Source organism: Limanda limanda, chromosome 22, assembly GCF_963576545.1.
Source record: "Limanda limanda chromosome 22, fLimLim1.1, whole genome shotgun sequence".
NCBI classification, from domain to species: Eukaryota; Metazoa; Chordata; class Actinopteri; order Pleuronectiformes; family Pleuronectidae; genus Limanda; species Limanda limanda.
Genome location: NC_083657.1, coordinates 17,574,026 through 17,699,808, shown reverse-complemented (window position 1 = coordinate 17,699,808; position 125,783 = coordinate 17,574,026). Strand labels below are relative to the sequence as shown.

Below are 125,783 nucleotides of genomic sequence, written 5' to 3'. Positions count from 1 at the left end.
TCTTTCTGCTTTTTTGTCCCATCTCAGCCTAGGTGGCCTGTCTTCCAAAGGCACTTTCTGTGGCGAAGATACCCCATGACCATCCCCCAACTGCCCAACACACATACATACTCCTGTTACCCACTCCACCCCCCATTGGGTGCCGGATAGTAGGGTTGAGAGATGGTGGGGTGGAGAGGGGGTGGGGATAATGCGAATGTGAGCCTCGTAAAGGGCCTGCCATGGTCTTTCTGTTGTGTGACGGATGGCTGGGAGGCTGAACAGGCTTGTTTTGCATGAGAAGAGAAGCTAGCAGAGGGGAGAATAGAGGTCTATTCAATGAGGCCTGTCACCCAAAACCACCCTCCTGCACAGAACCCTCACACCCCACCCCTCCATCATCCATCCCTTCATCCTTTCATCCCTCCTCCTCCCTTGTACTCCCTCTCCATCTCAGTCTCCCTTTCTTCCTTCATTTTGTGGTTTTTATTTGCCTGTCTTCACTGCTTCGTTCTCACCCTATAATCTATACCCCACCCCCACTCCACTGCTCTCCTTACTTCTTCTTATTCCATCCACTCAATTTATGTTCATTCAGATTTTCCCTCCTTTCCATCAAACACATTTTACCTCAGTGGGTTTCATAAAATCTGAAAACTCCTTATTTTGTGGGTATTGTGAATGAAAAACTATAATGGCATGTCAAGGTCAGACTTCTTTAGCCCTAATATAAGTCATGTGACTTGATGCCCTGACAAACTGACTGAGTTGGCATTTAAAGCAGCAGGAGATATTATGGCATAATTAGGTTAAAGATGGATTCAATAGTTTTTAGCTACTGGGAGAAGAAAGAAAGACAGGTATTCAGCATCAGTTCCAGTTCATAAAGCTGAGACAGCTAACAAATTAAGTCAGGAGGTGTGCTGTTTAGCGCTAGATAGTTACAAAACAGCAGACAATGGCTACATTGGGTTTATACGCTGTTTATAGGGATTGATGAGAACTGATGGATTCAAACCTCTCTCACACTTGGCAAACAGCCAACATACTACTACCAACATTTGCCTTTTGTCTCCTCTGTGATAGTACAACCAATGTTGTGTGATTTATTTTGGACCTCAGTGATTTTACCCTAAAAATAAGCAAAATAAGTCATATTTTGTATTTGTCCCACAGTACATACCAGTGGCGTGCAGGGACTTTTACACACAGGTGAGTTTACTGAAGGTTTCTCCTATACCTTCCTAAACTCAAATTGAACAACTACCCTAGTGTGGGACCCCATACGCCCCTGGTATTAACAAGTGGACAGCTCTAAGTGCAGGTGTTAACGCACTCAGATTGGAAAGTGATCTGATCACGCCAGACCACATTCGGAGGTGGTCAGGGCCACATTTAAGGACCGCCTACTTTACTGACGTCCTCTGTGTAAGTGGTTATGCATACACATTGCAGTGCCTGAGGTGTCATTTAAACTTTAGCAACAGGCAACAGCAACAACAGAAGGAATTTGCCCTACCTTGATAAGTTGTCTCTGTTATTTTGATTTCCTCTGCTTCCGCTTGCTGCTTCCCGCCATGCAGTGCATCATGTGAAAATAAATTATGTATGTTTTTATTGATATATATGGTGGGGAAGTGAGATCTTATCTGAGATCTAATCACGAGACTCTTATGGGGCCACATTTTAACGCCAGGTGTGACGTACGCACTCAGAACTGTCCATGGATCACAAGAAACACATGTTACAGGGTCTGTGTGTATGTACGTGTACAAAATTGTACGTATAGATAGATTTTCACCGAGATCTAATAAGAATATGGATCAAAAAGCTTGGGACAGAATTGTTCCTATACAAATACTTTTTAAATAATTTGGTGATAGTGATCAAGTAGTATGCCTACATTGTTCATTTTGGCTCTTTTCATAGGCAATATCACACCCAGCTGTACTTATCAATGGAGCCTGATGAATCTCTAATTACCTAAACTTCAGGAATGTCTAAAAGACGTTATAAGGGCCCTTTATTGGTTAGCTTACGAAGAAAAATGTATAAATTACATGCTCAGTTACTTTGAATATTTGAACTGAACTGAACGAGACAACTCAACTTTTGTCTGCTTGAGCAGTGGATTATGCCAGGCTCAAATCCATCCTCTCCCTCTCCAGTAAAATGTGATCTCAAGGAGCAAACAAACATACATTTTTCTCAAAGATGTTTTTTGTCATTTTAGGTAGTTCCTATCCCACTGATGTATGTACAAGCACAAGTTGCTACAACAATGGGCTGAAACTTCATGATTGAAAGCTAAGACTGACTTGTCTTTGAATAGAACTCAAGATCCTGCTCCTCACATATAAAGCCCTTAACATTCAAGCCACTTCATATATCAAAGAGCTCATAACACCATATTGTCAAAATAGATCACTTCCCAAAGCACAGCTCCCTTGTGGTTCCAAATATCTGTAAGAGTAGAGCGGGAGGTAAGGTCTTCAGCTACCAGGCTCCTCTCCTGTGGAACCAGCTCCCACTCTGGATTCAGGAGACAGAAACCATCTCTACATTAAGGTTAAACTTAAAACATTCCTTTTTGATAAAGCCTATGGTTAGTTCTGGATCAGGTGAGTCCTGAACCATCCCATAGTTAAGCTATTGTAGTTCTAGACTGCTGGGGGAACTCCCATCATGTACTGAGCACTTCTCTCCTTCTCTCTGTCTCTCTGCCCCCACATTCATTTATTAACATGTCACTAACTATGTGTCTTTTTCCAGAGCTGCAGGATAACAACTATTATTATTATTAGTAGTAGTAGTAACAATAATACCTATTTTTACTAAATTACTGTATGAACTGTTGCTGCTATCATTAATAATCAATACAACTTGACACTGTTATTGTTTTCAGTGTAAAGGGTTCCTGGTCTCTCTCTCCTCTCTCTCCCCCTCTCCTAGAGGATTCTTCCAGTTAATGAGGGAGTTTCTTTACTCTCCACAGTCACCAAAGTGGGGCTCATCGTGGGAACTGTTGGGTTTCTTTACAAAAAAAAATTGAGGTCTGACCTTTAATGTAAAGTGGCTTGAGATATTGTATATTATGATTTGGGCGCTATACAGATCAAATTAAATTGGATTTTAATTAAATGGTGGATCATGTGTATTGGTGGGATCCAGATGACATGGCTCCTTACCCTGATTGATGCTGCATAGACCCTGGCTCCAAATGACATCATTGACGCAAGATGGCAGCATTTGTATCCAGGACATTTTGGCTTTAATTTAATTTCTTATTATGTAGGGTGAATAAGGGTAATCTGGGATATTGGGTAATGTGGGACACCCAAACTTCCGTCTGTTTACATCCTGTTCTAACAAAATCAAAACCCCCCCTTTGGAATTGCATGACATAGGATTCTAACAAGATTAATGATAAGGATATAAATTTGTCACAAATAAGGCAATTTTCTTAATTGTTATCAAATCATGTATGTGATGAATTCACGCACAAAAAAATGCATTGAGTTGTTTTAGTTGTCCCACTAAATCAAATATGATTGATAATGTGGTATTGTTGGAATTATAATTTCATTTTCTGCTTAGTGTTTAATCTTGAAATTAGCTAGAAATGTGTGTGCGTCACATTGTTGTTTGGTCTCTTGATAAAAAGGTCTGATAAGAGCCGTTGCCTGTTGTGGGATAACTCTGTGACATACTATACACCGCACTTTAACTTGTTCTCATACTAAACTCTTATATTATAAATTATAACCTAACTCCCTTAGATTCATTCAACATCACATAGATTTCGAGCAGCTGCTCCAGGTTCTGAGGCACAGACAGAGTGAAGTTGTGTTGGTTTAAGAGGATCCAAATGTTTACACTAACAGCGTGCAGCCGAGAGAGCAGAAACACAATATTCTTTAATAAGGCTAGTTGATGAAACACAACATTGAACTGTCATGTTAGGGAGAGTTGCCCAGAAACTATCAGAGTAGGAACATGACTGGGAGTGGCTCCTTGTCACTTCCTGGATTCCAGTGCCAAGAGGCCTGGGAATACGCCTGTGCAACAACAAGGGAGAACCAAATTTGTTTGCTGTGACACCCCTCCATTATTTTAACCTATCACATTATACCTACTGTTAAAATTATCACAAACGCCTTCTGTTCGGCACGATTATTGACTACCCCGTGCTAACTGATTTAGCCAAGGCTGTGTATGAATGCCCATAGCTATGCCTGTTATGCTTTCATTGGTTCTAAATAAATACTCGAATTAGACCAGACCGACTCTCTCTCATATTTGGGATAAATGAACACGCCAACAGGATGAATGGTGTAAATGGTATTAATTTTATATTCACATTTCGACCAGGATAAAAACTTGGTTTCCAAAAACTTTACATCCTGTTCTAACAAAATCAAACCCCCCCCCTTTGGAATTGCATGACATAGGATTCTAACAAGATTAATGTTAAGGATATAAATTTGTCACAAATAAGGCAATTTTCTTAATTGTTATCAAATCATGGATGTGATGAATTCACGCACAAAAAAATGCATTGAGTTGTTTTAATTGTCCCACTAAATGGGATTGGAAACCCAATGTAGAGAGGGAGGAAGGGGAGGGAATAACAGATGCAATGTGCACACAAGTGAAAATAAGAGTGTGTAAGGGGAACGGAGGGAGCTGAAAAACTCAATAATATTGCATTTAATTTGAAATCACAGAGGAAAGGCAGATGAAGAACCGCTCAGAGTGTGAGTTGTTGTGAAAGAGTAAAGGGGAGCCGAGAGGGGAGGAGGGAAAGGGTAAGGTTTGAAGGGATTCCACACAAGGTTGTTATGGAGATGGAAGTGGGAGAGTGGAGTCTCACAATTCCCAATTAGTCAAGCACATGGTCACAATCACAACACACACCTGCAGCATGTGTACAAACTGGTAAGATGTCTTCCACGCTCGTGCGTACACACGCACACACACACGCACACAGGCACACACACAGGCACACACACAGGCACACACACACACACACACACACACACACACACACACACACACACACACACACACACACACACACACACACACACACACACACACACATACACACAGTTGTGTCACCATGACTTCAGAGGATGTTACATTGACTAACATACATTTCCTGACCAGGTAGTAATTGATTAGTTTTTACAGAAAATCTGAATTATTTAACCCCTATAATGGTATCCATGATTTAACTGTGTAAACAGATTTAGGCCCCCACATAAATAATACCTAGATTACACACACATATAAGATTATTCATTTTCAGTGAAGTCTCACCTTTCTCAGGTAAACCAACAGTTAACATCAACATCAACAAAAGAATGAACACGTACTTAATCACCACATTTTTTTGTGAGAAGTCCCATGACCTTAAAGGAATAGTTATGGAATAGGGAATAGAAACGAAAATTCACTCATTATCTACTCACCCCTTTGCCGATGGGGGGGGGGGGGGGGGGGGTGGAGTGGAGTGTTTGAGTCCACAAAACACTTTTGGAGATTCAGGGGTAGCTGATTAGTGACGTGTGGTGTCATCCAAGTGCCTGGAAGCACCGACATTCATATTAGACTCGGAACGAAGTAATTTTCCCCATGTTTTAAGCTCAAAAAGTCCAACAAACATTTAGAGGACATATAGGCTAAAATCTTGGTGATGGTGGATCCTGAGCGTGGTGGCTGCTGACCATAGACTATGATTACAACAAGACTGCTTGATATACAATATGTCTACTCAGATACTCAACCATTAATGACAATAATCCATCAATTAATTTACATTCCAATAGGCTCAAAACTGTTTATTCTAACCAATGCTATAAATACTCTTATCTTTCTGACGTTCTTCCTTACCCGTGGCATCTATTGCGCTTCTGTCCGTCCTGGGAGAGGAATCCTTCACATGTGGCTCTCTCTAAGGTTTCTACATTCTTTTTATCCTGTTGAAAGGGTTTTTTTTGGTCGTTTTTCCTTACTCTTGTTGAGGGTTAAGGGCAGAGGATGTCACACCTTGTTAAAGCCCTATGAGACAAATTGGGATTTGTGAATTTGGGCTATACAGATAAAAGTTGATTGATTGATTGATTGATTATGATCTTGTTAAAAGAAAAAATGCCTTCACTACTGAGCCTTTTCTAACTAAATGCGAAAAGGTCTGCATTTATATAGCGCTTTTCTAGTCCTGATGAACTCAAGGCACTTTACAGTACAGTTTTTTTGTCATTCACCCATTCACACACACATTCATACAGTGCATCTATGGGCTTCTTCTATGAGAAAGGCACAGCTGTCAGGGGCAATTTGGGGTTCAGTATCTTGTCCAAGGACACTTCCATGCAAACTGGGGAAAACTGGGATCGAACCACCAACCTTCTGGTCAGAGGACAACCTGCTCCAAACCCATGAGCCACTATTGATATGTTGGTGCCTTTCTTTGTAAAGAAAAATTGATGCAACTGTCACTCTCCTCTTATTAAGTCAGGAAAGTATAGAAGAAATAAAAAATAGAAGAAAAATAAATTACATCCTTTTCAGGGGGTGTATGCACAACTGCTTGTGGATTTGTGTGCAACCACCATTTGTTGTGTAGCCACTACGCCACGAGGGCAACTGTATTTTTTTTCATCTTCTTCCTCATTTAATAGATCTTGCCTAAGAGCATTTATTAACTTTATTTCAACATGTAGTAAATATAAATGGAGAAAATAAATGCTGTTAAAACAGGTTGTGCAGCCTATATTCAAAACGTATAACAACTATATATATAAAACAAGCTTTCAGCCTCATGCTCACTCAGAAATATTATGTCACCCAGAATAAAAATTGATAATTGTGATGGGAATGTTTAATAGGCACAACAAATCACATCGTGAGAAATTATTCTTCATAGATCATGTATCCAAGAGACACAAATATCTGTTCTCCTTAGAGCTCCAGTAGGGATGTGTTCTTTGCTGTATTTCAATGCAACTATTTTGAATGGCCCTTTGGTAAGAACGAAAGAAACCTCGTTATTGGCTACTTGAGCCTTTCCGTTTACAAGTGTGCCCAAAGTTTGCTGCATTAAAGCCACGCGTCTCCCTTTCATGAGAACTGTGAGAGATAAGATTTCCGTACTTCTCCCATCTCATTAATTATTATTCCAGTGATTTTTTCCACACCTAACCCTAGTAAATCCTTTCCCCCTAAACAAGAATGATGAGCCTGCTCTTGGAAAGGCACGGCCAAAATTCCCATCAATATACCAACAATGCAGCCTTTACTCTGAAAAGAGTCTCTTTCCTGACATTGATCAATCATAAAAGGGGTAATGGTAGGATCGGGCCGTGGCTAACAAACTAATGTTTAATATGGATTTTATTCTCCTCCCATGCTCATATAAACACTTGGACATCAGCAGTATTGGAATGAGGGAATGAAGTTTTGCATCAGACAGCTGCTTCAGGTTCAGCAGGAGGAGACGGATAGAAACTCAGGGACTGTTGAGGAAAGCTTCCACCGAGTCAGTCAGAATCAAACCCTGAATGCACCCCCGGCTCTATCGTTTTATAATCTGTGACAGCCTTTAATTCCTTTTGAAAGACTGGTTTAAGAGTTGATAGTGTTTGTTGCTGCCAATTTGTATTCGATGTATGCAGATATATCACCACATTTCAATACAAATAAATATTTTAATGAAAATTAACTGAGACAGTGCGTTTAAAAAAAATGTTTTAAATAGCCTCCATAGCGTATTGGACAACAGGGATTATTTGCACTGTCAATCAGGCCCTTGTTCTTTGTGTGGTGTCTGATGTTTACACTCTTCATTGAGAACTTTGGTAAAAGCCCTCGTTTAAGCTTAATAGTTGTTAATAATTGATTATTAAGATACTTTTGTGCCTGGAAGGCCTCCCCTCTCCCCGCCTCCACCATCAACAAGTGTCTCGTGCACTGTCAGGGGCTTTTGAGTTGCAAATGCACGCGCACAGGCGGAAGCTCTGCGCCCTCCGATTGGTTCAAACCCGGCGGAGTGCACGAGAGCAGGGAAACTTTTGGAGTGAGCGGGCACATGAGTTCAGTGTGCGAGCCTCGCGTCTAACAAGTGGTTTCCCGCTGAGATCTCGCAGAATAGAAGCGCTGCGTTTACGAGACGGACTCTCGCTCCTCCGTGTTCTCCAGTATCCCCGTATCCCAGTAATGCCTTCCACAAGCCGTCTGCTCATTTAGGATCATTAGAACCAAGTGATCGCTCCTGTCTCTGGTGCGCTGCGGCTAATTGGTTAATTTGGATCACCCGGCGCTCCCGCTTCGACCTGAGAGTAAACCCGGCCACGAGTCGCCAGGTGGAGGGCGACAGAACGCTGCAGTGAGCTCCAGTGTTCTCCTGTTCTCTAACTCATCCTCACTCTACTGCATCCGTCCAACATGTACAGCATGATGGAACACGAGCTGAAGCCGACCGGCCAGCCCCCCTCTCACCAGACCTCACAGGGGATGTCACCGGTCACCATGACCGGGAACATGGGCGGCAATGGCAACTCTCACCCGTGCACCAAGACTGCGTGTGCACCTGGAAGCGACCCCATGGATAAAGTCAAACGGCCCATGAACGCGTTCATGGTCTGGTCCCGGGGTCAAAGGCGCAAGATGGCTCAAGAAAACCCGAAAATGCACAACTCTGAAATTAGTAAGCGACTGGGAGCTGAGTGGAAACTCCTGACCGACGCAGAGAAGCGGCCCTTTATCGACGAGGCCAAAAGGCTCCGGGCAGTCCACATGAAGGAGTACCCCGACTACAAGTACAAGCCACGTCGCAAGACGAAGCCCCTGTTGAAGAAGGACACTCAGGTGGGAAAGTACCCACTGTCGGCCGGAAACTTGCTGGCAGCGGCCCAAGGCCAAGGTGGTAGTCCGAGGATGGAGAGCTACGGCTGGGGTCCAACCGGGGGGTACGCGGGCATGCAGGGCGAGGCGCTCGGCTACACACAGCAGCTACACAGGTACGACCTGTCAGCTCTCCAGTACCCGCCGGCCATGACAGCGGCTCAGTCTTACATGAACGGAGCCAACTCATACAGGTGAGCAGCATCCCAGTGTTTAGGACCCGACTTTTAGTTTTCATGTTCTTTGATTGAATTAACTTTCCTGGTAATACTCAGCAACAGGTAAGGACGATTAGAATTATTACTTATTACTTTATTACTGAATATGTCTTAAACGAGTTGTAGAATCCACCTGTCACACATTATATTCTAAAGTGGGGCCTCAACGTCTTAACACCAACTTCGTATTGAAGTCGTTCACACGTTCTTAAACACATGCACACACATTAACTTTTGTGGATTGATGAACATGACTAAAATGTCTAACATACACCAAGTATATCAATTGTAATCCTTAAGGTGTATGTTTGACATTATTTAAATGTGTGTGTCTGAGGTAAAACTCACTAGCAGTTAAAATGAGCCTTAAATCAGGTAGAAATTCTATCCCTTTGAGTCAGGAACTTTGCATATGATAGAACAACAGGCTTCAGTCTGTTGCCTACTTGTTATGCATGTGACACTGTTCAGGGCTGGGTCCTGACTGGAATGTTGATCAGGATGACTTGATGGCAGGCAGGGCTGCTCTGTGTGTGGTCCTCTACCCACTGTCCCTTATTCCTGCAAACCTTTGTCTCCCAGTTCCACTTTTGGGCCTTTGCCTCATTCCCTACAAGCTACGAAGTTTCAACACTTGGATAAATGTCCTGGTGTAAGATAGATGATGTGGAAGTTATATCCAATATCCACAATTTCTATAGCCCTTTGACTAATGGCTCAACAGCTTTAATATTTCAGACATCAGGGGTCTACATTTAAAAGCACCAGATGTTTTGATGTTAGTTAACAGTAACCTTCATGCCAACTGTTGTTGATGCTAAAAAGCTGAAAGTACTCTTTTGGTTTGAACAGCTTTTCAAATGATACACAGAAAACTTTATAGAGTGTGAGGTCCTATGGCTAAAATACAACTGATCCTCAGAAGTTATTTTGTTATAATTTCACTGTATTTAAGAGTTTAGTTTAATTTATTCAATTAATATATTTATATTTGAATAAAGCAGTTGAATTAAACAATTTTATATTTTTTTCAATAATATAATGTTTGACGTTTAACCATTATTTTAATGTAGGTCCTGTTGGACACAGTGACGATGCAGCACATTATTAACTCAATGTTTGGTTTGCCTGAAATATAGTTGCAACACAATCCAGTGGAATTTTAGGAGTGAAAACATTAAGAATAACGTAGCAACGTAATTTTCTCATGTTCCGATGGGAATGGAGTCTCACGTTTCAATGGCGTTTGACGCTCTAAACTATTAAACCTGAGATTGCAGAGCAATTGAAAATAAATATCATGTCCAAACTATTATATCCTAAACAATACTTCAGATATATTCAGTAACCATTTCACAGAAGTTACAAATCATGGTTTCAGTCCTTGCCCAACCAAGTATTGGGAAAACTGAAAGACCTCAAGTCAGTTCATTAGTTTTAATATTACAAATTTAGGACAGTAAAGGTTGTGTAGTTTGCATTGTCACATTGCTATCCTGTTCAACAGATCAATCCCACATTTTCTTATAATTAAAATGAATTCAGGAATCTCTTTATCATTGGCTACTTAATTATTCTTTAAATGAAAGATGGTTTTCTGAACCTCAATAATACACTTAAGCATGAAGCACAGCTATATGACAAGAAAGATAATTTGCTTAAATAAATTCAAAGTTGTCTTCAGACTGCTATGTAAATCTGGATTTTAGCATAATTTCCCCCATGATGAGGATTTCTCATCCTGATCTGTTTTTTTGTGTGTTTTTTTTAAAAATCTGACATCTAATTTGTTCTCTCTTGTCCCCTGCACAGCCCTATGTCATACGGCAGCAGTCCTCAGCAACCAAGCCCTGTCACCATGTCCATGGTGAAAGCAGAACCAGTGTCTCACTCGCCTCCAACTGGGGCACCAAACCACCACAGAGGGCCTTTGCAGGGAGACCTCAGGGACATGATCAGCATGTACATTCCGGGACCAGGAGGGGATGCCGGTGACCCCACAACAACACAGAGGGGCTACACCAGTGTCCAGCAGCACTACCTCAATGGAACTGTCCCGCTCACACACATCTAGGACTGTGGGAATCATGGGGGTGTGGGTTGAACTGAGTGAGAGAACCAGAAATGCTCATGATGCACAGGTCTGTAGGTGGAGTCAAAGAGATGAAGGATGAAAGGTGAAGTGAAAAACTTTATACCTGTGTTAGGGTTAGTCTCACAGTTCCAGATGTGCCTGCAGTTCCAGACATGCAAGTGACGACTAAATGTTTGTTTCACTGAAAAGCTGTTTTTCTACCTCTTTGGTTCAACCTCAGTTAAAAATAAATGCCATTCACACCCTCTACCATTCATACTGAGCCGAGTCTCCTCCCTGCCCACCACCCGACAAGCGGACTTCTCTCCATGCAGTGAAGATTGGGACAGCTTTAAAGCATGTCTTCAACAAGCCCTACCAGTTTCTGTACAAATTACAAAATGTTTGTCTTTATATTTTCAGAACTTATCCATAATGAGTCAAGGTTGTACTACCCAAACACCTGTGACACTGGCACTCTTTTCAGTTCCGCCACCCACAGTCAGTGCCTGGACACTGCTGTGCCAGCAGATCTGGAGAACAGCTGGGTGCTGGTAATTAACACAAGAAGGAAATGCACAACTTAAATAACAGCTATTTTGAAAATGAACCTTTTTGTGTCTTGGCTTTGGTTGAGTACTATTGTGTTTTTGTATTTTAACTGATGAAATCTTATTGGACAACATAGAGACACCTTTTGGACAATCAGCACTGCATCCACAGGAAATGAATACAACACAATAGCATCTATAATCTATGGTGTTGCTTACAATGAAAAATCAGCTTGGTTCCACCTTTAGTAGATCACATGTCAGAGTATGAGGAGGTCCGCAACATTTGTTGCTGCCAGTTTGAGTTTTATTTGTTATTAGTTCTAGATTTGTGCTTTGATATTAATTTTTAAGATGCATTGTTCTGGCAGCAGCCTGAGTGTAATTGTCACTTTGCTATAGGCAGGAGTTGTATTGCTTTTAGGCTTCTTATTGGGTGAATGAATAATATGAAATGCTTCATTTCATTTGTTTGTTCGAAATAGCAGTTAAGACTTGTGGAAGCTTACTTGTGAAGCCAACCTTATGTTGACAAAATGCCGTCTAGGCATGTGTTGTTTTTTTTTTAATGAACTGTCTTTTTTGTGTTTTTATGATTACCAGTAAAGGGAATGTACCAGTTAGTTTTGGGAATATATCTCCAGCAAACAAAACATCTTATTTCTAAACTGTTTAGAGTTACATCAAAAATGGGTGATTTTAATTCTCTTTAAATAATAAAGCTGTTTTAATCCCAGTTCTTTCAATCTGACGGCACTGTCATTCTTCTGTCGAGCCTGCTGTCTGCTTACTAGTGCTGCTATGGACCTAAAGGAAAGTTTTATTTTAAACAAACAACTAAGTATTGAATGTGTTAGATAATTCAGACAGTATTACAAATACACTTGCACTGGAAACAGATGCCAGAGTTATTTTTTAAAGTGAGTAATGCATAAATGTTGACATCGATGCCCAATATTTGAAAACCTAACATTTATACTGATTTTAGAATGAATTCTGTTGTATGTAAATGCTGCCATGTGCTAGAGGTATTGTATGTAGCATTCATGTAAATAATGTATACATTTTTAGGCTCTTATACTAAGAGTCTTGATTCTTTTTTGATTATAAAAAATCTTTGTTATGGCATTCATGACAATATTAATAAAAAGTACAAATCCTTTTTCATTCATGTTACATGTCTGTGAATTTTGTTGAAAGATTGATGGAAAGAATTTGATGAAACCTAAATGTACAGCTGCTGACACTATCAGGAAGTAATTAATCTGTATATATATTTTAGTGTTATACTGGGTGTGAAACATTGAAACACCATATACATACATGAACATTCAGGTCAGTACAGTACATCTGGCCCCAATAATGCACATTGTTAAATCAACCTTTTGGACTGTGTCAGCTGAACCTGAACATTAATCTTTGTATGGTAGAATTTAAGGCTTAGCGTTGTCATATCCTATCCAATTTTAAAAGTATTACACACAAAGTGGCCACGAAGGGCCACTTATAGTGCTTAGCATATGTAGTCCGGCAATATGCTGTGTGATAAGTTTTATCCCCTGAACCACATGGTTGATAACACTTGACTAAACTGCAAATCATTTTTGAATAGTTTCAAATTATTTGAGATATACTTTCCCACCTTCCAGACAATAATCACACTTATAACAAACAATCATTAAACACCCAGTGAGCATCAAGTCAAGTCAGGTCAAGTCAACTTTATTGTCATCCATCCACGTACACAGTACAGGGCTGAACTAAATGGTGTTTGCTTTAGTCTTGTTAAAACATCCAGTTGGGAGTGGACAGTGGCAATGACACAAAATATGCTTATTTTGTGTTCAAGCACATATTCTTATATAATTTCATATACAAAGATCCTCATGGAAACAGTTGACTACCAGGAGCAGTAGGAATAATTAACTCTACAACAACAGATGCTCAAATAGTTTGGATTTAATAGTAGTGTTCTTTCCCATTTCTCCATGTACACATATGTTGGACATCAGGCTATGAGTAGGCATATTAGTTTTAAATGTTTTATTTCTCAGAAGACTCAAATGAATTACTAGCCGTTTGCCCCCGGGCAAAGTGGAAATTGAAAATTTTTTGTGTTTCTCGGCTGTTGTTACAAACGTGAGCTCATCCATCCAAATGATTCCAGAAGATAAGAATGGCAGCGATCAGAAACGACCTTTATCATTTGCACAGCCTGTTCACAGGCGGGTCTGCTGCCACTCACACAAACACTCCGGACTGAAGTGAACAATGGCGGGGGAACATGGGCAGGAATGGGAAGATGTGATGAGAGAGGGTGAATTGTACATAGTGGCCAGAATGATTTAAAGCTTGATTATTTACTTTCTTATCTTTACTCTCTTTTAAAATTCACTTTCGCTGTTCCCCTCCTCCTCCCTTTCACTCCCGCAACTCCTCCCCCACGTCTCTCCACAGAGAAAGCGGGTGGATGGCCCGTGCGTAATTGGCCGTTTCGGAGGCGCATTGTCCGAGGCTTTTCAGGCCGCAGGTGCATATAGTAAAGCCGAGCTCTCCGCTCCTCCCCCGGCCGTCTTTGTTCCCTCTCCCCGCTTCGCCCACTCCCCCGCCGGGCAGAAAATTAGGGTTGCTTTTGGGGGCTTCGTCCTCAGGCTTAACCCTTTCACCGGCCGCCGCCTTTCTCATGGAAATAGGAGAGAACCCCGCACTGGCTAATCGGTCAGTGAGGGGAGGGGTGAGTTGGAGAGGAGTGGAGAAAAGATGCGGGCACCAGGATCAACAGATGCAAAGGAGGGGACTTTTCAAACTTCTCCAAGAGCACATATCAGAATGTGATTAAATTTCATCGGTGGTGTATGCATAAAATATTGAATATTATATAGTATTTCATTATGAAATGTGTGTACAGAAATGTGGTTTAAATTAGAGTCTCAGAATACTGGGAGAATGTTAGGTCTCTTAAAATGGGTCTAATATTAATTAAGAGTACAGTCTAGACCTAGTCTATATTAAAAGTTCCCTCAGGTAACATCTTTTAGGAGTTGGAGCTGTACGAATAAACACAACTACTACCTCCAGCATCCCTGGAATCAAACCACCTGAGGGATTCCAGAAACCCTCTCAGAGAACTTCTTGATCCGCTCACGGATCCTTGGAACCTCATTTATAACGTCTGTAACTTAAGAACTAGTGGAACCTTATAGCAAGGCACATAAGGTCACTGACATTTTCTTTGTGTTGGGTTCATAAATATCCTGAACCATATTTTACATAGTTTGGTTAATATAGCGCTTCTTTTCATTACTTTTTAGTTAAAAGTGGCAATGTCACTTTTTAACTCCTTTTGGTGGAAAGTGTTTGAATATGCATCATATAACTTTGGCAAATTAGCAAATAAACATTTGTTGGTCTAACTTACTAGCGGAAGTTACAGCATATATTTGGGTTGTTTTGGCTGCAGTCCAAGGGTGGGTACAGATGGGGTAGGGAGAGGGAGGGATTGGTGGAAAAGGGGGTGGAGGGAGTGTCAATGGAAGGATTTTCTGGTCCAATACATCCCATCACTTAGCAACGAGCAGTGAGGCTTCAACAAGTGGTTGCCATGGATCTGTAGAGAGTGACTTAAAAGTCCCTACAAAGAGCTGTGGTCAGCCTCTGTGTGTGTGTTTCTGTGTGTGTGTGTGTGTGTGTGTGTGTGTGTGTGTGTGTGTGTGTGTGTGTGTGTTGAGAGAGAGAGAGAGAGCGAGAGAGAGAGAGAGAGAGAGAGAGAGAGAGAGAGAGAGAGAGAGAGAGAGAGAGAATCAGGTGGTGGTTACCAATGGGTTTTTTCTTTAATTGTGAATTGGCATTTACAATCCAGACACAACCAAGATGTTTTAGCAGTGATTCTGTTTGAATGCCAGCTCCTTTAAAGTTAATTTGTGGTCTCTCACTTGCAGGTCAGTCACAAGCTGCTGTTGTCTATTTCTTCCATCAAGATTCAGACAAATAAGAGGCAGAATTGAATGTATATCATCACAAAAATACCAGAATCAGTTCACCAACAAGTTTTCATGTAGGCTACAGAACATGGTACATTCCTCCAGGACCCCAGATAGTCTACGACGACTCTCAGCATAGATTACAGGGCAAACACCACCAGACATGCACACATGAACAGGAGCAATAGAAGAGATCTTCCAATGTGAGGGATGTAAATAGTCAGACCTAAAAAGCACTCTCATTATACCATGTAGAGATGCAGCATAAACTCACAAATGTAATATATCTTAATTTGTGTTGCACTGTATTGTCTTTTTTTATCTATTTGTCATTATTGTTTTTTCATGCAAAACAATATTAAACACCGTCCGACTGATGCTGCCTGGTCATGTTTCATGCACCTGTGGAATAGAGATGCTCTGTTTTTCCGTACATGTCACACTCATGCACAATCATTGTGGTCATCAAATGTGGATGGTTGACCACAATTTCTGACCAAAATTACCAACATATTTCCCATAGATTCGCATACAGATGTCACTTCAATCACTGATCAATTAAGAAAATAACCAGCTGAACAGACGTTTCCAGAGGAATCTTTGTACTTGCAGATTGGCTGATACTATTGTTAGCATAGAGCCTTCATGCCGGCAAAAGACTGGCCGGAGGCATTATATAACCTTTTTTTCTTCTTTCCGTGCAGTTTTTATGGTTAAGCATGTTCCTAAAAAACCCACCCTGGACCCGAAGGTTTTAGCCAACTAAAGACCGATATCCAACCTCCCCTTCCTGTATAAAATTCTAGAGAAGGTTGAAGCCAATCAGCTGTGTGAGTTTCTCCAGGAAAATAATGTATATGAAAACAGTTAGGGTTTAGAGCCAATCGAAGCACAGAGACAGCCTTGGCAAAAGTCACTAATGCCCTCATAGCTTCGGATAAGTGATTTGTCTCTGTTCTCGTTCTGTTAGATCTCAGTGCAGCGTTCAACACTATCGATCATCAAATTTTATTACAGAGACTAGACCAGCTAATTGGCATTGAAGGAACCGCCCTAAACTGGTTTATATCCTATTTTTCAGATCAATTCCAATTTGACCTGCAATTTTCTTTTATTAAACTCAGATAAAACAGAGGTTCTAATAATTGGCCCTAAACAACTCAGAGACACATTATCTAATGATATAGCTGGCTAGAAGACATTGCCCTTGCTTCCATTGAAACAGTCAGGAACTTGGGAGTCATCTTTGATCACAATTTGAAAAAACAATTCTAGGACCGCCTTCTTTCACGTAACATCTAAAAAATCTGAGCCTTTGTTACATCAAGACTTAATTATTGTAATCCCTTATTACCAGGCTCCAGCAGTAAGTTGTTAAAGACTCTGCAGCGTTTTGTCCTGACAAGAACCAGGAAAAGAGACCACATTTCTCCTGTATTAGCTTTACTTCACTTGCTTGGGGTTAAAGCTAGAATAGTATTTTAAAATTATTCTCCTCACCTTTAAGGCGCTTAATAATATGGCACCACTCAAAGAACTGATAGTACTATATTAACCAGCTAGAGCAGTGCGCTCCCAGAATTCAGGCTAACTTGTCGACCCTAAACTTTCTAAAAGTAGAGTAGGAACCAGAGCTTTCAGCTATCTATCAATCAAATTGTATTTGTATAGCCAATATTCACAAATCACAATTTGTCTCACAGGGCTTAAGCAAGGTGTGGCATCCTCTGCCCTTAACCCTCAACAAGAGTAAGGAAAACATAATAAAAAAAACTTTTTCAAGCTTCTCCTTCATCTTCTCAATCCTTATCCCATCAAAGAAATTGATATCCCATCAATGCATGCTACTGACTTGACTTTTTCTCCGGAGTCCCTTTGCCTTATCGTCCGCAGATCCCGGGCCGCGTCTGCAGCTACATCATGGATCATGATGGTGGATCGCGAATCAGAGATGGTGATAGAAATGGCGGATCCTGTATCGTGTTGGCATCTGATAATGGTGGTGGACCATGATCTAGGTGGCTGCTGATTGTGGATCCGGGGCAGTGAATAACGATTGTGGACTATGGTGGCATCCGATCTTGATTGTGGATCATGATCGTGGTGGCTGCTGACCATGGACTATGATTACAACAAGACTGCTTGATATACAATAAATATATCACCTCAGATTCTCAACCATTACTGACAATAATCTATAAATTCATTGACCTTCCATTATGCTACAAACTGTTTATTCTAACCAATGCTGTAAAAACTGTTATATTTCTGATGTCCTCCTTTACATGTGGCATCTATTGCACATCTGTCCGTCCTGGGAGAGGGATCCCTCACATGTGGCTCTCTCTGAGGTTTCTTTGTTTTTTTCCCCTGTTAAAATAATCTTTTTTTGGTAGCTTCTTCTCACTCTTGTTGAGAGTTGAGTGCAGAGGATGTCAGATCTTGTTAAAGCCCTATGAGACCCATGGTGATTTGTGAATATGGGCTATAAAATTTTGCTTATTTAAGTAATATTTCCCCATGGCCTTAATTCCAGGTGCAATATCTAAAGAAAAACAGGCACTGTTCATCACCTGCCCAATACCATCCCAGTGGGGAAGCTAGTTGGTGACAATACCTAATACGTTAAGGTAAAGGGAAATCTGAGCTGAGCAAAGTAGGGAGATATCATTAATGAAAACAAGGAGTGAGGTTTGAATTTCTAATTGGGAAGCCAACAGTTGTTACAGCTGAACCATAGTTTCACTTAGCAACCCTGTATCCTAACATGATGGGACGTTAACACAGCCTGCAACTATAGCTTTCCAGTAAGCAAGCAATCCACTTTTATTGTGAAGCAGCTTCAAATCCCTAAATGGTTCAACACTTTATTGTAAAGTAGAAGGTAGTTGAGTCTCACCCCAGATTATGTGATATGGACCAATTGTTTGTAAGATATATAAGCACAAAGCGCCTATATAGTACCGGTGTGCAAACTGCATCCAACACAACACGTCTTATATGATGCTTAAAACAGGATAATTTACTACTGATTTGACTTTAAAGGTTAAGTGTGTAGAATTTAGGGACATCTAGTGGTGAAGTTTCATGTTACCTTTAAATACCAGGTTTTTTTTTACATGTTAACAGTATAAACTGAAAGACAAATAAAAAAAGCCTTATTTTCCAAATATGAAATATATGTTTATTATATTTGGATGTCAATTATTAGCACACTGAAAGCTTATCATGCTAAACTCCTATAAGGAAATTCCCAGCTTAATTGAGGTTCAATTGGTTGTGACACATGCATGTTTTTGTGTTTGAGTGTTTGGATTGATGATGGTGTGTACGTGTGTGAGAGAGGCACAGAGAGATTGTGAGAGGAAAATAACATTGCACAATATTATTTCTCTTACTTTTCTACTTCTGGACTCTCTCTTAATCCACACACAGTGTGTTTATGGGTTCCATTATACAGAAGTATGTTTTATATATACAGCATTACAGGAAACAATGTCAGTACAGGAGACAATAAAAAAGTAAATATTTAACCTATATGTAAAATATGGGAAAATGGGTCAAAATGACATAAAATATTAAAAAATATACATTTGAAGCAGGGACTACTGAATATAAGCATACAAACCTGGAATGCATGATTCATTGTTCTAATGACATTAGGGGAAAAAATAGAAAATTTGAATCCGTACGCATTTACACAAAATTATCAAATTGTAAAAAAAAAGATCAAAGATGTCCCACAGGTGCCCTCAGGGATAAAGTATGTGACAAGTTAAGAATACATCACATGATGAAATCATGAACAAGGTCATTTATGGTTAGGAAACCGACAATTGGGCGACTGTAACTCAGGATATAGAGCAGGTCATCCGTTCACCGGACGGTTGGCAGTTTAATTCCAGTCTCCGCCATTCCTTGGGCAGGATACTGAACCCCATCTGCCCCCTGTCCTGGCAGTTTATGTGTGTATGATAAAGACAGTGTTGCACCATATGAATGTGTGAGTGAATTGGTGCATGGCAAAATTTTTCTGTAAAGCGCTTGTGTTCATCCAGAAAATAACTGACTCTGAGTATGTGAGCATGCATGTCCACGTGCGCAAACCTGTGTACTTCCAAGAAGAATTCTTAGCGGATATGAAGAGATTAAAAAAAGTTTTACTGTGAAAGGGAGATTAATTAAAACACCTTACTGACAGAGTACATTCTTAACGGAAGTGATGTTTTGTCATTTGTTCACTACAATCTTCATTTGTAATATGATCGATATGCAAGTTCCCATTAATATGTTAAAACACGGAAAACACACTTAAATTATAGTTTACATGCACTTAATTTTTGAAATTGACACTGATAATGAATTTTGAAATTCTTTCTAAAGGTCTGAAGCACTTACATGCTGTCTGTGTATGATACTGTTGTGTTAAGTATTTATTTGAGTTTAACATTAAGTTTAGCTGCAAACACAATGGAAAATTCACCATCAGTAAATCAGGATGAAATTGAAAAATATTCTATCAAATGATCTTTATGAATATTTGATGAAATTATTGAGCATTTAAAAAAACATGAATTGCTGTAAATATTATAGAATAAAGTGATAATTCTTAAGGAATAAATAAAGTTATGGTCTTTTAGTAGAAATGTGATCAGATCAAAAACCAGAACATTGATGATAAATAATGATTGATGATTCATAATCTCTCTCATGAGCTCATGGGGCTTTAACGGCATTAATCCTATAGAAACATATGTTCTGTGTGTTGACCTGACAATACCAAGTATTTTTATCCTGTAGATGACCTGCGATCACATAACAGCTTTAGTGACAGCAAGTACCACCTGTGAAGGGCACAGAGGCAGTATTATTGATCATATTCAGCATCACCGATTGAACATATAGGTGGGAAGTGTCCGATGGCAAAATAACGAGACGCAGTTTGACTGAGAAGAAGCTACTCCATTGAGTAGACGTCTGTTGTGAGAAATGATCTAAGTCACAGAATTCACTCAGATGAGAATCGATGTTTCATATAGAACATGATAAATTAAATATGTTTAATAGAACACATGATCGGGGAAGATCTGCGGATGTGATGATCTCTATACAGCCTCTCCTGCGGATCCAGCCTCACAATCCTTGATCTGATGTTGATTTCATTCTACATGTTTGCAGCATTTTTTGGACTTGATGGTGTGCATTCGGGTTAAACCTTACCTACTTTCATAGAGCCGATTAACCACAAAGTTATTCCCAAAGTTACATTTTTAGACAGTCACCTCGCTTTTAAGTACAGGCCCCTGGTGTGGAAATATTTTCATGTTTAATGACAAAACACAAAATTCTCCATTACATGCATTCATGGGCAGTTTCAAACCATTCCCAAAAATAAAATTAACAGGCAAGTGTACGGACAACCAAATATTGAACTGCATGAAGAGGAATGTAATAACAGTAGGAGTCTGACCCCCAGCAGCTCTGCTTAGAGCTACACAACCTGCGACCACCAGCTGACTGGCAATCATAAAGCCAGTGGGCCTACACAGAAACAATAGAAAACACTACCTTACATCTGCTTAGCAAGAATAACATCTTTGCATCAAGGTCAAAAGTTTGTCCACCAGACGCAACGGGGCTCCAATTTCCAGTGGTGCTTTCAAGTTTTGAAAATGTCTCTTTGTATCTTAAAATTTGGTGAGAAGAGTAACTCTAGAATTAAAGTTTAGCTTGGTTCTTTGCCTACTCAGTCTTCTTTTTCGTCTCTGTCTTGTGTTCTGGGGAACTGTTCCAGTAGTAAAGAACCTGCAGAGTGATGATGCCGTTACAGGTGGAGGATATAACATAGGTGAGGGCCATCAGTGAGTCTCCAGTTTCCTGTGAGAAGACAATATGGATCAAAACATGTGGACACGAGCTGATAACATAGTAAATGTATTTTCTAACACACTAATGATCCTCCTGATACTGAGCCATGAGGTAGCACCTGGAAGTAGCTCAAATAAGATGCGAGATACTAAGCATTTTCTCCGGAGGTGGTGTATGAGTGAACGCAAATGTCTTAAGGCTGATATATGCTACTCCTATTTGACCGACACGGACTGACACGGACAGAGGAACGCCCTCTCCAAGCACCTCAGAGAGCTCATCGTGTACCTCTGATTTTCGAACTATCCGTGGGCATTTCGGAGATGCATATATAAACCCCACCCTTGAAGGTATTCAAGGTGAGTTTCAACCATGGGAAAGACAAAGGAGCTTCCACAAAAGCTGAGAGAGGAGATTAGTTCATCACACCTGAAGGGCCTTGGGTAGAAGAAGATTTCCCAAAAATGTATATTCCAAGAGACACCATTGGGAGCATTATAAGGAAGTTTAAAACTTCCTTATAATGACACCATCTCCACACCATCTCCATATTATGACACCATCCCCAAGGTCAAGCCTGATGGTGGGTCATTGATGATGTTGGGCTGTTTTTCTGCGGCAGGAACTGGCAATCTTGATAGTGTACCTGGCATCATTGATTCTTAGAAATACCAGGCCATTTTAAGGAGGAATGTGATGCCTTCTGTTGACAAATTTAACCTTGGTGATCATTGGACTTCCCAGAAAGACAATGATCCAAAGCCCCCCTCCAAGTCAAGCAAAGCTTTGTTGAGAAAAAGATCCTGGAACATCCTGGAGTGGCATTCACAGTCACCAGATTTAAATCTGATTGAAAATCTTTGGTGGGATTTAAAGAAGGCAGTTGCAGCACGGAAGCCATCAAACATCACTGAGCTAGAGGCTTTTGCACGTGAAAAATGGGCAAAGATTCTGATTGAGAAGTGTAAGAAGCTTGTCCGCACTTACTTAAAATGTTTGTTAGAAGTTATAAAAGCTAGAGTATGCGCCACAAAGTACTGAATAATACTGCACATGCACATGTGTTAAAAGCGTTACATTTTTCATTTGAACTTTTGAGGGGGTTGAATATTTCTGATTGCAACTGTATAAAGACGTCATGAGGTAGGCTTCTCTAAGCTCGTCTTCCGTTGCGCCAGTTACTGTTCTGTTCTGGCGGTGAATTGTTTTCAGCACCCACAGCCTTCGGAGAACCATAAATGAAAAAGAGTCCGTGGGATCCGTGCGTCCCCCCACGCGCAATGGAGTCGGAGTAGCATATTTCCGCCTTTAATGAGAGCCTCCTGATTTTCTGTGTACTTTCTTCACCTGGCCCCCTCGGTCTCTGTATCTTTTTGTCATTGGAATATGTCATTTTAATCGAAATATATGACCTTAACAAAATATTGTTAACACACAAGCGAAGCCTCCTTCCAATTAGAGTAATGTACCCAGACGGCTGTAGCAGTAAGACGAGTAGGCACGGCCCGTCTACAAAGTGCAATGCCAAAAACACATATTGCAAAAATATTCATAGGTTCACTGCTGTGTATTATTAATATAAGTACTAATATAAAAAATACTCAAAACTATGTGACAGTATTTTTTGTCCGAAGTTAGGGTTGTAGCCTAACCAGGAAGAAACCATTTATGTCTGAATTGTATGTGGAGACCCTACACTGCAGACCCTCTTACCTGTAAGGAGGTGAAGATGCGGGCGAGTGATCCAGCAAACAGCAGGAAGACAGAGACAGCAGACAGCTGGCCAGTGTGTCCATTACTGTAGTTAGTGGCTACCTGGATCAGCTGACACACACACACACACACACACACACACACACACACACACACACACACACACACACACACACACACACACACACACACACACACACACACACACACACACACACACACACACACACACACACACACACACACACACACACACACACACACACACACACACACACGGTAAATGCACTGCATATATTTAACACTTAGACTACTCACACCCACATTTAACCATTCACACATATTCATGCAGCCCTTTTCTATCAGAAATCACATTCACCAGTGGTATCTTGCCCAATGAGATTTCGCCATGCAGACTGTTTGCACATGACCGTAACACATCTGTCTGTCTCGGGAGAAGGATCCCTCACTTTGGACTCTCCCTTCGGTTTCTGTGTTTTTTTGGAAGTTTTTCCTAACCCTGGTCTAGCAGGCGGACAGAGGATGTCACACCTTGTACAGATTGTTAAACCCAAAGAGCTAAATTGTGAACACATTTCTTCATGGGTTGCTGTATCATGGAAGCCATGCAGCAATAGCTTCTAGCAGTGGCTGTTTGTACATAAGACAACTATCAGGGGTTTATACTAATGAAAGTGTCGGACTATCACAGGAAAGACTCCAGCACAGTGTGTTTGAGAGGTATTGAGAATAAAAGGGTGTACATGTTTATGCACTTCCATCAGATTGGCACAGTTGTTTAAAACATCATGTGACATGCTCCTACATTCTAATCTGAACCTAATAGACAAATAAACAACCTCATTCATTCTCAAACATCTCAATAGTTCTAAACACAAGGAGAAGCATTGACAAATTGAACAGTGAACAACACAATTATTCAAGAAATCGTAAACAAAACAACTCTGCCATTTAGTCTGTTTCTTGACATAAAATTCAACAGTTGCGGCCAAAACTGTGAGGTCTTCGCAACAGCGCAGACGATAACAACTTTATGGAGGATAGTTCGAGCACGCGAGAGGGAGAGACAGAGAGAGCATGAGGTTAACAGCTCTTCATGGAATCAATGGAGAAAAACACAAACTTAGATATCTCTTATGTTATTATGAAAAGTACAAATGTTTATGTTGCATTGTGAATTTGTGGCAGGACAAATTACAATATGGTAGGCCACCACAGTCTGGTTAATTAATGGGAAACACTGTAGATGTATTAAACGGGTGCCGTCATTGCCTACCCTGCCAATGATGATGGCTGGCATGTTGAAAGCCTGCATGATGGTCACCACTGACATGGGGGTGACTCCAGAGAGCAGGGGGAGCAGAAGGGCAAAATACATTACCAGGAACAGGAGACCTGGAAGAGAAGAAACTTGTTTAGACTGAATGTGGCTTATTTGGCTGACTATATCAGGTGATATGCATTTGTTATGTACTGTAAATTACAAACATAAAGCAAATGTTTACTGCACACAGGTTACCTGGAGGCAAAATGTTCAATGCACTGATGTGTGTCACACTAAAATTCTATTTTATTTGTATAGCACCAAATCAGAATATACATTATCTCAAGGCACCTTACATAGAAGGTTAATACTTAAAAAACAGTCCCTACAATGAGGAAGCACTTTGTTAATGACGATTTAATTGAATGGTTAAATTGTATACGACACCATTCTTTACAGACGACTGTAAAAACAGATAGATGCTAAAGATACTAAGGTCCAAAACAGTGCCTGCGTTTTGAGTGGTGGTGTGCAATGCTTTCATTTATGTGGGTTAGAGCAGCCATTACTCTGGCAAACATATGTGTGTGGAGAATTGTGTATATTTATTTTAATCTGTGAGATGTACTTTTATTTGGAGCCCCATTAGCTTCATCATTTTAAAGAAAATATATGCAAGGTTTTCAGTTATTTTTGCCCTGAACTCTTTTTATTAGTTATGTCTCCTGATTAAATTGGCCCCAATCCCGATAGGAGTCCTTAAGAATAGAAATAAAGCACTGACAAATAAAATTGTGTTGTTCATTGGATTATACAAAGAAAAAGAAAATGTAACGTAAATATTGTCTTCGCCTTACTATATTTACAATTCAACTAGCATTGCTGGAAATCTCAATAATATTTGTGATGTCATCAGAATGGTTCGCCAATTTGTCTCGGTTGTTGTTGGCTTGTTCACCACTAGGAGTTGTAGGTAAAAATCTAAGTGAATAAAGAATAAAGCAAAGGACACAGTAACATATTTTGAGGGGTCCTTTTTTTATGCCCTTTAGGGCTCAGGAGTGCTACAGAACAAAAGAGAGCAGTAGACTTGTCAATGTTTATGTTCTTCCTTTGAAAAAAACAAAGTGCTTCATCACTAGCCAGCAGCTGTGAAACACTGCAGTCCATCTGTGGAACAGTGTTAATTTTGGCAGCTATTTTTGATTTAGTCTTAGTCATTAGACGAAAATGCATATTAGTTTTAGTCACATTTAGTCACTTTATCCTTCTTAGTTTTAGTCTAGTTTTCGTCGACGAAAACTCAGAACATTTTAGTCTAGTTTTAGTCACATTTAATAGCCACATTTAACTCCTTATCTTCCCTTCTCAGGTCCAGGGACCCCCTGTGTTGTGTCTACAACTGCGTACTGGGCGGCTGTGGCTGAGGGGTAGAGTGGTCGTCCTCCAACCTGAAGGTCGGCGGTTCGATCCCCAGTTTGAACCATCTGCATGCTGAAGTGTCCTTGGGCAAGATGCTGAACCCTCAATAGCCCCCCATAGAATAACAAAGTGCTGCAAGTAGATGCACTGTATGAATGTGTGTGTGAATGGGTGAATGTGAAACTGTACTATAAAGCGCTTTGAGTGGTCATCATCAGACTAGAAAAGCACTATATAAATACAAATCCATTTACCATTTTACTTGTCTAGCTTTCTGTACTTAAGGCCGGCGCATGATTCTGCGTTTTCACGGGCCCGGAGACGCAACAGCCCTTCCGGGCCCCTCACGGCCCTTTTTACGTCCTTACGTGCGTTGGCCAATTTTTCAAACTAGACGGCAAAGCCCCGCAAGCGTCACCCGCCCGCAAGGGCTGTGATTGGTCTGCTAACTACATCATTTCCGGAGTCGCATTTCCGGTTCATGCCCGGAAACCACGGAAGATTTAGAAGAACGAATATGGACCAAATAGAAGTGAACTTGGCAGAAGAGATCCGACACTATGACCACTAGTATAACCCGTCACTAACCGGCGGATTTTTCCGCCAGAAAAAGGCTCTGATGAGCCGCCGTGGCGATGTAAATAAATCGCTCTTCTTCGTGCAACACAGGAAGAAGAGCCGACTTCGACAAAAAACATTACTGCGCCTAGTGTTCTGGCGGGGAATTGCATGGCAACACGCGCAACGGTTGGAAAATCATGAATGAGAACGAGTCCTGCATTACAGCTGCGTGCCTGCGGGCACCTGACAACGCAGAAGCATGCTCCGGCCTGGTTAGGTTAGGTTGTCCATTAGATATCCCTCCTATAGGTCTATAGCAGGGGTCGGCAACCTTTACTATCAAAAGAGCCCCCTCTTCCCCCAATAAAATTTGTCTGGAGCCGCAAAACATATTTGATAACAAAGCTGATAACATTTTATATAAAGTTATACTATACTAATCTGTAGATTATTGCATTTATGAAATTATAGAACAACAATAAAGAAAACTGTTGACATTTTATTTATTTTTACCTGTTACAACAAAGGGAAACACCAAATGTTTATGAAGAGGAGAAGAAAATACACAGGCAAGTGTAGGCCTACTTTGAAATAAATTAAACGCAGAACTATGTAGGGTTATTTGAGTCATCCCCATATTTGTGGGAAATGTATGAAATAAGAAGTACCCTATTTTGAAATAAATAAAAACATAAAGCTGCAGCCTATATATTTTAGTTGGCGAAATGTGAAAACAAAAAGTGAAAGCAGATCAGACTGGAGGCGGACTGTGAAACTGCAGCTTGGTACAAACCAACTGCAGCCTCTGCTCTGATCAAGAAGCTGCGGCGCTGATCTCAGAGCAACTGAGACCAGAGAGAAACTCTGTGTTTTCACTGTTTCCATAGTTAAGAAGCAGCCGGTCAGTCAGTGACCGGCCTGCTTCACGTGAACGAGCTCTGATCTGTGTCTCTCTGAGCGAGTGCGCGGGGCGGGGGGCGGAGCCGCGGGACCGGAGCGCTATCTGGGAGCACACACACACACGCACACACACACAGACACACACACACTCGCCGCTCCGGGTACTTCATGACGGCCTGATACGATTATGTTTTTAAAAATTGTTGTGACTTAGTCAACCGCCAACATTTTCGTTTCGTCTCGTCTCGTTAACGAAAATTAAAATAGATTTCGTCATAGTTTTTATTTTCAAAGATCCGTTTTCGCTTCTCACAGAATTGCTTCAGACTATGGCAGTTCTGTGGCACGCGCACACAGTTCACGCTCACGTACAATACAGGCCGAGAGACAGGAACACAGACTAGAGAGTGACAGAGAAGTTCTCAGGTGCTAGAGAACTGCTTCTTGTGAAGGCCCACAGCTGCAGCTAAAGCTATGAGATATGGTTGCCTGCGTGGACAGTGAAAGCTTAAATCAACTCTCACCAGTGGGGGAGACTGAGCAAACACATGGCAAATAGCACTGCATAGAGATCTACAGGGAATTAACCGAGCAAAACTGATCATGGGCTGAACTTTTGTTTATTAATTTGTGTGATTTGTGTGACCTGGAAGTCACTGTTACTGTCATTACATGAACATACTTCCATCCTGGTAAAGGTTTTGCTACGAGTTTGAGCATGTTTGCACTTTACAATACAGTTTTGTTGCCATTCACCCATTCAAACAGTGCACATCACTTTTTTGTGGTAATTTGGAGTTCACAGTGTCTTGCCCAAGGACAGATCAGCATGCAAATGGGGAAGACCGGGGTCGAACCGCCGATCTTCTGGACCAGGGGTTCTCAAACTTTTGCAAGCTGGGCCCCCCCAAAGCTGGTTAGGGGTAGTTGGGGCCCCCCCCCGCCGCCGTCAACGGACGGACGGACGGACGGACGGACGGACGGACGGACGGACGGACGGACGGACAGACAGACAGACAGACAGACAGACAGACAGACAGACAGACAGACAGACAGACAGACAGACAGACAGACAGACAGACAGACAGACAGACAGACAGACAATTGTTATTGTTAGGCCCATACAGACAATTATTATTACTATTTTACTATTTATTATTATTATTGTTAACAGCCGTGTGATTGTGTTTGTATGTGTGGCTGTGAGCGACTTGCACATGAATAATGAATAAGGCTGTGCTAGGCAATGGTTCCTAACAAAACGAACAGTACAAAATGTAGACAGGGACAGCACAGAATAGTATTCAAGTGCTGGTGTTTTATTTGTTGCAACACAGTGAATGATTGAAGATGTAAAGGTAGGTGTTAGGGAGAAAAGGGCTAGCTGCAGTTGGAAGAAGTTAGCTAGCTAGAAGGCTAGCTCTTGGGGCTACGAGCTTTCTAAAAAGACTGTGGAGCAAATTACTCCTTAGATTAGGCTACGAATAGGCCTACTGCAAGTGCAGGAAGGTATAACTAAGCAAGGAGTGAGTCTTTTTTTAATATATATATTTTTTTTCTCCGTCTGTGACATTGCGCCCCCCCTGGAGAGTGTTCGCGCCCCCCACTTTGAGAACCACTGTTCTGGAGGAACACTCTAGCCCCTCAGTGATAGCCACCCAATAATACACAAAACTTACTCAATACGAGTGCAAGGGATAAGAGTATGATTTAGTTACTTGGCTCTGGGTGTCTGTTATCGATATCGAGAATGGCTAGGGTGGCTATGTTAATGACAACTTTGGGTACATTGGCAAGGTCATCGAAAGTCAGATTCAGGAATACAATTTGAAAATATTATATTGTGCTATCAGTTTGAAACATTCAAACATATTCATTATTTTATTCACAGGGCTATACTAACACTTTCAAGAGGGTCCACTGATTAAATTAAAGCTAAATCCAATTTCCTCTTCACTTTTTGAAATACGTTGTCATCTTTAACTGTGATTTAAATTGGTATTGTAATTGTACTTGATAATATGGGTCATTGTTGAAATACTAACCCCACAGCTCCTCAGTAATTAAATAGTGATATGAGCATCGGTGTTGTTGGAGTGTGCAGATAGTGTTACCTTTACTGGTTCTTCCTCCGTAGTGCAGAATAAGGAAGCCAATAGTGACGGTCTGCAGCGTGAGGAACAGGGCCTCACCCCAGGCGCTGAGGTAACATTGAGCAAATGTTGATCAGTTAGTTACTCACAATAATAAACGAAAAGAGGAAAAACTTGTCTGACTCAACATACAGTGCAATTATTAAGTGATGGCACGACTGTAGACATCATAGTGCTCCATGTACATAAAATATTAGATAATTTATAGTTCATTTGAAAATATCCCCACCTGAAAGGGAACTTGTTGGCGATACTGTAGGCCATTGTTCCTGTGATGGCCAGCAGCTCTAACAGCACAGACTTGAAGCTCAGCCCCTCAGCACTCTTTACTCCCATCAACTTTAAGATCTGTGGCAGTTTCACTGTGGACGAATGTTAATGTTGACTAAATTGGAATCAAATTCAAGAAATCAGGTGAAAGAGAGGCAGAGTTGATGTGTTTTACCCAGCACTGATCCCAGGATGATCCCGATCCCCAGGCCTTTGCTCAATACAATCTTCAGACATGGTACTGGCACAAAACATACAAAGAGGCAGATTAGCCACATTGTCATACATTCCATCAGACTTTGCACACAGAGTGTATTTGTGTGATTAAGACAAAAACATGACACAGAGGAATAAAATGAATCAGATATTATTAACACATATTACTGGCTTGTGAGATTAGTATCTTGTTGGCTTGGCTCTTTATAGGGAATTTGTTGATGGACTTTCTTTTATTTTGCTGATTAATCTAGGATGGCATTTTCAAATATGGCTGGGATAGCTGATCTCTGCTGTGAGTTTATATGATTACACTGCTGATCCAAGTGCACTGGCAATAAATGTGTTGTCTTGCCATGCTTATCTTGCTAAAGCATGTTGACAGGTGGAGCTGGGGATCAAACCACTTTAACTATACTTGATGACTAACCTGTCCGACCGAGAGGCCTCTAGCCCACACCAGAACATCTGGACCTTTGTGAGACCTGTGGAGTGTCTCACTAAGCAGGCTTATCAATTAAACTAGGCTTATTTCAATATGAAGAGCTAGTTTTAAGGTATGTTATAAAGTAGGATTAAGTCTGAGCAGGGTTATTGTAGACACCATCAGACTAATTTCAATGCTTAACTTAAATTGAATCATATTTAAATTGCAGTGATTGAAATTGTGTGATTGAAATCTCACATCTTCTCATTCAAATGTATCCAAACAGTATTCCAGCCATTATATGGTAAAAAAAAACATCCAGTGCTTTACACTGCAGTTTTTGCCAATTCCATAAAATGTTGGGCTTCAGTATCATGCCCAAGGACTCTTCAGAATAAGGAATAAGGAATAAGACTGTAATTGACCTGCTGACCCCCTGGTTACCGCTGTACACCCTAAGCCCTATCATATGTGCTTTTAAATACAATGATTTCAAATAAATTTAAATAAAGTTATTGTCTTTTAGTGGTAATTATGATACAAATATTGTTCTCTTAGTTGGTTTGTCAAAGTTTTTTCATTGTAGGTTCATATTATAGATGTGTATCCATCTAACGTTTGCTGTCCATCACTTTGACTGAGTATGAGCTCTCTGAGGACTTACAACATGCTCAGCAAAGGTCTCCTTTTCCTTGTTTGCTGCAGTGATCTTGTTAAAAGTGCAGTCTGCAGAACTTAGTGACATCTAGTGGTAAAGTTGCATACTGCAAACAACTGCATATTCCTCTCCTTTCCCATCCATTTCCAAATGTGTAGGAAAATCTACCATGGCCTTCATACAATTTCCTCCACCTAGGAGATTGGGCCACACTCAACAATATCTTTCAAATAAGTTTTTTCTTTAATGTCTTTTGAAGAAAGTTCCAGTTGTTGTCAGATGTGTTCGTAAACTGCAGAATTGTTTGCATCTGTGTTTTTAGATTGATGCTGTCTTCATTAGTTGAAAACACCTGCCAGTTATACCTAATTTGCATAGGTCAACGCCCCACCCATGCCCATAAAATGGCATGAGACTGCAGTGTGGCGTGTACGCACAGAAATTGAAAAGAATATGCATAAGTCAAGAATGCCGAAACAAAAATCTAAAGACAGTCGAGCACTGGACTCAAAACCCCCAAAACTATTTTGTATTATCAGCAGTGGATATAAAATAGACAAATTAATAATGTTGATTGGGATGCAGTTACCGGTTCAGTAAACGCTGTACTGGGAGAAAGTTGCACAGTTGGAGAAAAATAATTGTTGGATCCAAAATCTAAAGTCAAAAGGGACATAGTAACATAAACTCTGTGCAGTTTACATTAACTGCATTGGACTCGGGTCGGTTATGGACAGAAAAACACAGAATTTCTGTCAGGTTTGGGTCAGGCTCGATTAGTTTTCGCTCTGGCTTGGACAGGTTCAGGCGAGTAGAATGTGGCACAGCTGAACATTTATCTGTACACAGACCTGAGTGCTGTGTGGTGCATTTGCATCTTCTGGGCTGACTCCCGTCTCAGAATCAGGAAGTAAACTATTTTTCAGAATTACTAGGCCACAATTGGACGGAAAAATGTAAGAAGAGACTGAGGTCCTTCGGACTGTGCAGGACACTAGTAAGGACTTATCATGACAGTGTGGTGGCTTCTGCATTGTCCTTCACTACTGTCTTCTGGGGGGGGGGGGGCACTGAGACGGGCGGGATAAGACTAAATAAACTGGTTAAGAGGGCCATCTCAGTCTCAGACTGCTCTGTGTACTTTACTGAGAAAGTGGGGGAGAGGAGGATGGTAGCGAAGCTTAAATCCATCATGGGAAATACCTTTCATTCCCTATGTGACACTGTGAGGGCCCTGAGCAGCTCTTTCAGCAGCAGACTGCTGCAACCGCAGGGACTCCTACTTATCATGACTTATGGTTAATGGATTTGTATTTATATAGCGCTTTTCAAGTCTGATGATGACCACTCAAAGCGCTTTACAGTACAGTTTCACATTCACCCATTCACACACACAATCATACAGTGCATCTACTTGCAGCACTTTGTTATTCTATGGGGGGCTATTGAGGGTTCAGCATCTTGCCAAAGGACACTACGGCATGTAGATGGTTCAGACTGGGGATCGAACCGCCGACCTTCAGGTTGGAGGACGACCACTCTACCCCTCATATTTCATTTAATTAAATTCCACACATTGATGTCGTCCTGCACATTACTTGTATAACTTATATACACCTGCATACCTTTTTATATTCATATTATCTATATTATGTATATTGTGAATTTATACCCACATATTTAGATACATCTTTTTAGAGTTTTATTTTATGAAACCACAAATACCAAGAAAAAAATTAAGAATGGCTTATCAGCTATTAAATCACATTTGAGCCCAAAATTAAACTAATTAAAAGAACAACTGGGCAAAATGACTACGCCATACAAATCAGACCAACCCGGAAGAACAAGCAGGTTACCTACATACTGTAAATCGTCTGGCTTAGCATTAGCTTAAGCTTACTGAGGATTCATCAGTGTTCATCTTACCGTCCAAAAAGTTGAAACTGAGGAAAAACTCGTCATAGCATGATTCTGGCATAAAATATGTCAACAGAAGCCCCTTCAGGGGTTCCATAAACGATGACCCTCGGTCCAACACTGCTTCACTCGCCATCGTCAACAATATAGTGACGTTGTATTCCTTCTTTTTCAGGTTTTATCACGGTGGCAACCGGGAGTTTAAAGTGCATTACCGCCACCTATCGTGTTGGAGTGGAAGGACAGAGAAGTCCAAACCAGTATTTATCTCTGATTTTCGGTGAGGAAACTTTAATATATTGTAATACTGAATTATACACAGTTTGGTGTTTTTGTTGATGAACAGATTGATTGAGGAAGCTGCTTCTCATGAGGAATATCCACCATTCAGTTGTTTAATTTCAGCTTTGTTTCTTAAACACTTCCTCTTTGAATTTCAGTCACATCTGACAAAATTGATCTTTTTTTGCCTCCAAAACATGATTTAAATTCACAATGTTCAGGAAACATGCAGATGGTTGCTCTGAGCACAAACAAATAACAGATGAAGTGAGTCCAACTGTTTTTATCCACTTTTAACTTTAATATTTGGTATGTACACCCTTTGCAGCAATCACAGCAGCACATCTCTTTGGCATGGTACTCCGTGCCTCACCAGAATGTTGTGGTATACTTTCTTATCCATTGTGCCATCAATTTTCACTAAGCTACCTGTTCCTGAGGCTGAAATGGAACCCCACACCATGATACTACCCCCTCCAGGTTTAACTGTTGGCAAGAGACACTCATGTTAATATCTTTCCCCCATCCTCCGTCGAACATACACAGAAAGTTTCTTTTTTCTACCTCTCCCCTTTCGGTTCTGGTGTAAATTGGTGGCATCATGGCGGTCTAAAGTTTACTTTACAGTACTTGGACTGCATCTCAAGTCTGTTTTTTTGTAAGGAATATGACCTAAATCTCCTTTTGATGGCTCTACTCTATGGTTTATAGAGCATAATTTATGACTTTGTAGATATTTCATTCGTGTAATGGGTATTTTAATGGCCAATTCAACAAAAACAACTGAAATCTCTTAAATATGCCAAGTGTTCTAATAATTTTGGCCACCACTGTATATTAAATAACATTTAACATAAAGCGGTTTTGCACTTCATTTAAATTTTATTTGTATAGCACCCAACCACAGCATAAGTTGTCTCAAAGCTTTCTGTATACTGTAGTAAGGTAGGGATCTTACAAAATTAACAGAGACTTAATATGAATTTAACTGCTCTCTCAAAATAAAATATTGGACTGCATTTAGACATAGCTTTTCTAGTCTGAACCAAGAAATAAACTATACTGAGAAACAGACATCATATAGGTCGGCCGAGAAGAACAACTGCAGCTGGTGACAGAAACAATGACCTGCAAGGAAGATTTCCCAAAACCAAGATCCATAGATCAAGGGGACAGTTATCAACCCTGAGTTATAAACGGTTTGCTGATGTCGGTGGGTCACAGGCTTGATCCAGTCATTACAAGAAAAGGCTATTACACCAAGTGTAACATATCATCTACTTGAACTTAAACACCATCTGTTTAAGATTGGAAAGTGTTGATTTTAAGTTTCTTCTTATTGAGTATTAGGAAAATCTAGTCAGATTCTAAACAAGCTGTAGTGCTCCACATTGCCCAAAACCGTGTCCAAATTGAGAGAGCAGAAACAGAAAAAAAGTTCCATAACATATTGGTATGAAAATAAATGAACTGGTAGATAAATATGCAAAATTCAAGGGAAGATAATTGTAAAATATAGCAATGCATAAATCAAAACTATAATCAAGTCAGAAAAATGAATGGCATTGAGAGGAACTGTGAGCGAACTATTCAAAGAAAGACAGTAGAAAGGAAAGCATATCAACAAGCGAGACAGGTAGATAAATATGCAATAAAAAGGAATCAGATTGCTCTAACTTTTAGGGAGAATTCTAACACCAGCGTTTTAAGGAAAATTGAATGATTTAATACTATATTGAGTCACACTCCGACCCAGAAGGTGGTGGTAATGCGTGTAAAAGCGGATTGCCAACCGCAAAAAAACAAAAACAGAAGAACAACATGACGTGGCCGAGAGCAGCAGGTCATCATACACAGTCCGATACTGTAGGTGGCAGTATGCGTCTGAGAATCGGTATAACAGGATAAATTATACCGTTCATAAAATAGACAAGCACCCAACTGGACTCTGCGATTACAGCTACACTCATGTATTGATAGAGTGTAACAAATACAATGAACAAATAAGGGAATTAATATCAGGATCAAAAGGCGAAAAGCAAAATATCACATTAGAAATCGTGTTAGGAAATCCATCAAAGAATACACATCAACTTCTAATGAACTACTTAAAAGAAACAGGACGATTGAAGAAAATAATTTAATTTTAGTTTAGTGGAGTTTGCTGCCAATCTACTGTTGCACCCTCGTCCAAAAGGTGGCGATAATGCGCATATACGCTTGTTTGCCAACCGCTAATAAACACCAGAAGAAAGAGATGGCAACATGCACCGTGATGGTTTGAATAAAGTCATGGATGTTGCTGTCATGAGCTCGTCCGGCTCAGCTCCTCTTGAGGACTCAGCGGACATGTCGGGGACAGGCAGTGTCCTGGCGTCTGTCTCTGACCGGTATCAAACCATCCCGCTGCCGGAGTCTCACGCACACTTTCCCGGACAGCCATACTCCGTGTCCGTGCTGAAAGTGGGATACTGTCTTCCTCAGCCCGACGGAACATTCAGAGCCGACGGGACCATCACCCTCATAACAGGACCCAAGATCATTCTGGTGGACACGGGAGGACCATGGGACCGGGACTTTCTCCTCGTGTCGCTGAAAGAGAGGGGTCTTGAACCGGGAGACATTAACTTGGTTGTAGGGACTCACGGCCATTCAGACCACATTGGAAATCTGGGACTTTTTCCAACAGCTCTAACGATTGTAGGATATGACATCAGCGAGGGGGACACGTACCGTCCCAACAGACTGGCAGAGGGACTTGCTTACACTGTTGATGAACATGTGAGTGTCACGTCCTCACACAAAATTTAGCTCTAAAGGTAAACGTATCTGAAAAGTCAAAGTAGTCAGCGATTGGTTATTCTTAAAGTGCCCTTAAACGAATGAGAGCTTAAAGGGAGTTCAACCTGAAAAAGCTTTTTCTGCAGGCTACCTTAAAAAATAATGGCTGGAAAATGTTCATTATCCCAAGAAGTGAACCTGTATGTTCGCTTAGAGAGCAAGACTAGCTGTCAGATCCGAGACTCAAATTAGGTGTTCAGGTCAAACTGCAGCAGTGAAGAAATAACAGCTTTTAGATCAGACATTTCCCAATGTTACTGTGTGTTTGAGGCTGATTAAAGAATATTCTGTGTTTGACAATCTCAGGTTGTGAATCAGTTAAAGACCACAGAGAAACAGGGTGATGTTTACATTCAAACGATGAAACGGTGACCACAGGCAGCGCATTTTAGCAGAAGAAGGCATCTCAATAATGATAACCTAAGTTGTGCTGTAATAATAAAAAAATATTTATTGGGTGAGTGAGGGTCCAAAGTATTATTGTTATTAATAATATAATGATTATTTCTCCAAAAATAAATAATGATGATTAGACCTTGTTTAGGTTGCTCACCCACAAGTACCATGCAGTTGTCAACACAGGTAATATCACCACCCACATAAACATGCATACTTATCACACTCATACTGAAGATGTATAACCTTGGACACAATGCTGGTGAGTCTGGCCATTGCTTGCTCCATTGATTTTTAACAGTAAGACCGAAATCTCAATTCCTTGTTGAAAGCCATGATTCCCAAAATGACTGGGTCATCTTATTTCACATTTTGTGGTTGGGCAGGCTCTCTAAATATCCAAATATATCTGCATGGATGCAAATGAGTCCCTTTTTAAATGGTCTCCAGTGGGCTCTGTGTGTGTGTGTGTGTGACAGTGCAGCTATGTTTACTACAGTGATTTCATACAAAAATTACATGAAAACTGAAGTTGAACTTGGTGATACAGTGCTGGAAAATATTAATCAGGCTGACTGTGGTAATCTGAGCAGAAGAGATAAAAAAGGGTGAGAGAGCGCAGAGCCAGGAGGGGCTGAGTGAATCTATGTGCATGTGAACTAAGAAGACTTTTTGTTACTTTTGGTTAGTTATGAAGCTGTAGCAGGTCAGAGGACTTCAGCTGTGTAGATCTACATGTAGATGATAAGTATTTGTGTTGTGATGTAATCTGAACTGTACAGCTATAAACATAAACGTATGGATAGCATGTTGACGTGAGTGGATTGAGGTGATTTGCAGGTTCATAAAGAAACAAACATGGCAAAGCCCCTGCGCACACACTCACTCCAACTACAACTGACAGGAGTAACGCTACATAAAGGAAAAGAGAAGACAAAGTAAAACTATAGTCAGACTGATGGAGCTTAGAGGCTGTTGTGCTGGTTTACCCTCAGGCTCTGACAGTGTCTGTCTCTTCTCTCCTTTTCTCTCTGACAGATATATGTAGTTCCAAGTCCAGGCCACACAGGACAAGATGTCAGCGTTCAGGTGAAGGGAACCTCATCAGGCACTGTGCTTGTTGCAGGGGATTTATTTGAGTGCTGCTCAGACGGGGACAGCTGGCGGGATCTGAGTCTGAACACTGCAGTACAGGAGGTCAGCCGTCAAAGGGCGTTACGCACTGCTGACGTCATCATACCGGGACATGGACCCCCATTCAGAGTCCTCAGGAACCAATGAACCAACCCTAAGGACCTCAGTTTGGAATTATATAAGAAAGTGACATGATTAACATTAGGTGGAGTTATACAACTGAAATTGAACTGCTAGACATAGGCACTCAGACCTGTGTGAACAAACATGTTGACAGCTGTAAATAACAGGTGTGCATGCACCAAAGATACTTTAAGGCAAATTTGAGATCCAATCACAGGGACGTGTGTCGCCAGTCGCCACATTCTTTTATCTGTGTAAACCCTGACCATCTACAGTTTTATTAAGAGCCCAAAGCTTTTACACCTAATTTTTTCCCATACATTATTTTATTTGTGCCCACCGACACAATATTGACACTGAATGATATATTGATTTTCAGTTTTTGTTACTATTTCAAATGAATAAAACCTTATGTCATGGTAAAGTTGTGTGCATTTTCCAAAGCCCCTCCTTAGCCTGTTCTCTCTCTTTCTCTCTGACAAACACACACTTGCACGCACGCAAACGCACACACACATACACAAAGCTGTAAAAAGTAATACACAGAGGTCAAAGATAATAATACATCCTTTGGGGTGCCAAGGATCACTTGTCCATGATATTCTACTTCGTCATGTCTACTTGTTAAGACTACCTGGCCATGGCTGATGAGGTGCTTGGGGTACAAATAGAGGATGTAGTAAATATGAATAATAAATAGCAAATATGGATGAGCTCTTCATCGTGATCATCAGGGGAGGATTCAAATCAAAATGCTCTGGTAAGCCTCACGCAGTCTCTCTCTTTAGAGATTAATGACACAACATTAGCCATGAAAAAGGAATGACCCTGACTGACTTTAACATAAAACCTTCTGATTTGGAGTCAGTCAGCCTAGACACAAATTAAACAAACTAGCGCCCACTCTATCTGGGTAAGTTTAACAGAGAGTCAATTATCTCCATTACACAACTGACTCACTGTTTACTAAACAATATTTATACACCTGTGGTCTGTCCCATACAACTATTTCTGGTAATTTCTTTTAGTTATCATGGTAAATGTGCTCATTTTTAGTTAGACAAGTTAGCTATTTACATTAAAACATACATTTCTGAAGTTTTCAGAAACAAGACTGTTATGAATCATATAAAGGCATTTAATTATTGTATAAGAAAGTAATTATATCCGAGTCATTTTTTCTAATGACTCTGACTCAATTCACGATACTTAAAATAATCAAACCTTCTCTCTTTTGGAGCACTGTAAGAGCTCCCTAATAATATAATAACATAAAAAATGGTCATTAATGTTAACTTATTTAATTGTTTTCTGCTGATTTACAATTTGCATCATTACATTTGACCTGGAACCTGTGTCTAAAACGGAATTTTCTTGTGAAATAAACATTTCCCCTTTGATTGAAACACAAATGTAAAAAAAGACAGAGATATATTTTCACAATAGCTTGTCTACAGGAAGTCCAAAAAAAAAGGCAGACATGTATGGACCAACAAGTCACAGGAGATGTCGAGATGTGTTCAACTTCCTGTGCTGAGTTTCACACGGCAAGAGTTTGACTATATGCTGAGGTGACAACCACACAGTCTTTTTTCCCCTGGATCTTCACCTAATTTCAGCGAGCAAAAGGTACAGTCAACCTATCTCCTCCTTTCTACATTTCCTCTAAAATGTACTAATGCATTGCTTTTGTATTTCAGTTTTATAATAAGTACAAATTTGTGAAACAGGAAATAGATACATACTACTGATGGGAAATTAAACCATCAGTGTGTATACAGTAAGTGCATGAGCACAGTATGTTTACACCTCAAAATGGGTAGAAATTTATATTCAGAGAGCAGATTATATGGGTCATATGGGTTGCCTATAAATAAAATAAAATATTTTCTACACATTAAAACCAACTATTTGAAGAAAGGACATTTTTCTGAAGCAGAAAATTTTTTGAGTGCATCAGTAACACAAACAAAACAAGTTCTGCTTTGAGCAGGAAAAGCACTTTACTCGGAGAGAAGAGACCTTGTTCCTCTTTAACAACTGTGAATGTAGTTTTAAATAGTATATTAGACTATACTGAACAAACAATATACATTAAATTAATACATGTTTATATGAATCTCTTCAAATTTAATGAATGTAATGGGAAATTATTACATATCATGACACAACAAGCAATTATCAATTCTGGATGTTTAATTCAAACCGTCTGCGGACGGTTTACAAAGGTCAAGTCACGACAACAGACTTGACCTCAATGGCACAGAGCTCAAACATCACGGTGACAGATGTGAGGGCAATGGCAATGAGCTCTCAAAAGTACACTCCATTTATACAATCAGATCCCTCCTCTCCACAGTAAAATACATTTGTCCAATCAGCTTCTCTCCATGTCGTTACAGGAAGACCAGACATTGGTCTCTGGCGGTCTCTTTGAAGTTTGAACAAGATGCTAAACGCATCTTGTTCCAGACCCTTTGAGTTTCTCAGAGATCTCCTGTCTCTGCAGGTCACACCTATTAGCCTTTGAAGCTCCCTGCTGCAGAAGACTTAATTGGCCCCTGTTGAGAAACCTTTTGTTCACACTAGACTGAGAAGGCCACGTCTTAAGGCCTTCAAGAGCATTATGCATAGTGTTAACTTGAGCTAAACTCTGACTATGAGTCTTAAACACAGAAATACATCTTTCAGTAAACTTCTTTCTATATAAATGTAATCTGTTACATTTGAACATGTCTAAATACAAAATTCCCATCACAATTCCTCCCTTTTTATCCATCTGGGATCAACATCTTTATAACATCTCATCATTTAGATTGGGAATTTTCCAGGATATGTGAATTAAAGAAGTAACACTAGTCTTAGTGCAACAACAATACAACAGAGTTACACAATTGAAAATGATCAGTTTCTACAAACTTCAATAACGTATTTTACAATTATTAACATGATGATCATCATATTATCAAAATGTTCACTGTATTGGTGCCACACTTCGTCCTGATCGTGTGTCGAACACCTCCTTGTTGAAGAACATCTTGTTTCAGAGACATCTTGTACGCTCTGACTTTGATGATCAGAAATTTGATGTTGTTCCTGCCAAGCATTCGTGAGCAGGGAAACCATCTCTTTTCCCTTGAATGCTTCTTAGTCGTATAATCATGTGTTGCTGATCTCCTGTTGGTGCGGTTGTGTTCAGCGTGTAGCTCTTCAAATGTGTTGAATCTTCTCGCAACACCTAAAAATGAAGACTGAAGCTCACACACTGGCACAAAGCACTTCCCGTCCTGTAGATCCACCCCTGGCTCTGGAAATCCTCCTGCGTTGGCCCTCATCTCCAGGTTGACCTCTGCGACCTTCCTGTCATCTGTGTTGAGAGGCATTTGGCTTGCACTCGTTCCATCGACGTCGTCTTCTTCTTCCATCCGCACGTCCTTAAGCACAATCCAGTCTCCTGGTTTCAGGTCACGCAGTCCTCTCTCCATGGATTTAGATAGAATCTCCTCGTCTGCCTGTGGATTTTAAAGAGTACAGGAAACAGTTTAAAACAATATCTACCAGTTTGTTTTTCAATGTGTTTTTCAATGTGTTTGTTATGTTTGTTTTTTACTTCCTTCTCTCTCCACTATCCCATCCCTGGCGGGATGTGGCATGATGTTGCCTTGTGTTAATACTCATACTCACCAGTATCCATAAAGCTATGCTTATGAATATGTTACCCTTGTCAGCGGACATCCTTTTGAAATCTTCCATCATGGAATGAGTTCTCCGAACAGTATCTGTTTCACCGCTGGAGAATCCTGTTTAGATGTTGGGGAAACACTTCTGCTTGCATAGAAATCATGTCATAAAACAAAACAGTATTTATTTATTTCCCTAACCTACTTTATTTAACTTAATCTTTATTAAACCTCTCTATAAATGATTAAACCGTTTGTTTTGAGGTGGATGTCAATCTTGTAGAATCTGGATGTCCTTATTTTATTTGTAACTCAAATTACCTAACTCCGTTAAAAAAGTTTTATTGAATATTATTTAGAGTGTTTCTTGTGTACACCCAATAACCCAATTCATCTATATCCAGCATATGTTACTCCTCTCTCTTGACACACTGACTCCAGTCATGTGTCAATCCAACCTAATGAGAAAACATACACAGGTTGAACAAAATCATCCATATCCCACATCAAAAAGTCCATCGACCACCAAACAAAACACAGTCTATCAAGACTACTTAATTCCTAAACTAATAAACCCAAATCTGCATTCTTAAAAAAAATTAGTTTGATGTAGTCTTGCTAACCGCTCCTGTAACCCACATTAAATGTCAGTGTTAAGAATCATTCAAATGCCTTCCATGTCCTCTACAGACTGCATACTGTTTGCAACCAGTAACACAGTCAAGGCAAGACAATGGTGTGAAGTCAATCTCATGAATGTCTTCTTCAGCCCAAATCACATGCAGAACCCCCATGCAAACAAGCTATCAGTGTAAATCTTGACACTCTCGCCACTAGCATATTTGCATCTCTTTGGTTCATGCATGTAATGATGGGGACGGTTTTCCTTTGTTTCAAACAGAGTCGTAAAACCCCTCTGTCATTCGTTATCACACTGTGATGCTGAAAACCTGTCATCAAACACTTCAGTTTCACAGTAATCAGCTGTTAACCATTTAAATCTTAATTTGTTCTACTGATAAAGTTAAGAATTTCCTAGTTAAAAACTTTCTATTTGTAAATAGTAATGTCTATCATCCAAAACAATCCTGTATCATAGCTGAACCTCCTAGCTGTTGAAAAGTGAACGTTATTTTCTCCAGCAAATATCATTGTTACAGCATATGACACTAGTAAAGTCTTATTTCAAAGTATCACACATATCACATTATTCTGTTCTCTCAGAAGCTGCCATTGCTCTGAGACTTGCTTGAAACTTTGCATCTGTTGCTTTTCCCCTAAAGGAAAAAGTTTTTCTGTTTAAACAAAAGATTACTCATATTCCACAAGAAGATTTCAGATATTCTTTTCTATTGCGTCTGCTCTTCTGATCAGACCAAAATCATATATGTGTCCGTTTCACAAACATGATAGTACCTGTTATCAACTCAGAAAAATCAATAATGTTTACAACAAAACTAAAAATGTCATTCAATTACATCAAAGAAATACATTTTCATGCAGAAATGTGTTCAGAAACCCCAATGTGATTTAGCATGAAAGAAAATCGTTTGCGATTAACTTTAAACCTTCCTTTTAAAATCTTTTAATTTGATTAAATGTATTTTCTTTTCTTATAGCCAATGTATCTATCAAAAACTACTGAGACAACACAGTATTTACTATTCTAAATGCAACCAAACTTATTTTATCCTTAATTTACTTACTATATAACCTTTTAAACTAAATTTGTCTTACCAAGTGTTTAGATAAATCTAAGTAAATACCATTTGTGCTCTAATTTGATCTCTCCCCTTGCTCTTTGCAAGAGGATGTTAATTTAGAGGTGAGAAATTTGTCTCGGATCATCCATTGATACGCTTGTGTCAGATCCCCCTTTCTCGTTTAAATAAATGCAGATGTTATTCAACTCTGTCTTCCACTACTGCCCTGCTGTTTTAAAATTTAGCATCCTGTATTCTGTCTCTTATGTTGACTTCAGTCAACCAACACTCAAATGCTCTCCAGTCTGGCACAAATAGCTCCACATCTCTCCCTGTGTCTTGTTCCTCTTTGCTTCGTTCTTGTTCCACGAGCAATTTGATCTTAAGCTGCTTCAACTGATTTAAAGTTATGTTCCCTGTGTTTGGAAAATCATAGTTTTTTACCCACAAGCCAAACTGTGTAACACTATAATGACCATACTTCAGAACCATATCTTGAACTGTAGGAGAAGAAATCTGTGGTAAATTCATCTCTGTAATGGTTGTTTATCAATTTAAACTCTGATTTATTCAGTAGAATACGAATCTTTTGGGAATTTAAGTTCTACTGATATGGAAAAGACCCTAATGTTTCTGAGATTTTTTTTCCTAAAGCCAATTATTTCCTAATTCTTAAAACCGTCTATTTTCAAATTCGTTTTAAGATTGATCTGAATCTTTTTCTTTTTCTTTTGATATAAGCCTTTAAAACTTACACATATATCCCAAATATGATTGAAATTATACTCACCTTATTCCAGTGTTGAGAATTCCAAGAAATCCTCTCTCACTCACTCCTCTCTTTTCTTTTTCAGCTGTAATTCTCAGATTAGTCTCATCAAATCATGCATGTTACTTGTATCAAATCATCAACATTTGTGTAACGTTGATAGTAACCTTTCACCTTCAACCAATCTTAAAGAAAACACTTTTTAAAAGACAATGAGAAAAACCCCTTCAGTTATAATATTGCCACTGTAATCACCTCTTGTAATTACTAAGTTTTAATTTTAATTCCTCTAATACAATTCTAAAACTCTGCATGAATCAAATCGCCTTAGAGAAAACTTAATTTCACATTTCTCTTAAACAAGACACATGCAGGTATAAAATGTATGGGAATTTATCAGATTTTTCAACAGATAGCTATGCTGAGACGATACAGACCTGGCCTAGGTCTCTCTGTCACAGCTTTTCCTCCATTGCAAAATAATAATACTATGATATATTTATATTCTACTCTTCTGCTTGTTTACAATAACTATGAGCATGCCGCAGCGCCCAATATTAAAGTAATTTAGCATTAAACTCTTTCGCTAAACCCTGTTTAACATTTTGATCTTTTTTCGAAAAGAATCTTAACCTATTAAGCTTAATGAATCCTACACCGGTCTCTAAGACCTCCGCAATGCATACACGTCTGTAACTCACTTCCCTGAATGAGTGAATTTCTTTGGACCTTTTTCCTTAAAAGATCTAAAAACAAGAATTATACTTTACCAGAATGAAACTGCTTGCCTGTCCCAGTCGGTTCTTTAGCCCACCTCAGTGAGCACTCCGGATTCTCAGAACATCAGGCCCACTGAAATAATAAAGGTTTAGTTCCAAACGTACTGCCCCGGCGCAATTACCTACCCTCAGCACCGAGAGCCAGAGTCGCTCACGTGGATGTCACTGCCAACAACAGCCAAATGTAATGGGAAATTATTACATATCATGACACAACAAGCAATTATCAATTCTGGATGTTTAATTCAAACCGTCTGCGGACGGTTTACAAAGGTCAAGTCACGACAACAGACTTGACCTCAATGGCACAGAGCTCAAACATCACGGTGACAGATGTGAGGGCAATGGCAATGAGCTCTCAAAAGTACACTCCATTTATACAATCAGATCCCTCCTCTCCACAGTAAAATACATTTGTCCAATCAGCTTCTCTCCATGTCGTTACAGGAAGACCAGACATTGGTCTCTGGCGGTCTCTTTGAAGTTTGAACAAGATGCTAAACGCATCTTGTTCCAGACCCTTTGAGTTTCTCAGAGATCTCCTGTCTCTGCAGGTCACACCTATTAGCCTTTGAAGCTCCCTGCTGCAGAAGACTTAATTGGCCCCTGTTGAGAAACCTTTTGTTCACACTAGACTGAGAAGGCCACGTCTTAAGGCCTTCAAGAGCATTATGCATAGTGTTAACTTGAGCTAAACTCTGACTATGAGTCTTAAACACAGAAATACATCTTTCAGTAAACTTCTTTCTATATAAATGTAATCTGTTACATTTGAACATGTCTAAATACAAAATTCCCATCACATGAACAACAAATGTTATGTAGATGCAATACACGTCTCAAATACCGCTACAATGTGTGACCTTTGGAGGACCTTCGTGGTTAACTTGACTACGTAAGGAGATTAGGTTCAACCCGAGATTTCTTGCCATTGCTGGCTCCGCTGCAGCTCAACCCTGCTATGAGCAGTTTTTGTTTGTGGTTAAATCAGTGTTCATCTCTATAAGCATCTCTGTAAGCATCACGTTTTTCCTTTTTGTAGCATTTGTTTCTTTCCTTTAATGCAGGGCCTAAGACTTATATGCAGATATCTCTCTGATCTTTGCCTGTGCCTGCACTCTCTGTGAAATAAAATAAAATATTTGCATTAACAAAGGTCACATTGCTATATTAGGATTGGGTTCAAACATCTCAGAGATCATGGTTAATCAAATATGAAAAAAATGTTTTTAATTAATCTGAAGAAGAGTAATAGCGTGACATGTTGCTGTCTGGAAGGGTTGTGCCACAACCACTTTAGACCTACGCTCTTTTCCTACTAGATAAAACCCACCTGTTTTTGTACTGTCTGTGGGCTACATGCATGCTGGACATATTGTAGGCCTACTGAGAGAGTGCTGCACTTGAAGCCACAGAATATATTTTAAAAACATACATATTTCAACTGAAGCATCTCACATGGCAGCTCCAGCACTAACAGCTGAAAACACCTGTAGCTGATATGCGATGGATCCATTTTACCTGTCTGCAAGGTAGCTACAGAAGCTCACTATCGGTTATAATCTTCCTCATCAACCGGAGTCAGTCACACTTTTTATCAGGTTACCTGTATAGGGCTTTTTCTAACTCCTCTCTCTCTTTTCTGTTTCTCAGGTCATTATGTCCAACAACTCCACTGCATGTCACAATGACAGTACAGGCCAATACAGCATCCTCCCTGTGTGCATATACTCCTTCATTTCCATAGTGGGACTCATCTTTAATATCACAGCACTGGCTTTTTTTTTCAATCAAACCAAATCCAGGTCACAAACAATCGTCTACATGACCAACCTTGCCATAGCAGATACACTGCTCGTCCTCACATTGCCAATGAGGATCTATTATCATCTGGGTTTTACTGGTCCTCCTCAGTGGGTGTGTGATGGCCTTGGGTTGGTCCTGAAGGCCAATATGTATGGGAGCATCTTCCTCCTCACTTCCATTTGCTTTGACCGCTGCATGGCTGTCAGCTTTCCTATCTCATTGCATGTTCAGGAAGGGAGACGGAAAGCGCCCGTGGTTTGTCTCGGAATATGGATTCTCACCTTCGGAGCCAGCCTGCCCATCTACCTGTTCGGGCCTCCACCGGATTCCAATAACAAATGTTTTGATAACCTGCCTATCTATGCCATACAACTTAAGGTGGTTTTACCAACGCTGTTATTGGGGTTTGGCTTCCCATTAGTAATTATGCTGATCTGTTCCTGGGGGTTGTTCCGTTCTGTCCAACAAAGCACTGTGGCCCAGACCAAGCTAGTGGACAGCAGAAAAATCTACAGGATGATCGTTACCAGTCTCCTCATTTTCCTGATCAGTTTCCTCCCTTACCATGCCACCCTGGTTCTCCTGTCTCTTGATAGATATAAAGACTCATGCATTGTGCTGACTGCATACCGCTACAGCCTGATGGTGGCTTGTCTTAATACAGTACTAGATCCCATTGCATATTATTTCACCACAGATACATTCAGGCGGAGTGTTGATATAGGCGCTGTTCAGAGGATGTTCCCCTTGAATAGTCAAAGCTCTGATGTGAACGGCAGGAGCAGAGTTCCTAGAAATAGCTAAAGGACTGTTGCAGAACCAATCAGCATTATCATCCCAAAATCCTCAAAGCTGCTAATAAAAAAAGGTGATTTCAAATTCAGGATACAGTATGATTTTAAGATTATTTGGTTTTGGAGTGTGGATACCCGAGCAGCACTCTATTATGGGTTATGCATTATAATTATCAGTGACCCTCATCAAATATCTGAATGATTGCATGATATTATTGTACTAGACATAATTGGAATTTGTTTAATGCCTTCCACAATCCCTAACAGAAATACTGCTTTTGGCTCTGGGTTATAGAGGGGTTAATGTGTTATTTAATCTGTCACTGTGACAGACCAATGTGCCTGAATGTGTCATGTTGAGTTTTTGAGTTCATGTTACAATATCACACATATATGGAGGATCAAATTGTTTCATTGATCAGTTATCTCCCATTGAATAAACCAAGCACCTTGGTCTTTTATCGACAATCTTTGTTTGTCTCAAGTGGAAATGAAACACAGAACTGAGATTAACACAAATAGAAACGGACAATGTCTCTAAGCTAGCACTGCAAAGTTTAGGAAAATAGTCTTGGTAATCTATGCAACTAGGGTATTAAACGACCAAATAATTTTCAGCTGCCTTTGATGGTGTACGTCTCTAACATGGGAGAATTTTTCACTATGTGCTTGTCTGTGCTTCACACATCTTTCTGACTATAAACGGTATATCTCTTGCACTCTATCAAAATAAAGGTCAATCATGAGTTGTCATGAGACAAATGTTATACTGTGTTTTTATCTTAATAGTATATTTCATGATGAATCATGATCAATTACTGAATTCAATCAATGTTTTTCCGTTTCTGACTTCAATCAGAAGGCAAAATACATCAGGGAAGAATGCAGTCAACAACAATACTGAGATAGACTTTCATCTCACTGATTGGAGCTGAATGGTCATTACATTATATATCATTTAGCTGATGCTTTTATCCAAAGCGACTTCCAATAGGTGCATTCAACCATGAGGGTACAGACCCAGAATAACAACAATCATGTAAGTAAATTAGCTTAAAAAAAAACAAAATACATTTTTGTTACATTTGTATCACTTTTAAAGGATAGGACAGACTAAAGGCCGGCGCATGCTTCTGCAACTGCGTCTGCGGCTTTGCACGCAGTTGTGTCGATGGACCCGTTTTAATTTATGGTTCTCCAAGGGTTGCGCGTATTGCAAAGCAATCCACCGCCAGAAAACTAGGTGGAGTAACGTTTTTTGTCGAAGACGACCTTAGAGACGCCCCTCTTTGTCGTCGTCGACTGATTATTTACATGGCCACTGCTGCTCCTCATAGCCTTTTTCTGTCTGACAAATTTGTCCATGATCTTCCTCCACAGCTTCGATCACTAGTTGACCTGCAAACCGACGTTAGCCGAGAACTCCTTCCATGAATTGCAGGCCATCTGCGTGTACTTGTATTCCGTCAATGACGGGTTATACAAGTGGTCATACTTCCGGATCTCTTCTGCCAAACGCTCTTCTATTTGGTCCATATTCGTTCTTCTAAATCTTCCGTGGTTTCTGCCGGTATTATGGGGCATGAAACCGGAAATGTGACTCTATAAAGGATGTTGTTAGCAGACCAATCACTGCCTTGCAGGCTGCGTGAGGCTTGCGTAGCTTTGTCATATAGTTACAAAATTTGGGCGACGCATGCAAGCACGCAAGAAGGGGTACGCAAGCAGGCAAGGGGCTCTTGCGCTTAAAGCCACTAATTCACCACACGTTTCCTTGCAAGTCTCTGAAAACGCAAAAGCATGCGTCGGCCTTAAGCCTGTAAATGGGGGGTAGAGAGAGAGGGGCGGAGGACATGCATCCATGGCCGCAAGTCGGAATCGACAGGGGCCTCTGCGGTTGGAGGCCCTGCTTCTCAGTGTAGCTCCTCTTTGCTACTCTGATCTCCTTTGTCAACTGTGTTTCTGGCCTGATTGTACAATTCATTAATTGAGTTTCTTGAAAAATTCACACGACTCACGTGAGCAATCACAAATTATCCCACAACCCAAAAATATTTTCTTGCTCGATTTCATGCATCATGTGAAACTTTAGGCATGATATAAATAAGAATTATTAAAGACCTATTAGACAAATTGACTTTTTAAAAATCAATTTAAGACAATGCACTGAGAAAATTATTTTAAACTGTTTTCAAGTATCACAATGACAACTCAGTATAATAAACACAACAACACAAATAGAGTATGTAGCCTTTATTTTCTTCATGTATATACTTTAGTTTATAGGGACAGACATGATTATTGAACCCTCACTATTACATATAGTAGAATCAAGGTGTTTGCTTAGGAACACTTCCACCACTTCATAGATAAGCAAAATCTCCATCCTGTTTTCAATTCTTTATGTCACAGCTCTCAGGCTATTTCTCATTAGTTTATATTTTTAGACTATTTATATGGAAGCGTCTGAGGTAAGCTACTTTTTTTTTTTACTGTAAAATTAGGTCCTGCTCTCAAGTTATTAATGAGTGTCCTCTGTATGCAGCTGCACCTTCACAACAAGTAGAAGTTGTCTATTTTATTCGGTTCCAAAAATATTCAACAATCTTAATTTGACTAATAAATCAAGTCGATAAAAAAAAAAAAAATTGTACAGTCCCTAAGCTATATGATGTTTGTTTATTGCACAATTTTTAGATAACAAAGCAATTTAAAAACAAAACATTTGATGTTTATTCTTCACCTGGATAAAATACCTGATAAAAGTATACAAATTGAAAATAATAAAATCAGAAAAACAGTTAAATTTCCGAGATAATTAGAAAAACTTTTTTTCATGTGAATGCAATACGCTTACGTATATTTATTTAATGAAGAGCCAGAATGTTTTTACACTTAACATGATATAAAGAATACAGCATTTAATAAATAATTATGATATACTAACAATTCGTTATTTCCCCAAACTACATTGTCAGAGTAATTTGATTACTGTAAAATTTATTAGATCATAATTATCAGTAAGGTCCATTTGTATAATTTGAAGGTAGGGTTAACAATATAATACACTTGTTGTAAAATTTGGCTAATATCTCCCCACGGCCCACTAGCTCTATATTTTGTTTGTGCTCAGAAAAATTATTAAATACACAGTCCTGTTTTTTATTATTATTAACCTTATTATTTGGGAAATAAATAAAGCAAGGGCCCAAACTATGACATGATCAAGTTCAACCAACCCGGGATATGTTTTGTTGCACTACTGCTTTTACTACCAGCCCCTTATAGTCCAGGCAAAGTAGCGTTTTACGACCGACTAATTGTAAAATAATTTTTTTCAGCATGAGGTGTCCAGAACAACATACTTAAAGTTCTAATAAATCCTAGTTCAGGAAATATGTTAAATTCTCATCAATCCGAGATGTGTGCCAATAAGGCCAGGCAACAATACACCCCAATGGGGCTATTTGTTTCCTTTACTCCTATCAAAATTAAACTTTACAAAACGAAAGAACCCATGAAAAGTAAACATTTTTGTGTAACAAGTTTCTTTGAAAATGAATTTGAATATGCAAATTAGCTATACAGTAATCGAATATGCCCAAAATACACTCAAATAGGCTTAATTTTTTCCTTTACGCAAATTAGGACATATTCAATAAGTGGAGAGCTCATGTGCATATTAAAATTAATTTCAAAAGAAACTTGCTATACAAAATGTTTTACTTTTCATGGGTACGTTCATTGTGTAAAGTTTCATTTTGATTGGGGTGTATTGTTGCCTGGCCTTATTGGCACACATTGATGAGAATTAAACATATTTCCTCGACTAGGATTTCTTAGGACTTTTAGTATGTTGTTCTGGACACCTCATTGAAATTATCTATGCTGTAAGTTAGATTTTTGGCTCCAAAAAGTAACTTTGCCTGAACTATTAGGGGCCACACAAAAGTAGGTTTGAGTGTTGACATAATTTCAATTCAATTTTATTTGTACAGCGTAGAATCGAAAGACAGAATCAGACCATACATTATTATAGGCAAACCCAACAGTTCCCACAACATGCAAACAGTTGCCAACTGTGGAAGGAAAGAAAACTCCCGTTTAATGGGAAATAACCTCTGGCAGAAACAGACTCAGTGTGGACGGCCATCTGCCCCGACTGGTTGGGATGAGCAGAGAAAAATGGGACGAGAGGAGAGGTGGGTGGAAAAGAGGGGAGAGAAGAGAGTGAGGTGGTGGGGAGACCAGGAACAGCTGTGTAACAGTCCTATCTAAGCTCCATATGACCGGTTGGTACAGTGGAAATAATAATAGGGATAATTAATGATGTTATTAAGACCTTGGCGTGCTGAAACCCGATACAATTTACAGTTCTGAGGAGCAACAAGGATTCTGGCCTGGTCATGGAACAGTGGACTAGGCTTAGCTCCACACCTATGCATAGATATTAGTGAAAGCATTAGAGTGCTGTGGATTTTACAATGCATATGACCATGATACCCTCTCTGGAAGAATAACCTTTGTATGAAAAATGCTTATGAGAAAGTTAATTAATTTGATTATCTGTGTTCTATCAACACATTTTTAAGTAGACTTTACATTAATCAATTCCACAGTACATGATTCAACTTTGCTTTTATCTTGTCATTTCCCACATGTACACCATACGATGCTGCCCAACTGCTGTTGTTGTTCAGTTATTCTCAAGCTTCATTTAAATCTATATACTGACTGAAACTATCATTGTAAAAGAAGCACATAGTTAACATTCATTAAATGGGTGTGGCTGACTGCAGGGTATACCAGCATTGACCTGTTAGAGGGGGTGGGCATGTTTATTTTGGTACAGTTAAGTTGTACCATCCACCATGTTCTTTCCGCATTAGGTCTGACTGTGCAGCAGTGCTGTGTCGACAATGTCTACTGCATAATAATGTCAGGTTCGATATTAAAGAGCAGGTCATCATTATCCCTCCTGACTTCCAGTAGCAAGGCTGTCTCCTCCTGCAGCGCCCCCTGCAGGTCAGCTGTTGTCATCAGTGGTCTGCCATTTAGTTTGACAATAATGTCACCATCTCGGATACCACCTCTGGAGTCAGAGAAGAATGGAGAGATGGTCATTAATCATTAGACTCTTGAAATGATTGACAGACGCTGTTCGATATCTGTTTGATCGAAGAATGAAGAAATGAAACTTACTTCTGTGCAGGTGAGTGTGGAATGACCTCATGGACATAAATCCCACTGCTAACATCAGGGAAATCTGGTTTCTGCTGTTTTAGCTCTTCAGTTAACCTGGAAACACACACACACACACAGACACACACGCACGGTCCATTATCTAACCCCTAAACTTTTTTTTAAATATTACTTTGTTAATTCAGAGTTAAGGATGTGTAAATAAATGAATCAATAATGTTTATCTTATCTAACTCTTATTTAAGCAAGGAATTCTCACTAAGGTTTGTTGTCCTGATCTAGACATGTGGCAAAAACAATATCGCAGTTTTACGAGGGTAGAAAAGAACAGAAATTAATATGTAATTTTGCTCATTGTGGGAACTGTTGGGTTTCTTAATACATTTTTAAGGTCTTGACCTTCTATGTAAAGTGCCTTGAGATCATGTTTATTTTGATTTGGCGCTAAACAAATAAAATTGAATTGAATTTGAGTTTTTTACCATTTTAAATGTAACTGCCAAAGGATGTTGGAAGATAGAGCAAATAGCTCTTTTACTCAGTTTTACTGATAAGTATGTAAGCACTAGGATACATGCAAGGTCATGGCATCTCCACAGGCAAGCAGACAGACAGATTTTAGCCAGTTTTATTTACACAAATGCAACAAAATGATATCTGAAAGAATTCGAGATTATTTACACTACCGTTCAAAAGTTTGGGGTCACCCAGACAATTTCGTGTTTTCCATTAAAACTCACACTTTTATTTATCAAATGAGTTGCAAAATTAATAGAAAATATAGTCAAGACATTGACAAGGTTAGAAATAATGATTTTTATTTGAAATATTAATTGTGTTCTTCAAACTTTGCTTTCGTCAAAGAATGCTCCATTTGCAGCAATTACAGCTTTGCAGACCTTTGGCATTCTAGCTGTTAATTTGTTAGGGTAATCTGTAGAAATTTCCCCCCACGCTTCCTGAAGCACCTCCCACAAGTTGGATTGGCTTGATGGGCACTTCTTGCGTATCATACGGTCAAGCTGCTCCCACAACAACTCAATGGGGTTGAGATCTGGTGACTTCGCTGGCCACTCCATAACAGACAGCATACCAGCTGCCTGCTTCTTCCCTAAATAGTTCTTGCATAATCTGGAAGTATGCTTTGGGTCATTGTCATGTTGTAGGAGGAAATTGGCTCCAATCAAGCACTGTCCACAGGGTATGGCATGGCGTTACAAAAATGGAGTGATAGCCTTCCTTATTTAAAATCCCTTTTACCTTGTACAAATCTCCCACTTTACCAGCACCAAAGCAGCGCCAGACCATCACACTACCTCCACCATGCTTGACAGATGGCGTCAGGCAGTCTTCCGGCATCTTTTCACCTGTTCTGCATCTCACAAATGCTCTTTAGTGTGATCCAAACACCTCAAACTTTGATTCGCTGTCCATAACATTTTTTTCCAATCTTCCTCTGTCCAATGTCTGTGTTCTTTTGCCCATATCAATCTTTTCTTTTTATTGGCCAATCTCAGATATGGCTTTTTCTTTGCCACTCTGCCTAGAAGGCCAGCATCCCGGAGTCGCCTCTTCACTGTAGACGTTGACACTGGCGTTTTGCGGTTACCATTTAAAGAAGCTGCCAGTTGAGGACCTGTGAGGCGTCTATTTCTCAAACTAGAGACTAATATACTTGTCTTCTTGCTGAGTTGTGCACCGGGGCCTCCCAATTCTCTTTCTATTCTGGTAAGAGCCCATTTGTGCTGTTCTCTGAAGAGAGTAGTACACACCGTTGTAGGACATTTTCAGTTTCTTTGCAATTTCTCGCATGGAATAGCCTTCATTTCTAGGAACAAGAATAGACTGTCGAGTTTCACATGAAAGTTCTCTTTTTCTGGCCATTTTGAGAGTATAATCGAACCCACAAATGTGATGCTCCAGATACTCAACTAGCTCAAAGGAAGGCCAGTTTTATAGCTTCTCTCACCAGCTAAACAGTTTTCAGCTGTGCTAACATAATTGCACAAGGGTTTTCTAATCATCCATTAGTCTTCTAAGACGATTAGCAAACACAATGTACCAATACAACACTGGAGTGATAGTTGCTGGAAATGGGCCTCTATAAACGTATGTAGATATTTCATTAAAAACCAGACGTTTCCACCTAGAATAGTCATTCACCACATTAACAATGTATAGAGTGTATTTCTGATTAATTTAATGTTATCTTCATTGAAAAAAAACAGTGCTTTTCTTTGAAAAATAAGGACATTTCTAAGTGACCCCAAACTTTTGAACGGTAGTGTATATAAATTCACTATGCAGAGGGGAAGGACTATTTGATGACCGTCCATTGAACATGTCCCAGTTGGTTCAACTTTTGCTGCAACACAACGTGATGTCAGCTGTCAAGGCACTGCATGGATTTGGTAAATGGATTTGTATTTATATAGCGATTTTCTAGTCTGATGAAGACCACTCAAAGCGCTTTACAGTACAGTTTCACATTCACCCATTCACACACACATTCATACAGTGCATCTACTTGCAGCACTTTGTTATTCTATGGGGGGCTATTGAGGGTTCAGCATCTTGCCCAAGGACACTTCGGCATGCAGATGGTTCAGACTGGGGATCGAACCGCCGACCTTCAGGTTGGAGGACGACCACTCTACCCCTCAGCCACAGCCGCCCTGCAGGGGCCAATCACATACATGCAAGCACAATTCTTGGGAGATTGCTTCCTATTGTGAGACTCAAGATGCAGTTGATGTCGTAAGTATATTACAGCCACTGTTCTGTGTTTTGCTGTGTATTTCCCCATTTAAACAAAAATGTATCATGAGTTCAGACTTACGCTGGTGTGATTGTGAGCATCTTGATTCCAATGAAACGCTTCTTCTTTACGCCTACATCTGAAAGAGACTTAATTTAGTTGATTTATGTTTAGAAGGATACTCACATGTCTTAACCATCAATCTCAGACTCACCCTTGTTATGCTTGTCAAGTGAATCATTAAGAAAACGAGTGATCCTGTCAGAGGGAATGGCAAATGAGATTCCCGCTGCAACTTTCAGGGTGTTGATGCCAATCACTTCCCCATCCTCAAATACACAAATGTGGGTAAATAACAGTGAGAATACAAGTAGTAAACATTTTATAAGTTTGCCTGTCATTAATAACATGAGTTTAAGAGCCTGTTTCTGGCCAGGGCCAAACAACTGCTTATGCAAATACTGCTGTCATGCAATTTGTGTTCTTACAAGAATCGAGTGGAGAGAAGTATTCTACTGCATACATGAAATCCTTTAGGTATAAAACTTACCAAATTGACAAGAGGTCCGCCGGAATTCCCGTACTGGGAGGGAAATAAAAGACAAACAGTGATTAAAAACATAAATTTGATATTTTGAGATTACATGTTTTCTACCTTCTTACGTTGATAATAGCATCTGTCTGGATGTAGTCCATGTCAGAGTCCGGCAGGCCTAGCTCCTTGCCATCTCTCTGTGCAGTGCTGACGATGCCAGTGGTGACAGTGTTCTGGAGGGCAAAGGGGCTGCCAATCGCAACCACAAACTCTCCTGGCCTCAAGTCCGCACTGTGGCCCAAAAACAACACAGGCAGCTTTGTCTAGAGGTAAGGAATAAACAGATAAAGTGGGCCAGGGTAAAACATCTCTGTGGTAGGGTATAGTAGAATACAATCAAAGTTATTTCAAGCCTCGTTGGGCGGTTGTGACTGAGGGGTAGAGTGCTCTTTTTGTTCATCTTTACTTATCAATTGATTATGATTCGTAAGTCCAATGCCAAATTGTCGCTGAGTTGATGAAGTCAAGTATATAACTTAATTAATCAGTGCTGCATCAGGGGCCAACCAGTCAGATATATACCAGCAGTATGCCTGCACCAGCAGTCTCATTCAAAGATCCAGTGCCTGGGGAGAGAGCCTGCAAAAAAGCCAAACCCTGAACAGCTGGGACCCTGATTTTTATTGTTTGAAAGGCAAACATTTTCAGTTTTTAGATACTCTGAGATTCTACTCACAATTTACATAATTCAATTTTCCTATCAATCTCACATTTGAATTTGTATAATGATTCTGACATTCACTAATGTTTCTTAAATGGGATTTGTTCTTACGTATGAACAGAACCTACACACACTGCAGAGCACTCTCACACACACTTGACAACTGAAATGCTTCTTTAAGTCTGTAATCAGTGCTTGTGTTTTTTACTTTTAATTCTACAGTTGTATAATAAGATCGAAATTACCATAATTTGTTATCATTTTTATCTTGAAGGAAGACTGACAATTTTCAATGCACACACATTTTTTTTAAACACATTGAAATGTTCAAAAGGATAACACACACTAACAGACTGTTTGACTGTGGTCTATACTGCCAAAGATAACACTTTTTAAACACATGAACATGGTGAAGAGGAGAATAATTAGTCACAATAATAGTCACCCATCTTTAGGTTTTACATACTGCATATTAAAAGTGTCACATGTTCCTAGTTCTATTGCTACAGCTTTTAGTTAAAATCTTCCGTTAGTTAGTTATTTCTGTTCTGAGATGAGAGATGGCTTAGTTAGGAGATTCAACCACACCACACAGTGCACTCACACGCTGGCAACGAGCTGGACTGTACCCAAATATTATTCAAAATATTTTGTCTGAACCTGGCCGTGCAAGTTAGGTCCTAATGGGTCCGATCAGGCTCAGGTTGAGTATCCACAGATGCTCCTGCAGCTGACTAAGGTTTATCATTCCCTCTGATGCTCATCTGAAGACCCTTGCCCTCCTCAAAGACCCTCTAACAATCCACATCGAAAAAACATGCAAGCTGATCTACAAACGGTGCTTACTGAGGATTGCGTGCAGAATAACACGTGCTGTCTATTTAGGTTGCCTTAATGAATATGCAATATCGGGCTTTCATCCTGAGTGCACAAGATTTTGGGAGGAGTAGATGCAAATACTTTAATTTAGCACACATGCATTGTGATTTCGAAAGCCTTAAAGGGGCACATATTATGAAAATTCCACTTTTGTAGTGTTTCTACACTTTAATCACTTTAAAAATACGTCATTTTCCAAACAAGCCCATGTAGGGAGTCTGGGGGCGCTGGGGTTCTCGCAGCCAGGCTTCGGCCCACCTGACTCTGGTTCCAAACGATATGGTTGCAAGATTGTATCTTCGTCTCCAGTAGCCATATTTCTACAGAGGTAATGGATAGCTAAAAATCTGGCCGCTTGTATCTCGTGAAGGTGGGAGGAGGGGTGAGGGGGAGAGGGGGAGAGGGGGGTGGGGCACTCAAAACAGGTCAATCTGAGGGCTGTTTTAGACAGGGTAAAAAGGGTGCTGTTTTACATGATCCTTGTGGTATTTTGACCAAAGACCCAAATGAACCATATCAACTGTGGTAAAATGGGCATACGATGGGTCCTTTAAAGAATTGCGGTGATTGTGACTGTGTCAATATTTAACAGGTTTGAATGGTAGGTGCTAATCAGCACAGCGTTGCACACAGATGGCTGCAGCCAAACAAAACTGAGCAATCACAGCCACTAACGAACAGAAGATTTACCTCAGGCGGAAAGAAAAATTAACATTGACATTCATTATGTCCCCCTATTTCCCTCTTTTTGCCGACATTACAATTTTAACTTTTTAAAAATTTTAAGGATTTTCTTTTCGCAAGTTGCCCTTGTCTCCGATGCGTTCATCTCCTCCGGTGCGCTCTACTCCCTCTCCGTTCCCCGGCTGCTCCGTTGTGGGACCGCTTGTATTGAGAGACTCCCCACTGCCTATACGCCATCTTCTATCCCTAATGCCAGCGCCCTGATGGCCCATGACAGACCAGATACAACGCTGACCAATTGCTTGGTTTGCCCGAGTATGTCCATTATTTTATTTTAAACTGAAGAACTACATTTACCACACTATGGTTGTATGCCTTCACCAACCAGTGCAGTTTCTATGTACATATTTCATAATTTAGTTTGGCTTATAAATGCTTTGCGTTGACAACCTAAAATTCATGGCAAATGATCTAAAGTTAATTTAAACAGAAATGCTGCGAGATATCCTACTTGTTTATTGTTCAGCAGATCTGTCCAATATTCTGTGTTTGTTGAATACATTTTTTGCCATTTGAAAATCAATGTGATACAGCTGAATCAAGTGTTCTCAGGTTATGTATGGATGATAAAGAAATTTCCTGTTTGCTGAATGATGTGAACTCACCTGTGAGTTTATTTTGATGGTAGCAATGTCCGATTTTTTGTCCATGTCTTTGATGCTGGCTTCATATACATCACCATTATGCATCTGGACCTTAAGAAGGAAAGAATGGAAGAATTACAGATTAACCATACATCACAGTAAAGAATAAGCTTGATCTATTTCTAAAATATAAACCTTGTATCAACTTAGTATGGTCATAGCACATAAACTCAAGAGCGCTCAGTAAATAGTTTGAGCATTTTTGAAGGACTAGTGGTGCTCAAAATAATACAAATAAATAAAAAAATAAATAATAATAATCAGGTTTATACAGTGCTTTTCAAAGCTCTCAAAGAAGCTTTACATACGGTAGGATAAAGTAGGGAAACGATCAATAAACTCTTTAAAGGGATGGGTTACCCATAAATGAAATTAGCTGAAGATTTGAGGGCCTTTTTGACTGATAACAGTGTTGGGGATCCACAGAGAGGGGGCAGTGACTGAAAACACCCTGTCTCCCACGTTTCGGCACTTGGTCTGAACCTGAAGGAGGTTGGCATTAGCATATCTCAGGAGTCAGGTGGGGGTGTGCTGGTGGAGGAGGTCGGAGAGGTAGGGGGGAGCCAGGTTGTACATGCTCCTGCATCAGAAATTATGTATTTAGATATACTGTAAGTGTGGATCTTGAGCGCTATTTTTACAAAATGGCTATAGGGTGCACCCTTGAATACTTCAAGGATGTAAGCCGATGTACCAAAGAGATTTTGATTACTTGTTGTCCCTCAATAACAACTTCATTTGTCAGAAGGGCAATTGCATCTGATAACAACTCACAGTTTTAACAATTTTCTGACCTTGGTTGAGGTGGATGTGAAGTACCCACTATGATAATTACAATAAAAGATAAAACATGTATCTCCTGTTGTCAGTAGGTGTTGACTTTATCTGAATATTGGTATATAGATATTATGTGATGGTTGGGGCATGTACTTCCTGATAGCAGAGAAATAATATCTTAGGGTCATTAAATTGTATTATATTAAATAAATTCAGTTCAAGGTTAGAATAAGTCAATTTTAGGTCAAGCTGTATAATATAAATTAACCTAGATAAATTGATTTTCTATTCTAGCACATGAAAACTGTTAATATCTTCTATGCAAACAAAGGGCTTATTTTTCAAATTTGTTCAAATCTGTGTTAGTGCGCACCTCACCTTTGCCAAGATAATCACTCTATGTCTGGTGCAGTATGTCTTGAAAAAATTATTTTATAAGGCACTGAACTACAGTTTGATTTAGGGTATTTTTTAGGAGGGATGGGGAGGGGGGTACAGAAAACAAGTCAGTATGTGGTATGACAACCATTGGCCTCACATAGTGATCGGTTTATTGATTGTGGCATGTGGAATATTGGTTCACCCACTGTTTCATCTGCTGTCTGGGGTGGCTGATCTCTAAAGATCTCCCAGGATAAACTTCTAAAGTCCCTGAAATGACGTTAGAAGTGGCTTATGGCAGTAGATGAACATTCAGTTCACAGGCAACAGCTCTAGTGGACATTCCCGCAGTTTGCATGCCAATTGTATGCTCTCTCTAAACTTTGTGGCATCTGTGGCATTGCGTTGCATGAAAGAACTGCATATTTTAGAGAGGCTATAATAATGATCTTTGGATGGATCATCTTAGCAAAGGTGACGACTCACAATTTTTTTTTGTGTACAAAATTTGAGAGAAATAAGCTTTTATTGTTCACAGAAGAATTCATAACTGAAAAATGGGAGTAAAAATAAAAGTGTTGCATTTATATTTTTGGTAAGTGTATATCAAACCCTAATGCCTCACGTCTGTACAAGATCTAAGATCTATGGCGGTGTCTTTAGAATTTCATTGAATCATTCTTTGCTTCTTAAATGTTCTTCTCAGATTCTGTGACTTCTTTGTGAGCACACGGCACTGAAGTCTCATGTGCTTTATGGGCATTGACGGGGCATTTAACCTATGCTAATTAGACAGTACTCGAACACGCTTTCAATTCATGTAGATATGGCATTCATCAATATAAGAACACAGGTACGAGTTCTGCAGTTTAAGAACATGTCATGAATCTGAAGTAGAGTTTTCTTAGAAATTGTCTAAAGCAGGGGTCTTCAATGTTTTTCAGGCCAAGGACTCCCAAACTGGTGGAGAGATGGAGCAGGGACCCCATACTATATATAGTGTATAAAATTGTGTTTTATATTGAATTGGGCCTAGTGCCATGTAAAAACATAGCTACCCTGTTATTGGTCATTCAATACCAAACTATTCAAATATTACACAGTTTCATATATTCGTGTTTTTAATTTAAACATGTGCAAGGTACAGGGTGGCCCTGCCACTGCCTTTTATAAACATACGTCTTGCATACAACACTGAGCTATTACAATAATTCACAGATTCATGTTTTTATTTTAAACATACATGTAGAAGAGACAGTGAATCCTCAAGCCATCTGTGGATGCCACATTAGTGAGATGTCGGACCTTGATGGTAGCACACAACTTATCTAACCTTGAACGGATGGCAGTTGTCAGGCAGAGGGTCAAATCAGCCTCACAATGTGTTGGATGCATGATGACGTGTATTTAAAGACATTTAATTTATTTGTGGAAAAAATTTTTTATTTAAATAAATAAATAATTCAAAAAAGAAAAAAATATTTAAAAAAAAAAAAAAATTGTCTCAACCAAAAATTCACGACTCCCCTGCAGTACCTCCACGGACCCGGTCGCAGACCCCCTGTTGAAGACCTCTGGTCTAAAGAACTAACTTAAGAACATTTTAAGAAGATATTGTTGCATGATGTCTATTAAGACCAGGATGTCCTATTCATGATTAAATTTAATCTCAGACAAAACTAAAGTCACTGTACTTGGCCCAAAACATCTCAGAGAAATATCTTCTGACCAGCTACCTATCCTGGACAGCATGAGCTTGGCCCCAGGAACTAGAAGAGGAGATCATATTACTCCTTTTTTAGCTTCTCTGCATTTTCTCCCTGTAAAATTCGGTAAAAAAAGGATTCCTGTAGAAAAACTGGATTTTGTACCTTGATATGTTGTTGACCGGATACTGGCGTAGTGCTGGAGACTACATGGGCATTAGTCACAATAAGTCCATTGTCTGCCATCACAAATCCAGATCCACTAGACAGAGGGATGTTGCGACCAAAGAGAGGATGCCTGGTGTGTGAGGAAAGCATCAGTAAGTTTAGTTGAAATGGATTGGAGAGATGATTTTTGATCATTTTTTTGTCCTGCTATCTTATAACAAAGCTTGGGATAAAAGAATAGTTTATATTTCATATTTACGAAGCTTTTTAGAGAGAATAATTTGTTATTTCAAGAATTATTCAATTAATGTACCAGGGCCAAGTCAGGGCAAAATATGATTGAAGATCAGTTAAAGAATGGATTTTTCCCTTCAAATTTGACTGACTGGACATAAAGCATACATTTCGACATTAATCTGGACATGGCTTGTATGAGTTGGCACCACTTAAATAAGCTAAGGTATCCAAATGATAGACTAAACCTATTGTATGTCATCCCTTTAAAAAAAACTATTTATTAAACCTAAAGCTGTTTTCCATGAATTCTAAAAGTTGACATTTTAATGTTCCATACCGGCATAACCACTGCTAACACACAAACGCACACAAACAAACATTGAATACCTGAGAAAGAGCTCGATGTGGACCACAGCAGGAGCGATTTTCTCCACTACATCAGCTATGAAGTTGAACTTGTAACGAGGACTGGCGGCATATGAAGGATCTATACTAGCAAGAAGAATTTTACATTTTAATAATTAGTCAACATGACCCATAGGTGGCTGTGGCTCAGGGGATAGATTGATTGTCCTCTAACCAGCAGGTCGTGGTTCGATCCTAGTTTTCCCCACTTCAGCATGCCTTGAGCAAGATACTGAACTGCCTTGTCCCACATTGCTACTTCTCATAGAGAAAGTGCTGCACATAGATGCACTGTGTAAATGGAAAACAGATGTATTGTAAAGCTTTGAGTGGTAATCAAGACTAGAAAAGCACTATATTAATACAGACAATTCAATTTTCAAAGACCAAGAACAACACATGTTATAATCATAAACTTAAGTAGGCATGAATAATTTTATGACTAAAGTGAAGTTAAAGATGGATCTAAAGGACGCACAACAGTTTTATGATCAACATTAGTACACACGGCACAGTCTAGACATAAACTGACCACTTTAGGCATAAAGGCTTCGTTGTGTTTCCAAATCATTCGTAAATTCCCTGGGGAAAACTGAACACATGAAGGGTGCACAGATATTGCCAACTCATTAGGCCAAAGCCAGGGCTATAACACTGTCTACAGAAAAAAAGTGTTTCAAGTCCGCAATCCACTGCCAGTGGGTGCTGGCTAGCCTCCAAAACCCACATGACAGGCAGTTATACGTACCGAATACATATTAAATGTGGAAATGGCCTTTTGTTTGTCAAGCAGGTCAAGCAAGAATAACTAAATCACCCTCTCTTCCCTGCATTGCTACCACAACAAAATCTGCATTGATTGTGTGCCAATTCAACTTCATTCCCTTCCCAGCACCACAAAAATCTATTCTTCAGCTCAAAGAGGTTAGGCTGCTGCATAGTGTATTTGTAATGGTAACTTTCATTTTACCTTTGGCACACACTAATCGGTGTAAGTATTTAGCAGTAGATTAGTTTGTTTCAGAGGGAACATGTATGAAGAATCATTTGAAGTTGTGTGAAGAGATCACTGTTAAAGCTGAGCCTGGCTCAGATTCAGGCTTGCTACATGTCATCCATATTACTCTTTGATCATCTTTCTCTTTAACATTGTGAAGTTGCAGACAAGACAGTTCCTTTTTAAGTTTTCATCAGAACTGATTTCTGTCATTTTGTATAATTTTCCTTTCTGGGGTTTCTTGTTACTCTGATATGCGTCCTTTTTCCTCTGCTTACTAGCTTTGCATATACAGTTCCTTCTTATTACAACATGAGAAGATGAAATTCAAAAGGTAATTGAGATTAGTAGGTTTTTTCAAACCTTAAAGGTTTGGGGCCTGATATACTAAAGGTTTGGTACGTGAAAAAACGTGGGCAAACTTGATTTCACCAGCAAAAAAACATGCAAGCTGATCTGTTAACGGTGTGCACTGATGAGCAGGGTGCAGAATCACACGCTCTTTCCATTTAGTACACTTGCCTTAATCTATATGCATTATCGGGGGTTTCTACCTGAGGGCGCACAATATTGGGAAGATAAGATGCAAATAATTTGATTTAGCACACGCATTGTAATTAAAAAGCCTGAAAAAAATTTGAGGTGGTTTTGACTGCGTCTATATATAGTACATTTAAAAGGTAGGTGCTGCCTGGTGTGCGTTCTGTGTGCGCTACAATGGCCCGAGTGTCGTGCCTGAGCGCTCGTGCCACAGGGTAAACAGCTCTCACCTCCTGCGCAATATTGTTCAGAGCCATTTCTTCCACCATCCCCCACACCTGTTTAATTTGCCATGGATTTATTATGAGCTTTTTTTTCTTTGTTTTTTCTTTTTATGTCCCTCCGTCTTCTCTGTATCTCATCAGGTTGTTGTTTTTGTTTTACCCACAGCATTTACTTTCTCGCAGATTCTCTCCCATATCTGCTTCTTTGAGGTATATTAATATTTCTTTGCTGTAGCTTAAGAACTTTGAGATTGTTTGCCTCTTCACCTAACACCTCCAATTAAATTTCACTTTTCGCTTGCAGTCACTCTGCTCTCCGTAACACTCCATGGCGGAAAACCAGTAACATCCGCAAAACAATCATTTTTATACTACTGCCTCTTCCACGTTTGTACCTTTGCGTCATTTGCATTTTTTGGTAGATGAGGCGGACCCTCTGGCTTGGTGGCAGCTCCACAAGGTCAGCTTCCTAGAGCAGAGTAAACTAGCCAAGAAGTATTTCTGTATAGCTGCAAGGAGTATACCCTCAGAGACACTTTTTAGGACAAAAGGCAATGTTGTAACATGCCAATGCACATGTTTAAAACCTAGCAAAGTAAAGGCCTGCTCTCACAGGTGCGCACACACAGAGACACACATACATTATAATACATTTTCTCACAATTTGGCAGCCAAGCACACTTTACTCCACTTAAATCCCCCCCTCTCTTCATACTGCAACACTCTCATACCTCAACTACTTTCCGGACAGAGACTTTTTAGACAATTATGAGACATAGCAGTTGGATATAAATGATTGTGTTAACATTTATTCAAAACTTGTTCCAGGTAGTGAGCGATGCTTTTAGCAGAAAATGTTAAGATGTTCGGCTAAAGTGATCAAGAAACTGCATGCCATACAACTAACTTGGTTCATTGACAATATAGTGACTGTAGCCAGGTTGAATAATTTCAAAAAAGCATGTTGTGGGAATGGAAATACTGCATTCCATTTTTGTTTTCAGTGTCTGCATAGGCTACTCACGGTCTGGGGTCTATGTTAGCAGTGGACCCACATCAGAGAGACATTAACACCGTATAATTAAGTAATTTTTTATTCATATCACCATGGCAAAATTAAACATTATCACAAATTGAATGTTTTCCTAATATCGTGCAGCCCCAATCTCTATTAGGTTATGTCAAAGCCTTGGTAGTTTGGTAAATTGACTGTATTTATATAGCCCATTTCTTGTCTTACCAACCACTCAAAATGATTTACAGTACATTTCACATTTATACACAACCAGCAATTTGTGGTTCAGTGTCTTGCCCAAGGATACTGCAGCATGCAGACTGGAGGATCTGGGGATCAAACCCCCACCACCAACACCTCTTATATGTAGACCATTGAAAAAACTCATAGAGCAGTTTATTAAGGCAGGGGTGCAAGGCCCAACTGTCTACTAGCGATTCAACATGATATTGAGGGAAAACAGGATTCTATGACAGTAACAGTAGACAGGTTATTTTTCCGACCTTAGAAACAGCAATTACATTTTATCACATGATCATCATCAGAAATTTGCCCAATTGACAGACTGAGTTCTGTCAATATATATATGTGTGGGTGTGGGTGTGTTTGTCTGTTTGTGTGTCCATCTGTCAGACCTCAGTGTCATTAAAAAATTATACTGCTCACATTGGAATTACACTCACACACATATATTTTTTAACTTAATTTCACCAGGGGAAAACATTAGTAATCTTTATTTGACTTATCTGACATGAAGCTGCATGAGTGCAAAAGACGCAAAAATAGATTTTTTGATCGTAGGCTACTACAAATGCAAGTTTGTAAAGAAAAACTTTCACTGTGAAGAAACAGAAGAATTTCCCAACATGAAATTGATGCCAAACACGGCACTTGTGTGTATTTTATCTCCTGTTTAGGGCCCGAGCACTGACAGGAACTGACAGACAGTCCGGCCCTACTGAAATTGTAGGGATTATTATTATAAGTTAACACTTATTTTTAATTTTAAAGCCTTATACACACTGTCACTTATTTGATATTTCGGTATCGAGGAAAGGTAAAACACAGCTGAGAAGGTCGGTGGGTTTGTATTGGAAAGAGCCTTGCTTCTACAATGTGCCCTGCACTTCTTACAGACCATAGTTGAACAAAATCGTACCTATGCTGGCGTCACACGCTCCACGCAGGACTTGGGTGATGCCGGAGAGTCCAAGCTGCAGGGCCTTCCTGCTGCTCGTCCCCAGATGGCAAACATTAACATAGGTCTTCCCGTCGCTGCCGCAAACTCCGTGGCTCAACTTGCACTGACAGAATCCGTTGGAGAAAAGCTTGCTCGCCTTGTGTTTACACTGTAGTCCGTCCCCACACGGCAGATCGTCCCGGCGGCCGCACGGCTCTCCTTCCCCCAGGGCGCACACCAGGCAGCAGCTGCAGCGGTCCAGCACGTAGCCGTTGGGGCAGCTAGGGCCCGGACAGGTATTCACATCGCATCGGGTTGGACATGTTGCATTCGGCTCGGCGCCGGCTGACTGCTTGAGGTAAAAGAACACAGCTGTGTACACGAGGATCAGCATTTTTAAACGGAGGATGCGGGACTGACACTGATACTTTGAAACTAAAGAGAACAGTTGATGTGTTACACACCCGCACTGATCATACTTTCTTTTTTGTTTATATGGATGGAGATCCACACACAAAACAGTTGTCTCCTAAACACTGCATAAAGACATGATAATACTTTAGGCTATCCTAAGCTCGGAAGGTTAACAGTGAAACGCATTCCTAAGCGCAATTACGCGTCCAGCTCGGACATTTATCCAGTTGCGGGTTGAGAGTGGCAGCTGGAGTTGGAAACGATTTCCGTGTTTCCTCTGTCCAGGTCGAGAACACTTCCACTCTGGCAGTAACAACTTTGCCGGCTGGACAGAGAGAAGGAGGAGATGTGAGGAGCAGCTCCCTCCTGGAGGCGTGGCGAAGAAGATTCAACTCAGATGATGGGGACGTGTTGTTGTTCTGCACGACCTCAGAGTCCCACTATGCACCAACTTGGTAACATATGTGGGGGTTTCGTAATTAATTTAATAAAATTGTATTCATGTTTTATAGAATTTGATTGAGGATCTAAATTGTGTGGATATTCTTAATCCTTTATACAGGACAGAGGTGTATAACCACTCAAAACATTCTGAGGACAAAGCTGTGTCCATAGCAACGTCAATTAAGTGTCATGTTAGTATTGATAGCTTGATACTATTATTAGAATTGATTACCAATCCCATGATCCAACATTTCCTCATTAAAATATTTTAGACATTTAGGGAAATCATTGAGCAGTTGAATTAATGACCAGTGTGTGGTCAAAACAGGCGTATTATCCTCAAAGTAAGGTATCATTTTGTCCCAAATACAGTCCTGCATTGACTTGTAGCAGAATTAAAATGTAATTTTTAGTTTAGATATGTTTTGCCCGTTAAAGTGTGAAAGGGTGTGAGGGAGTAGTTAGTTTAAAATTTGTATTAAAGTCTAAACACACTCGATCTAACCTAACCCATGTCACTCAAATTAGACTTTAATTTACTATAAAACTGAACTACTAGCTGGGATTGGCCTGTTTGGAGATAAAAAACAGGGCAAGTTGTTGCAATTGTGAGAATCTAATATTAGTCTCTCCTTCTAGTTGTTGGTAGGTACCTGCATGAGCATTGGCCTCACACAGCTCCAACTACAAACTTGGGCCAGTAATTCCCTACTCATCAGACATCTTACACTCTCTCACATCACCTCATATCTTGTGGTAAACACAGACCACAGCTGCTTGCTATCTGACTGCTGATGTACATGTTTTTTGCAAATACCTAGTCTTAATACAAATAGTAATGTTCAAAGTTGTCAAGAGATTGTTATTGCCGTTGTTGTGGACAATCAAGAGAGAATAGACCTCACACAGATAGCCTCAACCCTTTCCACAATCTCTGAACCACTTAAAGAAATACAAATTTGTAAAAATAAAACTATCCACTGGAACTTATCTGCCTTTTTTTCAGGTATGTGGTTCTTGATTAATTGTAAGCTATAAAGAAACAGACACAGGTAGAACATTAAAAATGACTAATTATTATGGTGCTTTAAATCAAAAATAACATATTCATGTTTTACTATACAACTACACAATTGAAGAAAACATAATAACTGATTATTTTGGAAAGCATGTCAGTAGTCAAGCGTGCAACGAGTGCTTTTGAGTGTCCATAGATTCTGTTCTTTCCGAAGAACAAATCCCAGAAAAGAAAACATTGGTAAATGTCAGAGTCTTTATAACAGTTGGTAAATGACGTGAGTGAAACATTTGATTCTTTCCATTACTGTTTTGAAGAACAGTTGAAGCACGTGTTCAGCATTGTAGGTTTTTGCTATATGTCAAAGCTGGAAAATGTCAATTAAATATCCCCATGTCAGTGTTCAGGTTGGTTTCATCATTGAGGTGAAGGGCCAAGAGGCAGCGAAGCCCCCGAATCATGATGCTGCACAAGTGACACTCAGCTCTGCAGTGCGGCTTTTTTCCTCATTTCTTTCCAAAACAATGACATCATTCATTCTTTGCTGCAGCTGCTGGGTTTGAGGACAGATTTCATTCCTGTCCCCTTGTAAGGGCAATTTAAGACCACCAGACCATGCAGCCTCACTCCATTCCAAAGATCACGCTTTTCCTCAGAAGATTCAGACTTCTTGTGGTTTGAGATACATGTTTATCTTCAGTTTACAATAACTTAATTTTTTTGGGATGTCGTAATAAATTGTTTTCTTAGGATTCAATTTTACTTTTCCATAGCAAACAAGTAATATCATTATTATCCCATGATCCAGAAATCTGGAATTCAAATTATCATTAGAACCTCTTTCCTCCAAGTCACCAACTTTCTTTAACGCACCCATATTTTGTCCATTCACAATATTAATTTGGGGTCCATACTTGGATAACTTTACGTACTGTAATGTTCAAAATACACATTATTTCTCTCATGTGAGACATGTTAAGCAGTGGTTTTTATTCTTGATGGCTATAAGCTGAAAGGAATTGGAGTGTGCACTTAATGAAATTTGGACCCTGATTCACAAGAACCTCTGTAAGAATACCAACAGTAATGGAAATTTAAAGAATGCCTGTGGCTAATTGTTTGGCTGTTACTTCTTTTACAGGGTTGGAGTCTGGATAGAGGCGGAAAACATTTTGGCAAAGTCCAATAGGAACTTAACTGATTAGAATACCTTTAGTACTGGACCGATACGCAGTATAGGTAAGAGTACCCATCCCTTACAACAGGGGTGTCCAAACTTTTTATCCTGAGAGGCCACATACAGGAAAAAATACAAGGTCTGGGCCACTCACGCCGCTGTAAACTGAGAAGTACAATACAGTGGGCCATAGTCCACTACATTACATTTCATTTGGCTGACGCTTTTATCAAAAGCGACTTATAATAAGTGCATTCAAGGGTTCAAACCCAGAACAACAAGAATCAATAAAGTACAATTTCTTCAAAAATGTAATGTAAGTGCCATTAAAGTGCTACTAAATTGTTAGTTTCAAAACAATTTAGTTTTTTTTTTTATTTTAATTTTTTTTGAGGCAGGCCAATTTAAAATGGATGGCGGGCCGCAGATGGCCCGCAGGCCGTAGTTTGGACACCCTTGCCTTACAACCATCATACGATACTATAATAGTATGTTTAGGATATAGAGTTAAAAAGAAGAAACAAAAGAAAAGATTATTAAATGCTCTCAACAAGGGGTGCCAGCTTAGCCCCTTCTTTTGCCCCAGTCTGTTAGCAGTAGGTCAAATGGTTTGGCGATAAATAAATGTGTATACATATATTCAGTTTGAGTTTATTTCATAGTTTTTAATACCTGATAGTATTCAGTCTGACTTCTGAGGTTGTACACATGTGCACTTTCAGGCACAGAAATTTTCCATGCTTAATGTCCTGTCTAACAGGAATGTGCTGGAGCAATTCTCACAGTGTGGGGGTCACAGCCCTTAATGCTCCTATTCAAAGTTCACCCTCCACATCTGTTCCAGTTGTTCTGTCAGCTGCTGGCACTTCTTGATCTTCTTCTGCTCCTTATTCCTGATGTGACTGTCAGCTGCCATATATATCGCTACAGCCATCCTCTACTCCATCTTCTACACTCAATCTGAATTTTACGTGCCACAGAATATCAGCGCTGTTGTTAGCTCCATTGAAGTTTAGCTGATGACTGGTGGGACTTAATGTTGATGGCTTGGATCGTATTCCTTCCATTGAGTTGCCTTCCCAGCATCTGTCTTACTCTCTGGAGGTATTTGGGTGTGTCTGATCTCCTTGTCCTTGACCTGTCAAGCTCAGTGCATGTCTGAAAGCAGCTTATGTCTGTTGTCCTTCATTCTGGTAATTCCACCCCTTAACTACCATTCCTCTTTTTGCCACTATGCAGCCACACCATTGATCAAGGTATGAGGGAGCCTTAAGAATCAGGTCTCATACTGGAGGCTTGCTCTGACCGGGATTACTATGTGCTGTTGCAGTGTCACAACCATTAGAACAGAAGATCGTCTGATTTGGGTTTGAACCTTGGTTAGGGCAAGCCACTATACGTTAGATTGAGAGACAACAACACAACGGGAGCGGCAGAGTTGTTGTAGATGTGGAATCTATTTTGTAATCAACATAACTTTGCAAACACCAGCTCATGTCATCACCTACACCAAGGAGGATTTGTTTTCATTGCTCTTTGTCGGTCCTTCATCAGGATACGCAAAATACTGAACCAGTTTTATTTAAACCAAGCTGAAGAATGGGGTGTAGGTGAAAGAAGAACCCATTAACTCCTGCAGCAGATTCAATAAATGGGTCAGATTCTGAGTATTTTTTTCCTTTTCTTCTTAGATTGTAAAACAGGATGTTATGCATATTTAGGGGACTGGTATCAACGAGTGTGTGCAGTTTGGTGAGGGTTGATTGAATTCAACTGTTTACGCAACTGGGAAGACAACTGGGAAAGTGCCCAATATTCCAGATGGTCAGACTGGTTTCCCAATATTAAACTACCAAATGTCCTAAGCAGAGTGGTGGTATATAAAACATTACTGACAGTTGTTGAACTAATGTAGGACGAATGAAGACAATGTTTTTTATTAACACTGAATGGAAAGTGTAATTTTCCAAAATGACCTCACTTTGCAAAACTGTCTTTTCTCTCAGAGCCTTTAAGGTGTCTCTCAAATGGGAATATATTGTAACTACCCTCCCCTCTGACTCACACACATGCAGGCACACACGCAGGCACACACACACACACACACACACACACACACACCCACACACACACACACACACACAAACACACACAAATACACACACATACTGTAGATGTGAAGCTGTTTTTAATTCTCACTATCCTCTGACAGAATGATGTCACTGAGGGGAAGCAGGCTGTACACTATCCATGTCCACGGATCAACTGCAGTCAAAGTTTATTTGGACAGACAAGAGGGGTATTGGCCGAGACATATGTTCTTCACCCAGTCGTGAGTGTGTTTATTTGAAATAGTCTGTCACTTGGGAAGACACAAGGCTCATTGTTTAGCAGGAAAACACTCTTTCTGAGGGCAAAAGAGGGATGCAGGCAGCACGTTGTAGTTATTTTCTACGAAATTTTTAAGTTTCCTCTCCTATGGCCTTACTTCTTGTGTCTATGCATTATGATTAATTAATTAGGTATTTTGAGGTTGAACTGCCTTTTAAATAAGCTGAACTTTTTGTGGGAGAAGAGTCTCCCCCAAGATATGCATTCCAAGGGACTTTGGTGGTTCCAGGAAAAAGGCTCATTGGGATATAATTGTTGTGGCTATGGACTAATATAATCAGCAATATTCGGGGGCCCTTCTCAGCTCAGGTCCCCAGGCCCCATCTGTGCGGAAGAGCCTATCCTCAACCCTTCAAACCCACTTTTTATCCCCTTTTCCTCCCACAATAAGGACTCTGAAGCTCAGGGCCTATTGGAATCTGTCAGGTGTGTTTGTTTATCCTAAAATATGAGAGGAGCCGATCCAAGGGTTTGGTTCAATCAAGTGTTTTATTTAAAGATACAATGAAGAGTTATTTATAGACATTTATCACAGCCTATGCTAATTAAGTTATTAGTAGGAAGTTGAAAATGGCCCCGAACAGCAGGGGTTGGATATAATTATAACAGTAGATTTGATGTGATTGGTTATGAAATATTTGGAGGGGTGTCACCGCAAATCACTTTGGATCTCCCTTATTGGTCCAGCCGCAGTCCCATGCCTCTTGTCTAAGGAATCCAGAAAGTGACATAGCAGCAGCTCTCCGTCATGCGCTCCTACGCTACTCTGCCGGTTGCTTGGCAACTCTATCCAGCTAGTCTGATGTTGTCTCGTAATTTAGCCTTGAGTAGAAAATGTCTTGTGACCAGTGTTAATTTTGGCAGCTATTTTTGATTTAGTCTTAGTCTTAGTCTTTTGACGAAAATGCATATTAGTTTTAGTCTAGTTTTAGTCATTTTTATCCTTCTTAGCTTTAGTCTAGTTTTAGTCGACGAAAACAAATTACATTTTAGTCTAGTTTTAGTCGACGAAAACAAATTACATTTTAGACTAGTTTTAGTCACATTTAATAGCCACATTAAACTCCTTATCTTCCCTTCTCAGGTCCAGGGACCCCCTGTGTTGTGTCTACAACTGCGTACTAGTCTAGCTTGCAGTACTTAGGTTGTCCATTAGATGTCCCTCCTATAGGTCTATAGCAGGGGTCGGCAACCTTTACTATCAAAAGAGCCATTTTGCCCCCTCTTCCCCCAAATAAAATTTGTCTGGAGCCGCAAAACATATTTGATAACAAAGCTGATAAAATGTTATATAAAGTTATACTATACTAATCTGTAGATTATTGCATTTATGAAATTATAGAACAACAATAAAGAAAACTGTTGACATTTTATTTATTTTTACCTGTTACAACAAAGGGAAACACCAAATGCTTATGAAGAGGAGAAGAAAATACACAGGCAAGTGTAGGCCTACTTTGAAATAAATTAAACGCAGAACTATGTAGGGTTATTTGAGTCATCCCCATATTTGTGGGAAATGTATGAAATAAGAAGTACCCTATTTTGAAATAAATAAAAACATAAAGCTGCAGCCTATATATTTTAGTTGGCGAAATGTGAAAACAAAAAGTGAAAGCAGATCAGACTGGAGGCGGACTGTGAAACTGCAGCTTGGTACAAACCAACTGCAGCCTCTGCTCTGATCAAGAAGCTGCGGCGCTGATCTCAGAGCAACTGAGACCAGAGAGAAACTCTGTGTTTTCACTGTTTCCATAGTTAAGAAGCAGCCGGTCAGTCAGTGACCGGCCTGCTTCACGTGAACGAGCTCTGATCTGTGTCTCTCTGAGCGAGTGCGCGGGGCGGGGGGCGGAGCCGCGGGACCGGAGCGCTATCTGGGAGCACACACACACACGCACACACACACAGACACACACACACTCGCCGCTCCGGGTACTTCATGACGGCCTGATACGATTATGTTTTTAAAAATTGTTGTGACTTAGTCAACCGCCAACATTTTCGTTTCGTCTCGTCTCGTTAACGAAAATTAAAATAGATTTCGTCATAGTTTTTATTTTCAAAGATCCATTTCGTTACGTCTTCGTCTCGTCTTAGTCATGGGAAAAGGGGCGTTAACGAATATTTTTCGTTATCGTTATCGTCAACGAAATTAACACTGCTTGTGACTCACATATATTGCTAGCAAATTCCAAATATTAAATAGATTTAAGAGAAAGGATTAAAATAATGATTTGTATACGGTATTATTGCTGACTCAAACTGCTCCTACCTCCACCCTCCTTTCATTGCAAAGAGTAAGTGCCATTATTATTGGAGAAACTATTATTGTGTTTCTGCTCCATCAAAACAATCCTGACTGTGTAAACATTCGGAACAAACTTAACCCAAACAATGTCCTACTTACTTTGCCCCAGAAGCGACAGTTCCTGGATCTCTGTGTGAGTTTAATGAATCTGAGGGAATTACGCTTTAATGTCCAAAAGTTAAGTATTAAAACAAATAAAAAGATTCATTATTAGCACTAAGCTACAACAGTTATTAAAATCATTTTTATGAAGCATAATATCAGCTAAAACTACTTCTATCTTTATTTGTTTAGAATTCTGTCAGACACAGAGAGAAACTAAAATTAGAAATCTCAACACATCGCTGTTAAAACTCGAACAGGCCAAGTCTGTTTATAATATTTGTGTAAATGTGTTAACTTTTACATTTAATTTTTTTGTGTTTATCCAAGGATGCTTCTCCTCAGTCATGCAATGACTGCAGACTTGACCAGGAGGTCCTCTCATCAGATGCTTACCAACAGTGTTTCGAGCCTTAACCATAACACTCTCCTGTTGGCAGGTCAGCAGTGGTAGCCAGCCACTACTCATTCCCTCCTAGCTTCCAGCTTAACTCCTCTCGCCTGCTCCATATCAAACAGGAGGCGCTCTCTCCTGCTTCCCCCAATCTTCGTACCGCTTTCTTCCCCTCTCTCCCTGTCAATCCCATTGCTGTCACCAATTTCCAGACTGATTGGGCTGGGAAACCTCTGCCCTCTAATTCAACCTGGTACAACCATGCATGAAAGCCTCTGTCCCTGCAGTCCTGCACCAGGTATTTGTAACGTTCTGATTTTCTCTCAAATACCTCCTAACACCCCTCTTCCCACGGCACAGTCAGCTCTCCCAGGATCATCTTCTTTCCTTCAGTGGAAAACAGGACTGCCTCGGGTCTCAAGGTGGTACAGACGACAACTGACGTTCTCCTCAGGTCTACCCTCAGCTCCCATGCTTGGGCTGACTGCAGGAGACTCGCCCTGGTTTTATTGGGTGCTGCTGGCTTTGCTCCTTCTTTAACGAATGTTTTTACAGGTGGCGTCTTGCTCTTGAGTTGATGTTCCCTGGTTCACTCCTGCTCTAGAATGTGTGCAAGCACAGTCGGTACTTTGTCATGGCACCACCGGCCCTGGGTCAGAGCAATCTTGCATCTTGACAGGATGTGTGCCATGGGGCCAATTTATTTAATACTCAATAGTTGTATAAAATATTGTTAGAAGATACAATATCAGTGGTTAAAAAAACAATAGGCGGGGGGTCACGTGATGACGGACTAGGAGACGGTTGGGTTTGCGGGAGCTCCGCCAACACCCTTCATATATTTTGCATTCTCTCTTAAACCAGGTTATCTTTTTATAAAACCAGTGCAGTAGTATGACTCTCGAAAAATTCTGGACAAGACAACACCAAACAATGCCAAAGGGAAAGACTAAGTCGCGACAGCCAACTGACAACACGGCTACGGAGCTAGCCCAACATGGCCACGAGCAGGATGAAGACGGCGAGGAGGCAGAATTTGAACCTGGACTCGCTAAAGCGCTGGATGTGATGACCAATAAGCTGATGATGGCTATTAACGACAAACTCGAGCCCTTGGCTAAAACAGTTCTCTCTCATACCACCGAGCTGAAGAGGGCTAGTGACCGCTTGGATGAAGCAGAGGCTCGGGTGCTACAGCTGGAGACCGCTAACGAGCCGCACGCTGAGCGTATAGTAGCTTTGGAAAGAAAAGTTGAATCCCTCCACTACCATATAGACGAACTGGAAAACAGAGGGCGGCGGAAAAATATCCGCATCTTCAACCTGCCCGAGAATATCGAGGGGGGAGATGCTTTGGACTTCTTTGAACACTGGCTACCGGATTTTCTCGGCATGGATACTAAAAGGGGCCGAGTGAAGCTGGAGCGGGCTCACCGCTCTCTAATGTCCAAGCCCGGGTCCGATCAGCAGCCGCGCCCCGTCATCATCCGCTTCCACGCGTTCCCGGACAAGCAGAGAGTGATGGCAGCAGTACGGAGAAAAGCAGCGGAGGTGGATATCACTCTGAAGGAGAGGAAATTATCTTTCTACCATGACCTGTCAGCCGCAGTACTTCGTAAACGGAAAGAGTTTAACGAAGCTAAACAACGTCTCAGGCAGATCGGCGCTGATTACTCCATGCTCTTCCCTGCAAAGCTACAAGTATCTCTGAATGGCACCAAGAAAACCTTCCTCTCCCCCACAGAGGCTCTGACCTTTGCAGCCAGTGCAGCACGTCGGGAATGACGGATTCTCCGACCATATGAGAGCTAAGTTTGGACACTCGGTCATGTATACTGGTGATTATACTCTGTTAGGATACATCTTACATGCATGTGAATGATTACTCGTCATCATAATATGTATTGAGGTGCCCCCCTTGCTTAATAATACACCAGTATTCATTCAGTGGAAGTCCAGCTGATTTAAGAGTAGATGACGATTTAAATTTAGAGGCTTATATTAGTTTAAAACTTTTGTTTATCTTTTAATAATTGGGTGTTGCCGTGAGCCCCGGTTAACTGGGTGATGTCACTTGCTTTATTTATTTTCTGTTTATGTGCTAGTGGCCCTCGTGAAGGCGCCTTACAGAACAGCAATCCCCCTGCAACCTGGGGAAGGACCCCCATTACCCATTTTCTTTTCTTTCAATATTTTCCTTTTTTTACATGCATAGTTTCTTGCTGTTATAGTTTCATGTGTTCTGTTTTTGTTACTTGTAGTTCATGCTCAGTACTGGTCTTCCACATTCAGTGTATCATGTCGACGTGTTTGGATAAACTGCCTAAATTACATTTACCAATAGAATGATGCCACCTTATAAGTTAAAACTCTGTTCATGGAATATAAGGGGTCTAAAAGGTAATGTGAAGCGAAGAAAGGTCTATTCTTTGTTGAAAAGGGAGGGGGTGGATGTGGCTCTATTGCAGGAGTCCTACTTAGAGGACAATGAGCATCTTAAACTTAAATACAGTTGGGTTGGCCAGGTGTACTTTTCCTCTTTTACCACCAATAGCAGAGGGGTTGTTATATTGATACACAAGAATCTACCATTCCAATTAAAAAAGTGTATAAAAGATAAGTACGGAAGATTTGTGATTATAAATGGTGTCATACATGGCAAAGAAATTACTATTATGAATCTTTATTGCCCACCTAACTATTCTCCTGACTTATTAACTAAAGCATTCTCAGAATTTGCAGAAGTAACTTCGCCATTGGCCTTGGTGGGAGGTGACTTTAATTGTTTACTTAATCCTCGACTTGATAGACATCCCCCACGAAATTCTCCTCTTTCAAACCAGGCTAAGGCCCTCTTATCGACTTGTGGGGAAATCAACTTGATCGATACATGGCGAGTATTGCATCCGTCTTATAGAGAATTCACCTTTTACTCCCCTCCTCACAAATGCCACACACGGATTGATTATTTTTTCGTACCCCAGTCTGTGATGCAATTTGTGTCTTCCTGCTCAATAGGCAATATTGTGGTTAGTGATCATGCAATTGTGCTCCTTGAATTGTCTCTTGACATAGAATCTGCAAGAAGTAAATGCTGGAGATTCGACACGCGTCTCCTGAAAGATGACAAATTTGTCTCTCGTCTGAAAAGTGAATTTAGGATATTCTTTTCTATTAATTCACAATCTACTAGCAACCCATCCTTACTATGGGAAACTACAAAAGCATACGTCAGGGGTTTAATTATAGCCTACTCGGCCTCGAAAAGGAAGAAACAATTAGAACAGCAACTAAAACTTGAAAAAGAACTGGCAGATATTAAAGGTGCACTTTGCTTAACATCAGACCCATTACTGTTGCAGAGGAAATGCGCAATACAGGCTGCTCTAGACACTTTGCTAACCCAACAGGCTAAGACTGCTCTCCTCTTCTCAAAGCAAAGGCTATATGAGTATGGGGATAAGCCCAGTTAGTATTTATCTCATTTAACCAAAATTAAAAGGGACACTCAAGTTATTCCTTCAATTTTAGATGGGAATGGCACCCGCCACTTTGATAACAAATACATTAATAACACTTTCAGGCAATTTTACACTAGGTTGTATGAATCGGATCAACCACAGGGAGTCTCGGATAGGATGGAATCCTTTTTAGGAAGATTAACCCTTCCAACCATCTCTGATTCTCAAAAATGTGAATTAAACGCTCCCATCTCCAGGGAGGAGGCCCTGTTAGCACTTAAAGGCCTGCAGTCAGGTAAGGCACCAGGGCCTGATGGCCTGAGCAGTGAATTTTATCAAGAATTTCAGGATGTGCTTTTAGACCCCTTTTTGGAAATGTTGGATCATTCTTTCATCACTGGTAGCCTCCATCAGTCACTAAGAGAAGCTGATATCACCTTAATTTAAAAAAAAAGGAAAGTCCCCTGAGGACTGTTCAGGATATAGGCCTATTGCTCTTCTGAATCAGGACATCAAAATACTATCTACAATATTGGCAGTATGTCTCGAGAAAGTTCTACCTTTTCTTATTAGAGAGGATCAGACCGGCTTTATCAAAGGTAGAAGTTCTAGTTACAATGTTAGGAGGCTCCTTCATATTATCAATATTTGTCAGACACAGGAAATTGATAGCATGGTCATTTCACTGGATGCAGAAAAAGCTTTCGACCGATTTGAATGGTCATAAAACATTTGTTTATCTTTTAATAATTGGGTGTTGCCGTGAGCCCCGGTTAACTGGGTGATGTCACTTGCTTTATTTATTTTCTGTTTATGTGCTAGTGGCCCTCGTGAAGGCGCCTTACAGAACAGCAATCCCCCTGCAACCTGGGGAAGGACCCCCATTACCCATTTTCTTTTCTTTCAATATTTTCCTTTTTTTACATGCATAGTTTCTTGCTGTTATAGTTTCATGTGTTCTGTTTTTGTTACTTGTAGTTCATGCTCAGTACTGGTCTTCCACATTCAGTGTATCATGTCGACGTGTTTGGATAAACTGCCTAAATTACATTTACCAATAGAATGATGCCACCTTATAAGTTAAAACTCTGTTCATGGAATATAAGGGGTCTAAAAGGTAATGTGAAGCGAAGAAAGGTCTATTCTTTGTTGAAAAGGGAGGGGGTGGATGTGGCTCTATTGCAGGAGTCCTACTTAGAGGACAATGAGCATCTTAAACTTAAATACAGTTGGGTTGGCCAGGTGTACTTTTCCTCTTTTACCACCAATAGCAGAGGGGTTGTTATATTGATACACAAGAATCTACCATTCCAATTAAAAAAGTGTATAAAAGATAAGTACGGAAGATTTGTGATTATAAATGGTGTCATACATGGCAAAGAAATTACTATTATGAATCTTTATTGCCCACCTAACTATTCTCCTGACTTATTAACTAAAGCATTCTCAGAATTTGCAGAAGTAACTTCGCCATTGGCCTTGGTGGGAGGTGACTTTAATTGTTTACTTAATCCTCGACTTGATAGACATCCCCCACGAAATTCTCCTCTTTCAAACCAGGCTAAGGCCCTCTTATCGACTTGTGGGGAAATCAACTTGATCGATACATGGCGAGTATTGCATCCGTCTTATAGAGAATTCACCTTTTACTCCCCTCCTCACAAATGCCACACACGGATTGATTATTTTTTCGTACCCCAGTCTGTGATGCAATTTGTGTCTTCCTGCTCAATAGGCAATATTGTGGTTAGTGATCATGCAATTGTGCTCCTTGAATTGTCTCTTGACATAGAATCTGCAAGAAGTAAATGCTGGAGATTCGACACGCGTCTCCTGAAAGATGACAAATTTGTCTCTCGTCTGAAAAGTGAATTTAGGATATTCTTTTCTATTAATTCACAATCTACTAGCAACCCATCCTTACTATGGGAAACTACAAAAGCATACGTCAGGGGTTTAATTATAGCCTACTCTGCCTCGAAAAGGAAGAAACAATTAGAACAGCAACTAAAACTTGAAAAAGAACTGGCAGATATTAAAGGTGCACTTTGCTTAACATCAGACCCATTACTGTTGCAGAGGAAATGCGCAATACAGGCTGCTCTAGACACTTTGCTAACCCAACAGGCTAAGACTGCTCTCCTCTTCTCAAAGCAAAGGCTATATGAGTATGGGGATAAGCCCAGTTAGTATTTATCTCATTTAACCAAAATTAAAAGGGACACTCAAGTTATTCCTTCAATTTTAGATGGGAATGGCACCCGCCACTTTGATAACAAATACATTAATAACACTTTCAGGCAATTTTACACTAGGTTGTATGAATCGGATCAACCACAGGGAGTCTCGGATAGGATGGAATCCTTTTTAGGAAGATTAACCCTTCCAACCATCTCTGATTCTCAAAAATGTGAATTAAACGCTCCCATCTCCAGGGAGGAGGCCCTGTTAGCACTTAAAGGCCTGCAGTCAGGTAAGGCACCAGGGCCTGATGGCCTGAGCAGTGAATTTTATCAAGAATTTCAGGATGTGCTTTTAGACCCCTTTTTGGAAATGTTGGATCATTCTTTCATCACTGGTAGCCTCCATCAGTCACTAAGAGAAGCTGATATCACCTTAATTTAAAAAAAAAGGAAAGTCCCCTGAGGACTGTTCAGGATATAGGCCTATTGCTCTTCTGAATCAGGACATCAAAATACTATCTACAATATTGGCAGTATGTCTCGAGAAAGTTCTACCTTTTCTTATTAGAGAGGATCAGACCGGCTTTATCAAAGGTAGAAGTTCTAGTTACAATGTTAGGAGGCTCCTTCATATTATCAATATTTGTCAGACACAGGAAATTGATAGCATGGTCATTTCACTGGATGCAGAAAAAGCTTTCGACCGATTTGAATGGTCATACCTGTTTAATATCTTGCATAAATTTAATTTGGGAGACAATTTTATTAGATGGGTTAAATTATTATATAAAAATCCCATGGCCGCAGTCATCACCAATGGCTATAGGTCTGATAGCTTCCTACTTCATCGCTCAACACGTCAGGGCTGCCCTCTTAGTCCCGCTCTTTTTGCCCTTGCAATAGAACCTCTCGCTGAGGCTATAAGGCAAGATTCTGACATAATTGGCATAAATGTGGGTGGGATCCAACACAAAATTTCTCTTTACGCGGACGATGTTTTACTTTATGTGCTGGAGCCTGAGACTTCTGTTTCACGTTTAGTTGAGGTAATTACTCTGTTTGGATGTTTTTCGGGTTACAAAATAAATTTCTCAAAATCTTTAGCTATGCCAATGGGAAGTCTTAGAGATAGAACTGACACACTACCCTCATTCCCATTTAAATGGTCCATAACAGGTTTTGTTTACCTGGGTATTCATGTCACACCTTTATTTCATGGAATGTATGGGGCCAATTTTAACCCCCTCCTAGACTCCATAAAGAGGGACCTGGACAGATGGGCTCCACTCCCCTTGTCATTGCTTGGTAGAGTTTCTATTATTAAAATGAATATTTTGCCAAGATTGTTATACTCCATACAGATGATCCCATTACTCTTGTCAGGCAAAGTACTGAAGCTGCTTAATGGCTGGCTGAGTGACTTCATTTGGAACAAGAGAAAGCCCAGGCTAAAAGTAGCGAAACTACAACTTCCCAGTTCGAAGGGTGGTCTAGACCTTCCCAACATCAGATTGTATCAGCTGGCATCCCATTTGAGATTTATAGCAGAATGGGTCAAGGAGGACCCTACCTCTGATCTGCTGAGTTTAGAAAAGTCACAGACCTCAGGCTCCCTGTTAGGCCTTTTGGCCTTCAAGGACTTAAAGTCAGCCAGGAGCCATTGTAAAAATAACCCTATAATCTGCAATACTTTAAAAGCATGGTTTATTACAAAAAACTTGAAGGGAGGTCTGGTCTAACATCTACGTTGGTTCCAATTCAGGGCAATCCTAACTTCTTACCAGGCATGGTGGATGGTGGGTATAGCACTTGGACATCTCGAGGGATAAAAAGGATGCGTGATTTATTTCAGGGTGCATCCATGTTATCATTTGCACAACTTCAAGAAAAGTATCATCTTCCCAGACATGACTTTTACAAATACCTGCAGATCCGGGACTTCATAAACAGGGGAACTACTCTTAATATTGATGCCACTACATCTGCAGTTGAACAATTACTCCTCCTTGGCCCAACTAAGAAATCCATTACTCGTTTTTACAATGTCTTAAGCCAGACTGATGTGATAAATGTACAGGATGTTATGCAGAAGTGGCAAGGTGAACTTGGTATAGATTAGATATTGATGGGGATAAGTGGACTAGGATATGGTCTCAAACAAAGAAAATATCTGTGTGTAACCGTGCCAGATTGCTGCAATTTAAGATTGTGCACCGTTTACAAATCTCTCCTAACAAAAGACATAAAATGAACTCTCAACTCTCACCTGCATGTTTAAAATGTAAAATCTCAGTGGGCACCTATACTCATTGTATCTGGTCATGTCCTAAAATACAAGCATATTGGATGGGTGTTTTGCAAGATTTAGAACAAATATTTGGTGTGGTGTTGCACATGGACCCTCTTTCCTTAATCCTGGGTTACACCAGTCAGGATACTATTGTGGATGCCAGCACTGCCAGACTGTATAATATCCTCACATATGCAGCAAGGAAGAATATCTTTTTGTCTTGGATAAGCGACAAACCCACCACTAAATCGAACTGGCACAAGATAATTATGTGTCTGCTTCACTCTTCAAAGGGACAGTTTATGAACATTTGGACTCCATATCTTAACTTTTCCAGCTCTACAGTGGCTTCAGTGCTCTCGAATGTTGTCCTCTCTCTCTCTCTCTCTCTCTCTCTCTCTCTCTCTCTCTCTCTCTCTCTCTCTCTCTCTCTCTGCAGGATTCAGACAAATATTAATATTATTATAATATATACATTTTTGCTGCTATCATTAATACCATCTTTGCATCCATAATGATCATTCTTATTGTTTTCATTATAACAACTAATCAGAGCTGAAACCTGATGGTACATAACTGTTCCTGGTCTCTCTCGCCATGCTGCTCATTGTGGGAACTGTTAGGTTTCTTTATAATTTGTAAGGTCTTGACCTTCTATGTAAAGTCCCTTGAAATATTGTATATTGGGATGTGCAGTACAAATAAAATCTCATTCAATTTAATTGAGAGTTTGTAGTGATAAGAACTTATGCCGGTGTCCGGGTGCTGGAAACATGATTATGTGATCTCTGTAGCAGAAGGAATATGTCGCCTCCTGCCTCTGCTCCCCCTTCACCTGAATAATTTTAAGCTGTTGTGAACATGTCTGTGCAGAGGACCTCCTGCTGTGTTGTGCATGTGCACGCAGGTCATGTGTGAAAATGGCTATAGATCCTCCTCTAGGCAGTGGCAATTATGAAAACATGTAAGTACATAACAAATGTCCAAGTCTTTATCCTCCTTTTGATCAACTTTAAGTCTAAGAGCATTTTAAATCAAGGCTTTACATCACAATGTTAAAATTCATGAACATCCTTCAGTGCATTTAGACATACTGATTTAGGCATCGCTATTATCAAACAAAATAGCTCATCTAGTCAAGTTGTATAGAACCAGTTTGCATGATGCAAAGATCTATGGTGAGAGAAAATTGCAAGAGCTCACAGTTGTTTGCAAAGCTAAATCAAAATAACATGAGGGTAAATTTGTGTAAGGAATCAGGGAAGATGATGTGGTTTTAAGACAGTTACCAAACAACATACAGTAGTAGTCTCAGATTTTTTAAATTGTGCTCAAAATGAAACCTCTGACAATTGGAACAAAACAAAATGCTATTCTCTTTAGCACTATGAAAACATCTACTATGATCTTAGACAATTTAATAAATGCAGACACAATTTTCCAAACCCGTTGTCTGAATCGTATTTGCAAACAGTACAATGCAGTTAGCAATTAAAATGGATAACTAAGCGATCATCATATTCATCATCTCCATGGAGGCTCTTAAAAATTTACACTGAATAAGATTTTCAGAAAGAAAATCACCTGAGCTTCAACTTCTTGTGTGACATCTGGCAAAATGTTAGTTTTTCTTCTGATCATCACAAGTGGTCTTTTACTGTGAGATACTGCTAAAATGCTTATCTGATGAAATGTCAATCCTTCTCACATTCAGCTCTGCAGCGAATCCTCTTGCCCTCTGGTAAAAGAATAGAGACAGCTCCCGGTCTATAAGGAAATTGTGGTAGATGGTGGCGAGGTGTGTGCAGAGCTTCAGCTGAGCCCGCTTGTTGCCCAGGTCCATGGCTGCAGCCAGAGCCAAGTGGTAGTAGCCTGCAGCATCAAATGGGTCCTATAGAGATGACACCAAAATGTACAGAAAAAAAACCCTATTTAGTATTAACAATTCATTTACGAATTAAACAGGGGACTAAACTTCATATTCTGGTAATGAGCATATTCATACAGAAGTAGCCTATATTTTTTAGTAAGCCTATTTAAATGTTAGTTTTTTACAGTTATATGCCACTAAAGAATTTGACCATGCAATGATGATTGGGGAAACACCACAACCACTACACAAACAGCAGAGTATAGTGAATACAAGTTCACTTACACCTCAAGGACAAGGGACACTCTTTCGAAGATGGTAATGTGTAAAACATCACTTAACAGGATGTGGTTTAAGCCTCCAACTTTCCGCCACCACAATGCCGTCCTTTTTACACAAACGCAAAGCTCTTCACACCTTTACACAGCGAACACCACCCTTCTACTCCGGGTGTCAACAATCACAAACAGGATGTTTACCAGTCCAACAACCAACTCCACCCTTTTCCCCACCACAGCACCTATGTTCTGCTGTGACGCAGATTCCACAGGATGCCAGGCTGTCTCCTTCACAGACCCAGAGGTGAGAATTATACTCTGGCACTGCTTTAAGTTCTGTGCGAGGAAAAGGAACAAATAAAAGGTCCAGCTTCCTAAAGAGAAAAACTCTGATGAGGAACCAGTCCAAACCTATCCTATTATGGAAGTTTCAGATGGTAATGATCAAAGCCACTATGTGTTTCCATCATGAGCATTGGAGGGGGCCAAACTGCTTCCCGGTGTCACTGAGGGAGGGGAAGAATTCAAAACCCAAGTAAGTCCCTTTAATGAACAATTTCTCCCAAGAAGTAGTGAACTGAAATGTCGCCCCAGTTCACCTCTGGGCTGAAGATGGACACACAACCGAAGTAACAGAGAAATTTGTGGGTTGCGAGCAACCTGCTGATGGAGGGATGTATAGAGACATGCACTTCAGCCAAAAAATACCATGATGAAAGGTAGAAACTAAATAAAGATGATAAATGACCAGCAAACCTCAGGTGGCCTAACCTAACCTCGGGAGGGGCGATGGACTAGTGGCAGAAAAACTTGGACTACTGGCAGAGAAGGGGTCTCTGGTTCGATGCTGGTTCGACTCCACGGTTCGTCTCCTCGGAGTTTCGGCGGAAACTTGCCTGGATGGTGTAACGAACCTGGACCTGTCCAAAGTTCAAAAGGACTCTTCTCCCTACCCTGTCTAGTGCCCCTGAGCAAGGCACCTTACTCCCCCAACATCTGCTCCCCGGGCGCCGTACCTGGCAGCCCACTGCTCTGCTCTGCAGTGTGTCCTGCACCAGATGGGTGAAATGCAGAGGACTAATTTCCCCAATGCATGAGTGTGTCTTTGCATGTTTGTGCATGTGTGTGGGATTAATAAAGTGTATCTTCTTCTTCTAACTGACGATGCATGGAGCAGACTGATTTTAAGAAAAGTACAAAATATATGCTCCAAGGCAGGCAGGGGTTTTCAAACTTTTGGAAGCTGGGCCCCCCTAAAGCTGGTTCGGGGTAGTTGGGCCCCCCCCCCCCCCGCCACCGCCGCCCCAACTACACCACCATTTATAGATAGATAGATAGATAGATAGATAGCATATTGTTATTGATAGGCCTGACATGTCAAGGTTAGGCTATTGTTACTGTTAGGCCCATACAGACAATTATTATTACTATTTTACTAGTTATCATTGTTATTATGATTATGATCAGTAGTAGTAGGCCTATTAGTAGGCTATTAATATTAGCAGCTATGTGAGCCTGCATGCTTTCTTATTATAATAATCATCATTATTATCACCATCATTATATTATTATTATTATAATTAATGATAATCGACCAATTATTATTATATTATTATTATTATCATAATAATAATAAGTGTTATTATTGCTATCATAAGGATACTGTTATTATTATGAGCCTCTTGTAATCTTTAAAAACAATCTTGCAGGTCTGTCAATGTGAGACATGAGCCTGCTTTGCCTTGCAAAGGTCCTCAAATCTTGGGGCAATGTTTGACAAACATATCCTCAGGTCATCTTCGATCTGTGCGCTGTTGCGATATTTAGTTTTGAGCGCAGTCAGTCACAAATAAGTCGACGCGAAAAGGAGGATCATTTTTAAGGCTATGTCGCAAAGCTGAGGGTATTCCGGCATCATTGCTACCCAGAATGACGAAAGAGGGGAGGTGGTAAAGAGATGCTTTAGTCTACTGTCACTCTTCAGCTCAATAAGCTGCTCTTGCATGTCTATTGACAGCTCGTCTGCAGAGCAGAGAAATGGATCCCAAACCCAGGCGAATGAACGGTAGTCCTCTTTGAAATAGGACCCAAACTGATTCTTCAGCACTGAAAGGTGATCAGCAGCTGATCGGAGGAGAGAGGAGAAATCAGCGCCACGTCCATCGGCAATGAAGTCTGCAAGGCTGGGAAACATGTCGTAGTTTTCAGAACTGATGCGACCATGCCAGAGAGCAATTTTTTGCGTGAAGGCATTCACTCTATCAGCAAGGAGCAGAACGTTAGATTCGCGGCCTTGCAAAGACAGGTTGAGGCCATTCATCTGGTCAAAAATATCCACCAAATAGGAGAGAGAGGCAAGCCAAATGTCATCATCCAGGTGCTTCGCCAGATCTGTTTGACTTTCAGTCAAAAGAAACTTTACCTCCTCTCGCAGCTCATATAGCCGTTGTAACACCCGCCCCCTGGAAAGCCAGCGAACTTCCGTGTGCAGCAACAGCTGTTCGTGCCCTGACCCCATCTCCTGCCAGAGGACCCCAAACAAACGGGAGTTAAGTGGACAAGCTTTAATATGGTTAATTATTTTCACACAAAATAATGACACAGTGTCATTTGACATAGGTATTGCGCTGAGTTTAGCAGCTGCACTCTCTCCTATCATTATTCTACACATGTCTTGCGCGGCCAGCCAAATCAGTGTTTCAGCAATTGTATGGGTTTTGCCAAGCTTAGCAATTCTATGAGCAACTACATACGATGCCTCCAGACACTGATAATGAATAATGAATAAGGCTGTGCTAGGCAATGGTTCCTAACAAAACGAACAGTACACAATGTAGACAGGGACAGCACAGAATAGTATTCAAGTGCTGATGTTTTATTCATTGTAACACGGTGGATGATTGAAGATGTAAAGTTGGTGTTAAGGAGAAAAGGGCTAGCTGCAGTTGGAAGAAGTTAGCTAGCTAGAAGGCTAGCTCTTGGGGCTACGAGCTTTCTAAAAGACTGTGGAGCAAATTACTCCTTAGATTAGTCTATGAATAGGCCTACTGCAAGTGCAGGAAGGTATTACTAAGGAAGGAGTGAGTCTATAAAAAGACTGTTTATAAAGCAATGAATATCTGAATGATAGCGGAAACAAGAGCAATCGCACAAACTCTGCAGGGTGTCGTAAGCATACGTGCAACTCGTACGTGCAACTTGCGTTCAAATAATAACACTCCTCTTTTGATTGGTGGATCAGGAACAAAACCGTATTTGAATTGTTTGTGGCAGTCCAGCCCCTTAAATTTCGCCAATGAGGGAGCTTTCACTAACCAGTGACAGGTCGGCGGTCGTTTTTTTTGTTGTTGTTTTTTTCTCCGTCTGTTACATCGCCCCCCCCCCCCCCCCCCCCACACTTTGAGAACCACTGCTCTAGGGCTAAATCCAACAGATATTATAAACTGTAGTTGTGGTATAATAAATATGACCCTGTTTGTCTTCTTGGCTCATTTAGGGAAGCTTACAACAGTTTCAGATAACAAGTTAGACTGGTGTTGATGAAGTGTACTTAGAGCAGCAACCTGCTGGCTTTGGTTGTTTTTTCCAGATCCTGTGTGTCTCCAGCTCCTCTGTCCATGCATGGCCCGAAGCCTTTCTGTCGCTTGTGTCCCTTCCTTTGTAGTTATAGTAAGTCCATCCAAAACAAATTTCCTATGGTGAAATTCACTGCAGCAAAGCAACTCATCTTCTGCTACATGCAGAAGTGCTAGACGGTCCTTGTACGAGGCAGCTTAGAAAAAATAATCTCACGGCCTGGCGCTGTTTCAGCATCTGTTGTGGCGGCCATTTGCTTTTCGATACACCCTAGTTCCTCTGCATTTTATTCTAGTTCTGAAAATTGACCTCAATGTCTGAGTTCAGTACATTACACTACTAAATAGTTTTCCTCCATAACTGTCTACATAACTACATGGCCTTCCAGTGTTTTTTTAGACAATTGATTTTGAACAGGGTGTTTTGATTTCGCTGCCACCCCCCTCTCAATCTGACTGTTAGGCATACACAAAATGCAGAAGTGCATGTTGTAGTTAGAGTGACAGCCATCGGGCTGCAAAAAGTCAGCAGGGTGACTTAAAAATCAGGGCCAGGCACAGGTGACTGACGGAGACTAAAAACGTTACATGAGATATGACGCAAAGTTTTAATAATTTATAGTAATCAGCTATTTCATCAGTACAGATTGGGTCTCCTGGCTGGGTCAGACTGACATTTGTCAATTTGCATGGGTCCTGGTACAAGCTTTTTGGTAAGAGATTGGTAGGTTTCAGGCTCAGTTACAGCAACTATCTTGTGTGGGTCCTGGTGCCAGTTTTAAAATAATAGGTGGGTTTGGTTCCTGGTAGTACATTTCACCTCACATGTTGTAGCAGTGCATATGTTGTAGTAGCTACAAAGTTTGTGTTCAATTATAATGTTTAATACTGCACTACAAGCTCCCTGGTGGTTCCTGGGCCTTCAGAAAATACAAAGAGGAAGGGGTACATTGCAGACTCATATGGTTAGTGTCAGTGATTTGAAATGTAGAAAAATCACACCATATATTTGAATCCCTTACCTTAAGGTCATAGAACATGATGTCCCCTAGTGTCTGGTAGACCCTGACATAGTACAGTGTTTCCTCATCAAACTGCAAAGGTGTCGGACAATGGGTCAGAGTCTTCAGGTAATAGTGTTCAGCCAGTTCATACTGCTCCAGACAGTGGTACAGAGAGGCCAGGCGGTGGTAGGCCACGCGCTCATTCAGACGCTCACCTGTCAATCCAACACAAATGTAGCAGAAGAAAGTTATTCAGTCATAACCCATTACATGTCTGGAGAAACTCTGATGGTTCCAACTTGGTTGTTGTAACTCCCTGACCCATAGGGAATTCCTATATTTTTCAACCTATGTTTATAAATATGGGTACGTAAATGAATCGTACTAAATCAAGACTTGGAGACTCACTCCAAGTGACTCCTGAGACTCAGGTTGTTAGGAGTGTTAAATTTGATGTGGCGCTCCGCAGGGCTGACTTAACGTGATGCATGTTGGTCCTAACACAAAGCATGCTAGTTTGAAACCTTTCCGACTTCATCCAGCAGTCAGACTAAGACCATCTCGAACGCACCTTGTGTCTCATCCTCAAGTCCCATTCACATAATTCTATTAAATAAATAGATACATTTCCTCATCAGCTACTTACTGGCAATGTGCTCAGTGCTGACCAAATATTTGATAACATATCTTCCACAGCCACTGGTAGTGTTGAGTCTCTTTGCACTGCATAGTTGTTTCCATGAGCGCCTCAGCGTTAATTCTACAATTGCATGATATTATTGATCCAATATTTCAAATGCAAATGCACTGCAAATTATTATTATAAGGACTACATCTAATCTTACTAAATTGAAATCCTAAACCAAAATAAATGTTTTATTTTTGTGTTGGAGTTTTTTCATACCCAGAGTGATACTGATGTCCAGTGCAGTCTGAGCAAATTCAACAGCTTCCCCATACAGCTTTAGACTGAGCATCACTTCAGTCAGTTTATTACACAATCTCAGCCTGGTACGAACACTGCTGCTCTTCACTGCGATGGGCATAGCATGGTCCTATGGATTACACACAAATATGCAGAACATTTTGAAAGGTTTAAATGATAAACTCCAGCTCATATTAAGTTTTATTTGTGTAGTTTTGGTAAATTTATGCTGGGTGGAATAATTCTAAAGTTCATTATAAAGATACTACAAGTCAAGATTGACATTTATTTGATCTATATCTTGGGTATTTGTTGGATGAGGGCCTTGGGTTGAACAATGGATACATATTTTTTAAATAATCATATTTCACAAGTTGTTTTATCCAGAACATACCCTGTAGAAGATCGTAGCCTTATTCTTGCTGTGGCAGCTGTTGAAGAAAATGTCTCCTGCAGCTTCCAGAAGCTGGAGGATGAAAGTGGTGTCTCCTGTTCTTAGGGCGACATCCTGAGCTACCTGACAATGACATCAACAAATGCTTTCAAAGAAATATAACAACCCGGCCACACTGGCTGTGGTTATGCCGCGAAACGGCTGGGCTTCTGCTGCATGTTGTCTGAGTTCACACTGGCTTCTTCAGCAGAGCTGCTTGTATAACTACTGTATTTCCTTGAAAGTCGGGTTATATGCACTAAATGCCAGGACACAACGGTATGAAGCCATGCATCTTCCGGTTTTGCGATACCAATCAAAGCCTTGTTAAAACGAATGAATAGTTTCAGTTAAAAGAAACAAACTTTGAAAAGGGGAAAAGGAAGTGTTGCAGATATGTAAGTTCTTGATATATTCAACAGATAAACAATCAGATTGTGGTGAAAGATCATTTCCACTGTCTATTTTGCTGTGAACTGCGCACGGCATGAGAAACATAGGCAAGACCTTGAACCTCTAGAAAAACTGCGCTGAACCGCAGATGAAACACAGGCACTGAGGATCCTCTGATCTGTTCACATGGGTGCCGAAATGAAAAACAAGCTGTTCTGCAGCCGTTTCACAGCTACTGTTGTCTAGGTGCTACACTCAAACTGCTTCCAGTCTTAAATAATCAATCTGTCTGGTATTAATAGTTCTAACTTTAAATCACACGTGAATGTCACTTTCTACACTTTTGACATGACACTATTTTTTGAATGAGGTGGGCAAGATTTCTTCGACTTTGAGTTACTATGTCCCCTGCATCAGCCCCCGTCCCTGGTTTGGCCAAAAGAGGTGGCTGAATGTTGAGCCTGATTTAATAAAGAGGCACAGTAAAATGGACAAAACCAAGTGCGGCATCAGCGTGTATAGGGTGTGTGTGTTGTGTGTGTCAATTCCAAATGGTCTGAACAGCCAGTTTATGTGACTCCCGTGGGTCTCAATTGTTGGTCAGTTGCTCCTGTCCATTAACTTCTTATATCAATGCTGTAGTAGAGCATTTGTAAATATTAAAACAGTATGTAAGTGAATTAAAGACCTTTTCAACTGTATATGTGTGTATATTTGGCAGCAGTGCAGAGTTTTGATGAGGTTAATCATCAATTATTTTGTCATCATTAGCGTATGTATACCTCCATTATGGCCAAAATCAAAATATAAGGTCACGCTGACCTTGACCTTTGACAGTCAATTTTTAAAGTTCATCTTTAAGTCTAAGTGAATCTTTGTGCCAAATGAGTAGAAATATTATTGAGGTGATCATGTGATATTGCGTTTACAAGAAAAGGACTTGGGCAGGTGTAGTATAGTGGGATTTCCACTAACCAGCTGTTCTCAAACCTGAACATAAAGGTCCACCAGTTCAGTCTGTCCCAGCAGGTGGTATATCTTCCCGGCCTGCAACCAGCCATGTGCCTCTTTCTCCCTGCAGCCCAGGTCGATGAAAATTCCCAGACTGATCTTGGTATAGTCAAGAGCTGACTGGTACGCCCTGAAAACATCGCTATTAGAAAATTTGTTATATTGTAAGTACGTGAATCATTAATACCTTAAGACTGATGGCTAACGTGATTTCATTTACAAGGATTTTACTTTTTTATTGAAAAACCTGTCACTGAAGGGAAAAATAATGTAATTGATTATATCACATGCACACACACACACACACACACACACACACACACACACACACACACACACCTTTCTGTGCCCAGAGAGAGGAAGAGCTGGCTGATGGCCTCCAGTGCCTCTCCCTCCTGCTGTCTGTCTCCTGTGTGTCTCAGCAGCTGGACCTGGTGCTCACTGTAGATGATAAACTGTGCCTGGTCTGGACTCTCACACCCATAAAGATGACACAATTTTCGGGTTGCAGTGAGTTGATCTGACAATAAGCAAGGGTTTATTTCAGATCAGTGAAAATAGCAATATAATTTATAAATATCCCTGAATAAAAAAGCTGAATATCTGTAAGAGGCTGTGTGACTTACTCACTTACAATCTAACAGGTTAGCATTGATAGCCACCAACAGAGCCCACTCAAAGCATCCTTTCCCATAGTGTATCTGCTGCTGCTTCAAATAGAGATCCCCCAGCTCAAGCAGCACTGTGATGAAGTTCGCCTCATGCCCTTCTTCATCCAGCCCTGAGAAGAGCTGCACAGCCTCAATCAAGTGCCCCTGTGCAAGTCTTTTAGCTCCAGCCTTCAGACACAACAGCCCTTTATGAGGATGAAGGACAACCGGTCTCAACAACTGAACACCATTAGAACAAAAATTTGTCATACAGCCTATACAATCTTACCGAGGTTGGCCTGAGTGACGGCCCAGTTTGAAAGGTCCTCATACTCTTGGCAGATGTCAGCTGCAGCCTGGTAGCTCTCTGCTGCCCTCTGGAGGTCACCCGTACATCGAAGCGCCACACCACGCATGTTATGGAGTACACCTTTATGTGCAATTAAAAAAAGATATTTTGGTGTGGATACAGTTTTTGTAAACATATGTTTATATCAAAAATAAGTAATTTATATATATTTATAGTATAATATGATAGAATTTCATTTCTTCCCAAGAAATCACTCAAAGGATTTTTACCAATCTTATAAAACAAAAGAGATGTAGACAGGACATGGATAGGGTAGCTTAGCATAGAGATAGGAAGCGGGGAAATGGCTAAGCTGGCTATTTACTAATTTCATGAATACACTTCCCAGCATCTCTAAAGCTAACTCATTAATATGTATGTTGTGTTATTATTCTATACACAGACGTATATGCAAAACAAATATTAGTGGTGTAAGGGGTTTACATGCTATAACTCTTTGTTGGGGATTAACAGCTAAGTGCAGAATATGCACAATTATGCTTCCAGGTTTGTGCACCTGGACAAACTGTTCCTCCTAAATGTTTACTCTGCACTTAACTGTTCAGAGCATGGCAGCAGTAGCACCAGTTCTACTTTGCAGCTTTGTTCCTCTAGTTTTGACATTTGTTCAGTCGAATGAGGAACTTACTTCAGGTCATATCTTGAATGGATTTTTTAATTGACAGATCGGTCAGAATTTTTAAAGTTCCTTTAATTTTTGCTTAATAAGTGCATGTAGCCATAGAAACTGACCTTCCAGAGGGGTTGTGCAGTGTTCTGGTGTGGAAGAGAGGACGGAGTCTAGTATATCCAATGCAAAATTGGGCTGGCTGTTGTCAATGTGAAGCCATGCCAGCCAGATAAGGGCTTTGCTTCTCTCCGACACAGAGATGGGAACAATATGTAAAGGCGGAGTGTTGTTTATAAGAATGTGCATTTGTTGGATTGCGCACTCAACCATTTTGTGTTTGTAAAAAAGTTGGCAGAGACAAACAGTAAGTTGGTGGCTCAAAACGTGGTATTGGTTCCTGCCTCCTCCTTGGGCTTTGATTAAAGAGAGGGCTTGGTGTAAAAATGGAGCCACTTCAGGTGGGATGGAGGCTTCCTGTTCTGTGATCCCGTACAGTTTGTTGTAATTATCCAGGACCAGGACCATGCTGTTAAGACAGTCACTCAGTTTGGCAGATGGCTCAAGAGAAGCTCTCCTGGCTGAACTGACACTGAGGTGGAGAAGGCAGAGTTCACTGTACAACCTTGCCAAGGTCAAGTATCCATTACTGACTGAAAATGTCTTAGGTCTTTGAGCTTCAGTAGAGAGAACGAGAAGTCTCTCAAGATATGGGACAACTTGAGCCCTTCCAGAGCTCTCAGCCCAGTGGTACTTTGCCATAAGATAACAAGCCCAGGCCTCCGCCATTTTGTTGTGAGAGACAACAGCTTTCTTGAGGATGTATTTAAGTACAGCGTTGTCCTCTAAGCTGTCCAGGCAGCCAGGGATTCCTAATTGTAAGGCAGCAAGTCGCTCCATCATAGAAAAGAAACTTTCATTATTTTTCTGCAAATGGTATATGGTAGCCAGGTTAGAGTAAATGCTTCCCAACAGTTTAAGGTCCCTGAAGCCTTCTTGTGGAACACTGAGGGCCTCCTCAAAGTAAACCCGAGCCTGGCTGAACTTTGACCTCCCAGCACAGAGCTTACCTAACAGGAAGCACAAACGAGTCTGTGACCAAAAGAGTCGCTTTCTCCTGGCTGCTTCCCTGGCAACAGCCAGAAAGGAAATCAGATCTTCCTCGTCAGAGTGACCGGAGAAGGCAGTGGAAGCGAGGAGCTCTGAACTCAGTCCGTAAAGGACACTAAACTCTACTTTGCATTCTTGTCCCTCCAAAAAAGAGAAGAGCGGGATGAAGATCTCAGTGTTGTTTCCCTCCACAGTTGGGTAAACAGTGAAACAGGGAGGGGTTGGGTCTTTTGCCTCTGTAGGTGCGACTGAATCCTCTAAGGTCCTGTTCATGGTCACAATGAAATCTGATGAGTCTTTTCCTTGATCCAGAATCCTCTGCATATTTCTCTTCAGATCAGTCTGCTGAGGATCAACTTGACATGAAGAGTTCACTGCAAAAGTTGAAGGAAAAAGCTATGCTAAAATAAAGAGGAAAGATACATTGATCAAATTAAAAAATAAAAATAAATGTGACATTAGATCGTAATACTTACATGATGGCATATTTTCAGAGTCTTGGCCACGGACAATATCTGAGATTGAATAACAAAAAGTTCAAAAAAGTATATGAGATATTTTCCTAAAACCTCAAAAACAGGTGATTAAAGCTCATGAATGACTCAATTCAGTTTAAATTAAAAAAATGATTTATGAACATTGATATGCTTGATGTGTGTTCTTAAAAGCAACACATTAAGAACAGGATACAAATGTAATAATATTTGTTTTATAAAAAAAAATTGGGGATCCAGTTACTATGATGTTTAGAAAAATTAGGTAATTATAAATAATACATAATATTACTATATATAAATATACTGGAAAATATAGTCCGACTGATATTGGAACTGAGTTGAAATAATAGTTTGGGCCGTGTATGTAACTGCTTTTGAAAGTGTAGGGTGTTAAAAATTGTTAAACCCCCAGTGAGCCTCAGTTATTGAGTAAAACTTATAGTCATAGACTTAACTTAACTATAAACCAGCCCTTACAGTAGACTATCCCTATCATTTACCTGTATGAGAAAATTAAAGATGAATCATATCAATGAAAACTGTTTAGTTTCACTCTGACTGAAACTACAAAACGTTTACTTGTCATTCGTCAATCATGGTTGAAAGCCCTATTCAATCTGTCACTGTGCTGTAAGTCTGCTACTGTCAATCAGCGACAGGTTGGACTGAACCAAGTCAAAAAGTGACAGATTTCTTTATTATGTTTATTGTATTTGTCCGTTGATGATAATAGTCTGATCATTGATATAGGCTGCTCAAATATAATAACCTAATCGTACGAAATTGACATTGTTAGGTTTATTTAGTAGCAAAACCTTAACTTTGGTTCTCTTATATAATGGACAGGCATTTGTTTGAGACTTGTGGGGGGAGGAGAATGGTAAAAGTAAAAACAACTTATTAGGGCAGATTGAATACAACAAGCTTTAGAATGGTTTTGTTAATAAGAATTGCACTTAGCCTATAGGCAGATATATCATTCCTGCAGTTAAAAAGTTGAAAATATAGCTACCACCAAATTTCTAATGGAATTTCAAAAGGTGATGTCATTTGTCCAGTTTTATTCATTATTGTGATTAGCGACACTTATATGAATCTTGACAGCAGTATTGAGAAAGTTTATCCAATGGGGCTCTCTGGCCAAGGGAATGAGATTCCCCAAGTGTGTTGGATGAAATTAGGAGCAAAGTAGCGATTAAAATAGAATTAATCAATCCAATTTTATTTGTATAGCCCCTATTCACAAACCACAATTTGTCTCATAGGGCTTTAACATAGTGTGACATCCCCTGCCCTTAACCCTCAACAAGAGTAAGGAAAAACGAACAGGGTAAAAAATAATGTAGAAACCTCAGAGAGAACCAAAATAGAACGTCATGTAATGCCTGCTTTAAGCTTTTCTACAGGTTTTATTATATGTTTCTTTACGATGTTGTCCTGGCAATAGGTGTGACAGTTAAAAAGGCAATAAAAAAATATTTAGACCAAGATTTTGTTACTTAGTTTGAAGTTTTTTTGTTTGCCTTGTTTTCTCATCAGACTGAAGTATTGGTCTAGCAACTCACATTATTTATGTGTTTTGTCCCTAAAAATATGAAATTGAATCTTGATAAGCAGGTGAAAATAGTTGTGCTAACTATCAAGTACATTAAATATCGACTCACACCTGTATCTGTGGTAGGACCAGAAAACACAGTGATGGAAAATCTGTAATAATCTGTTTGCTCTCAAATTCCTTTTGCAGTCTTACCCAGTTTATAGTTATGACCAGTGTCATTTTGAGTTTTCTTCTTCAATAAGGCAATTGCGTCCTCTATGACTTTCTCCTCTTGCAGACTGTAGAACATCCCTTCCTCTTCCGCTTCCTCCAAAACTACATTTGCTGAGCTGCAATGTTGAAAGGGAATAGAAAAACATAAAGTTTTGTTATTTAGTATAATCTATCAAGACATAAGTTTGGTAGGAAATAACGTTAATAAAGTGGTAATGCACTTACCCATAAATGTCAGTTAATGGTTTTACTAGGCTTGTCTTGACCAGACCCACTTCCCCTGTCGCCTCCTTCCTTCCTGTGAACCAGTCAAAACAAGACACCAGGAGTCCCACAATGACGATGTGATCACCTGGTGCCATGCTCAGCTCATAGGGGCCTTCAGCATGATACTCCACTGTGGCCAGACACGTTCCTCTGGCTAAATAGAAGAGAGTGAACGGAGATGAGACTAAATAAATTCATATTTGAGTCATGGGTTTATTTCTCAAATTTGGCTCAGGGGTTAGAGCGGTCATCCTCTAACCAGAAGGTCGGCAGCTCGATCCCAGTCTTCCCCATTCTGAATGCAGAAGCGTCCATGGGCAAGATAGTAATCCCCAAATTCCCTCTTCTCAGAGAGAAAAGTGCTGCACTACACCCAGGTCTGTTGGTGGACCATGCACCAAGTCCGACCTGAACCGACAGGCATTCGGTCTGTAGTGTGCAAACAAAACCCAAGTGCTGTTCTTGTAGTCGCACTGAGTTTGTGATATTCTGTCCCTCACACTGGTTATTGCTTGTTTTCCAAAATTACAGACCAAACCTTAATATTATTTAAAACATTTTGACCTAAATGTGTTCCGTCAGGGTCGGGTTTCCACAGGTGCCTAGCTGAGGGTACACCTGCAGTGCTGTGTTTCCGATGATGTGCTGCTCCAGATCAGATAACTCTGTGCCGCCTTCCCCCCTAATGACAGTGACCATAATCAATATACTCATATTTATGGAATAATTTGAAAGACTTGAAGATTATAACAAAAACTCTGTCTGGTCACTGAGCTCTTCAGAACATGTGTAATGTAATGTAATGTACACCATTAGCTGAGCACAGTAAGCGCTAGACCATCTGAATGGAGAAGAAAAGGCTCTCATAAATAGCAGGGACACTGTACATCTGCTGCCTAGTGCCATGGTTGATGTCCGGCTTGGTCCGCAGCTGTGTTATTGGTTGTCCTATCTGATTTTGGTCCCAGCCAGTGTCTCATCTGTTTCCTGCCCTGCCCATCTCCAGTTGACATTCCATACTGAAACTGCCAGAACTTTTAGACAATCAAAGACCAGACAGATTGTCATTTGCCTGGAGCTTTAGTTGCCAGCCTCCATTGCCTGCTTCTCAACTTCACATTTCAGCCTGTCGCCCTATCAGTGGTCATATTATTTGGACCCCAGTATCCTTCTCTACCTCCAGATGAGACCTGCCTTTGCTAGAGGTATCTGTATCCTAAGGAATTCTGCCCTCATCATCAGCCTACAATGTGGTCCTGCCTGACAGGATCATCTGTCTTTGGCAATTCCCATCAGAGTGGCCCTGCCCTCGCTTCTACCTTGTAGGTCAGTCTTTCATTTGTCCCTCTATCTGCCTGTCTGCTCACCCTCCAGGCCACACTCCTGAGGGGCCCTGACTATCAGTCCAGCCAACCACCGAGGATTTTCAATTCTCTTGCTCTTTAGCCCTCAAGCCATCCACCCAAGATGTTCTCTGAGTTCTTCAGATCTGCATTGTTTGTTTAGCTAACGTTCAAAAGCAGTTCAAGAGCAGTGTAAGCAAAAGAGCTGTTTTGGAGTTCTTAAAGTAAGTTGCTGTCAAAAAGCAATTCGTAATAGAAGTTGAAAGGGCTGTTGAAAATAGTAGTACCAAAGTGGCAAAAACTGTGCAAACACTGAATTATAAACACTAATATAGGGAATGCCATTTTTGTATTGATTCATATATATTTCCAAAATTATTTCTGAGTGAAACTACCCTCACTAGATTTTACTTCACTTACCAAACTGCAGAGGGAAGTCACAGGCAGGTTTCCCATCTCCAACTAAAATGCTCTCAGCACAAGATTTGAGAAACCATCTGTGAAGAGATGGGATCATAAGAGCACAAAGATAGAATACCTCCCATCAACTACTGTATGATTCCAGAATAGTAAAAGCAGTAGGTATTATGGATATAACGCCGGGTTTACACCGGACGCTGAATCTCTAGCGCGCCAGCGCTTGGCTGGTCACACCAGACATTCTTAACTCCGCGGAGGTCATCCTGCGATTCCTCTCCATTATCACACATACAGCTGATATTTATCATTAACTGCAACGTCTGCAATGCGTCCCAGCATTTGTCCTTTTTAATGTCGTCTTTATACAACATGTGCCGATGATCATACAGCTCACTGTACTACTTCTACACTTCAATTATTAATTTAATGTCATCCATCCTCAAGAACTTCTCCGCTTTTTGCTCCGTTCAATGTCGGGTGTCGAGGGTAAATTACGTATTCTCCACTCAAGCCTATGGGGAGAGAACGTAGACACCCCCCCCCCCCCCTCTCTTTTTATCTTTATGACTGCTTGTGTGGCTGTAGTGGATAGGCAGAGGGGAAATTTAATAATGTGATTGGTAAAATTGGTAAAATTAAAACTCCAGGACAACATAAGGGGAATACAAACTATGGGATGCATATTTGATCATTTATATCATATAAAATATGTCATCAATATCGTTAAAGGTCATTTTTCACTGTGTGTCCTTGCGCGAAATGTTCGCGTCAAGCGCAAAAAATAGACTAGACGCATAGACTGCTCGACGCCGAAACGATCGCTGCACAGCGCTAGGCAGCCTTGGCGCAGCGCGGGGCTTCAGCCTCCGGTGGGACCCACACTAAGGATTAACATGGGAGTGGATGGGAGCCAGCTGTTATTTAAAGGCCGGCGCATGCTTCTGCGTTTTCAGGGGCCCGCAAGCGTAAGAGCCCTTCCAGGCCCCTTACGTGCTAACGTATCCCTTCTTACGTGCTTTCGTGCATCGCCCAATTTTTCTGACGAGACGGCAAAGCTCTGCAAGCGTCACGGAGCCGGCAAGGCTGTGATTGGTCTGCTCACTACATCATTTTCGGAGTCACATTTCCGGTTCATGCCCGATAATACCGGCGGAAACCACGGAAGATTTAGAAGAACGAATATGAACCAAATAGAAGAGCACTTGGCAGAAGAGAGCCGACTTCGACAAAAAACATTACTCTGCCTAGTGTTCTGGCTAGGAATTGCATGGCAACACGCACAATGCTTGGAAAACCATGAATGACAATGACACTGCGTCACAACTGCGTGAAAAGCCGCAGACGCCTTTGCAGAAGCATGCGCCGGCCTTAAGGCTTGGCGCTGCGCTTACACGACGCTTACGCGTCGCTTCAGCGTCCGGTGTAAACCCGGCGTAAGACTATAGACACAGCATGTAGAGGTGACTCACTGGTGAAAAGGAATAACTGGCTCCAGATTGGGTCTGGGTGCAGTTCCCCGGGCTCCATCAGATAGGCATAGAACGGTCCAGCCTGAGCCCAAGAAGGGAGGCTCAAAGTGAGCTATGTCACCCCGCTCCAAGTGCAGGTCTCTTCCAGATGTAGAGCTATCAAACATTTGGTTGGCACAACAAATAGCGAACAAAGAACCTAAGGACAGAGAGTGTGTGAATTTGAAATGCTTTTCATTCAAAGGTTTGAATAAAACCTAGAAAGACACAAACAACAAAGATAATTTGAAAAAGTGAACTTTAACAAATGAACAGCAGAAGCAGATGACTTATAATTCTGTTGATGTTGTTTCTAACAGTTTATACCACTTTTAATACTGTTTAACCTCTGTTATCAATGTTGTAAAGGTAATGTATCGTGTAGAACACCACACTAGATTCAACACATACCATCTTGCATGAGGATGCCTTTGTAGATAAGATTCAGTGTTTCCTCCTGAATGGAAACGGCAATAGTAACGTCCTCCTCCAAAGACCTTAGCCAGAACTCCTCATCTAACAACAAATTCTCCATACACTGACCGAGGAAACCTGGAAGATGAAGAATCAGCAGAAAAGTGATGCTCATATTTGTCTAAGAAACAAGAATTGCATACAGCTTTGATACGTAATAATTATCATTTATAATACATTTGCACTTTTGAAGTTTGCATCAACAACAACAAAATACTGCAAAAGGTGTCATGGAAAACAACTTTTTACCCCCCAAACATACCTGTTGTATAATATGTGGTGAACTTCCATATCTCTTCAAATGTTTGGAATCTTACAAATATAACATTTTCCTCACTATTGATGGAGATGACATGAGCAGACAACTCCTGTATACACAGAGAAAAAAAATAGACAAGACAGATATGTATGATTTCGGAACTGCATGACAACCTTGTTGAGGAAAAATTTTGCAACAATTAGTCCAATCATAATGATTTTGTTTTATGTATCACACTGCTGCAACCACCTACTTGTGTAAGTCTAGTTTCTAGACTCTACAAGTTCTTTCCACAAAACACAGACCATCTTTACATGTAGACAATGACATGCTTATTGGACGGACAGACATTAAGGCCAGGCTTGACACATTGTGAATGAGTAGCCAAGCCCACACCTCCCACTTACATCCTCTCATACTTCCTCTCACACATGGGCACACACAGTTGCGTCTGCTCTCCTCTTTTGTTCTGTTCCTATCTGTCAACACTTTGTTGAAAAGTATATAAAGTATTATTTTAGTAAATAATATTTTTATATTAGCAGAATATGTTTCAGGCTTCACAGTCTCATAGTTTTTGACTTTTACACACAAACATATACTCAAAATGAAAGAAATGTATTATAAAGGTTCACAGTAACCTAAGGGAATGTCTAATGTTTAGAAATATAAATGAAACCTTGTTGTAAAATGCGAAAAGCTTGAAAAATGATGGCTTATATATTTATTTGTCTATGTACTTTAACAGATATCTTTGTGAGGACCATTTTCATCCTAGACCTGAATGAGTGAGGTCATTAAGGGAAAGTGAGGTTATTTTGACCGGTCCTCACTTACTAAGAGTTAGCGTTAAGGATTATGTTCAGGCATTTACTGTGATGGACAAGGTTAGGGTAAAGGGCTTGGGAAGGTTATGCCAATTCAAATTCAAAACAACTTTATTTGTCCCAAGAGTGCAATTCTAATTTAGTGTCCTCACTAAGAAAGAAGAACAAGGTTGTGTGTGTGTGTGTGTGTGTGTGTTTGTGGCTATACCATGAATAGAGCGTTGACCTCGGTGCTGTCAACCTGCAGAATGCGCAGTTTCCCTTGCAACATTTCTTTAAACTTTTCATTTGCAGGACGACGCTCAGGACCCATGACCACATCGAGCTGCACAGGCAGAACTGAACACAGAATACAGAGTCAGGGCATGGCACAATTTCATTCTCTGAGTGTTTTAAAGGTTCAGTGTGTAAGATTTAAGGAATTGAATCACAATCATGGAGGATTGCATCTGTTTCCATTTGGGTTATTTTGGAGGGATACAACGGAAAAGATAATAATCAATTAAGCTTATTTTAATATTGCAGATTATCATTGATACATAAGTATTAGCATTATGTTGATAAGTCACTCAGTAGAACCCATACTTTGCCAAGGTCCAATAATCCCCCTTAAGCAGCACCAAATTGTACAGTGTTTGTTTTTTAGTGAGCAGGGTACACAAAGCTACTACACAGATATCCATGACATTTTGAGGAGGGGTGGGGACTGACTCCAAAGAATAACCCTTTAATCTTGTAGCAAATCCAGATCTTAAAAAGTCAGCTCCATGTCAGGATCCAAAAACCCACAGAGTTTTACATCCGTCAAGGAGGTTCGTATTTTTATCTGAAGTTGTTTTTTTGTCTGTTTGTTAGGAGGATTAACACTACTTACCAGATCAGCACAACATTATCACAAAGACAATTGCAGTATAGGTCAGGGAAGAACTGAATAATATCTATAAACTAAAGAGCCATATTTTTTCATTGTAATATAAATACGTGTACATATTTCCTGCCTTACAAACATTGGAATAAGTCAAGCAAAGAAAAAAGAATGATACAATTAAAAGTAGTTACTGTCTCTTCTGAAGTAATGGAGTTGTCACACTCCACATTCCCCTACTGCATTAGAGATTATTATAGCAGTTGATGCTGAGAAGGCCTTAAACAGGGTGGAATGGGAATGTTGTCCTACTCACAGAAATTTGACCTTGGCGCTGTTATTATCTTTTGCATCTAATTATTTGTTTCCTTACATATTGTTATCACCATTGAGCCACTGCCAATTTCTCTGAAGTTCAATTTAAACTCTTTTTGTTCAAGTTAATTTTATTCTAGAAGATTATATCTAGATTATTTTTAAATGAGAGGAAATACACTTTATACATTCAAAATAAACCAGTAACAATAGGTTAGTTTTATTACGTAAAAAAAGGGGGTCAAAGCATGAATCTATGAACAATCTATAGCATTTTAAATGGTTTCATCATGGTTAACATAACATTTTTGACCAAACACTTTCAACATTACCACTTGTTTTGACAAATGGTTGTGGATATTGATTTAGATATTGTATTTATTTTGACTTAATTTATTCTGATTTAATTTCATTTAGACCAAGTCTTTTTTCCACAAACAAAAGACTGACTAGTGAGCAGCCTGTACTATAAACTCATTTAGTAAGTTGAGTCAATAATGACCATGTGTGACTCAGTTTAATAAGTGACTTTAGAGGACAACACAGGTTCAAGGTATAAACCTCTTAAAATTCTATCACATGATTTTTCACTGAGGTCATTTCTTTTTACAGGAATTGTGTTTGCTGTGTTTGCTATTACTTTGCTGTGTATTTTCCTATTTAACCTAAAAAATGTCAAATTTGAATGGGCAGATTACAGGGAAATTTACACTTCCATGCTCCAAAAGAAATTGACCTTTCATAAAATGTCGTCTCATTTTATCTACCAATATTAGCAATATTAGCTGCCAAAGGGAAACTGTTTCTTTCAGTAGAACACAAGCGCCCTGGTGCATTTATGTGTCAAAAGGGCAGTTTAACAGCAATGGCATTGGAACTGGCATATGACCCTACAAGACTGGTACACCATTGTTATATGACAAAAAGGAGTGGTAACTGCAATGACATACCTTTATAAGGGGCATATACCAGTGTAACATCAAATATATAACATTAGGGTAAGGTGGATTATCATATAATTTCATTGCATATCATTTCATTTTAGTCATATTGGCACTAAAACAGGAGTGGTGTACAATCTGCTACTTTTAAGACTCCATACCCCCCATGATCTATAATTTGAAAGTAAACTATCAAAAACTGGCGTGTCTGGAATGTACTGTAGTTACCATTTGGGAAGTTTTCCTCACATGTTGATGGAGTTCCCTTCAGGCTTGCAGCATCTGTGGAGAAACTATGCACTGTTAAAAACATTCAAAGGACAGCTGAAGTCGTCCACCTAACTACACTTTGGTAAACGTCTTATAAATTTTACTTAATAAAAGGACGCACATAAACAACATGTGCAAAAGGCCGACAAATGTGTCCTTCCAGCCCTGAGCATCGAAAGCTCAACCGGGTGAATTCTTCCCTGCCCAACATATCCCATGATTCATTGTGCTTCAGTGAATAATTGTTTTTCAAAGAGGTTTTTAAATATGAGTACTCAATCTAACAGCTAATGGTACGCATGTTTTAAAAAAAACATTTCAATCAACCTATCAACATTTTTGTCCATAGCTTTGTTGCTAGGCGGGTACAAGCTTGTAATGCAATAGGAAGACCAGACCGTCAGTCTCACTGTCAGAGTGAACTCCTTTTTGATCTAGGTATGTTAATAAGTATTTTCATAGAACAAATAGAAATACAAACAGAACATATCCACCCAGCCCAAAACACAGAGTGAGGAAACATGAATATCATCGGGGGCCAAATTTAATACTTTTTTTTCAACAAATGTCAACAATAGCTGCCAAGTAACATAGAATTTCAGAACAGACACAAAATTCCAAAATAGTATCTTCACTTGCTTAAAATATTGCATTGCCTCTGATCAATTTAGAATACTTAGGGGGAGAGAGTTTAGAATACAGAGGGCCAGCATGTTGCACTTTTGATTGTTTTGGTATACACCCAGTGATTAGCAGAGTGAATCATTGGTATTTTATAGGAATATATAGTTAAAGTATTTATAATGGGTTATCTGCATAATTAACGTATTTTTTCGGTGGTTAAAACGCCCTAAAACTGACCAAAAAAAGTGAATGGAACCGTCATTATAACTCTTAAAAGGGCCTTAATCCATAAATGCATTAAATGAATTGCACCTTTAATGGATATTTCTTTAGGGCTTAATGTCATGCTATTGTATAGATTATAATGGATATTTATCACAAAAATGTTTAGGATATTCAATGTAATTTATAGTTGAGATATTTTCATTATGGAAATTTGAGCTGACCATAGCTGACCATATTATAAACCATGTTTTAGAGCCCCAAGTAAATTTATGACCTTCTACATCATTAAATTCAGAGCAGTTTATAATGATAAAATTATAAAAAAAATTGTAGATGTTTTAGGTTGCTTTGTCTGAGCAAGAGATATTGTTCGGTATCTTACAAAATATTATCCAAATTATAATTGATTTGTCATCAGTTATTCCATTATCAATCCCTTTAAATCAAAGAAAAAAGTATGGAATTATGGCCTATAAGGTTTTAATACATATGTGCACAGAACACTCACGAGATCCCATTGGAATAGGCTATACGAATTTAAATACAGATAGCCTACCCATTCTTCTGTGTCGGGTTGATTTCGACATGATTTCTTCTCACTTGCTCTTGCTGCTGTCCGTGTACAGAAAACTTTCTGCGGCAAATGTCTCCCGCTATCTGAGTCTGACCTGGCAGATGTGTCCAATACAACCGAAAGGATTGCGTGCGGTAACTCCTTTCTCAGTAGGAGACACAGTGCTGTCAAGTTGACCACAGTGACTGTCCTAGTATTTCTTTTCAAAATAAATGTCATGTTGTCACATAAAATAGCTGTGGGTAGGAGAGGTATAGGCTTTAGGATTTTGTATTTGATTATATTGATGATAAATTCATATTTTGTTAAACATATCTTTTTCTTTGAATTTACTCACTTATCCACAAAGATATAAATTTATTGTATTAAATCGTTGTGAATGAATCATTGATATTTGGGTCACTCGCTTATTGGGGGACATGGTTTTAGAATTAAATATGTTAATGCATTCATCTATCAGTAGGCTCATTTTGTTGGACCTTTGCATTTAAATATGTAACTCATGAATGCTGAAATGTTTACTACAGATGATATACGATGGCAAGTTTAAGAGGATTCTCTTAATTTGAAATTACACTTGCATAGTTTCCTGTATTACACTGGTTAACTTGACCTGATACTTGTACCTAGCACCTTATCAGTGTTACAGTATATTGTTTGAATTTGCCTATTATATCTGCTTCTTATTTCTTCTGTAGAGTGTTTATACAAATATTAATTAAGATAGTTCTTCAAATATAACGGTTCCTACAGTCTTTCCTTAGAATCCAAGTACACAGCTTTCAGGTTAATTATCATTCAGTGAACAAATATAGCTCTCCCCATTATAGGGTAAACAAATAGGAAGGGGGATTGGGACACAGGCCTCAATTAATTATTTTAAATAAAGATTCATTACAGTTACTTCACTTATATAAACAATAATTATCCTGTTTTCTTCCACTCACACACACACACACACACTTTATGTCTTAATCCCCCCCCCCCCCCGCCCCCCCCCCCCCCGCCCACAGTTTCCCTCTCTGTTTCATTGTGTGTGGGTTTGGTTCACTGTGTAACCCAGATTGTGTTTTTAAACATACCAGGAAAAGACTCAGCATTTCCTTTCCACCAGTTAGTTCCTCTCTCAACTCAGAGTTGTTTTAAACCAGGGGCAACGTGTCAAGTCTTTTCACCAGCTGCAAATGGAGTTTTTTTAATTTTTAAGATGGCTCAGCATTTTAGTAATACACATGCACGAGGTGTCTGAAAACTCATAGTGTCATAAAATACTTTTTCTCCTTATAACACCTTTTTTTATTACACCCAGTGGTTGTCAGATGACTAAGTTTATGCACCGATCACTAAATGTCCTCTCATCTCTCTGATTATGTAGATCACAGTTGTATTTTAAAACATCAACACTTCTTTTGAGATATGATTTTTAAAAGAGAGTTTCCCTGAGTTGCTCAGTTAAACTATTTCAAAGGTTTGGGTCCACCCTCAGTCTCATGTTTCGACAGGAATTGAACCTTATCTGAGAATCCCAAGCTACAGGCTGGTGAGTCCTGATTCAGCCCTCTGCCAAACAATGCAGGGTGTTAAAGGTCTACGGCAATATTCTAAAATCAATTCTGAATTAAAAAAGGCAGGCAATGAAGGGGAGCTAAGAGTGATATCATAAGAACAGTAAGGCATCACAAACAGGATAAGCTTTGGCACCATAAAATCAAAAAGTCATGTCTTGGAAATTGAGGGAACATTTTAACGCCAAGCTCCAAAGAGATAGGTTATACTTGGACCCGTCCATATCACATAAGATAAATGATGAAAGTTAATGATTTTATGAAGACATTAATTAACTTTGCCTCAGAAAAGAATTTGCCAACTCTCGGGAGGATCTCAAAGTGAAGTTTGTAAAAAGTACAGAAGAGTACTGATGAGAAATAAGAGAGAAAACAAAAACTGAAACAAAACTATCTTCAAGAATGAGATTATCAAGTAAAACAAAAAGGAAAATTCTTTGATTTTACTGTGGGATCAATTTCTGTGGATTACATTTTGCCATTTTGCTAATTAATCCCCATTGATACAGCTCATTTTACTAAATATTTACTGATCAGTTATAAGCCATTATCATGAACAACTTTTTGGTCCCCTGTGATATGGACCCTGGCGAAGTCAGACTATGAGACAATGTATTTCTTTGAGACAGCCTTGGTCTATCACCACAAACATTAATTCAACAAAGTAATTGATCATCTATTTGTTGAGTATTTGTTACAACAACTACACACTTGGTTATAATAACAGTTAAGGACATGGTAACCCAGAAGGGACCTTACTAACGGATGGAAACGGATCTATAAAAGATGAATAGATCATGTATTAACTTTTTACCTAAGGTTCCCTAACTATGTGGTTGAACAATAATGTTGATACAAGGGTCACTGTTCGTCTGTTGTGTGTTTTTGACATCACAGTAACGGCAGATGTATACTTCCTTTTACCGATTCCAAAACAAAAGTCCAGTTGACGCCCCCATATCTGCGCAATGGATTGGCGCTACGGTGCTTTTGTTTTGAAGACAGATTCCTGTTACATCCGGTTTTACTCACGCTGACTCTGACATAGCTAACTACTCTCCATCAGCATCACCCAAACATTAGCTCTCCGAGTAGCTTTTAGCTAAACTCCACACAAACTCATTTAATCTATGAGTCGCAAAAGAAACTACAGTTTCGCTGAAACGAGCCTGTCTCCCCCACCACACGGCGCCTTCATGGAACCTTCCGGGTCAGCAAGCCGAACCGACGGCGATTTCCTGGAGCTGGAGCCCGACGAAGAGCTGCTCTTTTCAGTCAACGACATCACCGAGCACCTCGGCAGAAATATCACCTTGGTGCTGGAAACAGCGCTGTCCGAGATCCGGAAGATGGTCAGCATCAGGTTACGAGTCCTGAAGATTGAACTGAGCGAGAAAACGGAAGAGATCGACGTGTTAAAGGCGAGACTGGACACCGTCCAGAGGGATGGCAGGGGCCCTTTCCCCAGCGCCTCGACCGCGGAGCCATCCACAGAGTCCGGCTACAAGAAACCAAACAACGCCGACCCCAGGAGAGTCAAAGGTGTCATGACCGCTGTGAAGAAAGAGAATATAGATGCTATTTGTGACTATCTGATGAAAGACAAGAACTCGAGAGGCTGCACCGAAATAGACGGGGACCAGAGCAGCCAGACCAGTGGGGAGAGGGAGGCTCGACCGGAGCAGGACCCGCACTCTCTCACCCTGTGGCCTGACAGCGGGATGGCCGGCTCCGGCTCTGGCCACGGAGACTCCGAGTCCACCACAGATGACATATTCAGTATGCTTCCTTCTGGCAGCAAACGGATGTATGATTACGAATGGATAACACCGATCGAGTATTCCTCAGATCTGAAAGGTAAATACACTGGGTGATACGGTGGGTGAGTTCCAGGTGTTCCTGGGGACACTTCTAAAGACATGCCATTGCTTAGCCCTTATGAAAGACCTATGTGCTCATCAGAACGGATGATGGGTAAGGAAGATACGAATAAAACAATTCTGCAAACTCTTACTGGGATAGTTCACCCAAAAAATGAAAATACACTCAATTATCTAGTCACCACTATGCTGGTGTGCAGGGGTTGGTGAAGTGTTTGACGCCTTTGGAGTTTCAGGGCTAAACAGTGTCACAGCCAAATCCAATCCGACCAATTCTTCAAACCTTAAAAAATCAACTGATAAACATAAACACATACAATACCTCCATACTGCTCCCGTGATGTGATCCGACATTCAAATTCAACTCGAAACGGTGACATTTACACCATGTTTTTAGCCTAATTGTGCGCTGTGATCAATGCATAAACATGGCTCCAGAGAAGGATATCAGATAACATTGAGGCCGAATACATGGTTTAAATTACGCTTTCGAGTCGAATTTGATGAGTTAATTTCTTTTGGGGGTGATCTATCCATTTAAGTAACGACATAACATGCAAAGTTCAAAAACCAGGACCAAGCCTGGGATGGACCTGCTGTATAGTAATCATGCACATACATCCACCTGACCAATAACAAGCCAATTTCAGCTCCCAATTATGAGCTGTCATAAATAGAGAATGAGATGTTGTGTAATATTTCAACAAGCGTGACAACTGAAAGGCAGAATGAGACAACGATAACTCTATACAGTGATAAATCATACGTGTCTTTGCATGTAATAATGCGCTGAGGCCTACATCTGAATTAGTCCTTGGCTGGTCAAACAGTTCTACAATATACTTTCACTTTGTATTGTTTGCTGGACCAATGCTAATAATGTAATCTTACCATCCCTTCTCTTAATAGACTATAAAGAGCTCCACAAGGGCACACTTGCACATCAACTTCCATGTTGTATGCTAAATATAGTAACCTTGGTACAACTTTCGCCAGTACAGTAGATGCTTCAAGTTTTATGTTATCATATTTTTTGCAGTTATGAAGGACCCTGAGTGTGGTAACTCCCTGACTGGCGAGACGGATGATGATGATGAAGATGAGACGTCGAGGAGGGAGGGGGATGGACTTGACCAGGACCAGGTTCCTCTCTCACATGTCCAGCCCTCTGACTTTACTGTTGAACCCCTGAGCTCTTCGGGGGATGGAGGTAGTTCCCTGGAAGGCAACACAGACAAGCCTGACGCAGGTGGGTAAGAATAGGTATAAAGAAAATGAAACAAAAAAAAATTGCGTGCTTGCGTTTGATCATCCGAAAGCCCCGGCCGGTCAGGGTTAGGGTGACCCACGGATTGTCATTCTCCAATTCTCCTGGGGTCCTTGAGACCCACAGAGAGGCCGCTGTGTTTCTACCGAGATCACAATTGGAATCCGCTGTATTGTCGAGCAAATTGACTAATTCCCCACCCCAAACTTGTGCGCGTGTATAGGGATACAAATAGATTACTAACAATAAATCCGGTACAAGTCAGGACACGTCCTCTCCTCCTCCTCTTCTTCCTCCCAGGCCCGTGTCCTTTCAGACAGCACATGCCCAGCAAGCCGGCGAAATACGGGAACAAGTCGTGGGTGGGCTGCGACGGCAAATCCAGCTACACTTGGAAGAATCAAGTCTGCACTGGAAAGCCGAGCGCTGGACACAACCCCCGCACGGAAGCGTCCGCCGCGGTTGTGAAGGCTGTGAAAGCCGGCGCCGGCCACGACGACGCTCGATCCGGGCGTCCGGGCGCCCCTCTAGCCCTACAATAACAACACGTGTGTCCGGCTGCCCCTCTAGCCCTAGCCTTACAACAACAACCCGAGCATCCGGCCTCCTCCCTAGCCCTAGACGCCGCAGCAGCCGCGCTCAGGGCGAGTAAGAGGAAGAGGTGTCAGATATGCCCCACGAAAAAGGACTGTAAAACTCACACCGTGTGCCGCGGGTGTAACAAATACATCTGCAAGGGCTGCTCACTTGTCTATTGCCCTACGTGTGCGTGCTAATATGTGGTTGGCTATTTGGGGGGGGGGGGGTTAGCAGAAGGAGGAGGGGGAGGAAGAGGAGGGGTGGGGACGACGAGTGGGGACAACACAACAACGGATAGTTAAATCAGTACCCAAATGCTCACAGCCAACAGCCGGGGGAAGCAGGGACAACACAAGGGTTAAAGATGGGCCACTAGTATTTGTACATTATCACTTAATTTCTGATGCAAATGCAGATTTTGCATCAATACTGGACCACAGACTTGAGGATGAGGTAACTAAATGATTATACATTTTGAGTCAAGAAAGTTTAGTCTATGGGCCACTAGTTTCTTTTGTAAACTGTTACTTGGAACAACTGATTTGCAACAGATAGTGTAGGCCAAAGTGTGCAACCATTATTATTTGTCAAGGGACAGCTTAAATATTAAAGTTCTGCCAATATTACTATGTAAATAACTGCATGTTATTAAAATAATTTACAAGGATCTGCAACCACTGTGGTTGACATCTTTTCTTAAAGTTGATGTTAGGTAATGTCAGAGAAGAACTTTCGTGTGTGCTATTAATCTGCTGCTTGATGAGCTGGAGTTTCTTTTTACATAGAAATAATAATATGAAATGGTGTTAGGGCTTCAAGATACATCACCGTAATCGCGATATCAACACGCACGATATACGTATCGCAAAAGACTTCTTGAACAGCGATAAATGGTGTGCCATTCGCCATGCATTCACGCTCTGCATGTCAATTTATTTGACCAATAAGATGGAGCCCTGCTGCCCTAGAAAAAATAAAGGAACACTTAATCGTCACAGTATAACAGCAAGTTCCAGGGATCTGAAGTTTCTGACCCTCTACAGTTTAATTAGTTTGAAATGCCACCATTTACTAATGCATTGACCAAATGTATTAAATAACCATGACATTAACTACCTTTCATCCTCATCATTTATTGTCATAATGAAAATCTTCAACTATACCAGTTGAGATAGTATTTGTAGTTTACAATAGAGTATATACCAATTTTTATATTGAAATGTAACAGAGAATCAAACAAACACAAAGTAAACATCAGTCCTGTACGTGTCCTCATAACTTAAAACAGACTCCAACGGACACACAGGACGACTGGACCTTTACCGTGCATCTGTCCTGGTCCTGAAGCAGCGGTGTTATAATTATTCAGCGGAGTCCAAGTCACCATGCATCTAAGAGAAATGTACACACAGTTCTAGTGCTTACCACTGTGCAGGACGCAGCATTCAGTGCATAAGTTATAGGTTTAATTTTTAAAAACATTGCCACTCTGGAAGACACGCAGAGAAGTGTCCACTCCGACACAATTGTTTCAATTTCTGCTGTAAAATTATTTTACTGTCTTATAACTTCCAACTACTCTGTTCAGCACACCGCTGGCTTCATGACAAACGGATGTTCTTATATGGAGAAATAGAGGTGTGGCGGTCTGCTAGTTGCAGAGATCGGACACAAGCCTATTGATTTAGAATAATTCTGATTAGCAAACATTAGCATGGTGGTAAGAATATAATCGGCTGGTGCGCACGTGTACACACAGAGGAGCAGTAAATTACTGACAGAGCCGTTAAAGAATTAATGTTCATGGTCCAAATACTTATGAATAGACCCAAAATTATCACTGTAAGTTCACTGAATGGAGCTGTGTCTGGCCCGGACTTAGTGGCACTGTGGCTGGGCTGTGTGCCTTCTCCTTCGGGCTGTGGAGCTGTCCGTGGTTTCGCGGCTGTAGACAGGTGGAATTTTTTTCAATAAAACCATGTTGTTGGAATGAAAATAATGCATTCGATTCTTTTCACTGTCTGCATAGACCAGTTACTCTATGGGGTCTAGTTTGGCAGTGAAACCAAAGCATTTGTTTATTTATTGCAAGTCCTATCGTCATTAGGGGTGCAACGATTAGTCGACGTCGTCGACAAAAATCGATGACCAAAACAGTCGCCGACGAATTTACTCGTCGATGATTCGTTGGTGACGTCATAGCGCGCGTTTCTCGTGCCGCGCAGCGGAACTAAACGTTGTTTTACCGGAGGTGCTGATGGAAATACCTGAGGAGTGAGCCATCTCGCTCCCTTCCTATCTCTGAAAGTCGCGCATGTGCAATAGCGACGAAACATGGACCAATGTCGGCGTCCGCTGCCTAATATCTTGCAGACCTAAATGGTATACTCTTTTTAAATGATTCTGCATATTGACCAGCTAGCGTAAATAGCCAGGAGCCTGTAGTAGGACCTGGCCTGGACCAAAAGTTTATTCTTTTTGTGAAACAAGTTATTGGCATTTCTTGATCATGTGCATTGTGGCAGATATGATGAATTGCACATTGTGCAACAACGGTTCTCAGTAGGGATGGGCATAATTAATCGACGATCGATTAATTGATCATAAAGAATTTCGTCGAGGACATTATTTTGTCTTCGACGAAATTCTGTTGCGTTCACTGCCAACACTGCAAAGCTATACGTCTCCATGAGCGCATGAGTAGGAGGTCAGAATATCCGATTTGCCTGAACGCAGCACAGTGACGACGTTAGCAGCTGTAGGAAGCAGTCCGGAGTTTTACTCGACAAGTCCCGCTGGGGAACCGGCGGCTGGCCGCTGGGAGCTAGATGGATTTGACGGTTCTCGACCTCTCAGTCCGGTTGTTGTCATGTCATCAATCCCGGAACCTCACCCAGACCCGGGTGTAGTGTAACCATTGAACGATCCCGTTTAACTGCCACAAGAGTTGTTCATCTTGTAATAAAGATCTCAATGAGGAAACACGCTGTGTTTTTTCTATTTTCACTGCATTTTAACAGCCCATAAATAGTGAATTTTAATATAAAAATATTAATTATAAATCGAAAATTCGTCATTAACTCTCCCGACGATCGATGAAGACAATTTAATCGAATGCCCATCCCTAGTTCTGAGTATGTATTTTGAAGTGATAACTTCCTGTGTCATTGCCAAACACAAATTTTCAATGCCATGCTACAGTGAGGTTATTCAATATAGACCAATTCTTTTAAAGATTTTTGATCATGCAAGTGCCTACATCGCACACACTGATTTTTAAGTCGATATCATATAAGCTGCAGTAGGATTTGTTAAAATGCAACGTGTGGACATTGCAAAACAAATCACAAATTCAAATTGGCCAAAGAGGCTTTGTGCATCTACATCTGACACATGCTTACCGATTTTCAGGACTATAGGCAACAAGCTACGGGTGCTGCTTCGTTAAAAAGTTAAAGGGGGTGCTATTGAGCTATTTTGCCACGGCCAATATGTATTTGAATATACATTTTTTCAGGGCGGGACTCTTATACTTTATTTACTCTGTACTTCTCACTTGAACCCTAATACACTGGCTGTATGCTTCTCGTGCTGCGCGCGGCCTGGATCAGGTCCTAATAAGGACCCAGTAAACCTTTTGTTGCCACTGTTTGATATAGCAGCTCATTCATGTTAACAAGCTCTGCTCCTCTCATCTCTGTTTCCCTGTCTTTGTCTCTCTGTGAGTGTGGGAGGGGCCCAGGCCCTGTGTGTGTGAGTGTAAAGTAAACTCCACCTCGCTCAGACACAGAGGAGATTGGATGAGAGAAGCAACACAGCTCGCTAAAATGTTATTGTTATTCTTAATTAAAATGGGGTCACTCACAGGAAAAGGCATGTATTGAAATTATAATTCCTTTTTTTGTATGAATAGATATTGGATCAATGAAAAGATACATTTTAATCAGAGAACCGTGAGAAAATTGCTCAGAATGGTCTTTTCTTTAAAAAAATGAATCTATGATTTGTTTCATTGTCATGAAAGGGCCGAGCGAGAGTATAGACTGTAGCCTACAGGAGTAGATAGCACTATAGACAAAAGACATCCCACGCTGAATGGTCCCGTACCCCGAGTTGTAACGATTTGCCTTGCATTACTCTATCTCTCACACACACACACACACACACACACACACACACACACACACACACACACACACACACACACACACACACACACACACACACACACACACACACACACACACACACACACACACACACACACACACACACACACACACACACACACACACACAATTCTCTCTTACTCGTGGAATTTCACACTTTGGCCTGTATGATGATGATTTTAAAAATATTTTAGTATAGTTACGTTTATTTGCACGTCTCCAAACACAGTTCAACAGACAGCATATTTTACTACATTTTAAATGTTAAAATATTGAATATAATGTTTTTCATTGTACTATGTGTTCTGTATTTTATTTCTGTAGCCTACCTAACCTGTGTTATTTTAATTATAAATAAGTGAAAATACTCTGCACTCTGATTTCAGGTCAACAGTTCACCAGTCACACCTACATCTGCTCTCTATGTGGAACTTTCTGCCCTGATTCTATGTTCCTGGAAGAACATATTAAACTGATACACTCAGACTCTGCTGGTGCCCAGGCTCTTCAAGCCCTCCAGTCCACCTCCTCCGCAGTACCCACCTTGGGGAGCAGCAGCAGTGACTCCATGAGGATTAAAAAAGAGCAGCAGGAAGATGGCACAGGACCAGGAGCTGGTGTCGGCATTAGTTGGGAAGGAGGGCTTGTGAAAAAGGAGATTAAAATTGAGGGGGGTTATGAGTGCGGGGACTGTGGCCGCCATTTTAACTACCTTGGCAACCTGCGACAGCACCAACGTATTCATACCGGCGAAAAGCCCTTTATGTGTCCAGAATGTGGAGAGAGATTCCGCCACGCAGCCCGGTTAAAAAGCCACAGGCTGGTGCACAGTGGAGCCCAGAGCCCATTCCCCTGCCCTCAGTGTGGAAAAGGTTTCTCAGTGCTGTCTGGACTCAAAAGACACCAAAGGGTCCACACTGGTGAGAGCCCATATGCTTGTCCTCAGTGCGGCCGCCGCTTTAAGGAGCTTGGGAACCTGTACACTCATCAGAGGATCCACAGTGGTGCCACACCTTACTGTTGCCAGCAGTGTGGACGCAGCTTCCGCCACCTGGGTACCTACAAGAGCCACCGCTGCACCCCGGCACAGTAAGCAGAAATTGAACGGACATGGTGCTGGTTCTGAGGGTTGTGTCTTCATTGTGTGGCTGTCTGATTCCACTGTGGGAGGTACTGGTCATGTGGAGAACGGGGCAGTATTTTTTGGGATGCTGCCCAGGCTCTAATGCTCTGTCCTTGTTCATTCAAGGCATTTTACCTCAGTCCTCACGAAATGCTGTAATTGAGCTTGAAGGTTTATTTCAGACATTGGAAGCAGCAGTTTTAGTCTCAACTCAGAGTTATACTTACTTGTAGCAAAGCTGTCAGTGTTCTAACACACAGGGATGCACACTATGGATTTAATTCAATACCAATAACCGAAAATTACTTGCTTTTCGTGGCCGATACAATAACCGATCTCACATTTTTTTATATTAAAAAAGATAACGCACTCCTCTGCGTGCAGTGTTTCTTATGTTAACGACTTCATCCAGTCACTGAGCCACTTAACTCAGAGGTCCATATGGCCACCATAAAACTTATGTTGGTGTTGATGGGACTACGAATGTGTGTGGTGACCACATCATACAGGGTAGAGTTCCTCAGGGGTCCACAAATTATTGCCCGAACTCGAAAAGACCCAGAAATGTTCTACCCTAAACCAAGCAGGACCCGTCATTTGAAAGCTGGGATTCCGGCAGGGAGAGTCAGACCCCATAGGCATAGATTTCACATCTGATTGCTTTAACAAGTTAATTCACAAGGCGTCTTACCCAATGCAACATTAGCAGCCTTCTCCAATGTGCCTGGCTGTGAAGCATATGATCCATCCTCATCCACGGGTCTAGATAGTTTTTGAAATTCATCCAGGTCCTTCTGTTATTCCCCTTAAACATTCACACACACACACACACACACAAGGCTCTGAACCCAATTGGGTGGAGCAGAGCAGGTAGGAAGTATTATTTTTCACCTTAACGGCTGTTTCTTATTTTTTTTCTTCAACCTTAGAAGATTTGTTACATTTAAATTTGCAATCTATTACCCTCCTCTCGGGAAAGGGAATCCAGTGCACTGCTGCCACCTGCTGGCCTAGTTATGTTATTTGAATTATTGTTATTACAACAATGTAAAAGAACATATATTTCCCTTCATTGACCGGGAATAAATCAGCCCAGATAATCATGTAGTCCTAATCACACACTCCTCATCAACAGATGGAGTTTGCTCAGTTGTCAGAGAATTTGCTTTCAGTCTTCATATCCTTGTGGATGCCAACACTGTTGAAAAGTCTTACATGTGCTTAGGAAAATGCAAAGCATGACACTCATACTTCTGTTACAAACTAAACAAACTTCATTTGTTGATGGAGAGTATCTTACATGGATGAAATCTGTTGAACAAGCCAGTAAACTTTAGATGAAATAATCAGGTTGTAAGATATATTTGGAATGAAAGTCTTTTAAGTCTCTGACCCACAGGGAAGAGCATCCCTTTTTTAGACCAGACTGCATCAGTATAGAGCACATTTCCTATATTTTGCATTTACCTCAAAGGATAATTCCTGTTCATTACAATTGTGCTAAGCTAGAGTGCTTTACCTTGAACAACTTAGATGAGGAACCACCACCACAGGCTCATCACCACATAACGACAATGCTTTTCTCAAATTGGTTAAATCTTTCTTTCTAGCAGAGCTGCACAAGGAACAAGATTCACTCAGCCCCTCCCGACTCTGCTTGTTCTCTCCTGGCGCATATTATTGCTTGCACATAGAATGGGGGGGATACAATCACAAGTGGCCACAGGAGACACATTCAGGACAGATTTTAATGCCAGGTGTGAACAGACAAACTCAAGAGCTGTCCACTCGTGATCAACTCTCCAGGCAGGACTTCCATGACCTTGGAGGTTATATTTGTGAGTTCAATGTTATCATGACTGATGGAAGAAACGGCCAGGACTACACTCACTGGATTACCAATCTGAGATGCTGTTTTTCAAAACCCACTGAGAGAAAAACACATTGTCTGATAACGTTTGACAATGTGTTGGTATGATCGGAGTTCCACATTGCAATTGGCTAAACAAGACAGCTTGGTAAAACAACAGCATTTCAATAGATGTATGTTTGGCTCCATATATTGATTTGCACCTTGATCCATTTAGTCTGAAGTACACCCTGTCACCCTCACTTTGTGGAGAAGTATGGATCTTTTAGAGTAGTAGTGGGACAGTATCCCCCACATGTGGACCATTTGTGTAACTGCAACAAAAGATTATCTTCTGGCTCATATGGTACTGCTAATTTTCTTTCATCATGATACTGTTTGGTGCTATGTGTAGAGCAGGAAGTTTATCATAATTTTTAAAAAGCATTATCTGATGTTACAGACTATATACTGGATATTTTATATGTTTGCTTGTATGACAACTAAAAATAGTGCGATTGAAAAAAACCTACCTGAAGGAAATTTAATCCACAGTATCTGGTGGGTTAAATCATTTCATCTCATTCTGTGTAAGCCCATTAGAAAAATGACCAATTGTACTCAAGCTTGTCTGTAAAATTGAGTTTCTTAGCACTATGGGGAAGACAAAAAAATGAATGAATAACAAACTTATTCAAACCTGTGGAAGCTACAAGCAAACCATTGACAATCTGCTTTCTTTTCATAACTGTTGTCCTAAACTCATGAATGGAAGTGTGAATTTTTTTTTACCAAAACAAAATAAAAACAATAAAACAAAGCATTATGTGTGCGCTCTTCAGTGTGAGTGTTTATTTGTATGTGTTTAAGAACACTTGGTAACACCCAGTGCAGTTTAAAATAAATTGGGACAAACATTCCCCTTGACTCAAAGATGAACTGATTGGATTTTGGTGGTCCCTGTGGACTCACAAAATTATGTTTTTGGACTTTTGAACACAGCGTCTCAGGAACAGCTTGATGGAATGTCTTCAAATTTGATTCAAACATGAAGTCAAAGGTAAAGTGACTATATTTTTAGTGGTCAAAGGTCGCAGTGATCTTGTGACTTGTCAATGTGATACATCAGGAACACACAAAGGGAATTACATTATATTTTAGACAAACATTCACTTTGACTCAAAGATGAACTGACAAGAATTTGGGTGGCCAAAGGTCCAAAACCTTTTTTGCCTCGTGAACTGAATTATCTTAAGAATGTCTAGAATTAACCCTTTTAAATTCGGCACAAATATTCACAGAATTACAGATCAATTGGTTAGAATTGAATGGTTAAAGCTAAAGGTCATGGGGTCCTCATGAAACATGTTCTTGGCCTCTTGAAAATGAAATCTCAAGCCTTTCTTTAGGGAATTTCTTCAAATTTTCACTAGTTGTCACTAGGACTCAACGATAAAATGGTTGGATTTCAGTGATTAAAGGTCATGGTGACCTCATATCTGTCTGTAAAAAGCACTGGGGGGGTGGAGGCAGACAATCACAGCATTGCAAATCTAGTAAGAGACTGTTTCATAGAGGTTTATCGGAGAAAAATAACTCAGCTCACTAATGACTGGATAATATCTGTAAACTGAGCGCTGTAGAAGGAATGACAATGCTGAATATAGGTCAGAAGGGGAGAGAGCTGGAAAGAGACCAAGAAGAGAGAGAGAGAGAGAGTGAGACCCCCTCTGAGAGCCAGAACCTGGTTTTGATCAGCACATTCCATTTGTCAGTAAACTCACAATACATCCCAATTGTGTTCAGAAGCTGGTGGTCTTTTCTGTAGAAGAAAAATGAAAACCTTGGTCTCTCCACCCAAATTCATTACTTCATTTGGAGGTAAGAGCAAATTACTCGTGGTTTGCTTTAAAACACCAGGGCCTACAAAAAGGGGTGAATGAAAGGAAAATAACTATCAACACAATATGCTTTGAATGTTCAGAGCAGAAATGCCAGTATAAATACAATCCACATCACTGCAATCCACAAAACCCCATATAATATGGTGACGAATACATTTTATCTTGTTGTATACTCACTAGTATTCATTGAGTATTTAAAAGCAACTTAATGGTCTTTCTAAACAGCTGGTAATTGTGTTTATATGATAAAAATACATCCTCTAAGACACAGAAGGGTCTCTAAAAGGAAGTGTAACGTTTGTTTCCACAGTGAATAATAAGGTTTCACACAGAGTCCCTGTCATACCTTTTAATTCAAGATTGATTCACATAATAATATAAAAACATAACAATATACATTAGATGTTTCTTATATTTCACAGTCTATCAAAAAATATTTTCTGTCTGAATTTGAAATGGCACTAAATGGAAATGATGTCAAAATAAGTATGTGCTTAGATTTCTTTCATTTGGGCTTTTCCCACTTTGTTTAATTAAAATGAAACACCTTAAAATCCAACCGACACTTCTACTTACAGTTTTGTAATCTGGGATCTGAAATTGTCAAATTAAATTTTCACCATAAATTGTAAAACATTTTGCAAAAAGAAGTTTCAGAAGAGTTTCACACTTAATATAGTCTCAGAGCTGGACATGATAAACAGCAACAATTAAAACATTTAAAGGCTTGGCAAAGACATAGACTTCTTCTATTAATGATGTAAGGTGATCGATGGCTATTCTAATATCATGGCTAATATTGGCTACCAGCTCCCACAACATTCCTTGTGCAATGTGAACATCTGTTCTTCAACTTACATTTTTAAAAAAGTCAGAAAAGGGATAGGTGCTGTTAAACTGGACATCAGTTGGGAAAAATATTACCATGTGTAGACAGACATTCCTTTGTATTTCACTAGGTTTATTGGGTCCATAAACTGTGTCATTTTTAATTTATTACAATTGTTGAATTTACTTAAAAATTTGACAAGTATGAAACTTAATATAAATACAATAGAAACACAATACACAAAGATGGTTTCAGTCTCTCATGAAGTAGTTAACACAGTGATTTTCAAATGATTGTTTTTCCAGCAATATCATGTGACTTCAGAATGTCTTTTTTTCTTGAAGGGATATAGAGTTTCCTCTTCCCCATTGCTGATGTGAGCAGTTCGAGTAACAGATGTCTACCGGGATATGCAAATGAAATTAACTGAGCCCGAGGATTTTGAATGAAAGAGACCTTGTAGTCAAGTTTTGCTATGAAATGAATACATTTCTACAAACAGTATCCCTAGATATTAGAATTTTTTTTGACATAACAAATAAAGTTTGTATAATTTATGATACTATAGCAATGTCCAATTTTAAAAATCTTTATACAGATTTGACCACATAGAGAGTGTGTACCAAAAGGTCTTGGTTTTCAGTGTGTCTTCATTGCCTCTATCAGTTTATATTCAAGCGTGATATCTAAATGTGCTCAGAGTGGGCAGTTTCCTAGTTAGAGAGGGTTAAAAAAAAATGTTCTGCCTTTTACCAGGTTCATTATTCCCTCCAGCTTACCTCTGAAAAAGAGATATTATTTAAATGCTAGGTTCTCCCTTCTCCGTTTAAACACAGGTTTTGACCCCGACTGAGGGGTTAGAAGCTACCTGTGGATCATGAGCCCCTGAAATCCAGTGGTAGCAGTCAGTCACATTCTTACTGCGTGGTCGGAGAGCACAGTGAGTACAATAGACAATGACCAATGCCAGTATCACCAAAATGAGTATGCAGATGGGCACTATTAGTCCTACCAGGAGCCAGGTGCTGCTGATTTTAGGCTCACTGTTTTCCGAGCCAGAATCCGGGTTGTCTCCGCTCCTTCCACCCCCACTCGAAGTTGGCTGGGAAGAGGTAAGCCGTGTGAGAACAGTTGGATCTTGGGAGTGTGTTATCTCCACATAGTCCTTTTTCTCCTCCCCCAACTCCTCTTCTAGGTACTGTTCTTCGTCGTCCCCTCCTTTGTGGTAGCTGGAATCCGCAGTCATGTTGTGGCTTGTGACTGTATCCTCTGGATTTCCTGCTTCATGGCTGGAAGTGGTGAGACTAGACCACCAATTCCAAGCTCCCTCAGAGATTGAAGAGGTGGAAAGGAAAGGAAGGGCTGTGGTGGTCTCCTGGTCATCTTCATATGCGTCTGGTTCAGTGCTAGTACTGGTTTCAGGTGGAGGTGTGGTCGAGATGGTGTTTGGAAAAACCTCCAGCTCAGGCTGAGGTTTCTGCCCCCACTCTAACCAATCACCTCCATTCATGTCTTTGTCTTTCTCATCATTCTCATTCCCCTGTGTCAAAGGGTCCACTGCAGATGAAAAGGGCAGTTCCTCCTGTGGAGCACTTGTGACCCAAATGACATCAGGGTTCAAAACTCTGGGTGGATCAGTCAGCCAGTTCAGAGATTGTTCCTCCTCTGGGGGCCAGTCAGTGTGGCTCTGCTGCAGATTCCATTCATAGTCCATGAGGTCCCATTCAGGCCCAGGTTGGTGAGTGACCCAAGGAAAAGGAGAGGTAAAGGCAGAATGGCCATCTCCTTCCCCTCTTTTCTGACATGAGTAGTGATCAGACATGAGTTCATAACCTTCCTCACAGTAGCACTCGAATCCACCGTCATAATTCACACACATCTGCTCACAGGTCCCAGGGATCTGGCACTCATCAGTGTCCTGGCATCGTTTTGTGTCCTCAGGTACTGGGGAAAACCCCAGATGGCAGTGGCAGATATGAGAGCCTGGAGTGTTCTCACAGGCATGCTCACATGGGTCATTTATACACTCATCTTGATCCTCACATCCACCCTCATCATCTGGATGGTAACCATCCCGACATCGACATTCAAATGTCCCTGGAGCATTCTCACAAAGTTGTTCACAAGGACTCTGGAGGCACTCGTCTACATCCAGGCAGCCACGTTCGTCTGGTGCAAGCATGTATCCTTCAGGGCAGGCACAGCGATACCCATCTGAAAGGGGCAGGCACTCATACTCACAGGGGGCCCCTTGACAAACATCAGACATCTCACAGCTCTGCCCATCATCTCCGAGTTGATACTCATCCGCACACTCACAGTAGAAGTGTTCCCCAGCCGTCCTGCAGAAATGCTCACATCCACCATTATCCTGATCACACCAACTGTGGGATACAATAGGATCAGAGCAAAGAGGGGAATCTCTTGACCATCCAACAGAGCCATCCTCCCTCAACATACACAAAACGGACTGTTCCTCCTTGGTGCCTATGAGGCATGGCACAGTAGCATTAGATCCAAAGGGTACATGGGTTAGCAGTGTGCTTAGAAGGTTAAATGGTGTTTTGTAAAGGATATGGCCTCCACCTTCTGTCCATAAGGCTGGACACATTCCTTTATAGCCATAATGACAAAGATACCCATCTGCAGGAACTGAGCAAGAGTCATCCTGCCATTTAAAATTATCATTCTTCTCGTAAATGCTGTAGCCCATGACCACACAGCGTGGCACCACACATAAATCAGGGGAGTCCTCTCTCTGCCAGTTGGTGTACTCTGTGTCCTGGTCACCAGTGGTCCAAGAGAAACCCCGCAGGGGGCGAGCAGTAGTACACTGGCGAGGCTGGCGCTGCAGGCCTATCCATACCTTGATCTCCGTGCGTGAGTGGCGCAAGTCCAGAGCTGAGAAAAGTATGGCAATAGTGGTGGCATCCTCTTTGTGTTTGATGGTGGCGAGATTGCCTCCTCTCTCTTTGCAGGCCCTCCATGAGTCCAGAAAGGTTTTTTCTTGGAAATAGACCACAACGCAGCCATCAGCATTACAAAGTGCATCATTCTCTCTCAGTTCCTGGCCCAGGACGGCAGAAACTCCAAAAAGCAAAGCCAGCAAGGAGGTTAAGAGAAGAGCGCCAGCACTGCTAACTAGGCAGCCCATTCTTTTTTTGAATTATCTCTCACCCTAACTTCCTACACTACCTAACAGTGGTTTCTCTCCTACCCCTCTTTGTTGTCTCTCTGAGTTTAACTCCCTTCATTTGAACTCAAATTTTTTACACTGCCTGCGCTCTGTACTCTATCCTGTTAAAACTGATCTGAGCTGGAGTTGAGTGCATGCAGATTGTCCCAGCATTTCACATAGCAGAGAGGGAGGGGAGAAATGGCAAGAAGCTAGAGGGACTGATACATAGCAAGAAGGAGGGGAGCAAGGAGGGGAGCAAGGGAGGGAGTTGAGGAAAAGAATTGTATGTTTTTTAGAAGAGGTGGTGGTTGGGGGTTGGGGGTTGGGGGGGGGGGTACTATGTGTATGTGTGGGTCCGAATGGGGGGAGGTGCAGCAAACTATGCTTTTCTCTCTGTCATATGGTTTTCATAAGCGCTGTTCATGGACATAGTTTGGTACTCTGCTATTTATCTGCACAGACATATACACATTCACTCATATAGGTCCACATGCAATTTGTGGCACTGTGGCCCAGTCATTAGCCATGTTCTGGAACCGGCAATGTTTTAAAAAAGATGTGATTTTGTTAACATCTGTGTACAGATTCAAAACCCAAAATTGTCAAATAAGAAGGGTGCTCGGACAGTGCATATATCAACCTAGACTAGTGACCTATCGTGACATGTTAAAGAAAGCACTTGTGCATCTGGATCCGCTGTGTCATGCCCCTCCACACCAAGGGAAATCAGTTCAGTACCTTTTGAGTAACCCGTATGATTGACAGACAGGCAGACAAACAAAAAATAAATTACTATATAAACATAGCCTCCTTGACAGAGGTGAGACCATAATTTATTAAAATATATTTTCCAAGGGCGGGGCTTAGCTGATCTTGGCTAATACACTTTTAGGATTTGTCCAGTCATTTGTCCAGGGGTGCCACAAATAGTAAAATTGTGTGCCTAAAATTTCCCAAAATTAGGTGTGCATGCTTTATTTGAATAGCGCCAAATCAAAACATACATAAAATAATGTTTGGTGCGAGTGGGCGCAACCTGTCCCACCTTCGCTTGTAACACAAGAAGACATAAGCACTGAGTTTCCTTCACATCTGATGAAGGGGACACAAATGATGGAACTTGGTGCATATTAAATGAAATGCTACATATATTTAAATTCCTTAGAACAACAAAGTGCTGCTAATAGTTGCACTGTATGAATGTGTGCATTAATGGGTGAATGTAAAACTGTACTGTAAAGAGCTTTGAGTGGTCATCAAGACAAGAAAAGCGCTATATAAATAGAAAACCATTTACCATTTACAGTCTTTAAAGAGAATTGAACTATCT

At 40.4% G+C, this 125,783-nt stretch overlaps 8 protein-coding genes across 13 annotated transcripts; 4 read left to right on the top strand and 4 right to left on the bottom strand.

Moving 5' to 3' along the window:
- Positions 1-8,427: 8,427 nt before the first annotated feature.
- Positions 8,428-11,178, top strand: sox19b (SRY-box transcription factor 19b). The gene is made up of 2 exons (XM_061066314.1): positions 8,428-9,080; positions 10,917-11,178. Exons 1-2 carry the CDS (start codon positions 8,428-8,430, stop codon positions 11,176-11,178), a joined length of 915 nt encoding a protein of 304 aa, XP_060922297.1.
- A 9,838-nt stretch (positions 11,179-21,016) lies between these two features.
- Positions 21,017-33,257, bottom strand: mpdu1b (mannose-P-dolichol utilization defect 1b). The gene is made up of 7 exons (XM_061066280.1): positions 33,112-33,257; positions 30,057-30,122; positions 29,841-29,973; positions 29,573-29,658; positions 24,588-24,706; positions 23,291-23,401; positions 21,017-21,586 (listed from the first exon to the last, which is right to left on the bottom strand). Exons 1-7 carry the CDS (start codon positions 33,236-33,238, stop codon positions 21,452-21,454), a joined length of 777 nt encoding a protein of 258 aa, XP_060922263.1. The 5' UTR covers positions 33,239-33,257; the 3' UTR covers positions 21,017-21,451.
- A 2,391-nt stretch (positions 33,258-35,648) lies between these two features.
- On the top strand, positions 35,649-38,227 carry mblac1 (metallo-beta-lactamase domain containing 1). Its single transcript, XM_061066430.1, has 2 exons — positions 35,649-36,165; positions 37,660-38,227. Exons 1-2 carry the CDS (start codon positions 35,650-35,652, stop codon positions 37,900-37,902), a joined length of 759 nt encoding a protein of 252 aa, XP_060922413.1. The 5' UTR covers position 35,649; the 3' UTR covers positions 37,903-38,227.
- Positions 38,228-39,480: 1,253 nt separating this feature from the next.
- LOC132996139 (lysophosphatidic acid receptor 6-like) lies at positions 39,481-47,419 on the top strand. Its single transcript, XM_061066463.1, has 2 exons — positions 39,481-39,507; positions 46,463-47,419. Exon 2 carries the CDS (start codon positions 46,469-46,471, stop codon positions 47,417-47,419), a length of 951 nt encoding a protein of 316 aa, XP_060922446.1. The 5' UTR covers positions 39,481-39,507; positions 46,463-46,468.
- A 4,913-nt stretch (positions 47,420-52,332) lies between these two features.
- Positions 52,333-66,916, bottom strand: htra3b (HtrA serine peptidase 3b). Its single transcript, XM_061066308.1, has 10 exons — positions 66,502-66,916; positions 62,549-62,648; positions 61,922-62,054; positions 58,854-58,943; positions 56,033-56,227; positions 55,920-55,952; positions 55,584-55,698; positions 55,451-55,508; positions 52,612-52,707; positions 52,333-52,501 (listed from the first exon to the last, which is right to left on the bottom strand). The coding sequence occupies exons 1-10, from the start codon at positions 66,914-66,916 to the stop codon at positions 52,333-52,335; spliced, it is 1,404 nt and encodes a 467-aa protein (XP_060922291.1).
- A 16,765-nt stretch (positions 66,917-83,681) lies between these two features.
- On the bottom strand, positions 83,682-106,193 carry LOC132995805 (SH3 domain and tetratricopeptide repeat-containing protein 1). Of its 6 annotated transcripts, none has more exons than XM_061066002.1 (20): positions 106,093-106,193; positions 104,646-104,699; positions 102,505-102,635; positions 101,473-101,578; positions 101,148-101,288; positions 100,698-100,896; positions 99,229-99,305; positions 97,424-97,619; positions 97,178-97,314; positions 95,407-95,445; positions 93,946-95,304; positions 93,133-93,273; positions 92,828-93,049; positions 92,533-92,713; positions 92,173-92,335; positions 90,751-90,873; positions 90,336-90,486; positions 89,450-89,646; positions 87,275-87,373; positions 83,682-84,595 (listed from the first exon to the last, which is right to left on the bottom strand). In XM_061066002.1, the coding sequence occupies exons 1-20, from the start codon at positions 106,121-106,123 to the stop codon at positions 84,359-84,361; spliced, it is 3,984 nt and encodes a 1,327-aa protein (XP_060921985.1). In that variant the 5' UTR covers positions 106,124-106,193; the 3' UTR covers positions 83,682-84,358. The 6 variants fall into 6 exon arrangements, with proteins under 6 accessions (XP_060921985.1, XP_060921986.1, XP_060921987.1 ...); XM_061066003.1 differs by having other exon boundaries at positions 92,173-92,323; XM_061066004.1 differs by lacking the exon at positions 87,275-87,373.
- A 2,557-nt stretch (positions 106,194-108,750) lies between these two features.
- znf16l (zinc finger protein 16 like) lies at positions 108,751-119,362 on the top strand. Its single transcript, XM_061066140.1, has 3 exons — positions 108,751-109,532; positions 110,595-110,804; positions 115,957-119,362. The coding sequence occupies exons 1-3, from the start codon at positions 108,806-108,808 to the stop codon at positions 116,661-116,663; spliced, it is 1,644 nt and encodes a 547-aa protein (XP_060922123.1). The 5' UTR covers positions 108,751-108,805; the 3' UTR covers positions 116,664-119,362.
- Positions 119,363-120,810: 1,448 nt separating this feature from the next.
- On the bottom strand, positions 120,811-124,585 carry cd248a (CD248 molecule, endosialin a). The gene has a single exon (XM_061066184.1). The coding sequence runs from the start codon at positions 124,427-124,429 to the stop codon at positions 122,102-122,104; it is 2,328 nt and encodes a 775-aa protein (XP_060922167.1). The 5' UTR covers positions 124,430-124,585; the 3' UTR covers positions 120,811-122,101.
- Positions 124,586-125,783: the final 1,198 nt, after the last annotated feature.

What these genes read in the sequence shown, in the direction of transcription:
- mblac1 (XM_061066430.1), top strand. Translation starts at nt 35,650, where the DNA reads ATGCACCGTGATGGTTTGAATAAAGTCATGGATGTTGCTGTCATGAGC. An exon ending in CTTACACTGTTGATGAACAT is followed by an intron (nt 36,166 to 37,659) that starts GTGAGTGTCACG and finishes TCTCTCTGACAG; the next exon opens with ATATATGTAGTTCCAAGTCC.
- LOC132996139 (XM_061066463.1), top strand. Translation starts at nt 46,469, where the DNA reads ATGTCCAACAACTCCACTGCATGTCACAATGACAGTACAGGCCAATAC.
- LOC132995805 (XM_061066002.1), bottom strand. Translation starts at nt 106,123, where the DNA reads ATGTCGAAATCAACCCGACACAGAAGAATGG. An exon ending in AGGCATCCTCATGCAAGATG is followed by an intron (nt 100,897 to 101,147) that starts GTATGTGTTGAA and finishes CTCTGTCCTTAG; the next exon opens with GTTCTTTGTTCGCTATTTGT. An exon ending in GGACATCAGTATCACTCTGG is followed by an intron (nt 89,647 to 90,335) that starts GTATGAAAAAAC and finishes TTGGATTGACAG; the next exon opens with GTGAGCGTCTGAATGAGCGC.
- sox19b (XM_061066314.1), top strand. Translation starts at nt 8,428, where the DNA reads ATGTACAGCATGATGGAACACGAGCTGAAGCCGACCGGCCAGCCCCCC. An exon ending in AACGGAGCCAACTCATACAG is followed by an intron (nt 9,081 to 10,916) that starts GTGAGCAGCATC and finishes TCCCCTGCACAG; the next exon opens with CCCTATGTCATACGGCAGCA.
- mpdu1b (XM_061066280.1), bottom strand. Translation starts at nt 33,238, where the DNA reads ATGGCGAGTGAAGCAGTGTTGGACCGAGGGTCATCGTTTATGGAACCC. An exon ending in GCCAACAAGTTCCCTTTCAG is followed by an intron (nt 29,659 to 29,840) that starts GTGGGGATATTT and finishes ATGTTACCTCAG; the next exon opens with CGCCTGGGGTGAGGCCCTGT. An exon ending in CAGCCATCATCATTGGCAGG is followed by an intron (nt 23,402 to 24,587) that starts GTAGGCAATGAC and finishes TGTGTGTGTCAG; the next exon opens with CTGATCCAGGTAGCCACTAA.
- cd248a (XM_061066184.1), bottom strand. Translation starts at nt 124,429, where the DNA reads ATGGGCTGCCTAGTTAGCAGTGCTGGCGCTCTTCTCTTAACCTCCTTG.
- htra3b (XM_061066308.1), bottom strand. Translation starts at nt 66,916, where the DNA reads ATGCTGATCCTCGTGTACACAGCTGTGTTCTTTTACCTCAAGCAGTCA. An exon ending in CACATCGAGCTCTTTCTCAG is followed by an intron (nt 62,055 to 62,548) that starts GTATTCAATGTT and finishes CTCACACACCAG; the next exon opens with GCATCCTCTCTTTGGTCGCA. An exon ending in ATGCTCACAATCACACCAGC is followed by an intron (nt 52,708 to 55,450) that starts GTAAGTCTGAAC and finishes GTGTGTTTCCAG; the next exon opens with GTTAACTGAAGAGCTAAAAC.
- znf16l (XM_061066140.1), top strand. Translation starts at nt 108,806, where the DNA reads ATGAGTCGCAAAAGAAACTACAGTTTCGCTGAAACGAGCCTGTCTCCC. An exon ending in GTATTCCTCAGATCTGAAAG is followed by an intron (nt 109,533 to 110,594) that starts GTAAATACACTG and finishes TATTTTTTGCAG; the next exon opens with TTATGAAGGACCCTGAGTGT. An exon ending in CACAGACAAGCCTGACGCAG is followed by an intron (nt 110,805 to 115,956) that starts GTGGGTAAGAAT and finishes CTCTGATTTCAG; the next exon opens with GTCAACAGTTCACCAGTCAC.